Source organism: Mytilus californianus, unplaced genomic scaffold (assembly GCF_021869535.1).
Source record: "Mytilus californianus isolate M0D057914Y unplaced genomic scaffold, xbMytCali1.0.p SCAF_5, whole genome shotgun sequence".
Classification (NCBI taxonomy): domain Eukaryota; kingdom Metazoa; phylum Mollusca; class Bivalvia; order Mytilida; family Mytilidae; genus Mytilus; species Mytilus californianus.
This window is the reverse complement of record NW_026262701.1, coordinates 116,248,360-116,392,538: the sequence shown is the minus strand read 5'-3', so window position 1 is coordinate 116,392,538 and position 144,179 is coordinate 116,248,360. Positions and strand designations below refer to the sequence as shown.

At 32.3% G+C, this 144,179-nt stretch overlaps 3 protein-coding genes across 3 annotated transcripts in view; all 3 read right to left on the bottom strand.

The window, feature by feature from the left end:
• The window catches only part of LOC127700742 (protein maelstrom homolog), a 23,662-nt gene extending 550 nt beyond the window's left edge, over positions 1-23,112 (bottom strand). Inside the window, exons 1-15 of the mRNA XM_052204390.1 lie at positions 22,886-23,112; positions 21,164-21,280; positions 18,932-19,016; positions 17,828-17,974; positions 16,247-16,288; positions 14,555-14,688; positions 12,091-12,293; positions 8,301-8,363; positions 7,384-7,585; positions 6,097-6,208; positions 4,923-5,162; positions 2,165-2,262; positions 1,290-1,473; positions 952-1,047; positions 1-192 (exon numbers count right to left, since the gene is read on the bottom strand). The exon at positions 1-192 is cut by the window's left edge and continues 550 nt beyond it. Coding sequence (XP_052060350.1) covers positions 152-192; positions 952-1,047; positions 1,290-1,473; positions 2,165-2,262; positions 4,923-5,162; positions 6,097-6,208; positions 7,384-7,585; positions 8,301-8,363; positions 12,091-12,293; positions 14,555-14,688; positions 16,247-16,288; positions 17,828-17,974; positions 18,932-19,016; positions 21,164-21,280; positions 22,886-23,017 — 1,896 coding nt within the window. The 5' untranslated portion in view covers positions 23,018-23,112 and the 3' untranslated portion in view covers positions 1-151. The remainder of the gene's footprint in view (positions 193-951; positions 1,048-1,289; positions 1,474-2,164; positions 2,263-4,922; positions 5,163-6,096; positions 6,209-7,383; positions 7,586-8,300; positions 8,364-12,090; positions 12,294-14,554; positions 14,689-16,246; positions 16,289-17,827; positions 17,975-18,931; positions 19,017-21,163; positions 21,281-22,885) is intronic.
• Positions 23,113-28,725: 5,613 nt separating this feature from the next.
• LOC127700745 (glucose dehydrogenase [FAD, quinone]-like) lies at positions 28,726-38,321 on the bottom strand. The gene is made up of 11 exons (XM_052204393.1): positions 38,156-38,321; positions 37,440-37,648; positions 34,090-34,279; positions 33,568-33,696; positions 32,909-33,030; positions 32,254-32,421; positions 31,870-32,017; positions 31,455-31,615; positions 30,082-30,256; positions 29,306-29,531; positions 28,726-28,963 (listed from the first exon to the last, which is right to left on the bottom strand). The coding sequence occupies exons 1-11, from the start codon at positions 38,277-38,279 to the stop codon at positions 28,792-28,794; spliced, it is 1,824 nt and encodes a 607-aa protein (XP_052060353.1). The 5' UTR covers positions 38,280-38,321; the 3' UTR covers positions 28,726-28,791.
• Positions 38,322-53,181: 14,860 nt separating this feature from the next.
• LOC127700741 (sodium- and chloride-dependent glycine transporter 1-like) lies at positions 53,182-95,033 on the bottom strand. Its single transcript, XM_052204389.1, has 15 exons — positions 94,870-95,033; positions 86,129-86,374; positions 84,257-84,388; positions 81,031-81,171; positions 79,005-79,182; positions 72,676-72,808; positions 72,163-72,297; positions 70,199-70,302; positions 67,346-67,470; positions 65,707-65,819; positions 61,834-61,974; positions 61,437-61,536; positions 59,670-59,770; positions 57,883-58,062; positions 53,182-57,242 (listed from the first exon to the last, which is right to left on the bottom strand). Exons 2-15 carry the CDS (start codon positions 86,340-86,342, stop codon positions 57,081-57,083), a joined length of 1,959 nt encoding a protein of 652 aa, XP_052060349.1. The 5' UTR covers positions 86,343-86,374; positions 94,870-95,033; the 3' UTR covers positions 53,182-57,080.
• Between the last annotated feature and the right edge of the window lie 49,146 nt (positions 95,034-144,179).

Genomic DNA, 144,179 nt, shown 5'->3' with positions numbered 1-144,179 from the left:
AGAGTATTAAAAAAAGCCATATAATGACTAGAACTTCACAATCTATAGCAATTGTCATGTTTACATAAAACTGTCTGTTGAGCACTATCACAGCACTATCCTTACATCACAGTCAGCCCTCCGACGTCTGTTCTTCCTGTATCAGATTGCACTAATTTTGGATCTTCATCTGTCCAACCATTTGAGATATATCTTAAAAAGTCAGAAATCACATAGTAAATAAAAAGCTTGCACAACTTTCCAGCTTCAAGCATAGCTTAATAAAAAAAGTTTGTGTAAGATCTATCTTCAATGTGTCAAACACCTGGGTGCTCTTGTGTTAGCCACTCATAATTCAAAGTATCAGAGAACAGGATGTAGGTGTATAACAGATCCCAGAAGAGCACATTGTTACAACTCATCACTTTCAAGCCACTGACCAAATATGAAATTATTCTGTTTTATAGTTTCTGAGAAGAGTATGACAAAAATAATTGTTAGACAATTGGATGGAGAGACAAACAGACTGATATGGTGATTGGTATAAAAAGATAATGACGCATCATCCTGAACATACATGTAATCTTTGTCACTGTATGCTGACTAGACATCGATCTACCTTTAATTTGAAATGATTGAAACACAACTGATGTATCTCAGTACCTACATGGTCAGTTTATATAACACTCAAATCTTAACCCATGTCAGTAATATAGGATACACAGATCTAATACTCTTGGATGTAATCATCCCCATGTATAGAAGGAACAACCAAAAATATATATATTTCACACATGTAGCCTGTCTGCTTTGCGGTATCGGTTTTTTTCTCATTGTTGAAGTTCGTACAGTTGCCTATAATTACTTACATCCACTTCATTTGAACTGTTGTGGATAGTTGTCTCATTGGCAATCATACCACATCTCCTTATTTTTATAATGAAAGAAATAAAATCTGTTGTTTAACTGTACCTCCAGCACCAGGCGGTGCATATCCTCTTCCCATTGGTAACTTTTTATCTTTCTGCAGATTACCCAGAATGCCCTGAAACTGTCCCATCATTCCTCCTGCAAGAATTACCATTGTTAAATTCATAACACAAAGTATGACAGAACACTTTTTTGTTTGTTCCACTTTCTTAGCACTGATTAATTACTATATACACATCTGCTCTACTTTTAAAACAACAACTAACTTTTCCACCTAACATTAAACTTTTTTCAAATTTAATTTTGTTATGAAGAACTTTCAAAATTAAATTTTGTATCACCTGTTTACAACAGTTTAAATGAATGAGTGTAAAACTTACCCTGGACATTTGACTGGCTCCTCTGCTGCTGATGAACAGATGTTGGGAATGTTGGGACACTCCCATTATACTGCATGGACTGTACCATTCTATCCTGGAATTGAGACAGGTTAACCCCAGATTGTCCATTTCTTTCTGGGGCAACACTTGACTGCTGTAATCCTCTTGATATGTCAGCCATTGTCTATAAAAAGATAATTAGGAAATGGAACTAACACTTTTTTCTGTTCTGTTTTGTGTATAAAGATGTAGTAAAACATGATGTTAATGTGTTTACAATTATCTATAAATTTCAAGAAATAGATGGCATCTAATTGCTTCACATAGCATGGAACATAGTAATTTGTTAATGACCTGCGTCAATAATTCAGATGAACAGCAATATAATTTTCTCTTTGACACAAAGTTATTTTGAAAGTTTTTCATAGAATTGTAGTCTTCCAAATGCAGACTTGTGAACATTTTATTGTATGCTCTTTCTCATATAAGAGAAATGAGTATTCAAAGCTTGTAAGATTAATGTATTCTCATTATAGTAAACTGTCTTAAAGCTGCCCTTGTTTTGGCATAATCATTCAACACTTTATGAGAAGAAACAAAAATTTGCATGCAGTGCAGTGCTAAGCATACCCCCATGTTTACTTCAAAGTATCAGAATACATGAAAAAGCATTTGTCAGCAGCTGGACAGAGACATGTAATGTGTGAGTGCTTATAGAAACTGTTCCTAACCTTCTTAATGTATTCTGATACTACACTGCATGCAAATTTTTGTTTTTCTCATAAAATGTTGATTACACTGAGATATTAAAACAAATTCTGTTTGCTCAGAGGTGTTGCAACATGTTAATTTTTTACTAGATTTGAATCACATACTATTTTTTGTGGTTCTTTGACATCTTTCTGCCATGAAGCAGGTGGTGGTGGGGCAAAGGTTGGCTCTGGAGCCATGGCACGTCCTGCAAACTTCTGATCTGTAAGTACAATCATTATAATAATTAAAAAAAACTTATTTGATGGCATTAACTACTATTCTGATTCAAACAAACGCTTTGAACTTTTTCTTTTTTTTCCAAAAATATAATTTTTTACTGAAATACTTAAAAACCTGTTGAAGGCCGTACAATTACCTATGATCTCTGCATTTGAACTTTGTTGGATAGTTGTCTCATTTGCAATCATACCACATCTCCTTATTTTCATACTCTGGTAATATACATTAAAATACAAATCAGAAGATTGATAATATGAAAATAATTCTGAATTTTACCACTACAGTGTTATCCACAATTCTTTACCCCTCTATTCAAATAATTCTCTTAAGGATGTTCGCTCCTCTTGTTTTTGATTTTTTGTCAGATATTCGGAATCCTCTGGTTTTATCCATGTTTTTCCATTAAGAAATTTTGTCCACTAACCCCTACTTTTCTTTTCATAATTTTATTACATATACTTTAAAAAGCCATATTTGAAAACCTTATAAAATCCTTGTTATTTTTTCAATGTTTTTGAAAGAAAAAAGGTGCCAATGTTAAATGTATGAAAAATCTAGAGAGAATCATTTCCCGCCAAATTTTCAATGGCTTATATCTCGAAAACAAGCACAATGACCCTTCATTTTTTTCTGCTTTTTTAGTTCCTTCATTAATATACTATCAATTTATGACAGTCATTCAAAAAGCTTGTTATTTTGAAACAGAGTAGCGAACATCCTTAAGTAGTTTATTATTCTTTACTTCAAAAGAATTTCAATAATCCTTTGACCATTAGTATGAGCAACTGATGTGTGGTATAATTCAGTTGTTTAATTTTGCATACTCCAATTATAAATAAGTTTATACGTGGCAGGATGTTGAGAATGTCCCTATCAGATGCCTAATTCCAGGAAAAGTGGGTCATCCAAATCAAAACATGCACCAGATAGGTGTTTCACCATTAAACTAAAGTGATCCTAAACCAGCTTAATAGCTACAGGCAATAACAACTAGAGGCTCTCAAGAGCCTGTGTCGCTCACCTGTATCTACTGTAATTTTGGAAATGATGTAAAATAAGGTTAAAATCATAATAAATAGTATTAGATACCCTAATAATGATTGAGGCCAAGTTTGGTTTAATTTGGCCCAGTAGTTTTAAATTAAAAGCAGGTCATCCCATTGTAGTCTTACAATAGTTACTGAAGACCCCTTATCATTATTTAAATTAGTTTGTAAGTTTTGACCATTTGAAATTGTTTTTTTTTACAATTTTCCCATAGACTTCTATAGTAAACCCCCATGTTCTATTTTTAGCCATGATGGCCATTTTGGTTGGATTACAGGGTCATCAGATGCATTTTTCAATCAAGATACCCTATTGAAAATTGTGGCTTAGTTTAATTTCTATTTGGCCCAGTAGATTAAGAGGAGAAGACTTTTGTAAAAGATTACAAAAATTTACGAAAAATTGTTAAAAATTTACTATAAAGGGCAATAACTCCTTAAAGGGTCAATTGACAATTTTGGTAATATTGACTTATTTGTAGATTGTACTTTGCTGAACATTATTGCTGTTTACAGTTTATCTCTATCTATAATAATTTTTAAGATAATAACCAAAAACTGCAAAATTTCCTTAAAATTACCAATTCAGGGGCAGCAACCCAACAACGGGTTGTCTGATTGGTCTGAAAATTTCAGGGCAGATTGATCTAAACCTGATAAACATTTTAACCTCGTCAGATTTGCTCTAAATGCTTTAGTTTCAGAGATATAAGCCAAAAACTGCATTTTACCCCCTATGTTCTATTTTTAGCCATGTCGGCCATGTTGGTTAGCAGGTGGGGTTATCGGACACATTTTTTAAAACTAGATACCTTAATGATGATTGTGGCCAAGTTTGGTTAAATTTGGCCCAGTAGTTTCAGAGGAGAAGATTTTTGTAAAAGTTAACAGACGACGACGTACGCCAAGTGATGAGAAAAGCTCACTTGGCCCAGGTAAGCTAAAAAAGTCCTATGCAACTGTTGAATTCTAGGACATAATGACAAAATGACGGACAATGGCTAACACAAAATGCCTGTAATACTGAAGACAGGGGCATGCAAATATTTGAAATCAAAATAAAATTTTGTGTAATCTTTATATTGAAAAGCAAGCCATATGACAAAATTTGTCTTTTTTAAAACTCTATATTAAGTTATATTTCTTTATTATTGTTTATCAAATTCAACAACAAATAATTCATGGATCTATACAACCTTTTAAGATTAGTAGATTCAATCAAATAATTCATGGATCTATACAACCTTTTAAGATTAGTAGATTCAATCAAATAATTCATGGATCTATACAACCTTTTAAGATTAGTAGATTCAATCAAATAATTCATGGATCTATACAACCTTTTAAGATTAGTAGATTCAATCAAATAATTCATGGATCTATACAACCTTTTAAGATTAGTAGATTCAATCAAATAATTCATGGATCTATACAACCTTTTAAGATTAGTAGATTCAATCAAATAATTCATGGATCTATACAACCTTTTAAGATTAGTAGATTCAATTAGCATTTTAACTGTAGAAATTCTCAACTGCCATAGTATAAATGTTTCAAGTGTTACAATTTGTTCAATATTTATTTTTTTACAAACCTGTATTAATAATTTGAGCTACTGGTGCACCACGTCCAATACCAGCTATGGGATTGCCTCGACCAATGCCAGACAGACCAGGAGGTGCCATATTTGGCTGACTGCCACCAAGAGAAGGAAAACTATTTTGGTCTATAATATTAGGGGTTGTCTGAGGTCTAACAGGTACACCAGACCATGGTGCTAAGGATGCTAGGCCTCTTCCTGCTCCTCCGGGTGTCCCACCCATTCCTGTGTAGGCTGAAAAAATAGTTCATTCCATGATTAAAACAGTGACTTAACCACAATATTAATACCTCAATCTGCATCTTCTAAATAAAATTTGAACTAAACAATATATGTACTTGACACTTATCCATGTAACTTTTCACTTATACTTTCAGAAATAAATTTTTTTAATAACTTGACATTTCAAAAGTTCTAGATCTGATGCATGCTTATACGTGTGTAACTCAGTGGTTGTCGTTTGTTGCTGAATATCATTTTTGTTTTTTTGTTCATTGTTTTTTACATAAATCAGGCTGTTAGTTTTCTCGTTTGAATTGATTTACATTTGTCATTTCCGGACCTTTTATAGCTGACTATGCAGTATGGGCGCATTGTTAAATACCGTCAGTGACCTATAGTTGTTAACTTCTATATCATTTGGTCTCTTGTGGAGAGTTGTCTCATTGGTAATCATACAACATCATCTTATTTCTACATTATAAAAAAGACATACAATTAATAAGGTAGGGAAAAGGCATTATTAAAAGTAACAAGGTGAAATTGGATTTCTTTTAGTTTCGTCACTTTTTCTTTCTCTAAAATGACAGATATGAGAATTTTACCCCAAAAACAGGATGTTCAAAATAATATTTACATCATTTTATGCTATTAGCTAGTTGTATTCTGAGAGACTGTTGTTTTATAGATTATCTATGGTTTTGAAGACAAGAAACTTCCTTTAGTTGAAAGACCATAGATATTCTGTTTAACGCTGTTTTCCAAGGCAACCTCAATAACGTTGGCTTATGATGTCATCATGTTCTCACGCTACTCAACTGAGAAAATCCATTCTCAGTTGAGTTGCTTGAGATGGAAAATCATGATACAGAAGATCAAAGCAAAATTAAAGAAAATAGCAATTCATATAAATAATGAAAGAAATACATGCCACATGAATTATGATTACCTGGATTATGTGGTCGCCTTAATGAGGTATATTCTTCATCATCTTCGTCATCATCATCGTCATCACTGTCACCACCTCTGTTTAACGTTGGGGCATATCTATTTGTAGGAGCCTTTAAAAAGAGGAAAATGAATCTGATATCATTAGCAGGTTTAAAAGGGATAATAAATAAGTACACACATTTTAGTACAATATCTCTGTTGGCTATAAATATTTATACTATAAATTAAGAAAAATTGTGCATACATGTATTATTGTGATTGCTTAACACTGGACACACATGGAAAATTAGTTATTGCGATATGAAATGCTGCACAAATATTCCTATCAAAATTTAAAATGTAGTTTATATTTGTGTGAAATCTATCCCTTTGCATTCATAAAAACATCACAATCATTTCTTAATTTATAGTATTTCCAAAACCAATTTGATAATCTTAATTTAAGAAAATAAAAATAAAAACATCCTTTTAAAATTCCAACAGAAATTAGAAGTGTATGTCCTCAAATGTGATGTATTTGAGAGCTTTCTAATCACTAATGACTATACCTAACTAGTCTTGGTTTTATTTAGTTTTTTAACAACTATGTTTGGCACAGTCAACAGCATTATTTGAGCAGTCTCATCATGACAGCTTGGCTAATAATGACTTGACTTAATTTCAGTCAATCATGACAGCTCATCTGGTGATATGACCTTATTCTACTCCGTTTTTTGGTGGGGTTCCTGTTGCTCAGTATTTAGTTTTTTATGTTTTGTTTTGTATACTGTTGTTAGTCTTTTGGTGCTTTTTCTCAATGGCATTGTCAGATTGCCATCTACTTATGAGTTTGAATATCCCTCAGGGCTGTTCCATAAAAACTTACATGGTACTCAGGGAATGCACTTTTATAATGGGGTAACCACCAATTGAGGCAAATTTAGAATTTCAATTACATTTCCACTGTACTTGACAGCCACCCATAGTGATTTCAAAGTGCCTTCCCTGGGTCCCAGCATGTTTTTAAGGAACAGCTCTTAGGTATCATCCGCCTCTCTTCAGTCAATCAAAACAGCTTGTCAGAATTTCAGTCAACTATGACAGACTAAGATAAGACAACAATTCAAACCATCACATAATCTCATCTGATTATGATTTGAAACAATTTCAGTCAATGATAGTGCAATGTATGAGTATGATTGGCACTCATACCACATCTTCTTATATCTATGTATGATGGTGTGTATGGTTTTGTCTTTGAAAATATAATCTATCTAAAGTATACCAGCTTTAATGACAAACTTACAGGTTGAAATGTCTGTTGCTGTGGAGGTCTATTGTCATTCATGGGTCTTCTCGATGGCATTCTGGCTTGTTGGTTCATATCTATTTTCATGGAGGAAGGAGGTAACACCACACATGATACTGAACCTTCTTCACGTATTGGCAGATGTTTTGGTGTTATCTGAACACCATACAATGGACACACACTATCAGAAATGGCATATCTGATAAAAAATATATCAATCATAAATTAAACATGAAGTTACTTTTCTAAAGTTAACAATTGGAAATAAAATTAAACGATACTAATTATCTACGATTGAGGCCAATTAGTAAGACACCATCATCATCAAGGTAAAGCTTACAGAAACATGTGTTAGGCCATAAAAATAAAATTGAGAATGGAAATGGGAAATATATATGTGTTTATGATTTATTTACCCACCCTATTTTATTGCTTCCCTGACATTTCTTTTTTTCAGTATTATGAAAGTGAACCATTGAGTTAGAGCTGTTCCTGAAAATACTATGTACTCCCAGGAAAGGCTATTTTTGTATTACAGTAGAAACATTCAATATTCATATATGGCTGTAACCGGAGAGACCATATGTAAATATTGTCAAGACGACATTTGCAAAACTATTAATGAGACGGATACTGACCTAAAATGTCTGGAATCTATGATCTTATGATGCAAAATGTGGTGTGTCCAAAATGTTACATTATTGTCAAAGATTTGTAAGAATGTGCCGAGAGACGAGGAATTGTCAATTAGCAGACCTTTTTCTGACAGAAAGTTATTGTCTCTAAAGAGGCTCCACGAATCCTATAACTTGCATATGATTGATTTTTGCTTGCTTAACATCTTGTGATGAATAATTCATACATGTTAATTAATATATAGGGATTGACTTGACATTTTTTGTTTATTTACTTACGCATATCTGTTAACTAAGCCAAGGGAGCAAAATTTACACTCTAACTCTTCATGGAAGTCACACCTGAAATCATTAGTAACTGTATAAATCAAGGCTTCCAAAACGGTCATATATGCCGGACATTTGTATAATGTCCGGTAAAAGTCCGGCTGGGCAAAGCATGAAACGATCATCTACTTTTTAATTTTCAAGGCTTTCTTAAGAGACGGTCATTTTAACAAAAATCGTGATCTTTTTGACCCCACCTTTTATCTTTAACAGCCACACATTTTCAGTCATAAAAGTGACATTATCATTAAGTACTATCAAAACAACCCCTACTTTAATACCTTCTCATTTTAATCAAGGCTAATAAGTTGTCGAATAGCTGAAATTTACCTGTTCAGGTGACAGGTAAACTATTTTGAACCGGACATTGATCGGTCTATTTAAAGTTATTTTCTTACATTTCAGCGGTTTGCATCTAATTAATTTAGTCAAAAAGATTTAAATTATCAGAAATACGTTTACAAATATGATTTGATGAAAATATGATTTGATGAAAATATTAAAAAGGTGAAAATGAAAAATCGTCATAACCACCTGTTTGAACCAGAGACATGTCTCTGTTTGAACTAGTACACGTGTGCGCATGTGCACATGTGCGCAGGTGTGAAATTTAATTATGCATCCTAATTTCTTAAAAAAATGCTTAAATTGTCATTGATACCTTTATCTCACGTTCATTTAGAATATTTTCTTGAAGAAATAACGTAGAAATGCTACTAACACTCATTCATGCTTTGCAAACGTACACGGAATTTACGTATCCGTCTCTGGTCCATGTTTTACCATTGTCAAGATAACATCCGGTATTAGATTTAAAAACGAAAGTAAAGTTTTTGACAACGTTATTTTGCACAAATAAAGAGTCTAAGGCAGATATAAGTACGCTGATGTTGCACACTTCGAATGATGCACTGCCAATTTAACAGTTTACGTCAGAACTTCAAATTTGAATCAAAGAAAGTTTAATATCGTTTTTTTTTAATGTCAATCATTGGGATGGCCAACTCGGCAACTGATTACCATAATTGCCCTTTGTTTATCTTGTCTTCAGAGATTAAAATCGGGATAATATATAAAATGTCCGGCTGGCTAAAAATAATTTTGGAAGCCCTGGTATAAATTCATCTTTTTTCATAACACAATAAAATGCTCCGCAGGGCGCAGCTTGATACGACCGCAGAGGTCGAACCCTGAACAGTTGGGGCAAGTATGGACACAACATTCAAGCTTGATACAGCTTTGCATTTGGATTGTGATTAAATATTTGACACAGCATAAATTTCTGACACAGAATGAATGTGGTCTAAGAACTTAAAAATTTCAAATTGGAAATTCACCTATTATGGTCCAATATCCAAAATCTAAATACATGGTTAGATTCAGCATATCAAAGAACCCCAAGAATTCAATTTTTGATGAAATCAAACAAAGTTTAATTTTGGACCCTTTTGACCTCAATGTGGACAAAGTTGATAACGGGGCCCAAAAATCAAAAATCTAAATACATGGTTAGCTTCAGCATATCAAAGAACCCCATATATTTAATTTTTGTTGAAATCAAACAAAGTTTAATTTTGGACCCAGATTTGGACCAACTTGAAAACTGGGCCAATAATCAAAAATCTAAATACATGTTTAGATTCAGCATATCAAAGAACCCTAAGAATTCAATTTTTGTTAAAATCAAACTAAGTTTAATTTTGGACCCTTTGGACCTTAATGTAGACCAATTTGAAAACGGAACCAAAAATTAAGAATCTAAATACACGGTTAGATTCGGCATATCAAAGAACCCCAATAATTCAATTTTTGATGAAATCAAACAAAGTTTAATTTTGGACCCTTTGGACCTCAATGTGGACCAATTTAAAAACGGGGCCCAAAATCCAAAAACTAAATACACGGTTAGATTCAGCATATTAAAGAACCCCAAGAATTCAAGAATAAAACCCCATTGAAATTGGTCAAGAAATAAGCAATTTATAGGAAGTATCTTCTTTTGCACAATACTGTGCAATTAAATATTTCTTGCTATTGCGCAATACTGTACAATTGACAATTTCTTGATATTGCGCAATATTGTGCTATTGGATATTTCTTGCTATTGCGCAATACTGTGCAATTGAAGATTTCTTGCTATTGCGCAATACTGTGCAATTGAAGATTTCTTGCTATTGTGCAATACTGTGCAATTGAAAATTTCTTGCTATTGCACAATACTTTTTATATAATAATTTACACATCCTGTTTGGTGTGTATCTCCTACCATATCATTATTATTTGCTTTTAAATATTAATCAGAAATAACCAACTTAAAATGGAAAATTTTAAAAGAAAAAAAAAGGAAAAAAAGAAAAAAAAAGGAAAAAAAAAAAAATCCCCTCCCCCCAAATTTTTTGAACCCCCTTATGATTCATCACCCCCAAACTCAATCCCAGCCTTCCCTTTGTGGTATGGTACCTTGCAGTACAATTTCAGAGAGATCCATACACTTGAACACAAGTTATTGTCTGGAAACTAGAAAAATGTGTTTTTTGGCCCCTTTTTGGCCCCAAATTCCTAAAATATTGAGGCAATTACCCCCATCATCAATCCCAGCCTTCCCTTTGTGGTATTGTACCTTGCAGTACAATTTCAGAGAGATCCATACACTTACACACAAGTTATTGTCCTGAAACTAGAAAAATGCTTGTTTTTTGCCCCTTTTTGGCCCCTAATTCCTAAAATATTGAGGCAATTACCCCCATCATCAATTCCAGCTTTCCCTTTGTGGTATGGTACCTTGCAGTACAATTTCAGAGAGATCCATACACTTGAACACAAGTTATTGTCTGGAAACTAGAAAAATGCTTATTTTTGGCCCCTTTTTGGCCCCCAATTCCTAAATGTTTCGGCAATTACCCCCAAACTCAATTCCAGCTTTCCCTTTGTGATATGAAACCTTGTAGTACAATTTCAGAAAGATCCATACACTTACACACAAGTTATTGTCATGAAACTAGAAAAATGCTTGTTTTTTGCCCCTTTTTTGGCCCCTAATTCCTAAAATTTTGAGGGAATTACCCCCAAAATCAATCCCAGCATTCCTTTTGTGATATGGAACCTTGTGGTACAATGTCAGAGAGATCCATACACTAACACACAAGTTATGTCTGGAAGTTACAAAAATGCTTATTTTTGGCCCCTAATTCCTTTACTGTTGGTACCATAACCCCCAAAATCAATCCCAACCTTCCTTTTGTGGTATTGAACCTTGTGGTAAAATTTCATAGAGATCCGTGCACTTAAACTAAAGTTAGAGTGCGAAAACCAATGTGTCTTCGGACGACGACGACGACGACGCCAACGTCATACCAATATACGACCACAAAAATTTTTTTGCGGTCGTATAAAAATAATTCTTATCACAGTTAAGGAATACATTGAAGACAGGTTGGCAATGAAATTTGAAAAAAAAAGAAATAAGTGCTATTCCATAAAATTAATGTGGGAGAGAGAGAAGGGAAGTTTGATTTTTTTCCATGAGTTATATGTCATTTATAGATGTTTTTCCATTTGATGTATGCACTATATCTCAAGTATGCTAGTGGGGGGTTTTGAAAGTAATTTCTTACCCTCAAATTTCCATTTTAATGGAATAAACCAACTGATTTATTGCTTGTTGGTTTTTTAACATTCAGATGAAGTCATTTATAAAATAAATGCTGAGAATTTTAACTATAAGGATTCTTTTTATAATTACCTGGTTTTTGGTTCAAAATCCCATGTATGTGCTGTCATTAAATCTATCACTTGTGTTTCTGACACAGAATGTCCTATATGTCCAAATAAATCCTGAACTAGTCCCTCTAAATTATATACCCTCCTCAGTCTATTGGCATATCCTAAACAAGCTTTATCATGGACCCAGTTTAAACAATATTCTAGTTCTTCAACATCTGTTCCCTGTAAATAAAATATTAAATAATTCATACAGTGACTTTCTCACTTCATGCAATATTTTATACTTGTTTTGGCATTTTTTGGCAAAATAAAAAACTTAAGATTTTTTATAAAATCACTATTAAATATATATATAGAACCAACAAGATATACTGTGAGCTATTACTCACTCATTATGCCACCCCCTTTTAAGAATTCAGTAAACTCTAGTTCCTAAGAAAAATGTGAGGAAAATTTCATGCATGACCATTATGTGTATTATGTCTCATTGGCACTCATACCACATCTTCTTATATCTATTAAAAAATATTTAGGTATTCAATAAACAAGAAGTTGATGGGAAATGAATATGAAAATACACCAATCAGTATAGCATTCTCTCATTACGCTTGATACCAAATTTCAGGAAGCTCTAATTTGAAGTTCATGAGAAAAATTATCAATCTTTTTATTTTCTAAAAGTTCTAATGTGGTTCATATATTCTATTGAAATAAATTTTACACATAAAAATGTCAATTAAGGTCAAAAATAAAATTTGAATTATTTAATGTTGCCTACCTACACACCAAAAAAGCAGCCTACCCAAAATATTTTATGACACAAATCGTTTCAAATATTTTTTTAAAGATTTTTTCCTGCTCTTTTCCTGTCTAAAACATGTAGCTTATGTTGTTGACAAAAAAAATAATAAAATCCCTACCTACCTACTCAACTGTACAAGGCACGGGGAGGCAACTTCAAACAAAGAATTTTTTAGGGGATCCTAATTTACAAGAATTTCAGTAGCAAACATAACATATTTTTCTTTGTTCAATTCTTTTCTTTATCTAGCAAAGATAATATCAGATTATTGCATAAAAATTTTCATATCAGATGTATTAATATTATCAGCCCTAGGTGGTCAAGATATCAGCCCAAGAACCGTAAAAGCTCAAATGTACTTATATTTTCTACAGATTTTACACTGATATTTTTGAACAGACAAACTGTATTAAAACATTTTAGACAGATCTTACTCATCAAAACAGTTTAAGGTTTTTGCTGTACTTTCATAGAGCATACCAAAGTTTTAAAAATTTAGATTAAATGCTTTTATTGTACAAATAGTTTTGTATTTTTCATTATACATGTATATTTTCATGTTTCCTAATATTTAGCTTTCTCCCAGCTTTGTTACTTTTTTTCATTGAAAACATGCCATTTAGGTATATTTTCCTGAATTTGCAGAGTGATGATGAATTGCCATTTGATAACTTTATGGACAAGCATTCGATAATAATGGCAAGCAGTTAATAAATTTTTCAAATCAGCCTGCTAAGCACCATTTTGCAGAATACAGGATTTGCACAAATTTAATTCTACTGTAAAAATTATAAATTATTTACTTGTATTTGATAAGCAAAATATTTTGTTTGTAATTCATTTATCGTTTTTTAATAAAAGTATATAGCATTAGCATGACTAGAGAACCTTTACCTTTCATTTGTCAGAAAACTGCACTTGTCTCTTCTAGGAAAAGAAAGAATATGGGATTGATGTCCATGAGATCAAATCTACATGTACTAAAATTAGATTGTTTTGTACAGTCTGTTGTTGTGTTGAGCAGTTGCACCACTGTCCATGGTGGAGGGTTGGGCACTCGCTAACATGTTCAGGCCTGCCACATTCTGTATGTGCCTGTCCCAAGTCTGGAGCCTGTAATTCAGTGGTTGTCGTTTGTTGCTGTTTATCATATTTGTTTTTTGCTTATTGTTTTGTACATAAATCAGGCCATTACGTTTTCTAATTTTAATTGTTTTACAGTTGTCATTTCCGGTCTCTTATAGCTTGCTGTGCAATATGGGTTTTTCTCATTGATGAGAGCCGCAAGATGACCACAGTTGTTAACTTCTATGTCATTTGGTCTCTGATGGAGAGTTGTCTCATTGGCAATCATACCAAATCTTCTTATTTTTATAATGTAGGAACTCTTTGTAATGTATCAAATGTCATTCTTATAAATGTTAAATATCACACAAGTTCAAAACATGTTTTCCCAGAGTTTGACTTCTTCATTATCTTTTAAGTAGTTCCCTAATTATGATCAACAAAGGTCTGGTAATGTTTTTCCCTTCACATGTGATTTTCTAGCACTGAGATTTTTTGTAAGTTAATCCAAGGTTAAAAGTATCTAAAGAACTTTACCTGACCAAATTCTTAATATTATCTAATTATCTATATTCTATTAGGTCCAAACTCATACATGCAAATAAACCATCCTTACCATACAATAAAAGGGAGGATACTCTGGTTTTTCACCATTTGGATTTACAAAGTTTTCCAACTGAATCCAAAGTCCACGATAATTAGCATCAGACTTTTCAAATCTCTCGATAGGAATTTTATGGGTGTCCTCACCTAAAACAAATAAAATTTATAATGGAGGGAAGAAGGTTTACAATTGTTTTAACCAATCACAGTCAGATGTTTTCAATTTATTACATATTTGTTATAGCACCATTGCCATTGATTGTATCACACATACAATTTACTTGTAATTACTATTAGGTATATAATCAGCGTAGGACACAGCCAGTCGCCAAACTTTGATTGGGCGATTAGAAATGTCAAAAGATGGATAGTAACTGGCCCAAAAATAAATCATTGGGCGAGTGCATTAGTGCATATCATTCTCAAAATCATAGTTACTCCTATCAAAACCCACCCCAACTTCGGAACACCCATTGTCGGAAAGCCTCTGGTCACACCGTTAAAACGTGCTAGTGCATTAGAATATTAACATGGGGAATACAAACAACATCGTGACATGTGCTTGTTTAGTGGGTCAAACAAGGTTTTCCAGTCAATGGTGGCCGCTAAACTATTGGTGTTTTATATAGGATAGCGACAGTCATTGACAGTAAAACCTCGTCTGACCCACTAAAAAAAACAAGGGCAAGGGAATTCTGAAAAGAACTCCATACACGGATACAACTGATAAGCCGTCAAAATAATTTTCATACGAGTGTAGATAGTAAACACCCAAGGACAGAAACAAGTGCCTGTGGCAGTGACATAAGAAAATATTACGTTTATAAAATGTCTTTTGATTTTGTTTTGCATTGACACTTTGGACATACAACCTGTTGAAATGACTGACCGAATAAAATAACGCGAAAATTCCCGTGCTATTTTTAGATCAATTCGCAGAAACTTGTTTAATTTTGAACGCAACTGCAAAATTTCCTCAGTGAAAGACAGGAAATCACTATGCAACCGAAACGGTAATGGAACTTCACTTCTAGCTACTCTCTCATGGAATGAGAAGTCAATTTTCCAATTCAAAATCCTAGATTAGGCACTGGACAGTGATGATGAATTCAGTGACAATGAAGACTATGGGAATGAGTTTTTTTTTAGGTTTATGTGTCGGGAAGGTTGAAGAATTAAGAACATCTATTTATGTTGCTTTATTGTCATTTTTATGGCTCAACACCGAAAAAAATTTGAGTAAAATAATTGGGCTACCAATATGCATTTTGGGCCTGTGAAGTAATTTTTGCACTCGCCCCCGACTGTCCTACACTGTATAATAATTACTGAAACGTTGCAGATACATCAGATATTTTTGCTGTTTTTAATATTAGATAAAAGTATGTTTCTGAAAAAGGAAAGTTGAGGGGAATAAATCAAAGCTTTTGTTGTTCTACTGGGGGAAGTCTGTAATTCATGGAAAATAATAAAGGAAGCAATTATCATATTGGTGTTACCCTATAACAAATGCCTTGCACTTATGAAATTTCAGCCAATACAACTAATGTTCAGGTTAACAAATCCAGCATCAGAATGGAAAACTGTGAAGGACTCAGAGCAGAACACTGACAAATATATTTACATGTATTACAAATATTTTCAATTTCAAAATGGATCAAAGTACTTAAAATACATAGAATAATGGAAAATGTAGATAACTTACTTTTACTCTTGCACTCATATCTGTACCCAGTAGGAATTCTTCCTGTAATTATCAAAATACATCATTATCATTAACTTATTTTTTTTTTCTCTTACATCTGTCATTTCAAAGAATTAACTAGTGTTGATTATATGGTGGTAACCCTTGACATCACTAAAATAATTACCTGTCTCAATGAATCTATGAAGTGTCTTGGTTATCCCTGATTTAATGCTATATAGTATTTATATACTTAAACATTACATGTATTGCTCTCTTAAATGCCGGTCATGACCCTGCAAGAATTCCCCTAGAAACCACGAGGGGGCTACTAGTATGAGAAAGTAATTAAAATTTTGCAGTTTAATATAGGGAATAAAAAATTTGCCACTCAATTTTGATAAAATTGCTTTGAAGTAATGGGAGAAATAATTGTGTCCCCGTTCCTGTCAAGAGTAAAGTACACCTGACGGAATTATGCAACAAAAATCTTCATATTGTGGTTTATTTGATAGACATTGAAAAAATATTGGAGAATTATAAAGATTTTTTTATATTTATCATATTGGTGTCATGTTACAGGCTATTATGTAATAAATTAAAGAATAAACAATTTTCCTAAGTTTGAGTAGATATCTTCATAATATTGGCTGCAAAGATGTATCATATGACAGACAGTGTTAGATTGTGCAGTTTTATTCCATTTTTTTCATTAAAAGTACAGTTGACCCTTCATTTATTATCATTTTAACTGTATAAAGTGTGTGTAATCTAATACCGAAGCAACAAAATGATGCAAAAAGGCAATTTTGGACCCTGAAATATAGCCATCAATTAAACTGATCAAATCTGTAGTAAGCTTGAAATATCGTTACGGTCAATCAGTTCTAGATTTGTACTTGAAAGTAATAGTAATTTTATATGAGATGGTGAATTAAAAGTCAGCTAAATTTTGACAATTTTCATCAAAATAGTCAATATTTTTAGAGAGAGTGTTCCATTTCCTTATTATAAAAATAAGCTTGTTTGTTGCAGGACTTGCTGATCAAATTTTTCATTCCAAATATATTCAATTTTTGCACAAAAAAAATGGCAAACTATAGCATATTTATTGTTTCTATTATAACATTTCCTTTATCAGAAAGTTTTTTTATAGCTAAAAAGTTGTATGGGTTGAAGAAAAATTCTTTTGAGACTTCTTTTGTCAAATATGAGTTTTGAATGAAAATATGCTCTTTTCATGTGAAGGGGTGGCCTCTTGTTCCTGTCTATAAAATGCACAGAATAATGACTTACATCAAAAACATTTTGATTTTATTGAAGATAAATGATTTCTTTCAGAAAATAACATGATTTTTCTTCTTTTTGTTTCATCAATGTAATAGCACCAATCTCACAGGGGAGATAATCTCCATCGTCTAATAATTTCCTGGCTCGATGAATCTATGTAGTGTCTTGGTTTTTTCTGATTTAATGCTGTAGTCATTAGCACCAATCTCACAGGGGAGATAATATCCATTGTCTAATAATTACCTGATTTAATGAATCTATGTAATAGCACAAATCTCACAGGGGATATAATCTCCATCATCTAATAATTACCTGGCTCAATGAATCTATGAAGTGTCTTGGTTATCCCTGATTTAATGCTGTATTCAATAGCACCAATCTCACAGGGGAGATAATCTCCATCATCTGTCTTACACAATGTCTGTATGTTCAGTAGGTAAAACTTTTCACTTGCCAATACTGTTAAAAAAACATTTGTGTTTATAGTGGAATTCTAAGTATTCTGTATTATGTCTTCAGTTATACATTTTAACAAACAATTATGAAAATACATGTCTTCCGATAAGTTACTAATTTCAGTAGAATTTGGATTGCAACTAGCTTTTACATGTTTTTAATATCATTATAAACAGGCTAAGATGTAAAATAAATTCATTTACTGTAAATTCAGAAATTATTGCGAGGTTTTTATTAATGCGAATAATGCGACTGGGTAAGTATCGAAATAATAAGAACTCACATTCTAATATCTGATACATGTATCTGTATGCAGCTTTACCAGAAATCGCAATAATTCATATCGTATTTTGGTCCATTCTTCAAAAATCGCAATAGTAAATGCATGCAATAATTTCTGAATTTACAGTATTTCATTAATTTTTTTCAGTGAAACTAAAATGACAGATTCTTTGATCTAAACTGGTGACACTGACTGAGGGTGGGGCCAAAGAGTTTATGTAAATCTCTAATGCTCAAACAACTTAATACCAAATATCCTTTACTTAACAAAAGTGGTTCCCCTTAAAATGACCTTCCACAAATGTTAACATGTACACTATACAACGTTTCAAAGTCAATAGACTATATCTGAAGAGATGGGGTCAAAACATTTCAATGGTAATGAGATGTACAAATGCTAAAATTACTGCTTACCAAATATCATATACTAATGATTTACCATTAGTGGTTTCCCTTTAACTTACCTCATTGCAAACTTTAACAAATTGTTGACACCCAATGCCTATGCTGAAAACAGCAAGCATGTCTTGCTTAAAATGGAAGGCAAGATAAAATTATGACATTTTGCACCTGGTTATCTCAATGTTACAACAGTATGCATGTTTGCAGAAATATTTTATAAAATGTAGAAAACTAGAAATACACATTAAAAAAAAGAAATGAAAGATTAAATCTTACATTTTCCTGTTGGCCATTGTGATTTTACACAATTCCTTTCTTTCGTTCTTCTCTTCTGTAATTCTGCAAACTCATCTCTTCTTTCCTACAATTATATTTAATAAACAGTATACAAAATAAAGGATATCATTCAAATATACAGCATTATACAGTAAATTCAAAGGTTGTGATAATTAATCAGTGTGTTTGAGGTTTTGGGTTTATAGAGTAATAATTCTTATATGATTTGCATATTAGAGAATACGTTGATATGATTGGTTGAGAGGACTTCCGGTAGTTGTTCTTGACGTTGTTTATTTTTCGATAGACGACGTTGACCGAACTTCTTTTCGTAACCAATGTAAACAAGATGGCGGCGATAATGACACAATCCGGATTGACGTTAACAAAATTTATTTTCAATCCGCGTTAATAGTTAAATCAAATAATAAACACAAACCATTCGTTTCAATGATAATAAGATTTTTTGTAGTTTATTTTTCATCAGATTGGAAATTTCATGGAGTACATATTTTTGCGTTAACCAACAAATAAATTCATGCGCCAGGCCTATTCAATGACACAAATATACAATTTACGTGTGATAGAGGTTACGAGTGTGGAAATATAAATTCCTTATCTCCAATTTTAAAGAATTATAAGGATATAACGCCTTTTTAAAGGAATTTATTGGTGTATAAACTGTACCAAGTCACTCACAAACATATCATAAAAGTCCTTCGGACTTTTATTTGTTTGTGAGTGAATTGGTCGAGTTTATACACAAATAAATTTCTTTGAAAAGGCGTTTAATCCTATAATATGGCCTTCTAGCGCTGTATTTTGTGGGTCATCCCATTTTGCTGGTCAAAAGACTTTCCTTACACGTCCTATTTCCAAATTTCCAACCAGCCTAGATTACTTGGTTTTATACAGACGTTACTCATACCTGAAAATGTTCTTTTAATATTCATATACTGCATATAATCATGAAACTAATAAGAAACAAAACAGGTAGGTGTCATGTGACAAAATTTGTACATGACTCTGCTTAGATCTCTGGAAAAGTCCATTTTTACAAAATGTTTCATTTTTGTTAACCCTTTCGCCGATGAGTCCCGGTTTACCGGGATTCACGTTTCAGACAGCTGACGATGAGTCCCGTTTTACCGGGATCGGAATACCTCTTTTATATTTCCCACTCAAAACAGTGCAAACACAAGTTATCTTTCTTTGTTGAATACCCGGATGAAAGTGTAAACATGGCGCTTCCGTTTGTTGAAAACCGTGTCAAAATCAGAGGAAATTTACAGAATTTACGAGAATTTGAAATGAGGGAACATTTTTTTTGAAAGAATATGGAAGAATTGAAGCCAAACTAGTATACTTTTTTGACATAAAATGTCGTTTTATGTACAAAACACTTGGAATGGACATCGTTCAGTGTAAGGAATTTGTACAGCCTCATTAAATTTTCAAAATTTTTCCGTTTTGGGTTAAAAAATTACGATTTTGGGTCAAAGAGCAGAATTTTGAGAATTTCACCTAGATTATGCCGAAAATTTGAAAATTTGAAAATTTTATGAAGAAAAAATTATCAAAACATGAACAAAACTGTGAACATGGTGTAAGTGAATAAAATAAAAACACAAATAACTACAGACAAGTTTTTATTGACATTTATTATGAAGATCTCCCACTTGAGTAATAGTAGCCAGGGAAGCCATCGTCTCAGAGTAGCTTCTGTCTGGGCAGCTACAATGTATCGGTGAAAGGGTTAAGCTGTTAAAATAGTTCATAGATTTTGATATTAGTTTTGTACTGGTAAAAACAGCTTACTACATGTGATTTTACCCTGTTTTTGTTTACTATAACTTATAGATAACAATGTCCTGGTATTATCCTGTCTGTTTTTGTCTACTATAACTTAATTACAGATAACAATATCCTAGTATTGTCCTGTCTGTATTTGACTACTATAACTTACAGATAACAATGTCCTGGTATTGTCCTGTCTGTATTTGACTACTATAACTTACAGATAACAATGTCCTGGTATTGTCCTGTCTGTATTTGACTACTATAACTTACAGATAACAATGTCCTGGTATTGTCCTGTCTGTATTTGACTACTATAACTTACAGATAACAATGTCCTGGTATTGTCCTGTCTGTATTTGACTACTATAACTTACAAATAACAATGTCCTGTTATCATCCTGTCTGAATTTGTCCCCTTCTGCTTTTACTTACAGATAGCAATGTCCTGGTGTTATCCTGTCTGTATTTATCTCCTTCTGCTCCTCTCATTTTCGCCTTGTACTCTTTAGATATTTTTTCAAATCGTTCTTTTTCTTTTTCTGGTAAAATCTGGATAAAAAGCACATATCAAACTCAAAGCAAAGTTTCAACACTTGAATGTCTTTATTCTGAAATATTCAATTTTTTCCCCAAAGAAAATGAACTATCAATCTGCAGTGAGTCCTGAGGTCAAATTAAATCTCCAAGGAACAATTTTAATGTATAATGTACATGTCATAAATTCAGAGGCACAATGTTTATAGTAAGGCCAAAAAAAAATATATGTCTGTTTACGGTTACCCGTCCAACCCTACTTTTGAGTGCCGACCCTAAGTCATTTTATTTCCGTCATAAAGTGAAAAATAAACTGAACTCGTGTCAAAAGCAAAGTTAGTGTGCCAATAATCTAAATCAATTGCCTGATAAATCCCAATGTTCACAATCGTGAATATGACAGCTGTTTTAAGGAAATTCGCGACTCGTGTGATGAAATAAACACTTTGCTGCCATTTTTTTCCAACCAATAACCAAGGGAAATAATCCAATCATTAAAATTAACGGTTAAAATCGGCCCATGATCAACTCGGACCACGACAAGACGAAACCGCATGACTCAAAATCATGTCACAAAAAATAAAAATGAAAAAATAAAATAAAATGGAAATACCGACCTACCTACCCTATTTTTTTAAAGTATGTAACCTTAAACAGACATATATTTTTTTTGGGCCTAATAAAAACATTTTAGTTACATGTACAATGCACAACATACTTCATCTACAAACTTAAAAGACCACTTTTGAAAACTACCATTCACTTAATAAGATGGTAAAATTATTTTCTTTCCATTTTCAATAATTACATGCTCAGGAGCCTTTTATAAACTTTATTTTCTTTACTTGGGAAATTATATTTTTCCCCAGTATTGCTCTTGATAGCAATGTTCTTTTTGTTCAACCACTAGCTTAATGCTAAAAATCGTCACCAAGCATTTTGTAAAACCGAGAGCAAACATATTTGACAGGTCTCACTAATTAGAGATAAGCTGCGTCAAGAAATGACAAAAACAGCAAATAATCAACTGTTATTGATTGACTTTTTCTATAAATTTATTGTTTTCATAATATATAAACTTTCTTGTCGCTAAATTTGTCTTCTTGCTTCTTGTCTCTAATTTTTTCTTCTTGTCACTAATTGTTTTCTTCTTGTCGCTAATTAGTGAGACCGTATTTGACTGACAAAAACAACTTTGATAAATGGCCACTAAACCAAACTATATGAAGGTAAATGATTTTGAAAAGACTTCTTGGTGTTTTTATTTTGAAGGAAATGAAACCTTTTCCCTTGAGAAACAGCTGATGTTTATCTAGCCATTTCAATTTGTTTGGTCATACAAACCTTGGCGAACAGACCACGGGTGAATGTGTTTAGTGGGATGACATTTCCCATGCCATCAGATCATATGATAAAGTGACTACAATTTTTAATAACAGTGCTTCAAAAAATTATGTTTGTTAGTGTTACTTGTTTTAAGTATTCTTCATGTGCTTCTTATATTGCCAAGTTTTATGTGTTTGTAAAACTCTCAGAAGAGTTTATGCTCTGTGTATTTGTTTAAACCATATCGACTTTAAAAAAACATTTGATATGCATTATTAAAGAAATTATCGTCACCTTCCATCGTGGATGAGCAATGGGAACAATATCTGCCATTCCATGAGGGAAAACTCGACCTTCCCGCTTCAGCTGTGGTTCGAGTTCTTTCATATAGAAATAAAAAGCATTTTTAACTTGTTTCTTCGGCATGTCGTCTCATTAATTGTTTGAAACAACGTAAAATTTAGTGTCTTTTCTCTGTTCATCAATTACTTCCCGCGAATCCGAAATTTTAATTTGGAAGACTTTTAACGAAACGAAAGTATTTCCGACAAAGCTAAATTAAATAAAACATTTTCGAGCGTGGAACGTGTTATTAGCCACAATCATTAGCACACAATAGCTCAGCATTATTACTTAAGCTGTCTTCCTCTTTCATATCAAATTAATGAATATAAGGAATCGGTTGATAATATGACATATTAAAAAATAAAAACAACATGTTATAAATTCCAAGCGTCCGAAGCGCTTTTCTGGATTTAACTTCATCATAAGGAAAACTCAAAGCCGAATATTTGAAAGCCAAGGATAAATAAGAACCGAAATAGCTGAAGAGCTCTATGAACAAAAATTGCCTAAAAATAGCCAAATCTGCCTAAGGTCAATTTTGCCTGTGGGAGTTGAAACCTTAGTTTCTTTATTATTTCAAAATTAATATACGTCAAACAATTTTAGAAAGGTTTGTTATAAATCATGTCAGAACTAAAGTACTGAATACTGAGCTGAAGATATCCTCGGGGACTGATAGTCCACCAGCAGAGGTATCGATCCAGTGCTGTAAAAAATGAAACTTGACAACACGTTATAAATTTCATGCGTCCGAAGCGCTTTTCTGGATTTACCTTCAAATTGAGAATGGAAACGGGGAATGTGTCAAAGAGACAATAGCAGTTCAAAAAGTTCAAGTTCAAAAGCTTTATTAATAGACGAGATCATTATACAGAAAACATAAGCTCTATTGAGCTTTTATATTGTCATATTACAAACAAAACATCTATGTTTTTTTAACGTGCACGTTTAAAACAAACAAGCATGCTACACACAAAAGCTACACAAAGCAAATCATTACATTGAAGCATACATATACAGTATGTACATGACATGAAGAAGTTAAGTATGTAATACCATGCAGAAATATTAAAAGTACAATAAGCAACTCAATATTAAAAACATATAAAGCACTTTAAAACACATAAGCAATTGTAGCACATTCAACAGAAAAAAAGCACTAAAAATAGAGCATTAATTATTTGCAGGCATTGCATTGGCATGAACTACCATTCCAGGTAACAATAAGTTTAGAAAATTGGTTAAAATTGTCTTCATCTCTAAAACTCTGGGGTAGTTCATTCCAAAATTTTGCAGCTGTGTATCTAAAAGAATTGATGCCATAGCTTGTTGTTCTCACCTGGGGCTGTTCAACTGTATTTTTATATCTGAAGGAATATTTGTGATTTTTTATATTAATCAAATCATGTAAATAAGATGGACCCTTTTTGTGTATAATTTTAAAAGTTTCTATAGCTATTGCTCGTAATCTTCTGACTTTAAGAGATGGAAGTTTTGACTTGTGTAAAAGATCTTCATAGGAGCTATTATAATCCTCATAAACAAATCTCAAGGCTCTCTCTTGGATTTTTTCCATCTTAACTGTGTTTTTTCACTACAAAAATGTTAGGTGACTGGGCAATAATTAACATTAGACAAAATAAAAGAAAGATAAATTGTTAGACGACCAAGTCTTTTCAGATATCTACCAATACGTTTAAGAACATTAAGTTGACGAGAGGCCTTCTTACAAATCTCAGATATATGCTTATCAAAATTTAATCTGTGGTCTAGTGTGACTCCCAGTAGCTTTACATCATTTTCACATTCTATTCTACTTCCTTTAAGATTAAAAACAATATCATGATAAAAGTTGTTTTGCCAGTTGCCAGAGCTTGAAATTTATCTGGATTAGCTTTCATTAAATTCACGGTAATCAAACCAGTCCAACATTTTAAGACTATCACTTTCTAGATTTTTTATGACATTCTGTATATCAAAATCAGCATAGGATAAGGTGTTGTCATCCGCATAATTATACATAGTACTATTGTCAACTATACCAAAAATGTCATTTATGAATATATTAAAAAGCATAGGTCCAAGTATGGAACCTTACGGAACACCTTTGAACATAGTTTCAAAATTACTACAAATATTATTAATCTTTACACATTGTTTTCTGTTTTTTAAGTAGCACTGTAATAAATCTATAAAACTATTTGATAAACCATAAGTTTTCATTTTTAATAATAATAATTCATGCGGCGAACAGTCAAATGCCTTTGATAAGTCCATCAATATTGCTGCGACAAATTTGTTATCGTCCAGTGCCTTCTTCCAATCCTCAATACTTTAATGAGGGCAGTTTGACACCCATATCCTGATCTTAATGCAGATAACAGGGAGTTAAAGTGTTTTTCAAAAAACTCAGCTAGTTGATAAAAAATAGCACGTTTGTAAAATTTGGATATACTTGGCAACACATTAACTGGGCGATAATTTCCTTTGTCCAGCATATTGTTTTCTTAAATAGTGGTCTAACCTGGGCCACCTTTAGCTTATCTGGAAAAACTGAAGTTTTAAAACTTTTATTGATTAGTGTTTTAATAGGACTAATAATTATAGGTTTTTCCAATTTTAGCATTTTAGCCGAAATACCATCATACCCTGTAGCCTTTTTAGCATTAAGCTTATCTATTTGCTTTCTGACAAAGTCACCTGTCACAGGCTGGAGGGTAAGTTCTTCGCCCTCATGTTTACAGCGTTTAATTAACTTAACACTAGGATGATGTTCATCAATGACAGTATTAACATTACCAATATGTTTTGCCACATTAATGAAGAAGTTGTTAAATACCTCAGATACTTTATGTGGCTCATTTATGATTTCATCATTTTCGCAGATTGTAATGCAGTTTACGGATCGAGATCCCTTATTAGACAAAAATGGCTTGATAGTAGGCCAGAAATCGGTTGATTTTGGTCCGCCAATACATCGTTCAAAAAAATATTTTTTGCACCAATTTCTTTTTAATTTTTGTTACCAAGTTTCTTTGCTGTCTGTAATTCTCCCAATTTTTACTCGATCTATGTTTTAAAAATTTATTATGCAACATTTTCTTTTTGTAAATTGCTTGTCGTAAGATTTTGTTCATAAAAGGGGCAGGATTTGGTATACATTTTCTTGTCTTTAAGGGGACATGCTTATTGACCACTTTTAAAAAAGATTTTTCAAAATTTTCATATGATGTATCAGTGTCAGCATGTTCAATTATAATTTCTAATTGTTCTAATTTATGATCCTCCAAAAATTTGTCATGATCAAAATTTCTAAAACTTCTATATTTAACAGGTTTATTTTTTATCTTGGGGACTTGTCCTTTTATCTGTACTAATATTAAGTTGTGCACATCGCTCAAGCCACAGTTAAAATAAGTTACATTTTGGCAATTTTTAGTCTTGTTTGTAAGGATTACATCATTTAATGTTGGCAATGCGTCTTTAGTAAAGCAGGTGGCATTCTTTGCTAAGTTTGAATAATCAACCTGACCAAAGAGCAGAAAGCACCCCAAGGCCACCAATGGGTCTTCAACGCAGCGAGAAAATCTCGCACCCGGAGGCTGGCTTCAGCTGGCCTCTAAACAATAATGTATACAGAACTAGTTCAGCGAAATGGAAGCAACACTAATTTCCGAAACATATACTTGAAATGAAGCAAAATTAAAAACACACAAGACTAACAAAGGCTAGAGGAATTTGTCTTCATCATATGACAAAAAGCACAATCACTCCCGTAAGGGGTTTAGTATCATGCCATCATAAATTATACGAGAAGAACACAACCCGTATCATGCCCACAACTGGTTTAGAATAAATGTGTTTATTTCCGATGCAAAGACCCTATGAATGAATCAATATTAATTCCGAAAAATGCCATCTATAATGACTTGACAACAGTATCGTAACGATATTTCTTCTGAATAAATCTGTTTAAAGGTTTGATTAGCTTTTGAGGTGAATAACATTTTTGTGTTTTGTATGTAACCGTTTATTCTATATCAGTGATGTCTGTTAATATTATTATAAATCCATTATATCTTATCCATTTACTGTTAATGAGTTTGTGTAAATAAACTATTGGTATTTATATTTGTATTTGTATAAACCTCCCTTACATTTTGATTAACCAAATTTCAATAATTGATTGAATTGACTTTGTTTTATAAATAACATTTAAAAGTCTCATAGCTTATAGTAGAAATGGTCTTCTCGACAACACGTGTAAATGTTTATTCAAAGATAGTCCATGACTTTGACAGTGGGGACAATGAGGTACCTGCAAGATGTTGATAGAAATAGCCACTTTCAAAGCTATAATGACCGTAATAAATGAGCTTGATTCATATATTACTACTTATGTCATTCTCTGATAGAAAATTTTAATATCTAGAAATGCATTATCCCCAAAAATCAAAAGCAAAAATGTTTCGAAACAGGATAGTCATATCACTAATGGTCGTGATGTGAGAACCACGTAATGTGAGAACCAGACCTGATTTTATATTCACATTCTGCTTCCCAATACTTTTCAAGTACTTTCTTTCAATGTGTATTCTACCAAAATAATCCATATAATAAATTTCTTTCCATTTGCTAACTATATCTCTTCGTTTAATTCTATCGAAAAACAGGCCTCTACAATTTATGACCCATTTTTTCAAATACCCATCTTACATATCACTTTACAGTTATACTATAGTATAACAACTAACTGTCCCAGGTTAGGGGAGGGTCTGGTGCCATCTAACTAGTTTTTATAGCAGTAAACATCAATGAGGCAGCTACTAAACAAACAAGTTAACGCCCATCAGAATACATTTGGGAATACTCAGTTTAATGTCAAGGATATTTTGTCCCACTTTGATGGAAAACTTTCAAGAGAGAGGCGGGAGATATCTCATGGATATTCAAACTCATAAGTCGAAGACACAACTGACAACTCCATGGCTTTAAACGAAAACGACAAAAAAACAAACAACAGTCTACAAAACACAACATAGAAAGTAACACGGAACCCACCTAAACTAGGGGAAGATCACAGGTGCTCCGGAAGGGTTAGCAGATTCCACTATACATTTAACATCCGTCGTGTTGCTCAAGTTAGTCTAAAACTCGGGGATTAAGTTTAATACGGTGATGTCACATTTGAGTCAAAAGGGTAGGGATTTTGGCTACGACTATTGGAACGTTTAGCTTCCGAAATGACAAAATGTAAACCCAACAGAAAACCAACGGCCTTATGTACAAAACAAATACACGAAAAATAAATATGATAGGCAGCAACCAATGGCATCAACTGCATAACAGGTTCCTGACTTGGGACAGGCACATACAGAATGTGGTGGGTTTATACATTGTACTCTCTCAACTCCCTCTCCCTCTTCCTTGTGATCGTTTTTTTTTTATCTTAAGACCAGCAAGCACGCGCAAAACAAAGAAAACATTTCTGGCTTAATTGAGGGATAGGAAATGGTAGAATAAATAAAGTCGGACTGATAGATAGTGCTTTTGTAGTAACCTGTTTGTATCTGATTGACTAGTAAGATCATGCCTACAAATGCTGTTGATTTCTTGACCATAGCAAATACAATATTACTCAGATTCCGGCTTCTTGTATTTTGTTTTTACGATACGAACATTTTTGCTCTCAAGACCAACACTATAGCACAGCCGAAAAGCAGTCCCACGTCAACATTTGACTCAGGCATGTCGAGGCCAATTTCAATGACAACATAAACATAACAAAAATTATGACAGTAGCTTTAATTTTTTTATTCATAAATCTGCATGGTTTAAAATTGAATATTTTTGAATTATAGTTTTAAATGTTTTATTTGCTCCTTAAATTTATGTACTGTATCTTTTCCACGAATAAAATCCGCTGCTCTCTCCCCAATCATAATAGTTGGTGCATTAGTATTTCCAGATATGACGTGTCTCATCACAGATGCATCTGCCACTCTTAAGCCTTTTATTCCTTTAACTCTGAAAATAATATTGGATCTGAGTCTTCCTCTTTGATTTACATAATAGAAAAAAAAACATGTTACATGCAATTGGTGTAGTCTACATTTATTTATTTATTTCAGAAGCCGGTTTCACAATCATTTAATAACTAATAATAAAAGTCATTAACTTATTCTGAGTTTAATTCGCATCCAAAAACAAACATTTATCATTAAATATGTTGTGGTAGTTTTCTGTGATTGTGTTTTTTTTTTAATTTCAATTACACGATGAAGTTTCTTCTTTTGAAAACAGCAAAACAGTTAAGCTATACAATATAAAAAATAAACTAGTCAAATTTCCAAAACATCTTATCGTTACCTTAGTTTTGTATCCACAACAGCAGTCGGATCATCTTTTGCCCCCATTCGACATGTTGAAGTAGGGTGGTAGCACGTGACAGCAAAATGGCGTAACATGCATTCCCAATATTCATCAGAGTCAAATTTCACCTTGTCACATATACCATCAAAGTCCTGTCTGTTTAATGTGGCTCCTAATTCTTGGAGAGGATTCGCTGCTGCCAGCTTTTGTATTTTTCTAATACCTAAAACATTTGCGTAAATTCTTCGGGTTATCGATGCTTTTTTCAGCAATTTTTAGGTTTATACAATTCAGCGCAAAATGCTGTATTTTATATGTGAGAGAGCACCGCAAAGAGCAGTTTTTTTTTTCAAAATAGTCTAATTCATCCTTTGAATAAACTTATTCTTAAAGGTTATCAATCTAACCTGTGACTAATATATTATGTCCCAGATCTAACAGTAGTAAAATCTTTTCATAGTTCAGATATTTGAATACATCATAGAATAAATCACATATGCTGGTATAAAGAACAACACTAAACAATGTACAATTAATTTACTAAAGACAGTGATTTTCTAAGTCTGTATGTATTGATATATTTTATGAAGGGAGATGAACTGAAATTCCAATTATTGTTCACAAACAAATTGCTTAATACATAGGATGTTTCAAGCTGTTAATCGTTGAAAGTCTACTGTTGTCCATTTTGATTGCATTTGTTCATGGATTCAACGGTTTTGACGAACTCTCTCTTTTTATTTATATATAATTCTACTTTTAAACGAACATACCAGCTATTAAACTTTCGACATCGTATGTCTGATCTAAGTAATTTGGCTGAATCAGAGGATAATCAAACGGATCTTTACTGGCCAGACGGATAGTTCCGGTACTCTTAGGGCGTTGTTGTATTAATACTGATGTAAACTCAGTTGTGGACGTTCTTGTTTTTATAAGATCTTTAACCTACAAATATATCTTACTGTTTTTGTCATAATAAGCCAATTAAATATTCAAGTATCTAAATTCAGAGCAATGCAACAGCTTTGAGACAGGTTTTAATTGTCATATAGTCAAGACCAACTCAGAATATTTTTGTGCTAGTACTATAACCATGATAAGCGGCATATACATCATTTCCTGCCTTTGGATATTCCATCCCCAAACCATTGTTCTGCTACGGTTAGCAACCTTTCATATATAAATGATATATGCATACATTTATTCAGTGATCATAAATTTGATCTTCTCACTTTCTGATTAAATTTCGGTGAAAAGAATGATTCTTTGTTGAAAAATATGTTTGAACGCTATATTTTTTTGTTTTCTTTTATTGTCTCATTTTCCAACTTTCTAACCGCTACATGACGATTTACCCTCATATAATGATGTAACAGTTTAAAAAATATCAAACAGTGTTCGTGTGCTTATAATCTGATTTCAGATTGCATAAAAATCAAAAAATATGAATTAAATTTATTATCAATCTCCGGTGATGCCTTAATTATGATTTAAAAATGTTTAAATATATGGAGATGAGATCTGTTTGCCAATAAAAAAGCTATCTCAAACATAAATTTTCTTTGAATAGCATTATATACAATGCATGTCTGAAAAAAAACACATTCGAAAGAATGATTCTGATGTTCCTGAATGATCAATTCATTAGATCAGTGATATGCATTATTCGAAAGACTAAGGTTTTTTTACCCCATGTATATATTGCCTGTTTCATATTTGATACAACATTTTGGATTTTTTTGTATGTTTTAATGCTCTTGAATGTCGTATCTGATTTGACCATCCAATTTGTTTGATTCGAGTGCCACTGAAGAGCCTGATGTGGACGAAATGCGCGTCTGGCGTTACAAATAATAAGCCTGGTATCTTTATTGAGTTTTTGTAACACATTTTGAAATTTCCGTCATATTGGGATAACTGGTGAACAGAGACAGTAGAAGAGTTATACATCTTGCTGTTATAAAATGTAGAGTAGGAACTATTTATCCTTCCAGAGAACATAAGTTTTCCCTCGGTTTTGAAAGGGTTCGTGTTGCTCAATCTTTAGTTTTCTAAGTAATGCTCGTCTTTTTTACTTTGTTCATGTTGTAAGGATAATTAACCGAATACAGTATATATCTGTTTCATGGTACGGAATATTTACCGATTCCTTGAGATTCAGTTGTAAACCATAGTCATAGAAAAAGTTATCATGTGCAACGCTTAAAAACAGAATCTGATAATCAGGATAATTGGGTAAACTTTCGTCCCTGTTTGGCATTCGGCCGAATATGTTTGCTTCTAATCCCGTTCCTGACAAAGGACCTATAATAAATAAAGTATACCAAATGCATTTAAAAATACCGCAGTAAAAATATTTTACATTTTCAATGCATGGCGGAAAATAAAGTAATAAATGACAAACAATTTTACATAGTAACAAAAACATAAGCCATTTTCAGCATTTTATTTTTTGTAATTGAATTATAGTAATAACCAAATATGATTATAAATAAATAAACTTATAAAACCTGAAAACTCTTTAGATCAAGATACAAATATATGATGCCAAAACTTACCCGTCCTCGTCAATGCATACTGAAGTGAGCTAAAAATATTTCTTGATTCTGATGATAAACTGTATGATTGGTTAATTTTGTGTTTTACAAAGTACTGAAGGTGATCTTCAAGGTTATTTCCAACTGGTAAGTCAGCAATTACTGGTATCTGAAATATCACCACGGTAAACAAGATTCCTTTAAACTATTTTTTAAAAATAAAGTTCCTAAAAAATGAAGCAAAATCAGATATAACGTCTTGAAACACAGAGAAATATTTCTATGATGTATGATACCATAGCTTAATTTTATATTTGCTTATGATAGAAGGTGATGTGAAAAAGAAGTATTAAAAAAAATAAGAGTATATATCAGGATGTGAATAGAATGTTAAGTGGTATCTACCTTTAAATCCTGTAGATGTTGTTTTGGTCCTATACCAGACAACATTAGAATCTGTGGGCTGTTGATGGAGCCGGCTGATACTATTACCTCCCTCCTGGCAGTTATCTTCAATTTTCTGTTGCCCTTTAACATCTCAACGTCTGTGGCAATTTTATTTTTTATAATCACCTGATGAAAGAACGTTCAAAATACGGAATGAACTAAGAAGGAACAAAGAATAAAAAAGCATTAAAAATAAAATTTAGTCAAAACAAAGTTACATATATAAACAGAAAAATTGGACATTGCGACACACTACAAACAATTAGTCCGTTTCATATAAAACAATCCCTGATTCAGTTGTGAATGATTTATTTAGGTAGGTTCAAGAAAAATATAAGTGAATCCATTCAATCAAACAGAAATATAAGGCGATTTCACGAGGTCAATCCAAAAAACCATAAATCGAAGAATTTCGGGTAATACCATGACCAAGAGAGAAAAATAAGATTAAAAAACAAACACTAGTCATTGACCAAAACATATGCTGTTAACGAGCCCATGCGCTTAGCAATTCCTGATGTACAAAGGTTTATTTTTATTTTAAAGTATCCACCAAAGCAAATGAATTTCACCGAATGTATTGCTAAATTCTTCAAAAGAAGTATGTGTTTACCTTTGATACAAACGAATCAATGCTAATGTGAAGGTTAGGTCTTCCTATTATAGGTCTCAAATAGCAACTAGCTGTGCTGCATCGTTCACCATTGTATACAGAAGCCTGGGCGTACGAAAACCCTGCGACCAACAGAAACGATAATCAATATAATGTCATACCCTTAAACAAATCTCGGACCATGTGTGATCATCTTTCAAGTCGTTTTTACAAACACCCTATCAACAGACAATTGCATAAGTTAAGCTCTTCGGGATCATAAAATATAAAGTGTTATTTTCATTTTTTGGTCTCAGAATCATCACTTGTACAAACTAGCTAATGTTTTAATCTTCGCTTTCATATTCCTGTTTTTGTTTTTTAATTGAGGAAAAATGCCTTAATTCAACCAGTAGTCGTTTCTTGTGACGTTCTTCCTTATTCCCGCTTTTGTTTATCACATTTTGAGTGCACTGCATACTATTACTTACTATATCATGTTTGATTCTATTCATTTATTGCAGACCACTCTTTATTCTAAGCAGTTTAATTTTTACATTTAATTTATGTCTCATTGGCAAATACTCAGGACTTTTTGTCAAAAAAGAAAATACAAATTTTATTTTTACACATGTTAATCGACGCACTCATCTGACGGAACACTCATCTTAGAAACCCACCAATCTGATCCTCTCCGTTAGCATCCACGGTTTTGTATCCAATTTCTTCAGCACCTCTTCTGTAGACCTCAACTAGAGGTGTTAGGGAACTGTCTGTTAATTTCATATAGCCACCTTTACCATGATACGCTAAAATTTAAATTGGTTTAGTTTAAATTCATTTCTACAAGTATTTGTCAAAAAACGTCCATCGGTGTCTCATTGTGTGATTTTATATGTTCTGATTTCTTATTTTCAATCTTTGTTTATTCTCTTAGGCCTTAAAACTAATTCCGATTTATAAATAATTTTCGCGTTTAAGGAATATTTATCTGTTTTTTTTTAAATAATTTCATACATATTGTATTGCGTTTGGAAAACGTTACTTTACATTTTTCATGTTAGTTATTGAAGTATATTATCATTTTTCTTCAATCTTGAGGATCATCTTTATTCTGTGTTTATATCAAACAATTTTATATCGTTCTTGTTAATTAGATAGAAGAATCCCAAGAAAGAATATAACTGAATAGAGAGACAAACCAGAGTCGTATTCGTTTGGCATTTGATAATCTTCCGTTTTTATGAAGTATGGTAAGACATCTTTGTAACTCCAGCCATCACATCCTTCCTCAGCCCACTGGTTATAATCATGTCTACTTCCACGTATATACACCAGGGTATTCAGACAACTAGTCCCACCTAACACTCGTCCTCGCGGCCAGTAACTTCTCTGCGAATACATTTAAATATTTCATATTTATTAGCTAATGACAATTAACATTCTATAACATATGTATGAACCTAATTTCATATAGTTCTAGAAGAACTCTAATAAGACACCAACCAGCCAAATTTTTAAATCTGTATGATCGTCAAACCCAAAAATAATCTTAAATTTTACGGACGCCATCACATTGGTTGACCGTTATGGAATATCTGTTTCACAGATTACTACGGATATGTTCCAATTGTCGTAACCATAATCCCGTCCTCTTTTCTTCTAGTGTGACCTATCGGGGTTAAACTTATCACCGGATTTGTATTTACATGAGCAACACGACGGGTGTCACATGTGAAGCAGGATCTGCTTAACCTTCCGGAGCACCTGGTATCACCCTCAGTTTTTGGTGGGGTTCATATTGCACCGTCTTTAGTTTTCTATGTTGTGTTTTGTATACTCTTTGTCTTTTGATCGTTTTTCATTTTGTTGCAATGGCAGTGTCCGTTTGTTTTCGACTTACGAGTTTGAATATCCCTTTGATATCTTTCGACTCTCTTTTAAAAGAACAGCAAAGACTGACTTATGTCAAAGTCTGATTGAGTTGCAATTTAATGAGAATTCGTTAACAGAAGTAACTGAAACGTATATTTAGTCACTCTTAAGAAGTCTCGGTATGTATTTGTTTTCTATATATCTTTCTATTATGTCATCATGAACGAGTTTAGATGACGTTTTCTTTTTATGTCTCTTTCTTTCGAAGATTTTAGTCAAATCCTCAAAACATGAGAGACCAATTTACAGTAAGGGTAACCCCATGTGCACGTTGATTTAAAGTTTTCAAGATGGGTTCCTTTTCCATGGCAAAGAAGTTAGGCTTTTACCTTTACACAAAATATTTTTTTGCAGAAACTAGAAGCCATAGATATAAGAAGATGTGGTATGAGTGCCAATGAGACAACTCTCTATCCAAGTCAGAATTTGTAAAAGTAAACCATTATAGGTCAAAGTACGGTCTTTAACACGGAGCCTTGGCTCACACCTAACAGCAAGCTATAAAGGGCCCCAAAAATGACTAGTGTAAAACCATTCAAACGGGATATTCGATCATTAACCTTCACAGGCAGTATTTTGATGACTTTTTATCTGATGATATTGAAGCGGATGTCATTTTTTCGAGATGAGATCAGCTTGCAATTGCAGTTTTATTTTAATGTTGTTTATTGTGCTTGATGTGAACATTAAAAAAATTCAATGTTTGCGAAACAGAGAAAAATAAAAATGACAATGAACTGAAAAAACAAAAGTAAACAACACAAAAAAAAAATGTAAATACCACTGTATGGCCTTCAAAATCGTTTTTGATACGGAATAGACACAAACAACATACAATAAGCTGTTTATTACACGAGAATTGAGAAATTAAGGTGACAATAGTTTACCGATGTTCAAATCGCAAATCGATTAGGAAAAGACAAATCAAAGTAACAAAAAGAAACCGAGGGAATCGCATGAACTCCAAAGGAGCGAGATTTGGTGCGTCGACAGGGTAACAATTGCTGTTATTATACCTCAGTATGTTTTTTCTATATAAAAAATAAGGAAATATTTGTGCTATTTCATTCCACAGACTATTTGCCAGTCAATAGTTTCAAAGACTATTACCCCGGTCAATAGTTTTATGATCATATTTCCCGTACCTTTTCATACTTATTTTTCATTGGACAATAATGACGTCATTAACTATTCCGCTTGAATTTTTTGCGCTTGGCAACGTAAAACTCTGATATCGTAAACGGTATAATCTATTAGTGTCTGTCGTTGTAATTTCAAATTAATATATCACTTACCAGAAGCAATTAAAAAAGAAAACAAAAATCTACGCGACACATTTTATGATCTAAAACATAATAAATGTATAATATGGGTCTGTCGTCGTCTTCATAAACTGTGATTGCTTTGGTGTACAGTACTTTAGCTAGTGTTTATTATATGCACGGGAATTTTTACACAAGTATTCCTGGTCTTGATTACAGTATATGAAATATTTACAAGTATAACACGGACTATGAAAAAACTTATAGTTCATCTTGTGCATGTTTATGTGACATTTTTTTTCTTTTAGATGGTTTATGTAGACTTTTTAAAAAGTTGGTTTGTTCAGTATAATAAAACACTTAATGACTGGTTATGAGGGTAATAGCAAGTTTGTTGTCCCTTTGATACTAACTATTGCCCTCGGCTTCACCTCGAGCAATAGTTAGTATCTCAGGGACAACAAACTTGCTATTACCCTCATAACCAGTCAATAGGTGTATACTATTCATGCATCCCCCTCCATGCAGATTCATGTCACAAGTGGGAACAGGAAATAATCGGTAAAATCACAAACAGGTTCTTGAAGTTCAAGGTTTGATTTTAATTACTACATTTAATAAATGAACGAGAAGCAACACGTCTAAAGTCGTCTACAGACATTGAAACACACATATATGTAAAGGACTAAACTACAGTAACTTCAGGTTTTTTTAATACGAATAATGCAACTGGGTGTGTATCGCTATAATAAGAACTCATATTCTAATATCTGACACATATATATGCATACAGATTTTCCTGAAATCACAATAATTAATCTCGCATTTTTGTCCATTCTTCAAAAATCGCAATAATTAATGAAAGCAATAATATCTGAATTTTCAGTAGTTTCAATGATATTGAATTCTCTTGATAATTGAACGAGCGAACGATTACACCAGCTTTTCAAATCAAGAATCGTTTTAATATTGATGGAAGGTATATTGAGCTTTTGGTCCATTGTGCTGAATTTTCGGCTATCTTCAGTTGACAAATAGCAGCTGAAAAAGTGTTGTTCATTCGATATATGATTGGTTATTCCTTTTCAAGGATTTTGTTTTGTGCATTATTATGTATCCCAACTCCATATCCTTTTCCATTCTTTGCTAAGAAAATCTATGCAACAGAATCGCCTAAGACAGATTTTAGAGAACCGTCTAAAGCATTCACAATTTCTTAAAGTATGTAAATGCGCTTCATGTGCTGTTGACAAACAGTCCCTCCGAACATTCAAATCTGGTTAATACACAAACAGTAAAAATATACGAATTAAGCATGATTAAAAATACAATGATAATTGACATTCTTATCGTACCTGCTCATTCATTGCAAAATGACTGTTCTTCTGAGGTAGCGTTTGATAATTCCAATCAGCTGACGACTTCTGCAGCCCTCCACCTATCAACGGTATTCTAATGTTATCATTACTATATTCAGAACCACCAGCTTCTAGTAATAAGATCGTGACATCAGAGTCTTCAGACAAACGATTGGCTATTACGGAACCCGCAGATCCTGCGCCAACTGGAATAAAAGACATTTTTCTGCAAAAGTATAAATTAATCTATTAGATATTAAGAGTGTTTTATTTTTTGCTAATATATATTATTCTATATGCTGTAAAGATGTCAGAGAATTAGCATTACCTGAAGTATTATCTTCTTTTTACCTACACTCGAATAACAATAACCCATTCCGAATTACGGCTTCAAAGTAAAATCTATGACAAACGTTATGATTTCCAAATGACAATTTCTCAGCAGTAACATACCCTTTGCCCCATCATAAGGCGTTTACATATCTCAATTGGTACGTTACGCTCGTGCATTTTTACAAGTTATGAAATTTGTTAGCAACAGAGTCATGAGGTAGAACGACTGCAATCGCACTTCATAAGATACACTTTAAATGATGCTTCTAATATCCTTTTTTAAAAGTTCGATATACTTGAAATTCACAAAATAAAGTATAAAAGATATAAATTAAGTCAGGGAAAGTGAATGAAAAATATTCAGTCTAATTTAAACTTACTTATGATATAATCATATGTTGAGTTCAGCTGAACATGTAGCACCTCATCTATTTTTGTTGTGTTTAAATACAGTGTGAGTACAATACCAAGAAAAACCACAAGTACAGATGATAGAGCGATCATGGTTCAACAATTTTACAAAATGGCAAAGGTAATTTACTCTGTATACACTCTCTGTGAAATTTAAAAAAAAGATACACATTAGACAAACAGCAAATCATCAATAATGACTGTTTGCGGAAATCGGGTATTTGTTTCTCCCAGTGATAACCTCAGTTTTAAGTAGGAAACAGTTAATCTCGCTTCTTATATTTCTCGTTATAACATTTTTTGTACAGATGTTGTACTTATGTCAAGTTACCTTATAGTAATGAGCTTGATCCTTGTAAGTTGAAGTTGCTGTCGAACCATGCCATTTTAGTTTGAGGTGTCACAAATGATACAATCCCATCATAATGAAATGTTTCTACCACCAATAAGGTAGCTGTAAGTTTTGCTGTGACTGTGTCGACAGTTGATATATAACTGTTGGTCAAATGTATCGCCTCTAATAGGTTTGCAGCCCTAGGTCATATGTATATAGTGCTTTCATTATGTGTTGGTCCTGGGTTAAATTTACAACATTTCCGTTTCCATAATTATATGAACAGTATATATGATGTTACAGATTAACATTTATATGGATAAAATCATGATCTTAGCTTAATTTTTTTTAACAAGCTGCTTACTGTTATATCTTTTTTATGTGTATTTTTTCCGTCTTCAATGCTTCTCATAGCTACATCTTTATATTCATTATGATGCTTGCAACGATGATACTGCTGATAATTTTAGCTTAATCTCCTTATTGTTGGACAGGTTCTGTTTATTGTGTTGTAAAAAAACTATGTTAGCATTCAATGTCATGTCATGACTAAGCAAAGTTCCTGGATGTACATTGTCTATTTTGTTGATTGAGATGTTGACTGATTACCTGTGTACTGACTGTGTATTTATATTTTATCAGTTTTATTATTTCAAAATTAAGCCTCTTTATCAATCTTATTACTTGAAAATGATTTACCTAATATGTTGCATGATATTTTATCCCTTTGATTCCTCCTTTGGTATCGCCCGCCTCTTCTGCACTGGTTATCTATTCGAAAATTTTACGGACACCATCACGAGTTGGTTGACCATATGGAATATCTGTCTCACAGATGACGACGGATTTCGTACTTACATGAGCAACACGACGGATTCCACATGTGGAACAGGATCTGTTTACCCTTCTGGAACATCGGAAATCCCCCCACAGTTTTGGTGTGATTTGTGTTGCACTGTTTTGAGTTGTGCTTTGTAGACAGCATGAAACAATCTATTTTGTTGCGCCTGCTTGTTGCTTCATAATCTTTATCGCTCATTTATATTCTTGTATTGTGTTTAAAATTCATAATGTTGGTGTCTTTGCATGGTAAGCTTTTCCTCTTATACGTGAAATAACATAGATCAATGGTATGTCTTTTGATTGCTTTAGTAAATCAATCAAATCAACTAAGTCAGATGTTTTCGCTCATGAGATAAATCATAATGCATAAAAGACTATATATTTTTACAGGTGTTTCGTACGGAGAAGCACTTTGCTATTTCGGTTCAAGGGAAATGAACCGATTGAGAAATTCAATTTCCTTCCTCGTAGACAACGTTGTGCAATCTTAGCATCTACGGAAATGACATCTGGACCAATCAAAATGTCAAAAACAGTGACTCTACTGGGGTCTATATGTTTCATCTGCTTATGTATAATATAATGTGGCTATACATTGAGAAGTAACATGCTCCAGTATTATAAAGTGCCAAAGTAACACCATAATTATGATTATATAATTATGTAAAACTATACTGTTTTGAAATAAATTCGCCAATTATGTTTGTTTACTATGAACATAGCATTGTGTACTTACATGTTCAGATAAGGTTTACCTGAATAGTGTATTAATGTCCTCGAAATTTATAATCATCACGTTTCCGCTGTGTACAAAAAGGTCATTTGGTCATCGGAAGGATTTACAGCCGATTTTCTTGGCAAAACAGCACAATGCATTACTGTGCAAACCAAAACGCAAATAGCATCTACTGAACTTAAATTGACAAAATTCATAGCATACAAGTCTGCAAACTTTGCAAAAGAGAAATCGGCATATATCCATTTTCATAACACGAACGTAGACATATTTACCAGCCGAACATCTGAACCGCCAATTTATGATTGATTATTGTTTGCTGAATATCCAGCGACAAAAGAATTACATGTATACCATATTTATAAGAACTGAAAATATATCAGAACACTAAAGTTTACAATAAATCCAAAAGTCAATAACTAGGTCTATTACTACAGCGGTCTAATTGATCGGGCTAAATAAAGAAGAAGAAGAAAAAACAAAAAATAAAAAACAAAAAAACAACACGTTAATAATTTCATGCGTTTTCTGGATGTACTTTCATCAGGAACGCTCAAAGCCGAATATTTGAAAGCCGAGGATGTATAAGAACCGAAATATTTGAAAGAGTTATATGACCAAAAAGCATAAATGTCCTTACATTTTTTTAATCGGGTTTATCGTTTCTGTTACCTGAATTTAGAATGCAAGTTAAGATAATAAAACTTATATTAATATTTGCGATTTTAACTTTTCTGTACACTTAAGCAAACGATTCAAGGTGCTATTAATTCTGTCCATACATCTAAGAGTGTCATGGCATATCTGTCCACAATTCTCATCACTATATCAAACGATGTGTATATAATCCTGGATCATCTAAATCCGAATCAATTACCTGTGTGGAACTCGTCATTAACCGATTACCTGCCCTTGGATGACTGCATTGCTTGTTGAATGTTGTCATATCAGTTGCTAGTCAATGTGGTCATGTGTGTATCTAGAACATGTGAACGATGCTATCCGCAGATGCATGCGATTGTATTGCATGTAACTGTCCGAATCATTCAACAATTTGTTATTCCATGGTCTTCAGTACTTCAAACCGGTTTAGCATCCTGTCCTGAGTCACCACTCGAAAGTCCCACAACACCAACAAACTAGAAACAACACATACACAACAATAAAACCAACAAAACCACCCAATAAAACGACTTAATCTATTCTGAATGTAAATTTTCAATAATTTGATGCAAAACAACTTCAGCTTGAGTATATGATTGACAGTACAAACCTGCATATCATCTTCGGTATACAGACCTGAATTGACAACAGCATAAAAGACAGATTATTTCCTAACGATTATAATGTATTCAGAAATAACAAACATCTATCAGGAGGGGGCGTCCCTATAGCAGTAAAGAACAAATATATAACCACATCTGAATTTCAATTAAATTGACTGTGAAAGTGTATTCTGCAAACTAGAGCTAGTTGGATACAAAGTAAGCCATCAACTGAAGGAATCAAAAATTAGTTTGGTACGAGTATAGAAAAAAAATAGATTTGATATCAATGTGTATTGAAATCATTAATGAATTTTGTTGAATTTTAAAATGATCGACGTGGTAAATAATTTGACAGATCAATTGTCCAGTAAATTGATTGCTATTGGTATCCTTGAAAACATTCCAAATTTACCAAATTATAATAGCACAATGACAACTTGGCAATTAACTCGGGGCAAGATCTAAAGCAAACAAAATTAGCATACATGTATTTTGAGCAGCTGTAAAAGAGGGACGAAAGATACCAGAGGGACAGTCACTCATAGACCGAAAACAAACTGACAAAGCCATGGCCAAAACAAAAAGACAAACAGACAAATAATAGTACAGATGACACAACATAGAAAATGTAAACTGACTAAACTTTACTATTTACTTCGTTTTTTTCATTTTTTTATTTAATATTGCGTTGACCTACGTGAAATTATGCCACCTCCATCGTCCAAGGTTTTGTCATACTACAAACGAAATGCCTTCCTCAAAAATTTTGAAATGCAAATAATGTGAATGGAATTAATGTATACTGGGTGATAAGAGTTATACGTTTAATCATCTCAAATTGAATTACTCTACAAACTTTTCTGAAACACTACAGAAAAAGAAACAATAAACGGTTTAGACATCGCCAATTTCACGTGATCAAGAAGCGTTTCATCTTCTTAATCTGAAGTTGTTACAAACGCCATCGCAGATATGGTATTGGATTATTAAAAGTAAAACTTCACCAGGAGTGCTCAAAGCCAGGCCTTTAAAGGTTCAATGATAAACTTCAATTCATCGTAAAAACGTACATTTGTAAAGTACTGTAGATCTTTAGGCCTTTAAACATCAATTTAACTACCGGATAACCGGTTAATCGGTTGAAAGATTATCTGAGTAACCGGTTAGACCAAACTGCTCAATTTGACAATACTAATTAATAGTAACAGCTGCAAATTTCAATCAATCATGATAGGTTTTGGAGAAATAGGGTATCCTACTATAAACCATAAATTTACAGACATACGAGATGATTACGGATTAATCTAATTACTCGAAGAATCAACTTAGCAACATCTTAGATCTTATAGTTACAAACCATCCATATAGTTTCCGTACAACTAAGATCATAACAGATATATCGGATCATGACTAACAATGTGTACTGCAATATGTATTACACCATTAAGACACCAGCAAAATATCGTCAAATACCTTTATATGGCAAAATCAAATTGGAGAATAAAAGAAATGACATCGAATCATTCACCACTAATTATAACATATTATAAATGGGGAATGTGTCCATGGGACACAGATGATGCCCCCGCTTGCATATCATATCAACTTGAAGGTATAAAGGGACATAACTGAAGAACGGTAAAAGTGACACTTCCCAAATTTGTTCTTGATCTGAGTTATGTGGTAGTAAGCATTGTGTATAAGTTTCATAATATTTGGTTGAGGCTAACTTAAGTTAAAGAATGGAAACGAAAAATTCAGCAATTTTTCCATTTGTAAAGGACCATAACTCTAGAACAGTAAAAGTGACACCACCAAAATTCAAACTTGATCTGTATATTGTGGTAATACGCATTGTGTATAAGTTTCATAACATTTGGTTGAGGCAAACTAAAGTTAGAGAATGGAAACGAAAAATTCTGCATTTTTTCCATTTGTAAAGGGGCATAACTCTAGAACGGTTAAAGTGACGCCACCAACATTCAAACTTGATCTGTTTTTTGTGGTAATAAGCATTGTGTATAAGTTTCATAATATTTTTTGGTTGAGGCAAACTAAAGTTAGAGAACGGAAACCAACTTTGGGACCTACGGACATACGTACAGACGGACAAGGGTAAAACTTAATGCCCCCTCCGCTACGGCCGGGGCATAAATAAATGAATGTGAGTCAGTAGACAATAAGTGGTATATATTCCAGAAACAGGAAAGAATTAAGAACAACATTCCTATTAAAACAAAGAAGAGTAACGATGGGTGTCCGTGGCTAGATAGTGGCTTAAAACAACCCATAAGAAAACAGGAAAAGTGGAATAGACGGACACAAATCTTGGGGGCCATGACGATCAGGCTGACTTTACTATATCGAGTGGATAGTCACAGCACAACAAGATTGCCACTCAAAATTTTGACAACGATTTAATAATAACAGCATCCCAACCCTTAAATTGGAGGGAATCCTTTATACAGAATGAAAGGACAGGACGAACATTCTAAATACACAATTTCATAAGAATTTCTCATCAGGAGCAGAGGTAACACAAAAAGTGTACGATAATAGGAAATTTTTCCAACTATGCCCGACATAAATATCACTGAAAAGGAAGTTACCAAATCTCAACAAAACAACCAACATACAGCAGCTGCACCACACAATATAACACCTTGAATATTGCAATATGGCCGCTGAAATATTAACCTTTCTTACATTTACATTTAAAGTTATACAAGACTGCCGAAATACTCAATATATCGATGTCCCATCTTTAAGAAAGGAAAGATATTCGAAACAGTAGATTAAAAGCCAGTGTCGCTAATAACATTAATGGTACTAACTTTATTCCACCAAATGCACATTTCGATAATTTATGAACCTTCAGTGATGCTCGAGGCCTAACTATTTAAAAGTCCAAAGCTAACTTGTATTTGCGGCAAAATTATTGGAACCTGTAACATGATGATCAGTCTGATCAGCGCAATATCTTAAATATACTACAACATACTATTAGTATTTAGAAAGGACTATCCTCCGACACCAAGCTAGCTATTGGAATTCAAAGACATCACAAGAAAAATGGAGTAAGGTCAACAGATTGTTTAATTATGAATCCAAAAATTCATGAGAGACCGGAAACAAGCCGTAGTCGTATAAGAATCACTAGGATATATGCAAGTATAATCTGGAGTGCCCTAGGGATCAGTATTAGAACCCAACTGCCTACTATTCTATATTAGTGATTTGCCAGAAATCGTAAGACGGTATATGAAAATAACACTTTATTAATTTCATGCGGATGCACTTTTCTGGATTTGCCTTCTACCCAAAGTTTGATAGCCAGTGATATATCAGAATTGCATCATTACGATTACATCAGATGTCAACTAAATCTAACTTCAAGACGACCTTGATGAATGACACTATTTGGAAAACACCTGAAAATGAGTTTTCAACGAGAAAAATGTAATGTGCATACCATTACAAGAAAGAGAGAACAATCTTTAAACAAGTATGTTCGCCATGGCCATGTACTACATGTTACCACAACCTAAAATCTAGGAATTCTATATCATCAGTAATGGATTGGAATGGATACATCACAAGAATCTGCAAGAAGCCGAAAATTATGAGCTTCTTAAAGAAAAAGATAAATATTAGAAACCCAGCCCTAAAACCTAGTTGACCTAGTGAGGAATATGAATGTACAATTTAGGTTCCATATCTGAAGGAGGATAAGTAAGTATTTAAGGAGGGTGACTCAATTAGCATTCACTAATCTACCTTGAGGCCCTCACTAAGAACAAACAGTACAAATATTACAAAGCTTACAATTTTGAACATATTATGTAGATGCAATATTCATGCTAACTATACATTGTCTGTAGAACAAGAGAAAATTAAAGTCATATATATACATAAAATACAAAATCATAAAAATATATGAGTGAGTTGTAATAAATCATTTACAGTCAAGGAATCTATACATTTTTTGTTTAAAAGTGCCCAGATTTTCACAACATTTTATTTCATTTGGTAGTTTATTCCAAAGTATTGAGGAGCTATATGCGAAAGATTTATTCATTGAATTTGTGTTCGGTCGCACAACAGCTAAATTATTATTTGCAGATGATCTTAGATTTCTACTATGTAGGTTAACAATTGGACAACAGAGTTCCTTTAAGTAATCAGGTGCTTTATCGTTGAGAATTTTATGAATAAGAATAAGTTTATGATATGAAATTCTAGATTTGAAATTTAACCATTTTAGCTCTTTAAATAAATCTATACTAGGTGTTAGTATTTGTGCATCAAGTATAATCCTTGCAATTTACGAATTTTTTTATATCCATCTTCATAACAATTTCCCCATACTGAGCAACAAAAACCAAATATGGTCAGAATATAAGCATTATAAAACAGCTTTCTACTACTACTATCAAAAAGCAGTGCGATACGAGAACCTAAGTCTTTACATAATACATAGTCAATTTGAAATTTCCAGTCCACATTTTTGTCAATATATACACCCAAAAGTTTCTGTATTTCAACGGTTGTGATTGGGATATCTTGTATTGATATATTCATATCATTTCCTAGCAAAGTCCGTTTCTTATTTGTTCCAATCAACATAGAAGTGTTTTAAAGGATTTATAACCATTCTATTGTTCAAACACCAATTATTTATGGTGGCATCGTAACTCAATTTTCTTTCTATCTCTTCCTTATTTGTTCCATAAATAAGGAAGTGGGATGGTTCAGCAAAGGGATGCACGATACATTGACAACAGATACTACAGAACATCAATCTGTCACATGATGCTAGAGAAGTAAGAATGAAATTCACTTGAAGAAAGAAAAAAAAAAAGGTCAAGACTAGAACTAATGTACAAAATCATAAATGGACTAGTCTACATTGATGCGTAAAATACACCACTACACCAACACGATTTAGTCGAAGCATATTCAAGAAGCATTGTACTTTTTTTTGGAATTTTGGGTCCTCAATGATGTTCAACTTTATACTTGTTTGGCTTTTTAACTATTTTGATTTTAGCGTCACTGATGAGGATTATGCCGTATTTGGCACAACTTTTTTTGGGAATTTTGTGTCCTCAATGCTCTTCAACTTTATACTTGTTTGGCTTTTTAGCTATTTTGATCGGAGCGTCACTGATGAGTCTTGTGTAGACGAAACGCGCGTCTGGCGTATCAAATTATAAGCCTGGTACCTTTGATAACTAGCAAGTTGCTCGGAGGGAATCACACTACCTTTACCTTGTTTTACCTAGTCTTTATCTTCCTCCTCTAGCAGGAGCTTCGCTTCTAAAGCGTACTCATTTGCACCCTAACCCTTACACACTAGGCACTCTTAAAATTGGCTTACATTTTATGTTCATAAACTTAAAGTTATTAAAACACTAACTTATATACAGCATGCGGACTAATACATCACCATATAAACGAAATTACATATTTAATACTTAATCCAATTGTCCAAATTTCACAATCTATATATTCTGCAGACAAATGACTCCTGCCCACGGATAAACGTTCACTGTTCAAACACTATCCTCTTTATCATAAAAATCTAAAAAGCTTTCCACTGTTCATCAGTTAAGCATTAATTTTATATATAACATGCACACCGTGTAATGTAGTACTTAAAATCTTAAATCAGTTGACATCTTATACGCCTTGGATACGGGTTTACAGTGCAAACACTATCCACCTCAATATATAGTAGAATAAATTCCATTGATAAAATCCAGTAAAATATAAATCAACTGCATATCGAAATGCTAGCAAAAAATAAAATGTTATAATTTTGTTTTCCTTGACACCTCTATCCTAAGAATAAATTTACTTCGACATTAAAAGTAAACGTTCGTGGTAAAGTTTGTAGCTTAGACCTCTGGTTAATGTCTCTATACGGACCTGTTCCTTAAAGGTAAGGAAATGATATTTTGTGCAGTCTATAATTAAATGTAAAAGTGTCTCTTCATTATCAAATAGTTCTTGTATCAGCATACTATTAGACGGCTTATTACTATTAATAAGAAAAGATTTCAGCTCTTGAATAAAGCGATTTCTTATGCTTGACAGCCTTTCACATCTAAGTATAAAGTGAGTCACATCTTCTGGTTCAATGTTACATAATTGGCAGTATGCTGAAATACAGTTTTTTTGAAAATTTAGACTTCAGATACTGAAGCATTATTATGCCTGTAGCAATTTTAACTTTAATAGTAGCCATATTTAAGGAGTATGGGTCAGTCCCACTGCTTTTCCAAATATTATGAACAGTTCCTATGTTGGAATCATTAAAATTAATATATTTCAAGGATGACTTCCCTTTTGCTTCCATCTTTAAATTTTGTAAAAAATAATTATTAATACAGTTATTCACATGTCTATTCCAGCTTAACTTTGTTAGTGGATTCTCAATGATATCATGAGGCGACGGTTATCGGTAAGTTTCATTTAAATTGTGAAGTTTTGTAAACCAGCTTCCAGATTTTTCATCTTTCATGGCCAATTATCTAAAAGCAATTTCACTTTCAACGGATTTATCATTTCTAATTATATTTCCAAATGTTTTCAAAATTTTCTTGTGTATTTCTCCTTCTATAGGGATACGTCCTAATAATAACAAAGTTGCAGCTATTGATATGCGTTCAGGCAAGTGCTGTATTTGCTTAAATAATTCCATCTTTTAGATATCTGCATTTGAGGGAGATGTGACATCTAAACCATACAGAAGTCTAGGTATAACATCTAAACCATACAGAAGTCTAGGTATAACATCTAAACCATACAGAAGTCTAGGTATAACGTATATTTGTATCAAGTCAACAGAAACTTTTGGATTGACTCCATTCAAACCATGCAAACCATCACCCATGAGAGAGTATACGGTTTTTATCGCAGTAATAATACGCTTACTCACAACTTCTTTCACCCCGGTATTTGTAATAATATTTCTATCTATTCCCAGATGAACTGCCGATTCATAAAGTGATACAGGTTTACCCTTTAATGTCCAAGACTTTGACAATTTGTCATTATACACCAAAATTGTTAAATTTTGCTCACTAAGTAAATAACGTAGTTTGTTGGCATGATCTGTCTGTACATTCAGCATAGTTTGTAATTCATAAGGATCTGTTGAAATTAGCGCAACATCGTCCGCTACACTATTTTACTTTAACTGTTGAATTTTCTTATAACTTAGACATTCGTCCAAAACTATTTGTTATCTATGTTTTCAAAAATTTGAGTTTTAATTTGTCAGTGCATTGTAAGCCTATCTGGCTGGCTGTAATGTAATGTTGTACTAATATGTATCTATTGTATATATGCAGGTTGCACTTTAATACACCATTCATTCATACAGTTGGGATACCACAATAAATGGGTCCTATACATGCTCCTAATTGATTTCTTTCAAAAGTTTGTAAACGTGAATTTATAAAAAACCTTGTATGCTGTCGGTGGCCAAATACCGCCTTGTCGTACACCTTGTCGTTCCTCTATTGATTTTGAAAGCAACCCTTTCCATTTAATTTTTGATTTGAGATTTTCATACCATTTTTTTTAAAAATAACCAGTTGTCCCCATTTAGACCAAACTTATGTATTTCTCTCATTAAGAAGAGATGCCAAACAATGTCAAAGGCTTTCCTTGCATCCATAAGAGCCACATATTGTGGTGATTTCGTCTTTATTGCTTCGATTATAAGTGCAGTTAAATTTAAAGCAGCAATAATAGGCATTTCTCCAGGAGTAAATCCTTTTTGTAGTTTATTTTGACTTTTAGTTACAGAGTTTTTATTTCGGGATAAATGAGTTTTCTCGACTACTTTTCCTACTGTACTTGTGATAGTAATTTTCCGATATGAGTTTGGGTCAAGTTTCGGTTTTCCATTTTAAAACAGGACAAGCGATGCCACCTTTCAATAAATTTGGAATATGTTAATATTTAAAAATAGAATTTACGAAAAAAATCAATATAGTTATCATAATAGGACCACCATATTTCAAGTGTTCAACTGTTATATTTTCTTCATCAGCAGATTTATTATTTTTCATACTAGATGCTAAAATACCTTTTATTTCATCTTCTGTTACAGGTGAAATATTTTCTATTTTATTTTCAATAAATGTTTTCGTTAAATGGTTTATATCATTTTCCACCAAATTAAAGTCCATAGGAGTCGCCAAGTCTTGAAAGTATTCCGCCCATGCATCACGGATCAAATTCTCGTTGTTTAAAGAAATGTCATTAAAAGTAAGCGCAGAAGTTGTAGTATTTGCTGGATCTCTTTGTTTTCTTATTAAAGAATAAAAAGCGGTCTCATTTCCCTCATGAAGTTCCATAATATTCTGATATTTATGAATTTTTAAGCTTGCTTCAAGTTGTCTTTGCATTGATCTAAGTTTCTGTTTATAATATTTAATATTTTGAAATAAATTCCTATTCTTATCGGTTGGTCGACCAGCGGAAGGCTTTCCATTTTGCAAAATGATCTCTATTTATCTTAGCTATATTTTCCAAATCTGGAGTCCAGGGCTTTTTCTTTAACATTTTGCTACATTTTGAACGTTTAGAACGGCTGCATTTAGAAGCTGATGTTTCCAATATTGAACATAATTCATTAATCTTATCCGGTAAATTTTCAAATGTCAGATTGAGTTTTATTTCATCAGTCCAAAGTGACAGTTTCTTTTCAATCTCCTCCTGATAAGCAGTTTTATCAATCTTATTGGATCATGAGTAGAAGTGTTTATAGACTCACGTATAAAAGTCAAATAATTGTTAATGACACTTCTGCTTTCTAAAACATAATCAATCTGGGAGGTTTCCCTCCCATTGTAATGATAAAAGGTAAAAGTCTTTCCACAAGACGGTGGTATTAAAGGTTATTTTCCTGTGTAAAATCTCTAAAAACTTTAATAAATTTAAAGAAGAAATTAAGTACTTGAGACGGAGTCGAATCTGTCAAAGTAATGTTGTCTATAGATGAGACTATTGATTTTGGATCTGCCAAATATGTTTCTCCTAGGCCTTCTCCAGATGATATCTGGTGTTTGGTTGGATATAATTGAGGTTCGGACGATTTTGGTGTTGCTGGTTGGAAACCGGCTGTCTTTGTTGGCAAGACGGGGAGCTCAGACGTTGTGTAGTTTTCGTCATGTTCGTAGTGCCATGTTTCGGTTGAAAATTTTTCAGCCTTACTTTCGGTGGAGAATGAACACCTAAAAAATCAGAATGCTCATTGTCATCATAGGAATTGACAGAAATTGTTTCATCACTTCTCGTGTTCAAAAGAAAGTCATCCATTTGGTGACTTATGTTATGTAAACTTGGTGATTAAGCATGCATTTTATTATTATTTAGTAGATATGGTTTTCGATGCTTTTTTCCTCGAGAAGTTTTTACATTAGACAAATGTGAATTTACAACATAGAAAATCAAAGACTGAACAACACGAACCCCATCAATAAACCGGGGAGATCTCATGTGCTCCGGAAAGGCAAGCAGATCCTGCTCAACATGAAAGTACAACCCGGTGATAAGTCTAAATCGGTCATATTCGAGAAAATGGCGGGATTGTGGATACAAGAATTAAAACATATCCGTCGTCATCTGTGAAACAAATATGCCATAACGGCCAACCAACTCGTAATGTCTTCCGTAAATTTTCGAATGAATGATTTCAATTTCACCACTTGGAACACTAGGTTCAATAGCTCCCTGGTAAGCAGCAACCCTATATCAAGGAAATCATATTATGAAATGCAAGCTCTGCAATATCGTATCAACTGGAAGATATATACTCCAAATGTAGGAGCTGCTGGAATGTTGATACATAGAAATGGAAAGTTCACAATTTTGGAAGATTAAATCATCTCTTTTGTCGTAAAGTTTTGTTCTCAACCGACCCTCATTGTCAATTTCTAGATTTAAGTCAAGATATGAGGCATTTTAACTGCATCTGGTGTAACCTTTATTTCAATTTCGATATGATACAGTCACCAAACTTATTTAGTGAGAGGACATCATCTATATAGAGGGACGTGAAGTTAAAGGATAATGCTAGCTTCTCATCATTCTTCCAAGGAAGCTCCTGTATGAAGTCGGCCCAATGTGAATAAAGGAACAAGTCGACAAGAAAAGGTAAGATTTATCCTTTCTAAGACAAGATTCTTGAATCTACGTTGGCCATTCTTTTTTATGAAACAAAGCAGGGCCAATTCTTTCGATTTGTCTTTTAGTTTGGAATGGGGAATAATTGTGTAAGGGTAGAAAAGACAAACGTTTTAATAATACTGCAAGAAGAGACTTAGATTGTATGTACAAATCTTTTGAAATGTAAGCATCCACATCTGATTCACGCCGCCCTTAGAGTAGGTAGTTTCACAATTACTTTGAAAAAAGTAAAACCTCCAAGGCAAATTTAAAAGGGAAAGAGTCCTTTATCAAATGGCAAAATCAAAAGCTTAAACACATCAAACGATTAGAAAAAACGGTCATATTCCTGACTTGGTTCAGGCATTTCCTATGTAGACAATGGTGGATTAAACCTGAAGCCCAGCTTTGATTGCTGATGAAATTGATGTTAATAATTCAGAAAGAGGTTTCATGGAGCATGTGGAAGACCCAGCAATATAACGTTGTTTAATTTTATTAATTATTTAATTTATGCACAGGTGGGATCGGGAGGTTTAGACTTGAAGTCATCAAATACTGAGATCCTGTTTGTAATTAATATTTATAATTGCAATTAGTTAGGTACAGTAAAAGAGATGATAGGTACAGACTGATATTTGAAGTAGGGAGGTATTTTCAAGTGAACTGATTTATGATGAAGGATATTGTTCAAGTTGATGGCATCGAGACCTTTGTTGGCAAAGCAAAGTTTGAGAAAGGATCTTTTCTCCTTTAACCTAAATTATTGACTAATATCAGATGATTATATCAGTAATAACACTGGTTTTACAAGTAAAATATACACTACTTTTACATTTTTATATATATTGTTTTTGTCTTTTCTTTTCAAAAAATGCATCTTTTTAATCCTAAACCAATTATCTTTGACACATAATTACAGAATAATTCTATGTAGTGATGATCAAAGGCGATTATAGGTACACTATTGAGGTCAATAATTGTGTATGAAGATATATATTGAGCTGTAAAATGTCCATTTAATTATGTAATACTGTGGTCAATTAAGATTGACATTATAGTGGAGATGATTCGAACTAATACTCCCACTTTTGAGTGAAATTGTTTGTAAATAATGACAGTTGTCTATCACATAGTATTGTATCAGTACTCTAACTTGCCCAAGGAAAAAATGGAATAGAATTTCAAAAAAGTATGGGAATCAACTTTGATATCAATACACAGCTTGTACCAAATTTTATTCAACAACTTACACAAACACAAGATACTTTTAACACTTTCTTAATTCTTACCAACTGCTTAAATTTGATATATTACCTTTTCACATTAATTCATAAATAGAAAGTTAATATAAATTTTGATTTACAAAGGAACTATATGCAAGTGTATATTTAAAATAAAGTAGCTGTTCGACCAATCTTTTCTTAATATAAGTGCAAATAAGATGTCAAAAGCTGGCAGTTGATGATTAAAATGGTGTATAGTGTTTCTGCAAGTCATAAAAACACATAATTACTTTTCATGATATGTCTTCAACTTTGAGTTCTGCACCACCTCAAAACATGGAGTGATCAAATAGATACAGCATGGCTGGGTCAAAAATGAAATAACTTAAATTGATACATTACCTTAAGTTTTTTAAATTTTATTTACGATAGCAATCTTGTCAATTACAAAATGACAAAAAAAAGCACAAAGCACTTGAGAAACTTCAACTAATTCAAGATAATTTTTACTGACTAATTTTACTATCTTTTATGCAATTGTACTCAGAGTTTGTAAATTCAAAACATAAACGACTTCACCAAACAAAACAAAATACAGTGTGTTATAAAATAATAAACAATAACATAAACATATAAATAAAATAAATGGGAAATGTGTCCATGGGACACCGATGATGCCCCCGCTTGCATATCATATGAAGTTATAAAGGGACACAACTGAAGAACAGTAAAAGTGACGCTACCCAAATTTGTACTTGATCTGAGTTTTGTGGTAATAAGTATAGTGTATAAGTCTCATAACATTTGGTTGAGGCTAACTTAAGTAAGAGAACAGAAACGAAAAATTCAGCAATTTTTATGTTTATAAAGGGGCATAACTCAAGAAAGGTACAAGTGATGCCACCCAATTTCATACTTGACCTGTATTATGTGGTTATAAGCATTGTGTATAAGTTTCATAACATTTGGTTGAGGCAAACTAAAGTTAGAGAACGGAAACGAAAAATTCAGCAGTTTTTGTTTATAAAGGGGCATAACTCAAGAACTGTAAAAGTGACGCCAATTTCGAACTTGCTCTGTATTATGAGGCAATAAGCATTGTGTATACGTTACATAACATTTGTTTGAAGCAAACTAAAGTTAGAAAACAGAAAGGAAAAATTCAGCAATTTTTCCATTTGTAAAGGGGCATAACTCTAGAACGGTTATAGTGACGCCACCAAAATTCAAACTCGATCTGTGTTTTGTGGTAATAAGCATTGTATATAAGTTTCATAACATTTGGTTGAGGCAAACAAAAGTTAGAGAACGGAAACCAACTTTGGGGCGTACGGATGGATTGGACGGACGTAAAGACGGACAAGGGTAAAACTTAATGCCCCTCCGCTAGGGGGGACGCATAAAAAAGATCAATTATGAGATTTCAAAAAACAACATTTTACAGAAAGAGTATATCAAATAATATAACATAATTCAATCATGTTTTAAATTGTAAAATAAAAAATTTTTATTCATTAATTTCAGAGAAACAAAATAATATTATTCATTGAAGTCATAGAAACAACTATTGAGATTCTGAACTAAACATCTTTATATTTAGAGATTCATCTTAAAAGTATTCAATTATAAATCTGAGGATAAATAAAATTAGAGGCTATAAAGAGCCTGTGTCGCTCACCTGAATAAATGTACAAGAATGGCCACTTTTCAATATTAGAGACTAGATTAATGTTCATAACTTAAATCAATTGTTTGTTGATCTTAATATAAAAAAAAAAAAATTTCCTGGTAAAAAAAAATCACTATTTAAAGGCAATGACTCTTAAGAGAAATGGACGGACAATTTAGACTAAGTTGACCTATTTCTAAGTCTCGTCTTGATGATCATTTTTGGTTTTCAAAGATTCTCTCTATCTTGTCATTTTTGGGCAATAACACCTACAGTTAAGGAGTTGACTGACAATTTTTGCTACATGATCTATTTATAGCCTGTTCTTGCTGATAATTTTTGTGGTATATTTTTCTTTATCTACTACACTTTAAGCCAAAAATGAAATAATCTGTTGACACAGAGATATGTCTCACCTGTATGTAATTTTGACAGTACAATGCAATTGTTATAATTGAGATTGTAATACTTTAACATTTACACCTTTCAAATCATTCGAAGTCATAAAACATGACTGAAAGTGCAGGGCCAAATGACCTCTGCAAAATGAAATATGCTAATCATTACACCACAGCTTACAAAATATCATAGACTTATCATACATGGTTCTCCTTTAACTAATTTATTTACAAACTTTAACATGTAAACTATGCATAAGTTTCAAAGTCATAAGATCATGATTGAGGGGATCTGACCACAAAATCTTCATCGAAAAAATTTGTGCCATTTTAATACAACTGCATACCAAATATCATTGTTTAACCATTAGTGGTTCATCTTAAATTGACAAACTTTAACATGTAAACTATGCAAAAGTTTTCAAAGTTAATAGACCATGACTGAGGGAAAAGGGCAAAATATTCTCCATGGAAATAAAATGTGCAACTGCTAGTAAAACTACATACCAAATATCACTGACTAACCATTAGTGGTTCATCTTCAATTGACAAAGTCACAAACTATAACATGTGAACTTTGCAAATGTTTTCAGAGCAATACACCATTACTGAGGGGGGTAGGGCAAAATAATCTCCATGGAAATGAGATGTGTCAACCTTTATACAACTGCATACCATACTTGAACTGACCTAATCACAAACTTTGACAAGTTGTTGATGCTGCCGCCAGAAGCAGCATGCCAAAGTCTTGGCTTTGTTGAGGCAAGACAAAAAGGGTTTTCATATTTATAACTATCAAAGGCAATAACTCCTATAACAATTTTGGACATGTTGGCTTATTTGTACATCTGGTCCTGCTGGAAATTTTTAAAGTTTCTATCTATAATTTGGCATCAGCAAGCCGTATAAACTTGTATTATTGTTTCTATCTATAATTTGGCATCAGCAAGCTGTATAAAATTGCATTATTTAAACTCTTTTTTCTGAAATTTTCTTTTCTTTTCTTCATTTTTGCATCATATTTAAATCAAAACCCAATTTATCTACATTCAGAGACAAATTCTTAACATTTATATGGTTAGCATCACAAACATTTCATCTTTATAATATATATAAATTTACCCTAAAGAGTTCATTCAAATGTCACTGAATTATTTGTTATATAAGTTTGGCACAATCTCAATAAAAATATGCAAATAAATGAGCATTATTTAACAAACAACCTCTAATGTATTATCCAGATAATATCATTGAATTACAACCCGTTATATCATAACATAAATTAATGGCACTTCTTCAGAGAAAAAATAAAAATATTGTTTACTTCCTGTTATATTATCGTCTTGTGTACATCTTCCTTTTTATTTTCTTATTTGAAATGGCATGTAAAATGTAAAACAATATCTATTTTTTTAAAGCTGTTCTATAATAGCATCTTCTTCAAAAAAACATTGTTTCATTGCATTTTCAATTGACACATTTATTTCATTTGTCAAATCAATTCTCAGGATTCTCTATTAACAGATTGAAATGTTCCCTTGTCATTGTCTACAGGTGTAATGCTAGAGCAAACCTGCAGACAAACTATCAAAACGTCTGTTGAACTTATTTAACCTCTTTACATATACTGTGAGAAGATATTTCTACCAAAAAATATATGTTGTTAATCAGGCTAGCCCTCGTACCTATCTTTGTAATCAGGAGTGCACTTTGAACATGAGGTAATCTTATTTATTGAGCATTGTAAGTCTTCTTATCTTATAGCCAATATTTGAAGAAGTACCCATTAATATAGTAAGTCTTAAACTTACACCAGAAGGCTATATATACATAGGACCGTCTGATATAGACTTTCCCTAAAAAATCAACAAATTAAATTTTTTTTTTTCAAGCAACTCTCCTATTCAATTTGATATCTAGACAAACTTTGTCACATAAAGTTCCAAAAATTCACTCTTTTCGTTACCCTGAATGTATGCCAATGAATCAGAAACTACAAAAATTGTTTCTTGAAAAGCTTGCAAAATATTGTGGGCATTCTTTAAAATCAGGTTAATTTTGAACAAACAGATAGATTTAGGTTTAACAACTTTCAAATTTTTGTTTACTTTTTAAGTGACTACTTATGGAACCTTCATATCTTTACCAATATATGCATTAATCATAACTTTTCAGATTTTTTTTTTTAAATAGTACATTGAAACAGGAAAAAACTTCAGACTTCCAGACAATTCTTTATAATTTAGTGTCTTGTTCCGTGGAGAACTGTGACCCTACAAATGGTATCTGAGATTCAAACTGTTCAGTCGGAGTTCCATCAATCATTTTTCTTTCTGTTCTGTGTTCTTTCGACACTGGACCCCAATCATCTGTTGGTTTTGACAAGTTTTTTATCACCTGTATAAAAAAGAATGTGAAGAGTATGAGTTTTCAGATAGATGTCTGGTTGTTGGGTTGCTGTGATATTATAGGATTAAACGCCTTTTTAAAGGAATTTATTGGTGTATAAACTCGACCAATTCACTCACAAACAAATAAAAGTCCAAAGGATATAAGAATTATCAATATATATCCTTCACTTCCCATGTTCCTATATAACTCTTTATAATAAGCAATTCTTTGGAGGTCAATATTTTGGTATCTTTACAAGCTAATATAAACTAAAGTACAATCACTTTATATAACTTAAGTTAACCTCATCAATTTCTTATCATGACACATATATTGACACATAAAATATCCTTATAACTATAGTGTACAAAGTTAATAGAAGACTTAATTAACTTAACCTCTATTTAATAAACAGAAAACTGATTAAACTTTACATCTATTGAGGAACAGTAAACTGATTAAACTTTACATCTATTGAGTATTAGAAAACTGATTAAACTTTTACATCTATTGAGTATTAGAAAACTGATTAAACTTTACATCTATTGAGTATTAGAAAACTGATTAAACTTTACATCTATTGAGTATTAGAAAACTGATTAAACTTTACATCTGTTAAGTTAACAGAAGACTTATTTCACTTTACCTCCATTAATCCTAATTCTGATTTACACTTTGCACAAACCACTTTATAGATGGCTATAGCTGGTATCAGCATTATAGAAGATAGGGTGATAATGAATCCCAAACCATCAGCCCACAATGGGAAGACATATTTGTCATATTTGGAGGACTTGAAATCAGCCCAGGAAAATATCAATATAGCCTGAAATAAAAACAGTTGCATGTAGAGTATCACTTTTGATTTTGATGGTGGATGGCTGTTAACATCACGTGCCAAATCAAATGCATACTGTAAATTCAGAAATGATTGCAGAGTTTTTTTATTTATGCAAATAATATAATGTGATTAGGTACGAATCACAAAAATAAGAGCTCTTTTTCTGATATCTGATACATATATTTCTATGTAGTACTTGAAATCGCAATAATTTATCTCACATTTTTGTTTGTTAATAATAAATGCACACAATAATTTCTGAATTTACGGGATGATAACATCGTGGTTTACTTTTACAAATTGTGACTTGGATGGAGAGTTGTCTCATTGGCACTCATACCACATCTTCTTATATCTATTGTGACTTGGATGGAGAGTTGTCTCATTGGCACTCATACCACATCTTCTTATATCTATTGTGACTTGGATGAAGAGTTGTCTCATTGGCACTCATACCACATCTTCTTATATCTATATGTTAATGTGATATGAATTTCAACCCTGCTTAGTAATGAGACTGATTTGTAACATGCTAGTTTGCAGGAAGACATGTCACCCTACCATTATTCTACTTCCAGGCCATCAGTTCAACAGAGAAGCAATAAATACCAACTTTCAAGTCTGTTTGAAACAGGCCTGGATCAAACCCACAATCTCCAACAATAAAGATGTACACACTACCACAAGACCATCGAGGTGATTAAATTTGTTTTTGGACAGGAACAACATGATCTAAATTCAATCACATTTTGAAATTTCTAATCATCTAATTCAAAAGACATTTGATACTGTTTCTATTTATTGTTATTATAATTGTACAAAATTTACCAACTATTTTTTCATTATATTCAAGAGTTTGAAATTTTGCTGACAACACCCAACACAACAATCATCTCAACAATAAAAACGTACTAGTGTGTCTTTTAATGTTTTTATGTTACACTACTGTCTCAGGTTAGGGTGAAGGTTGACACCTGTTAAAACATTTAAACCCGCTGCATTTTTATGCACCTGTCCTAAGTCAGGAGCCTGTTGTTCAGTGGTTGTCAATTGTTGGTGTGGTTCATAAGTGTTTCTTGTTTTTTATATAGATTAGACCGTTGGTTTTCCTGTTTGAATTGTTTTACACTAGTCATTTTGGGGCCCTTTATAGCTTGCTATTCGGTGTGAGCCAAGGTTCTGTGTTGAAGGCTGTACTGTGACCTATAATTGTTAACTTATGTGACATTGTGACTTGGATGGAGAGTTGTCTCATTGGCACTCATACCACATCTTCTTATTTATATTAGCATACAGATAATTTCTTTTTTAAGTAGCTCTAGTGTTTCTATGATTGACTTGAAGTTAGCAATGTGAAAAATGCAAAATTTTAGTTTGTGATGTTATTAGCATGGAAATTTCCACTCAAAATGTATAAATTTATACCAGAAAATGTAATTTTTTTACAATATGATTCAAATTACAGCTAATCCTATATATAATCTTGCTATTTAAGCTAAACAAAAACTATAGGTATCTTACTGAGTCTTCAAAGTAAAACCAAAGGAAAGTTCAGCTGTATGTGTCTTACTAGTAAAGCAAAGTAGTCTTACCAATAAAGCTGTAGGAGCAACAAATTTCCAACTGTATTTCCATATATTGGAAGGACGTTTTCCCAACATTAGTTCTATATCTCCCAAAAACCTATCAGCACCTGTACAAAAATAAAAGTAGAAAAGGAATATAGCTGGTACCATTAGTGATTCAATGATCAAAAAGGAGATGTTTTTATAAATAAATATAGGACACTCAACAATTCTATTTTCTACAACTTCATCTATGACAGAATTTAAAGGCTCCCTAGCAAAGTAAATAATATAAAAGTAAAGTTCCTGAATTTTGCAATACAAGATATCTTTATCTTACCGGTAAATAAAAAATGAATGTGTCCGAGGGCATGAATGCCACCGCTCAAGCTTTGCAATTTTCCAAGTTAAAAATGGGCATAACTCCAGAACGGTAAATGACTCACAATTCAAATTCAAACTCTGTCTGCATGTTGTAGTTCTTAGCATTTTGTAAGAGTTTCTTAAAATAAAATTTTCAATTCTCCAAGTTATAAAGGGGCATAATTTAGAACAGTAAGTGACTCACAGCCCAAATTCGAACTCTGTCTGCTAGTTTTAATTCTTAGCATTGCAGACCTGCCAACTATCCCGATTTATGGGGGATATCCCCCATGAGAGGTGTTGACCTGAATTTTGAAATTCTTTATTATATAAACTGAACACCTCAAAACAGGCATTCAAATGAGTAGGAAGGGTATTTAAGCACATACATGCTCATTCAAACAATATAGTAGTAGATTAAAAACACTTATCACAATAAAAGAGGAGCATTATATTGTCTTGCGCTTAAAATCCCCCATGGAGATTTTGAAAAGTTGGCAGGTATGGCATTGTGTACGAGTTCCATGAAATTTGCATGAGGCAAACTTAAGTTAGAGTGTGGAAACGAAAATGGAACGGACGGAAGGACAGTCAAGGGTAACACTTAATGCACCAGTTGCCTACGGCTGGGGCATAAAAATCTAACAGAGGGCTAAATATTATGAAATAAAATACTGTGCAAATAAGTTCACAAAGATATGAGTTACTTGGCAACATACTTGTTTTAGCAGAAGCTTTCACACATGCAGTACTGTATTTCTAAATATTGAGGTCACCAAATTCAAAAAGAAACTTGTTTTCATAGAATGAAATTTGAATGTAAAACATTTCCTGATTATTAGTTAACACTGGTGAAGGCAAAGTTAAACAATTTTTGAAGAAAGGATGGACAGACAAAAACTAAACGATCTGACAAATATAACCTATATGTTGGTCCAAGTGTCTGAAAGTAAAATTCCAGCAGTCTTACTATTGTGAAGATATTCAGGTTTGTTCCCAGTTCAAATCCCTGTATAAGTTTGTCTCAGAACATTGGGAACATCCAGGTTTCTTCCCTCTAACAAGTGATAATGCATAAGAGTTCTGCATAATGACCACAACCACACAGCCTTGGCCTATAAAATTCCTCAGCCAAACTCAGGGCCACTTACTATCTTATGAATGGTTGGGATGAGATGTTGGAATAGGCCACTATTTCAAGCTTCTTAATGTATGATAAGGTAGTGAAATTAAGATACAATATATATCAAGGTTGCTGATTGAATCATAAGTGTCTGACCCTAATCCCATGTTTCATTTTTTTCAGAGATAAAAATAAACCACTGTTGATTATGCATCAGATTATTGTCACATCTATTTATCTCTCCAAAACAAAAGGATCCCGCTGTGCCCCCATCCCACTTAATTAATCCAATAAATACTACCACTTACCATATACCCAACCGATACCAATACATTCAACTAAACCAATCAATAGTAATGAATATGTTGCAGCATAGTTGTCAAACAGCTGTAGAATAAACATTCCTCCCTGAAAAAAAATGTTAACAGTAAAAATTGTCCTTATAAAGACATGTAGTTATTTCAATCTATTACAGCTTCGAAATCAAATTTATAGTGTTAAATAGGAAGAATGCATCCTTGGACACAAATGTAAAATACATATGACAGGGTTCAGTAAACAATGTGAAAAATGATAAAAAACAGTATATCTTATTTAAATTTGACATAAAAAATGGAAATTTCCCCCACTATTTATTAATTTCAGAGAAGACTTTTGAAAACTGGCAAATCAGAATAAAAGGCACACATTTATACAGGACCTTACCTGTGTACAAAATGCAAGACCTAATAAGAAGCAAGTAACAGCAATCATGACCAATAATAATATTCTGCGTTTCTGATTAACACGGAACACGTGTGGCCAGTAATCCATCAATGTGGTGTGTACTGTTGTCACGGTAGCAATCTGAAAGAAAATGTATAATGTTATTGATAACGTTCATAACATGGATATTTAAGGCTTTTTTATTTAAATAATTTATCTTTACTTTCAATAAAATCAGGAATATATGAAAAACAAGCATTCTGAGAGTATTGCATGGCAATACATAGTCCCCTACCGGGTAAAAATTCATTATACTGGAACAAAATGCTAACTTGTTCTATAACTTGTCATGGTGTAAACAAAAAGAAAATATCAAGTCAATATCTTCAAGCATGACTAAAAACAGTGTGGAAAACTAAATATATGAGTGAATTTTTTCAAGTCCAAGGACCATAACTCTGCACAAAATTATCAGACCAAACAAAAATTTGAACTTAATCTGTAACTTGTCATGATAAAACTATATACCAATTGTCAATCAATATCTTCAAGCATGATGAAAACTAGAGGCTCTAAAGAGCCTGTGTCGCTCACCTGATTCTACTTTGGTTTTGGAAATCATGTTAAAATAGATTAAAATCATAACAGATACCCTAAAAATGAGTGAGGCCAAATTTGGTTTAATATTGGCCCTGTAATTAAATAAAAATCCTGGTGGCCATCTTTAACAGTAAATCAGCAACAAAGTAGCAACACTTCATCAGCACCTCATAAGAAACATTTATACCATGTTTGGTTTCTATCCATTCAGTGCACCTCTAGAAGAAGCATTTGTATTGTATTTCCAATAGGGTCTTATGTTGAAGGAAGTCTCCCCGCTGGCGGCCATCTTGGATGAAGGATCAGCTTCAAAGTAACAACACTTGGTCAGCACCTCAAAAGGAACATTCATGCCATGTTTGGTTTCATTCCATTCAGTGGTTCTTTAAAAGGAGACATTTGTATGTATTTCCTATAGGGTCCCATGTTAAACTAAGTCCCCCGCTGGCGGCCATCTTGGATGATGAATCGGCTTCAAAGTAACAACACTTGGTCAACACCTCATAAGGAACATTCATGCCATGTTTGGTTTCATTCCATTCAGTGGTTCTTTAAAAGAAGACATTTGTATGTATTTCCCATAGAGTCCTATGTTAAACTAAGTCCCCCGCTGGCGGCCATCTTGGATGATGGATCAGCTTCAAAGTAACAACACTTGGTCAACACCTCATAAGGAACATTCATGCCATGTTTGATTTCATTCCATTCATTGGTTCTCTAAAAGAAGACATTTGTAAGTATTTCCCATAGGGTCCTATGTTAAACTAAGTCCCCTGCAGGCGGCCATCTTAGATTATGGATCAGCTTCAAAGTAACAACACTTTGTCAGCACCTCATAAGGAACATTCATGCCATGTTTGGTTTCATTCCGTTCAGTGGTTCTCTAAAAGAAGACATTTGTATGTATTTCCCATAGGGTCCTATGTTAAACTAAGTCCCCCGCTGGCAGCCATCTTGGATGATGGATCGGCTTCAAAGTAACAACACTTGGTCAGCACCTCATAAGAAACATTCATGCCATGTTTGGTTTCATTCCATTCAGTGGTTCTCTAGAAGAAGTTCAAAATGTAATAAAATGCTCCGCTGGGCGCAGCTTCATACGACCGCAGAGGTCGAACCCTGAACAGTTGGGGCAAGTATGGACACAACATTCAAGCTTGATACAGCACTGAATTTGGATTGTAATTAAATATTTGACAGAGCATAGGTTTCTGACACAGAATGAATGAGGTCTAAGAACTTAAAAATTTTTAATTTACCTATTCAAACCGCATCATTATTATTTGCTTTTATATATAAATCAGAAATAACCAATTTAAAATGAAAAATTTTAAAGAAAAAAAAAGGAAAATAAAATCCCCCCCCCCAATTTTTTGAACCCCTTTATGATTCATCACCCCCAAAATCAATCCCAGCCTTCCCTTTGTGGTATGGTACCTTGCAGTACAATTTCAGAGAGATCCCCTTAACACAAGTTATTGTCTGGAAACTAGAAAAATGCTTGTTTTTTGGCCCCTTTTTGGCCCCAAATTCCTAAACATTTAGGGCAATTACCCCCAAACTCAAACCCAGCTTTCCCTTTGTGATATGGAACCTTGTAGTACAATTTCATAAAGATCCATACACTTACACACAAGTTATTGTTCTGGAACTAGAAAAATGCTAGATTTTTTGCCCCTTTTTGGCCCCCAATTCCTAAAATTTTGAGGCAATTACCTTCAAAATCAATCCCAGCCTTCCCTTAATGGTATGGTACCTTGCAGTGCAATTTCAGAGAGATCCATACACTTGAACACAAGTTATTGTCTGGAAACAAGAAAAATGCTTGTTTTTAGGCCCCTTTTGGGCCCCAAATTCCTAAACGTTTAGGGCAATTTCCCCCAAACTCAAACCCAGCTTTCCCTTTGTGATATGGAACCTTGTAGTACAATTTCATAAAGATCCATACACTTACACACAAGTTATTGTCATGAAACTAGAAAAATGCTTGTTTTTTGCCTCCTTTTTGGCCCCTAATTCCTAAAATTTGGATGCAATTACCCCCAAAATCAATCCCAGCATTCCCTTTGTGATATGGAACCTTGTGGTACAATGTCAGAGAGATCCATATACTAACACACAAGTTATGTCTGGAAGTTACAAAAATGCTTATTTTTGGCCCCTTTTTGGCCCCTTATTCCCTAACTGTTGGTACCATAACCCCCAAAATCAATCCCAACCTTCCTTTTATGGTATTGAACCTTATGGTAAAATTTCATAGAGATCCATTCACTTAAACTAAAGTTAGAGTGCGAAAACCAATGTGTCTTCGGATGACGACGACGACGATGACGCCAACATCATACCAATATACGACCACAAAAATGTTTTTGCGGTCATATAAAAAGTTAACGACGACAACGTCGGACGACGATGACAACGGACACCAAGTGATGAGAAATGCTCACTTGGCCCTTCGGGCCAGGTGAGCTAAAAAGTGTGGAAAACCTATAACACTCTAACATTAGATATGATTAATAGTTCTCTAACATTAGATATGATGTAATACAATGTATATCTATTTTCAAATTACAATCAAATATAATTAATAGTTCCAAATATTTGTTCTTTCATTTGTCACAAACTAATATAGATTTGTAACTTATCTATAAAATGTCAACAACTTTTATCTACACAATGTAATGTAATGAAATATATACCTTAATAAAAATAGATTATTATCTAATTTAAGGATTTCACTTAATAAAAAAAATATATATATATATGTAGCATTCAGAAAATTAGTTTATACAAAATAACATATAAACCTGCCACAAAATTCCTCAAACAATTTACCAAAGAATGTCTTTAAAAAAATGAGTTATCTCCCTTTGTACAGATTATATGGTACTCTAACATTAGTTATGGAGTTTTTTTATGGACCATAACTCTGGACTTAATCATCAGACCGGAACAAAATTCGAACTTGATCTATAACTTGTCATGATAAAACTATATACCAAATATCAAATCAATATCTTCAAGAACGAAGAAAAAAAGTGTGGAAAGCTGAGTTGCCGGACTGACGGACGGACAGACAGACGGACAAATGCAAACCTAAAGTCCCCTTCGACTTCATCGGTAGGGGACTAAAAATACCAACCCATTTGGATGTCATTTGATAACAAAGAATTACCAAAAAGATGTAGGAATAGTAGTTATTTCTAATAATTTTCATAGAACTGATGTATTATGTTTACGCTATAAAATTTCTAAATTTCTACACATACGTACCTGTGTACCTAAACCTAATGTGATTAACATAGCAAAGAAGAGAACAGACCACAACTGTGATATTGGTAACTTTGTCACAACCTCTGGATAAACAACAAAAGCTAAACCAGCACCTAAAATAACAAGATTTATTAAAAAATCAGTTTTTACATAATAATTTGAATGCTATCCTTATTTTATGGTAACTTTCATGATAATTACATCTTTTAAAGTAAGCAAACATCACCACCAGACCTGCCAACTTTTGAAAATCCCCATGGGGGATTTAGTGTGGGACCAGATTTTTAAGGGTTAACATTTTTGCGGCATTTCTGTATGCACTATTTTTATACTCTTAAAATAATCTCATATCTCTTCTTTTTTTCTTTTGGTATACTGATGATGAGCGTATATGCCTTGTTTTCTTTTATTTGCATGATTCTTGTACTTATTAGTTGGCAAAATAACTTAAGAATAAAGAAAAATGGCCTAAAAAAATAAAGGATACAAAATGAAGACCCCCGTTTCCCCCCTCCAAAGATCTTTATTATCTTTGCACATTGACTCAAAAGACCTAAACCTAAATGTCCTAAAGTTAGAAGGATGGAGACAGATCTTGAGTTAGTTTATCAGTAATGAGACAATGGATAAAATTTGAGTTATCTTTCTTGGTATTCAAAGGTGCTCCTACCGGCGGAGGCTTATACACAGTAAAAGTGAATACAATATGGCGTCGACTTTAAATCAGAACTGTTCAACTGGACAGAAACACATCTGATTTCAAGATTAACGATGTTTCATAATCATGATAATGAGTTCATTACAGTTTTTGTCTTTCAGTTAATTACGTTTTTGTTATGATACTACGGTAAACATTGCAAATTGTGATCATATGATAAATTCAAATTGATTAAAATTGAAATGGCAACTGACCGATTCTTTTTATCAAATTAATTAATTTTGAGGATCATTATGACCCAGCAGATAAGTAGATTACCTGTAACAACAAATTATGACACCTGTTGTGACAGTTGAATAGCTGGGGTCTTTAGCTTGCCATAAATATGTCGCCAGGTAAAATTATAGATTTATAGAAATTGATCAGAAAAACTTCAAAATCGGTACCCAACAATTTATTCGGGTAGATTTTGTGAAAATCAGGATTTTGACTTGTTTTACGATCCTGATATCGGGATTCTGGTTGAGGCATGAAAATAGGGATAGTTGGCAGGTCTGCGCCACCAATATGCCTATCAAAAGATATATAGTTAGTGGTTGCCACTGTCCTATTTATGCCTTTATAGAATTTGGTTAAAAAATAGCGGATCGTCATTCACCTCTGCTGAATTCATAATAATGCACAACATCATGTACATTCTGAACACATATTGGTGATTTTTCCCTTCTCAAATCCAAAACTTGAAAGCACGCTCAATGACATTTACTTTCAAATATTCAGCTTTGAGTGTTCCTGATGAAGGTAAATCTAGAAAAGCACTTCAGACGCATGAAATTATAAAAGTTTTATTTTCATTTTTTACTGTTTATTCTAACAATAGAAAAATATGATCACAGTGATATAAAGTACAATTTGACAAAGTATAAAAATATTTAATTGTCCTATTTTTTCATACTCCCATATTATCTTAAATATACATACCTTCACTTGCTACTTGGTCCAGTTCTACATTCAGTTCATGTGCCATATATCCGATGATAGCAAAAATGACTAGTCCGGCAAATACACTTGTCACACAATCCATCACAGATACAATAATGGCATCACTAAAGAAGGACAATTTTAGCAATCAGAAATAATTTCTAGGATTTAAAGTTCTTCAAATAAATATAAACTAGCTATTTTTGACATTCAAGCAATGTCTAAAATTTACATATTTTTGTCTTTCTTTTATAAAATGTTCTTTCTGAATTCAATAACTTTCACAACATAATATTGCTACATCAAAATAATGTTTTTAACAGTTAATATCATCACAGAAATCAAGAATTTCTTGTAGATTGAATGTCAATGAAATTTACTATTAGATCTATAAAGATTACGGTAATGAAATTAAGAACATGCAGAAAACATTTACTGACATGGAGTTCTCAAAATTGTACGGTCTAGATCAATGCATCCCATTTTATTTTTTTCAACATAATATAATAATTATATTTACCCTAGAGTTATATTACTTCAAAGATCAATAAATCTAAAGCATAAAAATTATAAAATTTTATATATTCAGGAGAAAAAACAGTAAACGTTCAATATTCAATGTAAATCATAAGGTCCATAGGCACATATTTCTAAATTTTCCCTTATAAAAAGTACATGTGTATTTTCTAAACTGGTCTGGCATTTGCTGAATGTTTTACTTTATATCTAAAAATGCACACTATCAGAAGATCTTTTCTGTGCCATACATATTCAAATTTGATATATGTATTTCTTCTTTTCATAGTATTAAAAAATTGAAACTCCATGTTAGTATGAGTTATCAAAAATGAAAGTAAACTCTCTAGGGTAGGACACATCAGACATCTGAATTCAATATCATATAATTTTTACCAAAAATACAGACAATGATTAATAGATGTTTAAGACATAATCTCAAAATATAAAAAAATTTGCACAGACCTAAGCAGGTAGTTTGAAACCTGTACATTTTGGAAATTTAAAGTGCATATACCATTTGCCAGGTTGAGCAATTAGGCAAGTAAATAAAATATTATTTGTTTTATTATTAATATGAGCAATAACTATTTGTTAGAACTGGTACGAAAATATTTTTTTTAGCTTAACTTAAGTTATATAAGATTGTATGATGTAAATTCAAATGTCTTATGTAGAGGACCTGCAAAATCAAATGTGCTCTGGAAACATACCACTTTATTTAACCTTCTTAAAATCAACAGGCCTCGACAATAACGATTGTCCGATTGACCGGTACCAGAGGAAAAAACGGTCGGACAAGTAAAAGCTAGATCAAGCTTGTCCGACGGGACAAGTAAAATTGTTCTGCAGAAAATAAATTTAATCCAACTTTGATGAACAAAGTAATTATAAACAAAAAACAAGAAAAGAAGATAAAAACAAGTATTAATTTGACATGTTTACTTGCAAACCGATAATTTTAAACTGGTTTTTTGTCAGGTACTTTTTAATAGGTAAAAGGCATACTATTCTCGGAAACCAGTTTTACTGATCCGAATCAGCGATGCGCTTTGTAGAAAAGGTAACTTTACAAGACAGTTCTTCACCAGCTCGGAAATGATTCGGCTCCTAAGTTTAAAAGACAGTTTGTCACCGTAGGAGACATATTTAATAGACATGATTAATAGACAGTTTGGCAACGCAGGAGACATTTCGGGACCAAGACAAATCAGTACCTCGTTTCCTACCTTATTCTGTTGCTTTATAATAAATACCATACCGGTAATTTTTTTAACAAAAATATTTTTTAAATCAAAATGAAGAAATTATTTACCATAAAATTCACAAAATCATATTTGATCATATGTAGAAAGAAACAATACTTGCAATACGGTGACCTATAGATGTTAATTTCTGTGTCATTTGGTCTCTTGTAGAGAGTTGTCTCATTGGCAATCATACATCATCTTCTTTTTTTTATTGATTGCATTTGAATAATCTTTTTTCAACTTAAACAACCAGGATACAAATCCAATGAGTGTACATTGACAGGCCTATCAGACGGTGCCTCATGTGCAGAGTCTGATGAGACTTTGGCATTGATGAAAACTAGAACCTAAGCCCTGTAACATGACTAGATTCAGTTGTTCTCGACTCATATTTTTGAAAAGTATTTCAAAAGATATAAATCAAATTCTGTTCTATTGTTTTAATTCATTTTGTTCCTTGGATCAACTTATAAGGCAAAAAAGGTTATTATTAAGATTTGTTTTGGACAAGTTACAATTTCATTCGGACAAGTAAGTTTTGGGTTGTTCTTGTCCTACTGGACAAGTTGAAAAAAAAGTTATTGTAGAGGCCTGATCAATAACAATTACTGTATGTTATCATGATTGTACAATATCAAAAGGAATTAAAAATTATAACATTTTTAGCAATTTTTGTAATGATTTTTCTAATACAAACTGTTAACCATCCATTATAGTAACAAGAAAATTTTGCATTACCAAAAATTTTCAATAGAAGCAAAAATGTAGGCTGAATATCAAGAGATGTGTTTTCTGTAAAATTATCTGATATTTATAGTGCAACCCCACAGAAACTACCAATAAAAATTTATATGAAATTCCTACAGACCACTTGCTAATTTTTTCCTGGAACAGCTCTATTTCCAATTTTATTGTAAGTGATATTTTGCCAAAACACATTTTAAATTACACAATTCAATGCACTCCTTTAGCAACAACAATAATCACAAATTAAAATAAATAAGTGCAATGACAAACGATGGTAAATGAACTGACTGGGCATTATCTGAATCAGGTAAACTGGTTCCCCACCCCTGTAAATACTTACAGGAAGCAGTTATTACGGAACTTGTTATAACTGGCTAAAGTAATCAAACCTCCCCAGCAAGGTGACAGAGAGAAAAATATCTGTACAGCTGCATCAGCCCATACCTGTTAATAATATCCAATCAGATCAGTTCTTATATAACATCATATCAGATCAACCCATACCTGTTTATAATATCCAATCAGATCAGTTCTTATGTAACATCATATCAGATCAGCCTCTATCATATAGATAACATTTTTCCATAAATTTCACAAGAGTGCACAAGATGAGATGTACTGCCTGCTTTACTTTTCTTGATTAAATTTTATGTAGAAATTCTTTAAATCAAGGTATAGGGTGAGAAATAAAATATTAATCTGAACAGTTCAATGACTTACGTCAAGGTTATGACAATGACTGACTGATAAAGTCATCATGAATGGTTTTGTCATCCTATATAAATATGGGAAAAGATGTATTAGTTTTCTGAAAATGATTGATTGCACTGCCCCCCCCCCCCCCTCCCCTGAAAAGTATTATCTATGTCTCCCCCTACCCTGACTCTGGTTCAGGGTCAGACAAAAATTATTATCAATTTACAGCCTAATACATCTAGAATTATTACTGGTCACCATTAGTGTCAAAGTAGAATTCAAATGCAATCTCTTGTAACTATATATACACTGTATAAATGAACTAAACAAACATTCAAGGTACACTTCACATGCATGACCCCTCAAAATATTTGATCATATTAGAATAGAAAATGGAAACAGGGAATGTAGAAAGAGCAGAAAGCAGCCTTATGCCACAATAGGTCTTCAACACAGCGAGAAAATCCCACACCCTGAGGCAGACTTCAGCTGGCTCCTTAACAATAATGTACACTACTTCAGCGAAATGGACGCCACACTATGTTATTGAAAATGTTAGCAATTGTAGTATTTCAAGATTGAGACGTGTAGATACCCTTTGAACAAACTTGGTATTATCTATTTTTCCGTTTCTGAGCTTCATTTTGTTATCCTTATTTCCTATGGAAAGGAGCAAAGACTGGTGTCCAGAACATGAACCCGTATACAGGAATCTACTTATCTTTAAAAAACAAATACTGAATTTATGCTGGCAATATGAGAGTTATTTCAGAAAAAATATCTTTCAATTCCAAAATTTTTGCAACTTTTTCTTAAGAGAGTATCATATTCTATATATAAATATAATTATTTAATAGAAATAAACCATTCACAGCCTTTCAGCTTTATCTAAATACATATAAGAAAGATCTGTAAACTTTTAACATTTAAAAAAACAAAATTAAAACAAAATTTCATGCGTCTGAAGCGCTTTTCTAGATTTACATTCATCAGGAACGTTCAAAGCCAAAAGTTTGAAAACCAAGGATGTATAAGAACCAAATCAAGTGAAGAGCTATATGACCAAAAAGGGACCTTAAACAAGAATGTGTCCATAGTACACGGATGCCCCACTCGCACAATCATTTTCTATGTTCAGTGGACCATGAAATTGGGGTCATAACTCTAATTTGACATTAAAATTAGAAAGATCATATCATAGGGAACATGTGTACTAAGTTTCAAGTTGATTGGACTTCAACTTCATCAAAAACTACCTTGACCAAAACCTTAACCTGAAGCGGGACAAACAGATGGACAGACAAACGAACAAACTGAGGCACAGACCAGAAAACATAATGCCCCTACTACTATAATAGGTGAGGCATAAAGATAGCCAAATCCATCTAAGGTAAACTTTCCCTGAGTACTAAAGTACTCATTACCAATTAACATCAGTAATTACCTTCTTTTCTATTGAGCTCAATAACAATCTTACAATTTTGTTTGAACTTATTAAATTATCAAAAACAATTTCTTCTTCAAACAAGAGGAAGATAAATTGATATATAATTACAAAACAATAACAATAGTGGGTTCTATTTTTATTGATACAGATAGATTGCTTACCTGAGCTTTACTTAGCTGACTCCACTGTGGAGTTAAGAAATATACAATACCATCCACAGATCCTTCTAATGTTAATCCACGAACCAATAAAATCATCAGTACAACATATGGGAAAAATGCTGTGAAATATACTGCCTGAAAACACAATACAAATCATACCATTAAAAGTCCAATTAATAACATTGTTTTTTCATCATATTTATAGATAACATTTGTATGAATTTGTAACAGTAAAGTCCATCATGGTTTAATAATATGTCTTGTCTTTAATTGGTCAGATATGTAAGTAACTTAAGTTGCCTGTTCAATTATTACATTCCATAAAGCTAAGGGGAACCATATCATTTCAAATGTTTTTCTTCTCATTATAAGTTTGTTCTTGTTTTCTTCCACAAGTCTGTCAAATATTCCACGATGACCATAGTTTCTTCAAATTTTTCATTTTTTTTTCTTTTAACTTAAAATCTACGCTATCAAAATTCAAGCACAAATGGCTTTTGACATTTCACCTACTTTCCCAGAGCTTTTTATGCCCTTTGCTAGACATAATCCAACTAGTACCCAGGCTAAAGCTAGACATCCAACAAGCTCCCATCGTATCGTTCCCATTTCATGAACTCCATCAGTTATTCCTAATACATGTTCACTTTAAAACAAAGATACTATTAGTAAAAATTACTAGAGATTTTATATACAAATAAAATAATCATTTTAGCAAATTTTGGAATCCTTTGTATAAGATGAACCATGAAATTTTAAAGTGTTAAACAAAATATAAAGTCTCCATGTAAATATTAATTGTCCAAAAACCACTAAAACTTGGCATGCTTGATACCCTTGGAAACAAATGAAGCCACAGTACATTAAAATCTTATAATTATTACAGTCCATTATTTTGCACTAATCTCCTTGATTTGATTTTGACCTAATGAAGGGCAAGAAAGAATAGTGCAATCAGCCAGAACACAACCAGTTTAACAATGAACCAATACAGTGCAATCAGTCAGAACACAACCAGTAAAACAAGGAACCAGAACATTGCAATCAGTCTGGACACAACCAGTAAAACAAGGAACCAAAACATTGCAATCAGTCTGGACACAACCAGTAAAACAAGGAACCAAAACATTGCAATCAGTCTGGACACAACCAGTAAAACAAGGAACCAGAACATTGCCAGGACACAACCAGTTTAACAATGAACCAATACAGTGCAATCATTCAGGATACAACCAGTAAAACAAGGAACCAGAACATTGCCAGGACACAACCAGTTTACAATGAACCAATACAGTGCAATCAGTCAGGATACAACCAGTAAAACAAGGAACCAGAACATTGCCAGGATACAACCAGTAAAACAAGGAACCATAACAGTGCCAAGAAACAACCAGTATAACAATTATAGAACCTTTGTAAGCATGCTCACATACCCCACACCCACACAATAATACTGGGCAAACAAAATCTCACCAGATTTCTAAGTTCAATGAATCACACTTCCTACAAAAGTCAACTGATGAAAATTTCTTGTGGATATATGCATGCACATCTACATATTATGTCCTCATTAACAAAAAAGTATCATGAAATTCTGTTGTGTGGTTTCAGAGGAGTTACACTAACAAACGTTTGCAGAAGAAAATTTAGTTTAAATTCTAAGTTCAAAGGGGCATATGTTCTAGAAAAAAAAACTGAATCATAATTTCCTGTTGATATGCACATCTACTAAGTTTCATAAAATTCTATTGTGAAATATCAGAGTAGTTGCAATGACAAACTGTTGCAGTAGTAAAGTTAGGCCAAAATTCTTAGTTCAAAGGGGCATAAGTCCTAGAAAAATAATTGAATCATAATTTCTTGTTGATATGCACAAAGTATGTCCTTCTTACCTACAAAGTTTCATGAAACTCTGTTGTGTGATTTCAGAGAACTTGCAATGACAACAACAGCACTGATGGACAGAAGGATCGACGCGTCAAAAACATTATACCCTGCGCAACTTTGTTGGGTATAATAAACCAGGAGAGAGAAATCAGCCAAGACAAAACCAGTATAACGATGAACCAGATGAGAGCAATCAGCGAGGACAAAACCAGTATAACCGGGAAACAGAACAGTGCCAGGACACAGCCAGTATAATCAAAGCACTGTAAGCGCTGTAGGCAGTTAACCAAAAACCAAGGCAAACATAATTATGAAAACTGTGGCTATGTTGCTTCATTTTTTTTAAGATTTAAAAGAACAAACATTAAACATTCATATATTGTGCATTTATGTTCATTTAATGAATTAATTATTAAGGCAAATAATTCATATTTTATCAAGGTTTTCAAAAGCAACGCATATATCAAGTATATTTTTAATGGTCATGTGTCTGCAGTGGTACAAGTTCGAAATGATTGCAGTTGTTCTAGTTGATAGTTAACGTTGGTATTAGTTGACTGTTAGTAGTTCAAGTTGACTTAGTACGAGCTTGTAATAGTATGCATGGACTTGCTTCCCTGGAAAGAAAACTGAGTTTGTGTTCTACAGTGCAAAAGTTATGAGACACAAATCAGACAAATGTTTACTACTACGGGGATCAAAGGTGAGGTCTGACTGACCTGCCCATAGTAAATGTAAATGACCCCCGCCTTCACCCCAAGTCCATGATGTCTAAGTTTGGAATAAAATGACAGGTGATTATAATAAAGTTGGTCAAACACTCTTGGGCTTGAAAGATATGTTTTCTTTAAAATGAGCCATATTAAAATGAAATTTTTTATAGAACCAGAAATTATTCAAAATATAATTAAGGTAAATTCTTTAAACCTGCTCATTTTTTGCGTCAATAAAATTTTATAATAAACAAGAAATAATTGTAACAGAATGCTGTTACGAAGTCTCCCAAACAAAGCTGCCATAATTATTCATTCCCATGGTCGCCTGACATTGGGCAAAGTCTAGTACACATTGATTAGGTCTAGTAAAGTGATATGCATATGTGATGCCTATGAGATTGACCTTGTATGTCATTCAAATCTGTTTGAAATGACGAACAGGAATGAATATGGTTTAGGAGTTGGTATCTCAAACTTTTACAAGTTCTTAAAACACACACAAGAGGGGATGGGGTGACCTTAGAGACTAACCCTATGTTTCATTTGATTTTTTATGTTGTCCCATACATGAATATATATATGGTTTAGGGGTGGGGATCTCGTCCGTTATCAAGTTTTCAAACAGGAGGGGGTGGGGTGACCCCAGTGACTTCCCCTATTTTTCATTTGATTTGTTATATTGCCAAATACATGAGTATATATGGTTTAGGGGTGGGGATCTCATCTGTTTCCAAGTTATCAAACAGGAGGGGGTAGGGTGAACCTTAGGACTCTCCCTATATTTCATTTGATAAGTTCTGCTGTCCCATACATGAATATATATGGTTTAATTAAGAGGTCGGGATCTCGACTGTTTCCAAGTTCTCAAACAGGAGGGGTCGGGTGACTGCAGGGACTCCCCTATATTTCATTTGATTTGTTATATAGTCCCATACATGAGTATATATGGTTTCGGGGTGAGGATCTCGACCGTTTCCAAGTTCTCAAACAGGATGGTTTACAGTGACCATAGGAGCTGCCCCTATATTTCATTTGATTTGTTATATTGTCCCATACATGAATATATATGGTTTAGGGTGGGGATCTCGACCGTTTTCAAATTCTCAAACAGGAAGGGGTAGAGTGGCCCCAAGCACTCAACCTATATTTCATATGATTTGTTATATTGTCCCATACATCAATATATATGGTTAAGGGGTGGATCTCGACCGTTTCCAAGTTCTCAAACAGGAGGGGTGGGGTGACCCCCAAGGACTCCCCCTATATTTCATTTCATTTGTTATATTGTCACATACATGAATATGTATGGTTTATGGGATCATTATTTTTTTGTATGCTCCAATGAACAAATTATGTCTTTAAGAGAAAGATATATACCTACATATTACACACAAAATCCTTCCCAATTGAAACTTACTGGTCTATTATCACACTGTAACGTGCCACTGCTAACAAAAGTGTGCATGTTTCTAAGACATATTGAAAAAATATTTTCATAATACAAAGCATGTTACAATAACTTCATATCCACGTTGCAATTAAGAATTTTGCAAACAAATCAACCAACTATGGTTTATTTCAATTTTATTGTATGATATCACTTATTTATTTGTTGTGTGTCTTGCTTGTAAATGTATAAGTATATATGTAATTGTTAATGTATAATTGTTATCCTCTTGTAGCACCATACGTGTGCTTAAGTTTAAATAAATTGTCTTGTCTTGTCTTGTCTTGGGATCTTGACCGTTTCCAAATTCTCAAACAGGAGGGGTGGGGTGACCGCAGGGACTCCCTCTATATTTCATTTGATTTATTATATTGTCCCATACATGAATATATTTGGTTATGGGGTGGGGATCTCGACCATTTCAAAGTTCCAAAACAGGAGGGTTGGGGTGACCCCAGGGACTCCCCTGTATTTCATTTGATTAGTTATATTGTCCCATACATGAATATATATGGTTTAGGGGTGGGGATCTCGACTGTTTCCAAGTTCTCAAACAGGAGGGGTGGAGTAACCCTAGGGACTTCCCCCTATATTTCATTTGATTAGTTATATAGTCCCATACATGAATATATATGGTTTAGGGGTGGGGATCTCATCCGTTTCAAAGTTATCAAACAGGAGGGGGTAGAGTGACCCAAAGGATTCCACCTATATATCATATGAATTGCTTACATTCAGGTATCATATAATCTAGTTGCACTATTTGCGAAAACAAAGTAAGAAACTTCCAGCTATGTTAACTGACCCTTCAAAATTGAGAAAAAAATTGCAGTAATATGTTTATACTTTAAAAGCATCTTACATGCATTATCAACATTTATCACTGATAAAGAAGATTTATACTGTCACCAGGAACATATATATTGTTAGATATACTGTTCCCAGCTGTCACATTGTATTGGATTTTGACATTAAAATTTGTCAAAAAGTAATTTTGAGTTTCTGTATCAAATATTTTTTGCTTTTTCTTTCTTTTACATATATCTTTTGGTTTCCATTTCTAGTGTTTATATTTATTTACCATGCATAGATGTATTTTGTCACCTGCCTGAAATTTTATTTGTAGTTGATCTCCAAAACCCGGAATTACCCTTATCCGCTTCCGGAATCGGACCCGATATTGTAATTGTCTACACGGCATCCATTGTTTTTCAATGTTGTTTTTGTCAGTCAGATACGATTTTACTCGAATTTACACATTACTTGTAGGCGATTATCTGCATAAAGCTAGCGGTTGAACAAAATGAACATCGCTGTCATGAATAATAAAGATGAAAATACGTTTTGAGATCGTTTATTTAGAGACTTTGGTAAAAAGGTTTGCAAAGTTATTTTTAATTTTCTTTCAAGTGAAAGGTCCGTCGGGCGTAGCTAGTAACCAAGTCGAGAGTCCGATTGCAAAAGTGGAAGGTCGCGGACCTCGGACCACCGCTAATTTGAACCCCTGCCTCCAAATTGAAAAGATACGAAAATTTCGTCTTCTAATTTGAAATTGCCGCCAACAGCATGAACAGTGGAACTTATTAATAGACTACTGACGTAGTTGTAACACGTATTGACGACAAACAATATTCCTACGACTTTTGCCATTTGGGAAATCTAAACTACTTGTCTTTAAAGATTTTCGGCGATTAAATATTTCATACAATTGTTCTTTGACATCTTTGCCAAAAGCACAGGGGATAATAAACTACATAAGGATTCCTAATGTGCTCTACTTCCTATGTGCAACTTCAAAACTTTTGGGTGGTTCGACGATCATTTAAGGTTTTTTCTGGTCATATTTTTGTAATCCAGAATTAAAAGTATGAAAAAACTATTCAATTAGTTATAAATAACATTATATCCAGCTAGATAATAACAATGGCACGTATTTCAGCATTTATTGGGTAGAACACAAATCTAGGGTGCTCGCATAAGGCAGCTTAACTGCCTAAAAATGAACCAAAAGAGATCAATCAGCCAGGACACAACCAGTCCTCATCATGAAAAGAATTCATCAGTTCTAGGAACTTTTTAGAACTTTGAGGAAATATATTTTGCTCAATAAGGAGGCCTCATTGTGACTTTGAGATGAAGAACAGCAATTTAAGCAATGTTTCTGTGCTTTTGGTTTACCTGTGCTTTAGACGTATACTCTAGCTCATATGGTTACAGTTATGATGCATTTGATCTTGAAAATATTTCACTAATTTGTGCTACTTTTTTGTTATTTGTGCATTGAAATTGTAAGACAGTCAACCAGAATAAATAACCATATTCAAACCTAAATTCCTGGCAAATTATCTGACATAAATCTTAATGTTCCCTTGCTTATAGAAATGTTTACACTATTCCTAATATTTACAGTGAAAATGATTGTTTAATTTAATCTGAAATTGCCAGTTGTAAAATTGGTTAATATTACAAGAAGCTGTGTTCTTTAATGCTTAGATGTAGCATGCTAGGCATGCTAGCAAAAAATTTAATCCTGTGCTAAGGGCCATCTTGAACTTGCAATGTTGTGAGAGTTTTTGCTTGATGCTGAAGGGCTCACTGTGATTTAGCGAGGAAGCACTCCTCATTTTCTTTTGTTTTTTATCATGTGCGCTTAGTGATTTTGTGTAATGAATAAATATTAATACACCACATTTTTTCCTTTTCATTATCTACTAACCATCCTGTGGGTATTTTTCAATGCTGAACTATTGACTACATTTTAAATTAAATATCCAACAAATCTCAGTACTCACTGGAAGAATTCGTCACTAGGTGATTTAATATTTGATGTAAAGTTAGAACAGTTTGGTGATATAGCTAGTCTGTATGTCTCGTTCAGTGCTGACATGTTGGCTATACATCCTCCATTACACCATTCACCTCCGACCTTGGTACACGCTTTTATTTCGTGTAGTTCTCCATCATTACAAACTAGAAGTAAAATTCAACAACATAATTTTTTACCCCCAGTGTAAAATAAGTATTTAATACCTCTTGTTAAAGTAAAGAAGAACTTTTTAAATTATCTAATCAGAATAAGGCAAAAAGTATAACAAAAGTACCAAACTATAAGTTAAATCCCAAAAGAGGAAGTCCAAAAAAAACCTGATAAAATCAAACTTTATCAGTCAAAGGAATGAGTGAAAAACAACTGTCATATTCCTTGACTTGGTACAGACATTTTCCAAAGAAAATGATGGGTTAAGTCTGGTTTCATATCAAGCTAAACCTCCCACTTGTATGACAGCTGTTTATAGATCATTTATACTGACAAAATTGGGTGAGCAAACCAAACAGACATAATAGGTTAATGTGACAATAATTGGGATACAGCAGCCAAAATTGTAGTATAAAAGTACATCAAACATACAACACAACTGACCATTCAAAAATTCAAACAAACATACAAATAAATACAACAAAGATGTCAACAAAAAAGTTTTTGTAGTTGATGATAGATTGACAAAGACGCTGATAAAAAAAGATTTTCTAGTTGATAGTACATACCATATAAAGTATACACTTTCTCAAGTACAAATTAAAAAAATATAAACACATGAGTAAATAAAATGGAAACAGCACTGTCAAAACTGCTTGCGTTTGAATCGCACCTCAGGACCTACCTGCACTAGGAACAACCAAAGTAAAAAAAAACCTGATAGCAGGATGCATAAATACTGAGTCACGTCAAAAGTCATAAGACCAAAAGAATTGACTTAGGTACCAAGTTTATTGTCTGATCCAAACAAAATCTTACATTTTAAAAACACCTTCCGCACATTATTTGTAACGAGTGTACGTCCTTGTCATTATTTGCAATTTAAAAACATTTATTCCCAAGAAGCATCATTATCTGATACGTCATCAACAGTAGATTACCTCAAAATACAAACATTTTCTGTCATATTTTATTTCAATAGCTCAAGTGATTTCTTGTAAATATTCACTGAAAAAAATGCTCAAGTGATTTCTTGTACATATTCATTGAAAAAACTGCTCAAGTGATTTCTTGTACATATTCATTGAAAAAACTGCTCAAGTGATTTCTTGTACATATTCATTGAAAAAACTGCTCAAGTGATTTCTTGTACATATTCATTGAAAAAACTGCTCAAGTGATTTCTTGTACATATTCATTGAAAAAACTGCTCAAGTGATTTCTTGTAAATATTCACTGAAAAAACTGCTCAAGTGATTTTAAATATTCATTGAAAAAACTACTCAAGTGATTTCTTGTACATATTCATCGAAAAAACTGCTAAAGTGATTTCTTGTACATATTCATTGAAAAAACTGCTCAAGTGATTTCTTGTAAATATTCATTGAAAAAAATGGTTTTAAAGAATTAATACTTAAGTACCACTTTGCCATTTTTTTTTTTATTTTAGCCTAGATTGCCGTAAAAACTAACTTAACCACTGGCAGAAATGTTGGTTGAGCATTATCAAAAAATATCCAGTACTTGATTTATGCCTTAGAAGAAACAATTCAGTGACTCATCATTTCGTATGAAGACTTTTGTTGTATGATAGAGGTGACAATAAATCAGAGGAATTTAAATATATATATATAGAACATGTATGTAGAAAGTATATATAACTTATGTCAAATTGTTAAAATGCTAAATTTAAAACTAGGTCTCAGGTGAGCTAAAATAGGAATACTTCTATTCTATCCATGTTTCAATGCAATGATACAGTCTTTAATGTTTGAATAAATTGCAACAGGCCTTAACCAAAAACAAAAACTTAATTAGTATCATAACATTTGTTTACAAACCTTCAGTACTCCAATCTCCACAAGCACTCCATGGTAGAATTTTGGCAAACGAAGCAAACAAAAAATACAATGTGTAGGCTATAATCATGTTGTAATATACTGATATCAGAACTGACACAACGAACATGGCCCAGCCAACTCCTGAAATAATATATAGAGAAAATATTTCATTTCATTTAGAGTATTATAATCTCCATTCTAGAAGAAACACTTTACTTTTTTTTTAATTAATCATATGGACCAACCTATATGGAGTTATTGATGTGATATTAGGTGAAGCCTCTGGTTGCTGGTTTTTCTCACTGTGTTGAAGACCCATTGGTGGCCTTGGGCTGTTTTCTGCTCTTTGGTCGGGTTGTTGTCTCTTTGACACATTAATGAAATTTTACTCACATCTATTTAAGAGTTTCTTTTGGATTTATAAGCAAAGTTAAGTGTATGGCTATTACATTATATTTTTATACCATGGGTTCTTTGAAGTAACTCTACATTTTATAAAAAATACACTGATTATGAAGTTAAAAACTGTTGATGGTGCATCATGTCAAGTACTGTGTCCTAGGGGATAACTTAGATCTATACTTTTAATATAACTACAAGAAGTTGTCAAAGTTTTCATTTATACCTTTCTTCTCAAGAATATCATTTTAATATCATATAAAAGAATTTATAAACAAAAAATTAAACAATAAAGTCAAGCTGTAAATATTGGGCTTCCAACAGTACAGGTGACATAAGCAAGTTTTCAATCATATAAAACACATACAGAAACAGGTAAACACTAATGTTGTATAAACAAACAAAAGTGATGTATTGTTTTAACATGACAAATAGGTGACATAATATATCATTTATATAAAAATATTTACATGTTAATTGTAACAAAGCATAACCTTTGGCCTTTAAAAAAAACCAAATCATTAATAAAAACTGTTTCCTGTGAATACAACTATTTCAAGTCTTTAACAAATCATTCAACTTGACATGCAACAATGCTTCACTTGATTTTGGTCAATATTATCACAAATTGTTATTCAGTCTACTCAAATAACAAACAAGAGGCTCATCTGGTAAAAATATTTGATGTTTAGTTATACCTTTATTTCAATCAGTTATGTTCACTTATTGTAAATCTTATTTGGTGATATTTTTGTAGATCTTGTTTGAATATCACTTCTACTGATTACAGATTATACCTATCTATTAGTTTTTGTGATAATTGGCAAAATTCAAAATCTGTCTGCATGTTGTGATTCTTAGCATGTATAAGATAAGATAAGCAAAATTATAGGATTGGTACCAAGACATATACATAAACATACAAACATATATCTGACCACATTTATAAACATTGTATATATATATTTGTATATCCCCTCCATTGTTAAAAGAAAATATTGTTACAATAATAAATGTATATAATCTGCTGAGGTGGTGGTACCACAAAGTTATTTAGTATATGAGTTTCATAAAATTTGGATGAGACAAACTTAAGTTAGCGTGCAGAAACGAAAAAAAATTGCAATTTTCCAAGTACTAAAAGTCATAACTCTAGAACAGTATGTGACTCGCTGCCTAAATTTGAACTGTCTGTGAGTTTTGGTTCTTAGCATTGTGTATGAGTTTCATAAATTTTGAATAAGGAAAACTTAAGTTAGATTGTGGAAACAAATATAGGGCAGACCAAAGGATTGTCAAGGGCAAAACTTAATGCCCCCTCTGCGGGGGACATAAAAGATAAAAAAACATCTAAAGGGGAAATAACTCCTATAAGAAGTTGGCTGACAATTATAGCCATGTTAACTTATTCTTGGATCTTATTGTAATGAATATTTTTGCTAACTATCGTTTCTCTCTATCTTTATATAATTTCTGCAAAAAAAGTAAAAATGGGTAAAACCATCTTTTATGGGAAATTACTCCTCTAAGGGGTCAATTGACGAGTTCGATCATATTGACTTATTTTAAGTGGATTTTATTTTGCTCAACATTTTTGTTTTTATAGTAACTCTCTTTGTATTAAAATTTCTGCAAAAAAAATTCCTTAAATGGGTAAACATGGTTATTCAGGGGGAATTTAATCCTAAAAGGAGTAAATGCACAATTTTCAGCAATGTTGACTTATTTGTATCTTCAAAATTGGATAAAAGTTGTCTTTCAAGGGCAATAACTTCAATTGAAATGTTGACTTATTTCATTTTGTATATGTAGATCTTATTTTGCTGACCATTTTTGCTATGTACAGTTTCTATCTATATATCTATTATGGTTTCTGCAAAATTGGGTAAAAATCCTCTATTAAAGTTTTTTAGGATAATGAACGCCGACCTTGAAATTTGCTAAATATTGACTTTTTAGGGTCAATATCTACACAATGGTTTGTGTGCTTTTTCTGAAAATTCCTCAATAGATAGATCATGACCTGCATATCATTTCTACCTGTGTCATCTTTGCTCTTATGTTAAAATTGGTTTTTGAGATATAAGCCAAAAACTGTGAAATATGCTTAAATTCTCAATTTTATTAAAATTTACATTTCAAGGGCAATAACTTCAATTATATTTAGCAACAGCACATGTCATAAGGAACATTCAGGTAAAGTTTGGTTAAATTTAGCCAAGTACAGGGGTTAAATTTTTTGTTTACAGCTCACTTGAGCAAGGATTTATTGGTAGCAGGATTCTACTAGCCCTGTTGGGAGAATTGCTAGCCCAGCAAAACAGACTTTTTATTAGCTCAGATAAAAATTGTGAGGAAGGGATTTTCCACTTTCTTTTTTGGTAACGCCAAGAAATTTTTTCACTAGTCCGTCAGGCATATTGCCTTACAAGTTTTGATTGCCTGAGGCATAAATTTCTAGTCCCATGCTTCAAGTTAGTGGATTTTTTAAACCCTGAAGTAGTTTCAGAGGAGAAAATAATTCACAAAGTTTAAGACAGACGGACCACAATTGATGGCAAAATCATACATGACCTTTAGGCCAGGTGAGCTAAAAATTCTAGCAACAGACAAATATTGGGATGCATTCTTTAACATCATGAACATATTTAAAACGTACAAATTTGGTGAAAAAAGATGTTGCAAGAATTTCTGTTAAAAAGAAGAAAGGTTTATCAAATCAAATAAGTATCCAGCACCCACATTTAACCAACAATCACCTTACTATAATATTACCAATATTTGTACTAAGTACAAATTAATACACCAAGGGTCACAACATATGTACCTTGAAATATTGGTGATGCTTTCCATAAGGTTACAATTCCTGAACTGCAGTACTGGCCTAAAGACAGCTCCATAAAGACCAGTGGTATACCAGTGATAAATAACATCAGAATAAAAGGTATTAAGAAAGCTCCTGAAAACAAAACATAAATTATACATGTATTTTACCCTGTCCTCTGAGAATCTACACAAAAAGAATATATAATTATAATGAATTTGGCAACCACAACTGGTGTCATATTTTAATGGAATCTTATGAGAATTTGGTGCTGATGGCAGGTCATTGTTATCAGTAGATTCAGTTAAATTTATTTACAACTTTTCTTCAAACTTCGGACAATTAAGAGCTTGACATATATATATATAAATTGTATACCAGTAGATGCCCATTTATTGTTGAAGATTGTATGTTTCTCTCTGAATATCTTCTTGCAATTTGTGTTATTGAGTTGCCTCATTGACATTTACCCAACATTATACCTCATTGACATTTACCCCACATTATGCCTCTTTGACATCTACCCCACATTATGCCTCATTGACATTTTCCCCACATTATGCCTCATAGACATTTACCCCACATTATGCTTCATTGACATTTACCCCACATTATGCCTCTGACATTTACCCCACATTATGCCTCATTGACATTTTCCCCACATTATGCCTCATTGACATTTACCCCACATTATGCCTCATTGACATTTACCCCACATTATGTCTCATTGACATTTACCGCACATTGTCATTATGCCTCATTGACATTTTCCCCACATTATGCCTCATTGACATTTTCCCCACATTATGCCTTATTGACATTTACCCCACATTATGTCTCATTGACATTTACCGCACATAAGTCATTATGCCTCATTGACATTTACCTGACATTATGCCTCATTGACATTTACCCCACATTATGTCTCATTGACATTTACCCCACATTATGCCTCATTGACATTTTCCACACATTAAGCCTCATTGACATTTACCACCACATTATGTCTCATTGACATTTACCGCACATAAGTCATTATGCCTCATTGACATTTACCTGACATTATGCCTCATTGACATTTACCCCACATTATGCCTCATTGACATTTCCCCCACATTATGCGTTATTGACATTTTCCCCATATTATGCCTCATTGACATTTACCCCACATTATGTCGCATTGACATTTTCCCCTACATTATGCCTCATTGACATTTTCCACCACATTATGCCTCATTGACATTTACCCCACATTATGCCTCATTGACATTTACCCCACATTATGCCTCATTGACATTTACCCCACATTATGCCTCATTGACATTAACCCCACATTATGTAGATAAGACAGGTTATAAGTAACACAATCTTAGTTAAGATGTCCATGGCCCATTAATAATGTCAATTTTGTAGAGAAATTTTTCACTCTGAATACAAACCGGCATGTGAATTTGAAGTTTCATCAAATTAAACGCTCATTAATATCAAATTATGGCACTAAATGTGAGCAGATCAAAAGCCCCATGAAATGTAATCCCTCATCCAAATTCCAAGATTGTCCAATTTATATTATATTCAGTCACGGAATCTATCATACTGTAAATTGATAAAAAGATATTATTTCTAAATAAAGCTGTATATCATACCTACATGTACATGAATCACCATTTCTTAATGGATATAAAATAAAATGATAGTTCCCTTTTCAGTAGGTATAAAATTTTAACATAACCATGATAAAACCTATCTAATAATATTTGTACTCAAAATGTCTGATTTAGAATACTTTCTGACTAGTACTGTTTTCAAACAAAAAAAGTGCAAAAATAACAATAAAATATGAATACAATGATTAAATAGAGAAAAATGAATTACCTGCACCATTTCTGTAGCAAACATAGGGAAACCTCCAAACATTACCAAGACCTACAGCATAACTAAGGCATGACAAAACAAATTCCATTTTATTTCCCCAATTTCCACGCTCAGGATTTTCATCTTCACTAGAATCAGAGCTGTTTGACATCATTGATTCTTTATCTATTAGTTTCAGCGGTGCTGAGCTGAGTAATTTTGGACTTCCAGGCATTGTTTGTGCAGCTTGAAACTGATGTTTTTATCCTAAAACAAGAGACATCCAACAAAACAGATAATTATAAAATGTGACATTGTGTCGACAACCAGTAATTAATCTGAGCCTTATACACCTATAACTTTTTTTACGGAGTTCAATGAGGGTATTCAACCTGTTCACAACAGCCCTATAAATTGTAGGTCAAACAAATGTTTTTACAGTATGACTAAAATACAGGCACACAGTGTTACAATGAGCTATAAGTATTTGACTTGAATTGACTATACATTGTACATGTACACCAAATGTCATAATGGCTATCTCCATATCAATTAAAGTCTATTTACTGAAAGCATCTTGACTTTCTTGTATTTCAATTTTAAAAAGTTTACAAGAAAAAATGTCTTTAATTCACCTAGAGGATTAACTCTTGTAATCATTTAAATAACATATTTTGAATAATATTAAATGCATGTTGTATTTAATCCTTTACTCTTATAACAATGTATAATGTAAACAGGAATTAATAAAATCTACTGTGTTACTACTACTACTGTTTCAATCAGTTTTAAGAACCAAATCAATACTTGATTTAACCATCTATATCCTAAAAACATGTATTTATAACAACTTAATCCAATAATGTTTAAGCTTAAGTTGAAGTACACAAAAAGGTTAAATTTTCGGCATCAGTTGAAAGACATTAAAACACAGAAAACATGTAGACTCAAAGCTGAAATGTTTTGTCTGCATATACGATAACTGATTATGATTTAATGTTATGTAGAAACTGAAAATCTTCAAAATCAGAAAACAGAAAGTAACATACATGATATTCATTAATGAACATTATAGCTGTTTCATGAAAAATAAGGTCAAGGTCTAATAAATTCTGTCAGATGGATGAGGTATACACCTTACAATCATTTTCTCATTTACCTATACACCCAGTAAAGATTATTTTAACTTAAAGGTATTTGGGAAATGAACATTTAGTAGCATGAACACTTAAAATCTACCAAAGAACCATGAAAGTGAGATCATGGTCAGCAAGTTAGATGAACCCTGTCAGACAGACATGTACACCTTACAATCATTCTATACACCCAATATAGTATATAAGCTACTTGGAATAGTACCAAAACTTTGCAAAAATTGTTAGGCAGATAAGTCTTGACAGCCTAATTTTAAGTTTCATAAGGTTAGCATTTTCATTTTTTTCAACTGTCTACTAATCATGCTAATACTACAAATGTATTTCATACTGGCAAAAAGGTCATGTTGGGAAGTTGGTCAAATCATAGGACACTGGTTTCCTGTAATATTTGTCATCTAAAATTTTTAATTTTAGAAGAAGTTGATTTTTTTTTTCGATGATAGTGTAGGTATACCACTTGGTTTTTGCCGAAGGTTGCAAGGGAAATAGCTGCAATGGATGGAGTTAAAACTATGGTAAGGCAAAAGCAAAATATAATGAGTTCAGGATTTCCAAACCAACCTTCAGTTAACCTCCCACTTTTACATTTTTATGAGGATTTCTTCTAAACCCTGCGACCAGTTACATATCAGCTGTTGTAACTGCAACTTATTTTAATCAAAATTCATCCTAGAATTGGTATTTTGTTCAGTGACAAATTGCATATGGTGAGCCAAGGTATATAATACTGGAACCAGACTCATTGAAAGCAAAATATTTTGGAATTCATGAAACACTGTTTTCGTGATTTCCATTAAAGAGTATTTTCTGGTGAAAAAATTCCAAAAGGGAACAGACTTTACTTTTGTGTAGTATAGATCTATACTATGTATAAGATACATGGGCAACTGGCCTTCTTCATTTTCTCGGTTGTCTTTCTCAACTACACGGTAGAAAAAAAACCCTTTCACATAGCATTTATAAGTAACTGATTTGTCATCAAATTGCAGTTGAATAGGTTTATATATTACAACAAAACAAAATGTTCCTAAGAACTAGAATTGCTTAACGTGTCAAAATATGCATTTTTGATATTTATTTTTACCTTAATTGAAACCAATTATGTTTTCTTATTTGTAAATTTTTCTTATACAGTGGCATTTGTGTAAATCTTTAACATGTATTGATGACAAATTTTACCGTCCACAGTTTCTACCTACATCATGTACATAACTAATATAGTTTTCAAGTTAAGGGCAATAAACCCTAAAACATGTATAAGGAGACCGACAATTTCTGCCTTGCTGATATTACTTGTAGAACTTATTTTGCTGATCAGTTTTGCAAACTTTAAAGTTTTCTTCTTTCTACTATACTTTTTGACAAAAATGCACAAAATCAGTGAAAATCATCATTCAGGGGCAATAACTCCTATGAGGAGTTGGTTGACATTGACTTATTTGTGGATTCACAAACAATTTATCTTGTGCTGAACATCTTTTCTTATTACAATCACATTGTACTCCAAATTGGGTTGTCTCATACATGTGACAGAGTTGTCAAATCACAACTGGAGATTTGGAAATTTTCAGCTGGAGTTTGGGCCTCATAACTGGAGATTTTTTATCGACATATTTATCGCTGTTTTCAGTGTTCATTTTAATGATAAAAAGCTACATATTTCCCCTTTTTTTAAGATAACAGTATTAATATTAATGTATTCATTCTGTATTGTAACCATGTACACTAAGCCATGCTATTTGTATGTGATTTTTTTCCTTCCTCATCTTTGTCATCATTAGTGTGTTTCTCAGTTCCATCATCCATATTTATGTGTTTTAAAGTGTTATTCCATTTTTCTAGCTAACTTTGATTTAGCCAGATTTAGCATATAAACATACACAGTCATTGACATTCTTATGGGGGTATTTAACGACCTTGACTGGCTATAAAGCCCTCGCATGGTCGGTCACAGTCATTATGATGATGATGGAAGTTTTTAACAACCTTGACTGGCTATACAGCCCTCACACGGTCGGCCCTGGCTTGCGCCTTTTTGGGCATTTAAATAACTTAATTTCTACCATAAGGTAATTGATATAAATTAGAATGACAAATAAGAAAAAAAACTATTATGAATACAAAGTAAAAGTAAGTAAAAATTTGAAGGATAGAATAACTAATAAATAAATAAATTGATGAATAAAAATAAATGATGAAAATAAAATAGAACTTATGTAAAATAAAAGAAAAAAATGAAAATTTTTATAGAAAACCAAAGAAAACAAAAATAAAAAGTAAATAGATAAAAAATAATTAAATGGAGCCACCAAAAGTAGGAACAGGAGGAAAGCTAGGCCAAGCAAACGGCAGTGAGCAGCAGCAACGTTGTCCTGGTACACCAGCAGCCAAGTAAACAGTGGATAAGTTTGATATGCCAAATTGTGTATGTGAATTTAGTTGCCAAATATTTTGTATAAACCGAAATAGGCCTAAATATGTGTATGTGAGTTTTGCAAAAATAATTAGTAAAAGGTTTTGTATGTACAAAAATAGATAAGCAAATAAAAGGAAATAAAATAAATAAAAAACCAAAAGGGTGTATTTATAATTTTGACTACTTTGTGCTAGCCTACCGTAGTTGCAGGACTTTATAGTGCTAGTACACTGGAACGCTGTCTGCAGGAAGACATCGCCCAAAGCTAATTAAAACTGGGTTTGCGCAAACCAGATCTTGCTGAGTACCATTTTTCAAGTCTTAGATTTGACTTGCGGCTTAATGATAAGAAAAATTTATATAAAGTCCAAAAGTGTAGACACAAAAATAATTTAGGTGCCATGAATTTGGAAAAAAAAAGCCAAAGGTCAGTCAGGGGTACTACTTGTACAAGTAATCTTTATTTACTTGAAGAAGTAAATAATAATATACTTATATAAGTAAATTAAAGTGTGTGAATAATCTCCCCTTAATTTTCTCAATAATTTACTTGTATAAGTAATTTTTTTTACAATGCCGAAAAAATTCTCAAGTTTTGAGATGTAAAAACATGCCTTTAACAATTTTTCTCCGGTTAGCTCATAATTTTTTATTAGAGTTCAATGTTTCATCTCATTAATTCAACAAAGAAACTAATTGCGCAAAGATCTTTGGGGGCTTGTAAATGAGAAGAGTTATGAAGATAACAGACAAATGAGATTTTAATTGTCCTTGAAATTACACTTAAATGATTAGTAAAGACATCTGCAAAGGACAGACAATTAAAAATTCTATTAGAGCAAAGAAGTCCCAAGAAATTCAAGAAAAGAAGATAGGATGACTTTTTTACTTGTATAAGTAAAAATATCTGAATGTCCAAGGGACATAACTAAGCCAAAAAATAGTTTACCTATCCAAGTAAATAAAATACACTTGTATAAGTATCCTACAAATTTACTTATATAAGTATATTAATATTTATTTCTTCAAGTAAATAATCAAAGTACTGAAGTACTGAACATCGGATGACCACAAGTTCTTGAGGATGGTCAAAAGCACTTGTCTCAGAAAAAAAAACAACATATCTCTTTACCTGAAACTGAGGTTAATGTACAGAGATATATTTTTTTCTAGACAAGTGCGTGCGAGTATGATGAATAAATGACAGGAAATTCAACTTCACCGTAATAACTATTATATTGTAGTGATACAAATCAGTATACACTAATTTGTTGTTATATATTATATTAAAATAACAGTTACATATATATATGATTTGCATCCATTTGTATATCATTCTATTCTACTGTTCTAATAATAGTGCAATGCAAGTGCATGGTGGACACTTTTCTGTAAAAATTCGATTTTTCTAAGATTGGATACGAGTAGGCATTCATATTTTCCCGCAAAAACATTTACAGAGTTACCGGTCCTGTCGCAAAACGTTCTTTGAGATATTCTTCCGCATGCTTTAACACAATTTTTCGGTACGTGTGCATTGATATTATCAATGATTTTTTACTTATATATATATATCTAACTACAAAACATTTTCACATTATTAATTTATGTTGTAAACAAAAATATTTTTATCAGTATTCATTGAAGAGATGTATTTATATCAAATGACAAGGAATGTTATTTTGCACTCGTTTATGTGCGCATATTTATCATGTTTATAGATCGGTTACAAACCCAAAACTAATTTACATAATGGAAATCTAGGCGATAGCAATACATCGGAATGACCTCAAAGTCATCGCGATGTAAAAATTACTTGTATTAGTAGTACCCCTGACTGAAGGTTATCGCGAGTTACTGTTTAGTTAGCATAATTTCAATAGTTTAGTTGATTTAGCATTACATATATATTAACTGAGAAATAAATTTTTTTCTTAATTTTTTTACTTAGATATATATATATATATTCATTTATTATTAGTTTTTTAAATATTTATTTATTTTTATTTTATTTTTTTGACACAGGTAACTCTTGCAGTGTAGACAGTAATTGATGATGATGGAAGTGTTTAACGACCTTCATTGACTTTACAGCCCTCGCACTGTCGGTGCATTCATTGATGATGGAAGTTTTTAATGACCTTGACTAGCTATACAGCCCTGCACGGTCGGAATGACTTAACATTCACTGATGATGATGGGAGTTTTTAACAACCTTGACTGGCTATACAGCCCTCGCACGGTCAGTGAAACATTCACTGACAACAAATGGAAGTTTTTAACGACCTTGACTGGATATACATCCCTCGCACGGTCGGCTCGGTGCCCGAAGGCGTTTGGTGAGTGTTTAAATAATTTTGTGCCATCGGTCAGGAACAGGTGGAGGAACCATTTTGGTAGGCAGCCATCTTGGTTTTGTGAGTTGTTTTGGTTTTTCTTTTGTTGACTATTTTGATGTTATGTCTTCACAACGGCTGCTTTCAGGGCCAGATTGGTCAGCTTGGCAGCCCGCTAACCTCGATGATGGAGTACTGGTAGATGAGTCTCGGACGTAGTATTAACGATGACAGGAAGCATTATCAGGACCAAAGTCGTGAGACAGTGAAATGGTGGTCCATCATCTAACACCTAGAATACAGCCCTCGTACGTCACTCGGCATACCACTCCCCCATCCATAATGGGTTTTGGAGTGTATGTTGACGCGGGAATTTGCCCTACGCGGATTATAGCCTAACGTAGTCTGTACAGCGTTGGATTGGTTTCTGTCATCGAAAGTAGTAAGTCGTTGATCCATCTAACTGTAAACCCTCATCGAAGATAGCGGGTAAAGGAGAGCTGACCCAGCACGTCCGTTCAGTTGTAATGACTGAGACGAGAATGATGAAAAAAAAAAAAAAAATGAAAAAAAAAAAATGACATTCACTGATAGAGATCAATACATTTCTTATAAATTTCAATTTAAGCATTGAAAAGAAGTTTAGATCTCTCAAATAATTTTCAAAATAATAGTGTTTTATATGTCCTAAGACATTTAAAATTATTAAATTACCATCCTTAAATGATTCTTTGTTCAATTTGTATTTCATTCATATTCTTTTATCAATTTACATTATTTTAAGGAGGGTAACTACTAACTTAAAACATGATAAAACAAGGGAAGTAACCAGAAATTTCTTTTAACTGTTTTCAAATACACAAAGCTTTTATTACATAATGCCAGTTAGCCTGAGGTAAAAATCGTTCATTAATAGTATGTTTGACACCCAAGCTGTTAAGTGAAGCCATATAATTGTACAAGTTCTTTGATTTACAGGTAAAAATTACCTTCATCAGAGACAAAAAAACGTAATTAATGTTGACATCAATGGTAATAAAAAATAAGAGACAGACAAATTTTTTTGGGGTTGAAATTTTGAAAAAAAAAAAAAAAAAACGGAAAATTTGAAGTATTAACCGGGAGGGACGGCGGGAGTTTTTGACTCCCGCCGGAAGAATCACATGTCTGTTGTCTGATTTTCTGAAAATTTCATGGTAGATAGAAATTGACCTACAGATAATTTTTACCCTCGTCCGTTTTGCTTTCACAGCATTGTTTTAAATTATAGCTCTAAGGTATAAACTGCAATTTACCCCTGATCTATTTTTAGCAACAGGGTTCAGGTTTGTAGATAAATTTGTATTTATTCGATTCCGTAACTGGCGTAAGTAACATTCAGGTAAAGTTTTGTAAAATTTGGCCCAGTAGTTGCAGAAGAACATTTTTTTAAAGTTAACGCCAGGCGCCAAGTGATGGCCAGGTGAGCTAATGTGTATATAAAAATCCTGACCTTAGCTACTTTAATTAATAAAAAAACAAAACCCCATACCTGCCAACTTTTCAAAATCTCCATGGGGGATTTTAAGGGCAAGAGGACCTAATACTCCTCTCATATTGTCATAAGTGTTTTTAATCTACTACTACATTGTTTGAATGAGTATGTATATGCTTAGATACCTTTTTCACTCATTGGAAAGCCTGTTTTGAGGTGTTCAGGTTATATAATAAAGAATTTCAAAAATTTAGGTGAACACCTCTCATGGGGGATATCCCCCATAAATCGGGATAAATGGCAGGTCTGAAACCCTAAACTATGAACAGGCATATTTGGGGTATTTTACAGTGATTTGTGGTAAATCTATGGACTGGTGTATAAATAAATAAATGGATCAATTTGTCTTTTTTTTTCTTTTATTAAATTCTCAAATAACTTTTATGATTTCTTTATTTTATTTGCTATTATGTAAATCAGCATACATGATTGGGAGATGGTTGAAGTCCTAGAAACAAAAATAATTACTTTTTTATGCGGGTGGTAAAGATTTATTTTTGGGCAACATGTTTACAATAAATAAGCATTATTTTGGGTCAGCATGGTATACAAAAACAAGGACATATAAACAATTCTCTATTGAGCTTTTAACCGACATCTTTATTTTGTCTGTCTTTTTCATGCTTGAAGCCACAGGCACTTGTGGGGGGGGGGGGGGGGGGGGGGGGGGGTTCACTTGTCTCAGAAAAAAAATTTCCTATAGCTAATTATTCAGTGTTTCATGTAAATTGGTAAACAGCTATGTGCAAAAACTTTTTTTGGTTTTTCTTTCTTAGTGAAAAGGTCATTTTATTTCTCGTCTATCCACATAAACCCCATTTACTACTGTTACTTTATAGTCCCTCTTTCATGAATGTCCGTGGTTGTTTTATTGTATTTTTTAAAGAGAAACAAATGTGCAGACCCACATATGTATGCAATAGGTCTTAACCATTTATTGTTAATGAGTTTGTGCCAATAAAATATTTGTATTTGTATTTGTACATAACCAAGTTTGATACAATACCCATGTACATTGTATTTCACATGACGTTAACTACTTAAATATTCACTACACAACATCTACTTTATTCAAAGGGTTATAGAATGTTCCAAAAGTTTTGTCTGCTAGTGCCATATTTTTTTTTATAAGATTGCATCGCAATCAATGGAAATTTACTGGAAAATGTTTGATTTTAATATTGTAAATATATATGCTTAAATATATAATTAAGATTTTATCATTTGAGTAGTGACTGGGTGTTTATTTTATTAGATAGAAAATGTTATTTTAAATAAGAAAGCTTAGAATTTTGCTTAAATCTGCTTTTAAAGCTTACCAGATGACGAAACCTTGCACACGCGTACAACATCACTGGACCTTGTCAAACTGTATCCAAATCCACACGGTGATTATTTTCCTTACTCTCAACTGCCAGTGAAAAATAGGTCAGCTGATTTTCTAGATTTCCTTGGAAAACGAGACGCTATTTAAATTTTTTTTTTTATAAAATAGTGAAAATACCTATGATATTACAATGTTATTTTCTTGTTCGCAACCAATTGTGCCTTGTAAAAATAAAAATAAAAAATTATATATATTTTGTTACGTCCAAAGCGCTTTTCTGGATTTTCCAGTAGTATATAACGTTACGGTACCCAAATTGCACCTATTCAACATAAACAGCTGAGAAATTCTTAAAAGTTTTCTTTGAGACTAAACAATTTATATTTTAGTTATTTGACATTATACACGTCTTACAAAATAGGTGAATATATTCAAATATACACTAAACGTTCACAGTTTATATCAACAGATGAAGCTTTCACTGCTGAAAAAAAAAATGTACGAAAACGCCACCATGCGACGTTCACAAAAAGTCATCTTTTAAAAATGAACAAAAAAATATGTTACAAGCATCCCTTTTAAAAAAAAAAAAATAGTGAGCATGTACTTATGCCAAATTGTTCTAAATATTTGAAAAAATAAAACAAAACATCTGTTATTTGATTTTTAATGATGTGAATTTAGGGACTTATCATTTTTTACCTGGGAGGGGGGCTGGTCATTTTAGAATCAAAAATACAAAATTTCTTGATCCCCCCATAATATTTCACTATTTTTATTTGATCCCCCCTGTGAAAACATTTAAAAAATGTGATCCCCCCTCTATTAAATATGCCAAAATTTTAACATGCAAAACACTTATCATTTTATTTCACGAACATATTGAAAATCAGTGGATTGAGTCCTAAAACATATTTGAGGGAAAATTGCCTTGAAATAGGGCTCTTCCATGAATATTAGAAGTTGAGCAAGCCAGTGCTTTTAGTAGCTTATTCTGACTTTTTTTCTAATTTCCTATATTAGGCTATCAAAGAAAACTTGATCCTACTGAGTAACTCTGTAAAAATTTACATTAAAAAGTTAACTTTTTGAAACAGTAACAACACATTATTTACTAAGAGGGGTCTATTATATGTCCCTCTCTTGAACGCTGCTTAAACTTAAGGCCTTATTAAAACCTCCATTGAGTCGCTAAACTTTTATATGGATAGTTCATTTCAGCTTGAACAATTCAATTACTCATTTATTGTCACATTTCATTCATAAATGTGTGATAGTAACCTCAAAATTTAGATTTATTAGCCTCAAAAGTACAAATTTTGAGAGAGTGTGAGGTATAAATGGAGTCAAAGGGATCTTGTAATGAAAACAAAAAGATACTTAAGGGTTGTTCATCATCTCAGAATCATCTTTTGTATCAATATTCAACTGTTTGTATGCAATATTTAATCATTTATTGGAGAAGATATTGCTCTACACTATATTCTTTCATGATGTGGCGTGATTTGTATTTTTGGAAAAAGTTTTGCACAAATCGCTGCATGCAGATTTCGTTTTAATTTATACTTAATTTCTCTCAAACTATTAAGCTGATTATAACAAAACTTGGCAGTAATGCTTGTCAATTTAGTGATCAAAGTGAGTGAAATATAACGACTGAATAATTCGGATTCTGAAGCACCTATGCATTTTATATGGGACAAAATGACACAAAATGGCAGCTTCCTACATCACCAAAGTCTTGTGATGTCTTACTTAATTGTATATGAATGGTGTTAAAGATATATTTTCGATTTGACTGTTTTATAATGTTCTTCTTGATATCTTGTCTCTTGAAGTATATGAACTACTAATTTCCATGTGCAAAAAATATTGATCCCCCCCTTTGAATTTATAAAAAATTTGAACCCCCCATTTCCACATACAGAAAAAAACTTGACCCCCCCTGCATTTTGACCAGCCCCCCCCCCCCCCCCCCCCCCCTCCCAGATAAAAAATGATAAGTCCCTTCTATGAATAAATAGGGATTAAAAATCAAATTGGTGTACCTATATAATAAAGAAGGATACGGCTACAAAATAAACACAGAATGGAAATTTTTGTCTTTATCATAAAAAAACTTAGGTGAAAAAAACTGTCAAAATAGGTGCAATTTGAGTACCGTCACGTTATATCACTTCACATTCTTATTCAATTTTTAACGTTTTTATGCTGATATTTTCATTTTTTAAAATCTTTCTGGTACATTCATGTATATTTTATATTTTGTTTTTGCTATATAAAAACACTGAGATAGCCCGGGAATAAGCAGCGAATGAATTATTGTCTCAGTCTTATAATTAGAAACTACGTTTCAAACGGGCGAACCAAGGTAATTTTCCATAGGGACTCGTCTATTATGACCAACATTAAATTATTTCGTTGAATCTCGGATAAATATCTTTTATAAATGGAGATTTTAGTCCAAACTTTTCCTTTGATCAAGTTTTCCGTCAACAAGCTTTACGACAATAAACAGTTTATATACAGTTTAATAGCTATCGTAATGCAATACACACAGGTATCCCTAGCATAGTACACCTGTTCAAGATTGTGTATTACATCGTTAATCTTTAATTGATTTTTCCGACGACATAAATATATGATAAATAAATAAGGGAAAATTTTAGAATGATTCCAACACTATATTCATCCAATCAGGATTCGCACAAGATTTTATTCATTGTACCATCTTGGGGTAAAAAAATCCCGGTGAAAGATTGTGGCTTCTTATAATTTTAAAGACTGACTAAAATAAATTTGAAAAAATCATGTATTTCACAGTGATGTAACAACAGCCCCAATTAAAGTTTTCACAACAGGAAACAATGATAATAAAAGGGATTATTTTAGACTGCTGAAAACAATAAACCATTTCCTGTCTATAATGTAACTGTAAGACATTAACACTTTCAAATCCATTTTAGCCTAAAAATGGAAATTACGATTAATATTTCTCATTTAATAGCGAATAATTAATCGTATAATACTATATAGGATGTGTATCTGTGTCCATTTTAAACATGAATCGATCCCGTCATTTCTATTTCTGATTATTACTATCTACTATTTACCTCTGAATGCACCATGGCTCTTTCGTACTAGAATTGTAAATTTTTTCTGACCTTGAACTGGAATTATGGTAATAACGCTTTACTTAGAACTCATTTAAGAAACTGAAACATATGTATAATTGCAGTACTATTCACACAAAGACGTTCTTTTGCCAAATTTCGGATTTAGAGTGGCACCTTTCAGAATCTAAACGGGGAGATTTAAAACTTTTAAAGGAGCAAATCTATGATAATTGTTAGCTTAAGATATTTTAGAAGATAAAGCCCATATTATTGTATCGTGGTTATTATATTTACATTTTAGAATCAAGAAAGAAAAACAAATATTTGGAAAAACAAAGCATTGCATATACATAGTAGATGGTCGTCTCATTGGCATTCATACCACATCTTATTAATGTTAAATGGTTATAACCTTTGAATCATCTTAATTCAAACATCATCATTATTTTGTCATAAGTATTTGACAACACCTGTTTCTGATAAAATGTTCATGAGAAGTTATGGTTTATTGATGACCGGAACACTTTCCTGTGGCTTTAATAGCTTGTTCACCTTCTTTCTTTTATTTTTGTACTGGCTGGTTGTCATGCCTCTCGGTGTCAGGCGGCCAATAACGGAACCAATAATGAATTCATACCCCTCTACCAAGAAATTTGTTTTGCATGCACACATGAAGACATTAATTGTCGAAATCCGGATATATGGTGTACTATTTTTTGCACCTTTTGTTTGCGGTATACCATGTTGTCCGCAAGTTTATGTTTTCTGTTTGGTATTAAATTCATATTAAGATCCATTTTGTTACATCTTGTGTCCGTTTATTTGGCAATCGCCAATGGAAGTCAGCAGGGTTTAAGAACATCAGTTGTTCGACCTGTTAGGCAAATGCGTTTTGTTAAAATAAACTTTTTCACTTTTTTGGTCTTTTGGAAAATGTTGTCTGTGCTGTATTTAGACCTCTCTAATAAGAAATTTGTTTTGCATGTTCACATATAAAAATTGCGGTTTTTATCCAACGCAATCATAGGTTTGAACGTTGTTTTCACTTTAAACTTTATATTTTTTCGTTTGGGCTTGTATTATATCTTCTAATGTAATAATTTGTATATATATATAGCACTGTATATTTTAAAACGAACAGGCAACAATACGAAACGTTAGCTTGTAAAAAGGCTTTTGTATTATAAAATATATATCGGCAAACAGACAGTAAATACACGGCTTCGGTAAAAATTACTTACAAGCAACAAGTAGCACAATGAAGAGCTAAAACAAAGATAAAATCATTTCCTTTCGTAAAAGCCAACAACAAAATTTGGACGAAAATTCTCTATTCCCAAAAGTAACTGACGACTTCTTTAGTTTTATCCTTAACAGTTTTTTTTAAAACATGTCAAACAGAGGAATGAACATTCTTAAGTTAAACTTAAAGTTGTGTATTGTGTAATTATTATGACTTTCTATGAATTTCTTTAAAAACACATTTTTCTTTTAGTAATTTTATTAATTAAACAATTAATAATAAAATTTGATTAATTACCTTAAAATAATACCGACAAAGGAACGAACATCTCTCTTATTTACTTTAATTTACTTGTTAATTTTCTATTAACTCTATCGTGTGCATCCAAGCTAAAGAAACAGCTCATATCTCCTTGCATAAACATCGTACAGAAACAACACCCATTACATAATCAAAATGAAAGTGCCTTTAATCAGTTAAGTCATATAAAACACTTAAAATCACTGATTGATACAAAAACTTAAAAAACAAATATTAAACTCTTGGAGAAATTTAAATAAACATTTCTAAATAATAAACTTTGATTAAACTTAATTATCTATTTATTGTATATTATTCATTTCATTTCTGGTACACATTGAGTTTATTCTTCTTTATTTATATTGTTTTACCTGACCGTCAATAAATGTTAATTTCATTAAAGATCATTAAAGAGTTCAAAATCTTTCAGTCCGGGTCCGGCATCCAGTCCGGGTCCGGCGTCCGGTCCGGGTCCGGGTTTCATACCAAAGTCCGGGTCCGGAGTCCGGTCCGGTCCGGATTTCAGTGCGTACCATAGGAAAAGCATGATTCCTATAGGATTATACACACCAGAGACATATAATACAATATATGTCTCTGTACACATATATTATCCGTGATCCGTTGATACATCTTTACGCACGTTTACCTTGGTCTATGGTCCAATACAATATAAAAATGAAACAAACAATTAAAGACAAGTTGACACACACACAACTTTTGTTTCGAAGGACTCAAGGATTTTCACAGACACCACATCAAAACTTTACTGAACATTTGCGCTCATGGGTGATCATGGGTGAGCTCGGATGCGTTTTCCAATAGTACGTAGTTCATGTACACAATTTATGTATAGAAAACAAATATTTCAATTAAATTGCATGTACAGTATTAATACTTACTAACACGGAAGAAAAAAACAACAATACTGTAGTTAATGTAAACTTACTTTTCGATCGCCCTTTCCGCAATGAAGCAATAATATATAATTGTTTAAAAATTAGAAAGCTAAGTTATATTAATTTAGCTTTGGTTGGGTGGTTACACCTATATTATAGAAAAATCTAAAATATTTTTGGTACTGTACCACTGTACAAATATTTATTAGAACACAAATATTCAGAGCATATAACTAGCACTTGAATTTTCTCTCAATCCAGTCTTGTCTCGCCTTATCTTAAATTCCATATGTTATAATGTATTTTTTCTTTGTATTTTGTGTTTGTAGTACATAATTATAAATAAATTCCTACCGGCAATGTTTTCGTCATTCTCAAATGGTTTTGTGTTTATATTTGCATTGGGAGAGGACATCTCTAATGTTGTTACAATAACTTGGCCATGATAAATAAATAAATAAGCTTTATTTAGAGTCTATAAAATAAAACAAGGACATAAAATAAGCTTGTTTGAGCTGTTAACTGACATAAACATGTTATTACTTGTGTCCAATCCATTTTGCTATTCTTGCAAACAAAGTTAATATTTAAACTAAGCCAAACTCCCCAATACGAAGAAAACATATCTACTTTTGATATATTTTAAAAGACTAAATAAAAAGCAATAATCACCAGGAACATTTTATATTAATTAGTTTTTGTTTAAATTTTTTCACAACCCTGTATACCTTGATGGCTCACTATGCATCATTATATCATTGGAGTGTAGAAATCAAAATACACCAAGAAACAGACGTAACGAAAAAAGTAACTGTAAAAAATGTATTGAATAGATATAGGAAGATGTGGTATGAGTGCCAATGAGACAACTCTCCATCGAAGTTACAATTTATAAAAGTAAACCATTATAGGTCAAGGTACGTCCTTCAACACGGAGCATTGGCTCACACCGAACAGCAAGCTATAAAGGGCCCCAAAAAATTACTAGTGTAAAACCATTCAAACTGAAGAACCAACGGTCTAATCATGAAGGCTTTAACTTTGGCTTAGGACAGAAACGTCATACAACTTAAAAGGTCCAGTGAAAAAACATGAAAAAATATGGGTAGCCACATACAACTTAAAAGGTCCAGTGACAAAACATGAAAAAATATGGGTAGACAGACACATACAACTTAAAAGGTCCAGTGACAAACATGCAAACATATGGGCAGACAAATACAACTTAGAAGGTCCAGTGACAACACATGAAAACATGGATAGACACACACAACTTAAAAGGTCCAGTGACAAAACATGAAAACATGGATAGACCAGTGCATTACATTGACAGACACTTGTCATTGAAAAAAATTACCTTGATTAAAGGTAAATTTTTTTCAGAGAAAAGTGCCTGTGATAACATTTGCGCGTAAAAATCATTACTTTTGCGCGCAACTTTTGATTACATTTATCATATGGGTAGACACATGCAACTTAAAAGATCCAGTGACAAAACATGAAAACATATGGGTAGACACATGCAACTTAAAAGGTCAAGTGACGAAAATATGAAAACATTAAAAAGCATACTATAAAAGGTTAAGCACAAATCATAATATCAAATTGTGAACATTTTTACGAATGCATTTAAGTGAGATTTCAGTTTCTGTCTCACATTTAAAGTCGTACTGATATAAAATTAAGGAGATGTGGTATGATTGCCAATGAGACAACTATCCATCATAGTTTAATTACTGACGTTGATGTAAGCAATTATAGGTCACCTTACGGCCTTCTACAATGAGCAAAATTCATACCGTATAGTCAGCTATAAAATGTCTCGACATAATAAACGGGAAACAGTTCAAACGAAAAACTAACAGCCTAACTTTTAACGATCCAAATTACAAAAAACAAATATGGCAGACATGTAACAACATACACGACATAAGAAAAAAACTGTAAAAATCAGTCAGTTGCAAATGGCTTAACTCAATAGATCGGTATAAATCGAATAAATAGTTCTCCCAGACTAATGATGTCAAACTTTTTTTTTTAAATTTTGTTACCCCTGGATACTTTCTTATCATATCTTTTTTTTTGCCAAGTAATCCTTACATTTTTAAATACTTTTTAATACACTTCTGGAATTTATTTTGACATTTTCGTTATTCATATATATATTTTTCATACAATTTTACATACTTTCTTCAACAGAAAAATCAACAGAGTTCTTCCTGTGAGAAATTTTATATCTCAAAAACTATCTTGTAAGATAGTTTTTGTGATATATTTGTGTACAAATTCCATTATCATCCAATATGTAGAAAATTATCAAATAATAACCGTCATTTTGGGGGTATAGCAATTCTACAGAAAAGTCACGTTAAACCTCATGTCAAAATATTGATTAACAGTAATCCAGATTATCAATGGATTAAATTAGAAAAATCCTTTTTTGGATTTAAAAGTGACCTATTTATTTGTGTACTGTACAACCACCCTGTTACGTCTAAATATACCCAAGAACTCTCTTCTGATGTTTTTGAATGCATAGAAAAAGATATCTTTCAGTATAAGAAAATGGGTGAAATTTTGTTATGTGGAGATTTTAATGCCAGAATAGGCTATGAAAATGACTTTATAGTAAACGATGATTCAAAATTTACTCCAATTTTTGATACATACCCTACTGACAAAAACATTATGACAAGAAAAAGTCGAGACCAAAAAATTGATCAAAGAGGCAAAGAAGTTTTGGATTTTTGCATTAGTAAACAAATATGAATTTTAAATGGCAGAGTTCTTGGTGATACATTTGGTAATTTTACTTGCTATACCCCCAATGGTGCAAGTGTGGTTGATTATGTTGCTGTGTCGGAAGAAATTCTTGAAAATGTACTGTATTTTAAAGTATCCAGATTTATTCCCACATTATCTGATTGTCATTGTAAACTTGAGTGGGAATTATCTGCAAAATATTGTGTTCCTGGAGAAAATGATATTCCAATCCAGTTGAAAAATATGACACCTAATTATATCTGGACTGACTGTTCAGCAATAAAATTTCAAGAAACACTTTCTTCAGATACACTACAAAACTACATACTAGAATTCAACAACAGCACAATTCAATTTACTCAGACATCAGTAGATGAAGCATCATCAAAACTTTCAAACATCTTTTTATCAGCAGCAAATCTATCACTTAAACGACCTTTAAAAAAACACACAAACAAACAAAAAAACAAAAAGTGGTTTGACGCAAGTTTACAACAAGCTCGAACTAACTTGCTTAATTATGGAAAAATTTATAAAAGATTTCCATATGATCCAATTATCAAAAATCACTTTTATAAACTGAATCGTGAATACTCCAAACTAAGGAAATATAAATACAAACAATACAAACAATCATTGATTAGTCAGCTGGACTCCTTGCACAAAGAGAATCCAAAACTGTATTGGAACTTAATTAATGAACTACAGGAAAAAAACGAAACACAAAAAAAATGTGGAGTACAACCATCAACTTTGATATCACATTTTCAAAAGTTGTCACAACTGAAAGGTGAATTTCAAAGTAGATATACAGAGCTATGTGAAAAACTGAAACAGTTAGAAAACTCAAAATGTTTCAACGAGTTGGACTCCGTTATCACTGAGTCTGAAATATCCAAAGCCATTTCACACTTAAAATGCAATAAAGCATCAGGCTTGGATAACATTAGTAATAATATGATAAAGAATGGACAGACTTTCCTTTTAAAAAGTTTTCAACAGATGTTTAATACTTGTCTGTCTTCAGGTATATACCCAACATCTTGGGCTGAAGGTTATATTACACCATTTTTTAAAAGCAACGATACAAGTGACCCTAACAATTACAGAGGAATAACAATAACAAGTGCAATTGGAAAGCTTTTTAATAGAATATTAAGTCTAAGACTGGAAAAATTTCTTCAGGAAAATAATATTATACATGATAGTCAAATTGGATTCACAAGGAAAGCCGGAACTGCAGATCATATTTTTATTTGAAACTGTCTTATTAAAAAATACTGTAATTCAAAAGAAGGTAGACTGTTTGCCTGTTTTGTTGATTTTCAGAAGGCTTTTGATACTGTTATACATACAGGGATCAAGATTAAACTACTAGATATAGGGGTTGGGTCTTATTTTTATAACATTATTAAAAGTATGTATGAAATTAGCAAATCATGTGTCAAAATTCAAAATCAAGTAAGTGATTTTTTCCCATTAGATATTGGAGTCAAACAAGGTGACAACCTCAGTCCTGATTTATTCAAGATATTCATAAATGATTTGCCCAGATATTTGTCAAATACTAGAGACCCAGTTAATGTCAATGACAAAGATCTACATTGTTTAATGTATGCGGATGATATTGTTTTATTATCTACATCAGCTGAAGGACTACGAGAAAAGCTGGGAATGCTTGATAAATTTTGCAAAGATTGGTGTCTCAATGTGAATACTAATAAGACAAAGGTTCTGATTTTCAACAAGGCAGGCAGACATGTAAAACAGATATTCACATTTCAGAATATAAATCTGGAATGTGTTTCAAAATACAAATACCTAGGTTTATATTTAAGCTCATCTGGTTCATTCAGTTATGCTTAAAATGAGCTATACAAAAAATCCTTGAAAGCTTATTTCAAATTAAGGAAAGATCTTTTATCACTTAATCCAGATGTAAAAACAAGTATTCATGTTTTTGACCACACTGTAAAACCTATTTTATTATATGGTAGCGAAATATGGGGGATGTTTAATTCTCTTTCCTCTAAATGTAAGAAGGAAGACATATCTTTTGAAAAATTATATTCAGGTTTACCCTGTGAGAAACTTCATATAAAATTTTGTAAATTTATACTTGGGGTACACAAGAAAACAACAAATGCTGCAGTGTTATCTGAACTTGGAAGATTTCCAATATATTTTAATATTATAAAAGGAATTTTATTGTACTGGTACAGATTAGAGAATTTAGGTAATAATTTTCCTCTATTAAAAGAGGCATATACACAATCAAAGACACTACATCACATGAATATAACATCATGGTATGGTTCAATAAATGTTATTTTTAAAATACTTGGTATTGACTATACAAATGCCATAAATACTCCATTTTGTGAATCCTTATACAAATTTAAGAAATATATACAAACCAAGCTATCAATATTGTTTATTAGCTGTTGGAAAAAACAAATAGATAAATTTTCAGACAGTAAACTGAAAACCTACCTTTTATATAAAACAAATTTTGGTTTTCAAAAATATCTAACATTGATCAAGAATTTTGAACTTAGAAGAAGTTTTACTAAATTACGTGTTTCTTCTCATAGATTACAAATCGAATTAGGTAGATATCAGGGTATTCCCCGAATTAACAGAATATGTAACAAATGTTCTTCCAATACTGTCGAAGATGAGGCTCATTTTCTATTTGATTGTAACAAATTTGAGGATGATAGAAATTGTATGTTAGCTAGTATTGCAAAATATAATTCTTATTTTAATCATATGAGCAGCCAAAGCAAAATTATCTGGTTATTTAGTGTAGAAAATGTTGAGTTACTTAAAATAATATGTAATTTTATATACAAACATCTTCCTTAGTGAAGATTAGTTAAAGGAAATCTATGTGTGTATATACATGTGATTGGACATAGAAAATTATATTCATCTGAATATCACAAACATACTAGCCGATTAAAAAAAAAAATAATTGTTAGAATATATCATTTATTCAAATGTTCTCTTATATCCTTGAGGCATCGCCCCCTGGTATCAACTGCATTCAAGTTACCTATGATGCTTCCTTGTTTGCTTTTGATACAGGTAGGAAAGAGACATTCACACACATTTTACATGCCCGTATGGCCCATAAGGTATCGCCCCCTGGTGTCAGCTGCCTTTAGGAAACCATAATACTTTCCTATTTGCTGCTGACACAGGATGAGTCATGGACATGCTTAATTTCTACTTTCTTTTTGGCTAATTATTATATGTTTAATTGATCCAACTTTTTGTGTACTATACATAATATGGATATCTATTTTTCTTTTTGGGCTGCTTGTTTGTTATCTATATCAACCACACTTGCAATAAAATGCATTAGTATTAAAAAAAAAAACATACTAAAGATTCTTTATCTACGTATTCTTTAAGAACTTAAATAGTTCTCGTTAAACTTTTTTTTTTATCTCATTGTTTTTATTGTATTATGAAAAATTATTGATGTTGTAATGTTTATGCCCTTTGGGGCCCATAATTGGAAAAATAAATATCTGTATCTGTATCTTGTGATCCTTTTTCAATCTCCGAGTTGTATCAAGCCAAGGCCGTAACTATGCATATTATTTTAGTGAGGCAGTACTGATCGGCGAGCGAAGTTAAGATATGCCAAAAAATAGAGCCGAGCGAAGCAAGGCGAAAAATTTCGGCAGGTGGTCTGGGATAAATGGTGTCAAATCCTGTATTCTTGGCATTTCCAGAGAGCTCGACATCGTTGAGACAAGCTGTCCGGAGTTTTTCTTTTTGCCACATGCTACCTTTTAATATAATGCATACGGGAAATTGGATATAACTACATGTATATCGTTTTATGTTATTATGGGAATATTGATTTTTAGTTTTTATTCAGATTATTTCTGAAAATAATTAGTGGCAAGATATTTTAGATTGACAATCGAATAATGAGGGGTAGGAGGGGGTCCGATCCCGCAATCCCGAATTAAAAGACACAATCCGGTAGTCCCGAATTAGAAAACATGAAACCCCGTTTTAAAGGTCCTATACCGTCCCTCAATAATGTCAAAATTGGATTACGGGATGTTCTTTAAAATTTTAAGGTAAAAGAAACATGGATAAAAACTAATCCATGCATGTTTCATATTATTCATATTTTGTTTATCTGTAAAGAGAACGAATCAAGTTGGGGAAAATGGGGAAATACTCCGCAGACAGGACTGCACCCGTGCGGTGCCCCAGTACTTGATTTGTCAGTCTATTTATAGTTTTTGGATTAGTTCAAATGGCAATGAAAATATATTCAATACTGGAACTCTTAACACCTGTTGTGATCACAAATAACATCCCTTAGTTTACTAGAAATATTCCTTCTTCACCTTCAGTATCGCTTTTCCTTTTTTCTGCAATAACCTCCTATTGACCAGAGATCCATGATGATTACCGGTTACTACATGTAGGTTAATGTAATCGAGAAACATCATACCCGGGAAGAATAATTTAAAAGGAACGATGTCAATTTATAGAAATTAGGGTTGAGACAGAAAAAACAAATGACTATATTTCGTATTTAATTACTATAAACAAATACACAAAACAAAAAATATGCCTTGGTCGAAATTTTAGTGTAGCAATTGCCGCCTCACTTGCCTCAATGGTAGTTACGGCCTTGCAAGCAGTGAGCCAGGACCCAGGTTACTTAAATCAAGCACACAAACTTGAATGTGTGCATTTCTGTTTACTTTTTATTTATTACTCATTGTCATTCAAGAAGGACGTCTTTTGTGAAAATGTTGTTATTTTGAATTTAATCCCCAACGTAGACATACCCTAAACATAGTTATGCTATAGATATGGAACAAAAACTATTTCTTTGCCGAATTGTTAAGCTTTATTGTTAATTTGATATCGTGAAATTTGGCTCAACAACTGCTTTACGTATACTTCTGAAATCATTAAGCCAGTATTGTAGTGTACGCGCTCAAGGCACCTTGGAAATAAACATACAACTTTATGGTTACATGGTTTTTAATATAAACTAAACTAGAATCGACAGCATCCACATGATTTTATAACAAGCATTAAAGATCATTAAGTAGAAATACAGATCGTGGGAATCTTAGATAAAGTCATAACTCATGTCACTGCATCCGATGATGCATACAGTTTAGTACCGACAGACGATTAACCTAAACAAACTTGAACTGATAAATATCAACATTGTAAATACTACAAGTATATAAATAAGATCAGTTTACTATTAGGCGCCGTTTTACTATTTATTGCCTATTTTCTGATATCAAAAAATGATTTTCTGATATCAAAAATTCTATTTTTTGATATCAGAAAATCGATTTCTTGATATCAAGAAATAAAGAATATTTTCTGATATCAAAAATTCGAATTCCTGATATCAAAAATTCACATTTTTTGATATCAGGAAATAGATTTTTTGATATCAGAAATTCGCCCGAATTTTTGATATCAGAAAATATTTTTGATTTTTTGATATCAAGAAATAGATTTTGTGATATCAAAAAATGATTTTGTGATATCAAAAAATGATTTTGTGATATCAAGAATTCGAATTCCTGATATCAAAAAATTATTTTTTGATATCAGAAAATAAGAAATAAATGAATGATGGCTCCTTGTGTGTCATTTGAAACATTCAGGCTCACCAATGAGGCCAACCATCAGGAAATATCTGAAATAATGATCCAATTGTTTTATAGTGTGGAGTACCACTATACACGGTATTGGTCATTATATTGATGACATTAATTGTGTCCCTTGTTACAAAAACAAAATGCTTATACACTTCAAGTTTTATAAACATGACTAAGACTTCAAAGTCTCCGGAAAACTGCTATTTAAGGTAGCACAATACAAAGATTTTTTTTACTTCCAATCTCGAACCTTTAAAATGATGTTACTTTCTTAAAAATGCATATAGATTAATAAAAGAGGTATATATAGATAGATAAAAGATTAATCTTTTAAATGAATGCAATATTTTTGTTATGCAATCATTATGTAATCAATTATCATGCAATTAATGGCAAAATCTTGGTCAGTTCACTTGAATGAATTTAGCTCTTTCATCTCTATAACTATACAGGAAATTTTAACGAAATCTTAATCAACACAGCAGGAGCTACAAAAGGGTGTCTCAAATTATTGCTATGGTATTCCATTCTCTCATAAATCTGTAATTAGTGTAAACATCCTTACCACATAAAAGTAGATAATGTTTGATTAGGTGTAAAATTTTATCTATACATTCTATCCGAAATCTGAGACACCCTTTTATAGATAATGGCTCTAGGAACAACATATAATAAAATCAACTTTCTAGGGGTTACCATGAAGAAGCTAATTTCAATTGAAAGTGGAAATTTCTTGTAAAATTTTGTAGACACAGTTAACGTTATAATTGATTACATAATTGTTGTATAATACTAACATTGCATTAATTAGAAAGAGTTATCTGTTAGCTATCCATAAATACCACTTTTATAAATTTTCAAGCATTATAAAGAAAGTTACAGAATTTTTAAACTGGGGAATTGGAGGTATAAAATCTTTGTATTGTGCTACCTTAATAACAATATTTGAAAAAATATTTACACTTATCTTCAGTTTGATCAAACTTATTACGAAATTCAAGACACATGCACTAAAAGACAATATATGGAAGATTTTTAAAAAAATTATTCCTAAATAAAACATATTTACTCTTGTGTCGTACAATCCGAATTGGCGGGATATGTCGACCTAAGAATTTACTACATACTGGAAAATGTTTTTAAGATTTAGATACGATGGTTCGATAATATATTCAGGTTCAACTGGCGATATACACGATCTTTTCGCCTTATATATCTAATACAATGCATAAACAAGTTTAAATTGAAAACAGCGTTCAAACCTATGATTGCGTTTGATAAAAATCGCAATTTGTATACGTGTGCATGCAAAACAAATGTCTTGGTAGAGGGGTCTAAATACAGCACAAACAACATTTTCCAAAAGATCAAAAAAGTGAAAAAGTATATTTTAACAAAACGCATTTGACTAACAGGTCGAACAACGGATGTTCTTAAACCCTGCTGACTGCCATTGGCGATTGCCAAATAAACGGACCACAAGATGTAACAAAATTGATCTATATTATTAATTTAATACCAAACAGAAAACAATAAACTTTTTGAAAAGATGGTATACCGCAAACATGAGGTGCAAAAATTTGTACACCATATCCGGATTTCGACAATTAATGTCTCTTCAGTGATGTTAGGAATCGAAACGGTATTTGGAAGACCATATAATTTACCTCAATTTAGGATAGACTCTTGAATTTTGAAGAGTCGAAATATATATACTCTACTAAATTGTACTTACCACTTTTCTCAAAATGAAGTGAAAATTTCTTGACAATCCTTTCAATATAAAGACCAACTTTTCCAAAATTAAGGTATTTTAGAGATGAAAACGTACATCCAACCTACTGAAACGTTTCATTACTTCACAGAAAAAGCTCATATGTATTTAAAAGGTTTATGGAAGACGCGGTTCATAAGAAATACTAGCAGTCTCGTAAAAAGACGAAATAGACAAATCTTTTGAAAATACAAGACATGCATTTTTTTTTATGTTGTTGTTGGCTTTGATCTAGTTGTCACTATCACATCTGTAATTTGCGTCTTTTTGTTGTTGTTACCCTGCCACGTTTGTTCTTACACTATGTTGTAATGTAACACCAGTGTCCCAGGTTAGGGGGATAGTTGAGCGCTCAAACATGTTTAATCCCGCCACATTCTTTATGTGTCTGTTCCAAGTCCATAGCCTGCAGTTTAGTGCATTGTCTTGGTTCATAGAATTGAGAATGGAAATGGGGGGAATATGTCAAAGAGAAAACAACTTGATCAAAGAGCAGACAACAGCCGAAGGCCACCAATGGGTCTTCAACGCAGCGAGAAAATCCCGCACCCGGAGGTGGTCCTCAGCTGGACCCTGTATAAAATTGTGTACTAGTTCAGTGAAAATGGACGTCACACTAAACCTCCAAAACATATCAATGAACTAAAATTAAAAAAACATACAAGACTAACAAAGGCCAGAGGCTCCTAACTTGGGACAGGCGGAAAAATGCGGCGGGATTAGACATGTTTTGTGAGATCTCAACCCTCCCCCTATACCTCTAGCCAATGTAGAATAAAGAAAAACATAGTTGATTTATATTTACGAATGATGTCTGCCATATTTGTTTTACGTACATTGTTTTGTTATAAATCATATAGGCCTTTAGCTTTCTAAATTGAGTTGTTTATTTCTTTTTCATATTGGGGCCTTTTATAGGCGACTATATGGTATGGGATTTTCTCATTGTTGAAGGCCGTACGGTTGCTTATAATTACTTACATCAACTTCATTTGAACTTTGGTGGCTAGTTGTCTCATGGGCTATCATTCCATATCTCCTTAATTTCAAACTTAACAGAACTAACTTACTTACTAAATCCTCAACATAAACAACGGGGAAAAAATATAAAAACAAGATGAACAAAACACTGGGGCTTGATATTTGCAAAAACCTGACTGCACAAATCTGTTTCAGAGGAAACCAATAATTTCTTATAAAAGAAGCGAGAACTTACAATTGTTGACTATAAACCTTAAAATAATAAATATGTGAAACACAAAAAACACAAAACTTCTTATATTAAGACTGATGAAGCCGAACTCTGATATATGCTTTCGTATATATTACTCGACCGAAACACCAGACTTAATGTAAGGGCTCATTGGTGAACGTTGATGCTTTTATTGACACACAGGGAGCAATCGTTGATATTTTTGTTATTTTCTGATATCAAAAAATCATTTTTTGATATCAGAAATTCGAATTTTTGATATCAAAAAAATCAGAAAATGTATTTCTTGATATCAAAATATCGTCAGTAATATTTGATATCAGAAAATCTATTTTTGATATCAGAAAATGGATTTCTTGATATCAAAAATGATTTTTTGATATCGAAAAATCGAATTTCTGATAGCAAGAAATAACGATTATTTTCTGATATCAAGAAATCGAATTCTTGATATAAAAAAAGGCAATTTTTGATATCAAAAAATTGAATTCTTGATATCAAGAAATATTTTTTGATATCAAGAAATATTTCCTGATATCAAAAAATCATTTTTTGATATCAGGAATTCAATTTTTTGTTATCAAGAAATATTTTTTGATATAAGAAAATAAGGAATAAATAGTAAAACGGCGCCTCATAGTTTACATCATTGATAATTCAAACTTATGCTAATTTAAGCCATACATTTTATTGACAAAATTCGATGACGTCATGGTATTCTACCAAATGTTGTCTCGTCCATTGTATATACCGGTATAGGTATCTTTATTTTCAATAAACCATCACTCTGACAAGGTGTAATGATAATTAAATCGCACATTAAACCTTTCTCTCTTGTATAAAGTGCATTGAAAGACAATTTAAAAGAACACAAACCCACTACACTCAAGGTTTTTTTTAAAAACAAGTGCAAAATATATTATACCGTGAAAACCTGATTAAAAAAGAAATTGTTAAGGGGCGTTAATCACCATTTTTTTCTTTTTTACCCATTATCAAGGTCTGAAAGCACTACCATTGAGAAATTTGATGATCCAAATAATGAAGTCTAATAATGAGGGTATTGTTTTGGGGGAGGGGTCAATCATTTCTTCATTCTTTAACTTTAAGACAATTTTTCTCTATTAAAAGAAAGGTGATGTGGTATGATTGCCAGTGACACAACTACTCATCATAGTTGAAATGACGTGGATATAAGCAATTAAAGGTCACCGTACAGCCTTCCACACTGAGAAAACGGGGAAACTTTTGAAAATAACAAAAAAAAAAGAAACACACACACAAAACAAACAAACAAACAAAAACACATTTTCTGGAGTTTAATATAAAAATAATGAAAAGTGGTATGATTTCCATTGCTACAACTATCCACCAGAGTTAAATGAAGTTGCTGTAAGCAATTACAGGTCGTCGTATGCCCTTCAACAATGAGAAAACCCCATGGGCCGTATAGTCAGCTATCAAAAGGCTCCGACATAAAAAATGTGAAGTACTTAAACGAGAAAACTAAAGGTCTATGGTATAACTATTCAATGTACGAAAAACAAATATGACAGACATGAATCAACGACAAACACTGAATTACTGGCACAGACACATAAAGAGTGTGGTAAGGTTAAACATGTGTGTGTGCGCTCAACCCTCATTCGAACCTGAGACAGTGATGTAACAGCACAACATCAGAACAAACTGTAAAAAATATTTGCAAAATGTCTCAACTCAATAGACCGATACGAAGCACAAAATAAAACTAACATAGATTCAATAATCACAAAGCACCGGTAAAAGAGTACTCGCATTACTGAAATCTAGTTCAAAGCCAATCAAAACTAATAAAAAAAATCATGTTCTTTCAAACTAAAGTATGAATCAGCAAAAACCAAACGGTTTTACGGTTTTAGTATAAAGACGTCATAAATATTCCGAGAAACGCATGACCCTGTGCAATGCCAAAGTATAAGTAAACAGTATCAACAGTATGTATGACCAGGTGATCTCATAACTGTACATATCTATTTAGTTATGTCTTAATTTTTCAACGAAAAATAATGTAAGTATTGTAACGTGTAACAAGCTATCAATGAATCCGTACCCGAATTCATAAGGATTTCAAGTGCTAAACTAAACATTGTACCACAACCAGTTGTCCTATAAATCAATTAACACACCCTAAAATAAATACACAATGCAATATATCAACAACACAATCACATAAAGGTAAATCCACATTTCACCATGATAGAATTCAAGGTGAAACACCTCATTCACAATGCAAAAATACAATGCATCCTACATGTCATAACAGAATAAACACAATGACACTATGCAACATATCAAGCATGTATCCTTCACAATTTTACCAACAGATTACTATACAACATCTATTTACAATATCAATTCGTAGTATCACCCTGTGAATGTGCAATTAACACCCAGTCTACCATAAAACCATGCAAAACAGTCCACAAGGGGGATCATCAGATTTAATTGAAACTTTGTGTGCTTAAACAACATTAGCCTATGAAAGAAGTCCATAAAACAAATATTTCAGCTAGTTCCCATGCCTTTCAGTTAGTAGATGCTGTAATGTACCGGAAACCAGTTTCCCCATGTTGGAGGCAATAGTTTTCTATAAAAATTACCAATTTCAACACCCTGCAACTTATGAATGCAGAAAACAACGAGATGAAGAACGATGATTTATTGAATAATAAAGTGTTGAAGCTTTATTAACTCATCAGTACTTGAATTTACGAGAAATAGTTTGTGGATTATTCCCAGGGAGATAATCCAGTAAAAAAAATATTTTCAGAAAATCATAAAAAGTACGTATTTTTAAAATTATCTTGCCTTTGGTCCATTAAAAATATAAAGATAACTCCCTATGTTTTATCAATTGGAATACTTAATTATGCATTTTAGCTAGTAAACTTGCTGGGGTCTCATTGTAGTACATTCTAAAAATGCCTAAATTTACATTTTCTCTCAATAAATAAATGAATTTAAGAGAGGTATTCTGTAGATAATTTTGGAAATGTAAGTGTTTCTTTTTCAAAAGCACTATAACATTTAACAAAATAAGTCAAAGTAACGATGACCATAGTTCAATTACAATTTATGATGCCATAAATATTGAATTTCTATGGTACAAAGGGAGATAAACCAGTAAAAATGCATTTTAAAAAATCTTAAAATCACATTTTTTAAACTTACCAGCTCTCTGTCCATTAAAATATAAACATATCTCTATTTGGTTATTTTAAGGGACAGAGTTAAGAACGCATTTTAGCATATACGATTGGTTGTCTCTTGTTTTAGTACTTTTTAGAATTCTCCTTTAATAATGCCCAAATTTACAATTTCTCTTACAGAATCAATGAATCGGGGGTCATGAATTTTAAATATCAATCTGTAGATAATTTTGGAAATATATAAATTTTACTTTTTTAAAACCTACGGAAGCGTATTAGGGCCATCCTTTTTTATTCATTTTTTTAAATTGTCGACTTTAATCTTGGAATTATCAACTTTAATCTTGGAATTTCCAGCTTTAATCTTGGAATTATCAACTTTAATCTTGGAATTATCAACTTTAATCTTGGAATTTACAACTTTAATCTTGGAATTATCAACTTTAATCTTGGAATTATCAACATTAAACTTGGAAATTCCAACTTTAATGTTGATAATTCCAAGATTATCTAAGTTTAATGTTGATAATTCCAAGATTAAAGTTCATAATTCCAAGATTAAAGTTCATAATTCCAAGATTAAAGTTGGAAGTTCCAAGATTAAAGTTGAATTTTTTTGGTAGTGGTGTGCTATGTTTGTCTAAAACAATGTACCTATTTTTATATAATATTAACTAATATTTGGTACCTTTATTTATGTATAAAAATTGTGACCCGCCATGACATTTCCAGGCTTATGGAGGTAGAACGTCATTGTTAGAAAAATTATAAACATGATAATTATCGAGATTCAATGGAATACGTATTTGTGAAGAAGAGATAAACACTGTCCTTGGCTTCTTTTTTGCGGACGCCGAACTATACATCATATATAAGTTTTGAAGAAGTTTTACTTTATCGTTTGAAGTGAAAAATATTTGAATCTACATTTTGAATTGATACAAAAAAAAAAAAATTCGATGCTCTATAGATTTTCTTTCTTCATTTCAACAAGTTTAAATTACATGTTCTAAAATAGAGCTACAAAAAACTCAAAATTCTCTGCTCTATAGATTTTCTTTCATAAATGGAGTCTGAAATATATCCATAATAAATGCACCGTATCAAATCATGTATGAGAACACCTATTTATAAACTATTAATCGTCGCATACTAAGTATAGAGACATGCGTGATAAATCTAAATTAAAAGACAATTTAAAAAAAAGGACTTCTTATGGCTTACTTTGACAAATTTTAAACTAACTTCATTACAACAAGTTTAAATTACATGTTCTATAATAGAGCTAAGATTTGTTTGTATTGTAGTAAATTTAATTCTTTGAAATTTATTCAAATACGCTATTGAACATTACTAAGCGCCAATAAATTCAATGATTATGTATTTTATAAATTAGTGCCTTCAATAAATAAAAGTCGTCATAGAACAGTCTCATACCGGTATTCGAAATGACTCGTTTCATTGCTATTACAACAAATATGTCATAATAACATGACAGAGAGTTTTGTTTCGAATATTCTAGATAAATATACAAAAAGCAAATTTTAGACCATGTACCCTCTTTAGCCTGGAAGTGGCTAGTCACATATAGTTAACCACGTTTTTCTCACAATGACGTTCTACCTTAATAAGTCTGGATATGTCATGGCTAGTCACATATATGTAATAAAATATATATTTGTTTAGGGGCCAGCTGAAGGACGCCTCCGGGTGCGGGAATTCTCGCTGCATTGAAGACCTGTTGGTGACCTTCTGCTGTTGTCTGTTCTATGGTCGGGTTGTTGTCTCTTTGACACATTCCCCATTTCCATTCTCAATTTTATTTTAAAGAATGACCTTTACTTGTGTACAATATTTTAATGTAAATATAAAGTCCCTGATTGATTCAAATACCACAATTGGCCATTAATATAAGATTTCCATAACATATTGATAGAAAATATGTAGAACATACCCCAAATCAATATAAAATTATGAAAGAACTATGCAAATCAATATAGAATGTCATTAAAAAGTAGCGTATCTCGCAAAATTATGGCCAATATTTTTGGCATATCCACGTATACCCATTAAAAAAATGTAGCCGAGAAAATAATTATATTTTTCTGAAAGATGGACTTAGTTTTTTACAGTTTACATTTACAGACAATCTGGGATTGAATTTTTTTTGACATGATAAATTTGTAAACCTTCATGGATTGTTATGAAACTTGGACAGACACTAATCTTCAAGATCAAGAAATAGCATCTAAAAAAAAATGATTTTTTCAATTTAGTATTTACTGATAAATGGACTCACTTTTTAGGTCAACATTATACTTTAACACTGAAAGCTGCAATCAAGGGCGGGACACAAGAATCCGAGGAACCCCTTACGAATTTTGTATTGTAAAGTATCTATCTATTGCAGATATTAAAATAATAGGCAAAAATTATGTCATTTAAGGGCAAAAACTCCAACACAAGCTCGTCTGACAGTTTTGACGTAAATAGATGGTAGGAAAATCTCAACATTTTGAAAATTCCTGCCCCTGTCAGATTTTCTCTATCTTTAGCAGTTTTGAAGATAATAGAAAAAAACTTGCATTTTACCCCGTAAGTTCTATTTTTAGCCTTGTCGGCCATGTTGGTTGGAAACAAGGGGGGTGGTCATTGCACACAATTTCTAAAACTCTATACCCAATGGTGATTGTGGCCAAGTCTGATTAAATTTAGCCCTATAGTTTCAGAGGAGAAAATTTTTGTAAAATGTAACGGACGACCACAACGGACGACTGACGCCAATTGATGGGAAAAGCTCGCACTAGCCCTTTGTTCTACTTTGTATTTTTGTTAGATGTATTTCTATATTATCCATCTTATGAATTAAGCCTTTTTCAACTGATTTTTATAGTTTGATCTCATGTTGCTATTACACCACTGTCCCAGGTTAGGGGGAGGGTTGAGCGCTCACAAACATGTTTAACGCCGCCACATTCTTTATGTGCCTGTCACAAGGCAGTAACCTGTAGTTCAGTGGTTGTCGTTGGTTCATGTCTGTCATATTTGTTTTTCGTAAACTGTTTTGTTATAAATTAGGCCGTAAGTTTTTTCAATTGAATTGTTTCATATTTTACCACATCTCATTATTTTTATATAGACATGATTCTTAGACTGTCAAAATGTAGTCAAACTTAAGAATTGAACTGCCAGACTTGAATGTACAGTTCATGCTGGATCCAAGGACTAAACACTCAAGAAAATCATTTTACTACCAAATTGTGATGCAACAGATGAATGTCATGATACATTACCAGACACAAGCTAGCGAACCATTAGCCAGCGAACAATAAGATGCATCAAGCTAGCGAACAATAAGCCAGCGGACAATCAAAACGCGCCAACTTGATCATGCCTAAAAACCGAAGACTTGTAATAGCACGAAACGTCCTTTGAAATCTAATAACAATTGTTTCCAGTAGGAAGACGAAATGCAATTACATTTTAACACAGACAAAGTTAATTAGTTATTCGTGTATTTGATACAACTTTTTTTTTAGCCGGGCATCTAAAATTCATTTTAGCTAATCCTTTCTCTTTTTAGTGTTCTCTGATTAGAGATGGGTTTGTTGTCTTTATAATAATGAAAAAAAAAAAAAAATAGTTCACACTAAACTAGTTTTTCGGGTCTTAAATCGAAAGAAAAGAAATTTAGAATCTGCTTAAACTTTGGCTATTGACCTTTTATGAGCTATTGCAGTCTTATATGAAAAGAAAAATGGGTGTTATGGGGCAAACTATTTTATCCTGTATCGTTGGAAAAAAACCAAGGAGTCCGAACATCTGACAAAAATTCCTAAACCTGACCTAAGTACATCCTTAAGGTGGTTTATATACTACAGTCTGGATCAATCCGTTATACTTAAATAGGGTGGTAAGATAACATCAAGTACATACCAAATATAGGGTGGTTTTCAAGTAACAGATAGTGTTCCAACCATGGAAAAATATATATATATATATACATATAGATACATAGACAATACAAAGGACAACTTGTATTTCTCAGCAAAATAATTGAACTAAGACCGATTTTCGTTACAGTATTGAAAAAAACATTAAAAGATTTTCTTACGGTGTCAAATTGATAACTTTTAAGAATACGTTTATTCAAAAGATCAATGAGTTTAAATGGATCGTATCTAAGTTTACGGGGTCTATAAACAACATCACCGTAAATATTAAGAATACAACAGGTCCAGCCAAATTTCTAAACTAGATCTTTGTATCTTTATATGAAAGAAATAGCAAAAGTTTTAATTAATTTGTGGTAACGAAACCCCTGACATAACAATTTACCTGGTATGCATACATTACGTTCAAAAATATCTTTAACGTCACTACAGACAAGGGCATAGTGAACAATTTGAAAAGTATACATACCTCAAGAAGGGGCCAAAGGAACATCACCATCCAAAAAGGGAAAATTTAATTTCAATTGGAACGAAATCGTCTCTTTTATTATTAATTCTTGTATAAAGTTTCCCGTGTGAAACTGAAATATCCAGTTCTAGAAAAGGACAATTCTTGCTGTTTGTATTAGATTTATATAAAGTAAGTTCCCATTGGTAAATTTCCGCAGTAAAATAAAAAAATCTTGCTACATGGAATTAAAGCAAAAATATCATCAAGGTAATAAAAAATATCATAAGTGTCTTTAAATTTATCAATTAAATGTAATTTAGGCGGATCTTTACTGAATTTGGCCATAAACTGTGATTTGTATCAATACAAGAACAATTCTGCTATTAAAGGCACACATTAGTGCACGTAGGAATACATGCAACATGTCGACAAACTTTTTGCCGTTTAGTGTAGAATAATAATCAAGAAGTCAGTCAGTGTCTTCTTTTATTTTATTTATTTATACTCAATAATTTGGCCAAAAAGTGGGGGTAATAAAAAAAAGCTACATATTCTCCCAGACCAAAGAATCTTTATTTAAGGTGACCATTATTTTCTATTCTTTATATTTTAGCCCCACAGAAGTCTCTATATTCTTTATGTTTTTTGCAAATTTTTCTCTATTCTGTTCTTTCTCTCTATATATTCATCACTTTTTCTGTAAACCCCATCCAGACACTCATCAACTAACACAGTCATTACTAAGGATGTTTAATTATTTTCATTTATAACCCACATGAATAAAATTAAAACATGATTTTTTTTCTATTCTATTTTAGATATAAAGTACATCTGATTTTTTGTTATATGTCATATTTTATATATATATATTTAAAAAAAGAAATATAATCAACTTATAAACGTAATTAATGTATCCTGTCAGACACTAATTGTGTGATATATTATCGTCTTGAATATTAAGGTGAGGAGAAGCATTTAATTTTCGTACTTATTTTGCAATAAGACGACTTATTTTCTATTTTCTGTACCTCAGCTAACTCGAACGGCATGATAGCTTAATTGTCATAGTTACATCCCTTACAATAGTGTTTCGTTTTCACTTGCATAAGAAAATGCATGTACCAAGTCAGGAATATGACAGTTGTTTTCCATTCGTTTGATGTGTTTGAGCTTTTGATTTTGCCATTTGATTATGGACTTTCTTTTTTGAATTTTCCTCGGAGTTCAGTATTTTTGTGATTTTACTTTTTATAATAGTTCAAATCAATTGGAAAATTAACCGAAACGACTGTGCACCTGAGATTGTACATATATATAAAAATTTCTACCAACATTAAACGCAGCATTTCTTTGTATATCATTCAAATTTAAACCTTAAGTGGGGTCATCCAGATGCACATCATGAAAGTGACATAAACACAATACATATCATAACGTACAATGTAACACATGACAATTAACATATTTTACGAAAGCTTTTTTAAAAGAAGTTAAAAGATGTGAAACAGCAACGTAATACAAAAGCTCAAAGATGTCACTTTCAATGCCGAAAGAAAATGAAACTGTTACGAACTAAGTAATCATCAAAACATATAAACAACTGATACAAATTAGTTCATTCATTTAGTCGGTGTCCTTTATATTTTCAATGTTTAAAAAAAACCCATTTCATTTCAATTTCAATTTCAACTAGATAAATCTGTCTTTCATGTAGTGTTTGTTAGTAAAGTACCATTTGAAAATGTACCAAAATAATTATTTGGTTTTTTTAATGATTATAATGCATTTGTTTTGCGCAATATTTTGGTATTTCTTTGCAAAGAAACCGTCATTTGGACTTTTTGTTTCAAATCAAATCAACCGTATGCATATAAAACTGATTTCTGCTGGTTATCAAATCAAACACAAATTTAACGTAAATATCTGTAATGATTGTATGTATTGTTCAAGCAAGAGTATCTCTTTCACATATTCTAAATAGCAAAGCTATGAATGACTCAGGGGAAGGGGTGAAAGAATCCCAATGAAAATGATGTATGCCAATGCTTATACAACTCAATACCAAATATCATTGGATAACATTAGTGGCTTCCCTTAAATTGACCTGATTACACACTTAAACATGTAAACTATGCAAACGTTTCATATTCAATATTTCATTACTGAGGGGGCGAGTCCAAAGAATCCCAAAGGAAATGAGATGTACCAATGTTTATATGCAACAGCCATACCAAATATTTCTGGTTAACATGTATGTAGTAGGATCTGAAAACTATGAAACACTCATCACAAACAGATGTAGATGCTAACAATAAAAACAAAGTACGTAATTCTAATTTATTTTAAATTTGCTTAAGTTTAATTGCAGTGCAGAAAATTTATTACTGAAAATAAAGAACAGAGCACACTGATCTGTTACCTTCCATAAACAAGGCACATTGAACTGTTAGCTTAACTTTTAATAGAAAAAATATTTAGGACAAACTTTGCAAGAAAAAATGTTATATTTTTTTCTGTGAAGGTAATTGAAATTAGACAGTTGAATTCAACTATTTTTTGATAAGTATATAAAATTAACATAAGATAATGGTGATATAAATGAACGACGAATGACAAGTAGTCTTGGAGCTAGAGTTATACTTGACAAAAATCAAGCAAGTCAGAACCATGTAAATCACAGAATTCAGTATTGTGTAAATCTGTGTGGTGCGGTCACTTTTTTTCTGTACAAACATATGTTTCAGTCAGAGTGACAAATAAAAGAGACTAAATATGGTAATAAAACTTTGCTGTTAAAGACAGGTTTTACCAAATATTTCCTTTTTTTAGCGTCTTTGCCAAAGATGTAAAGCCAATTTCTAATGAATTTAATTCACCCTGGGCCATTTTGTCTGTCAATCTTTTATCAAAATTAAAGTATCTTAGCTTTATGTTTGTACCTTAAGTTTCTAACAATAATACGGTTTATTTATAATCAAATCACCAAATTATATAACGTTAAATATAGCATAAAAAATCAAATTTTGAAAGAATTTTGAAAATAGTTAATGCTTATACTAGTACCTAAACATACAAGAAGGACACCGTCAACTAAACCTAAATTCTGTTGGAAGTAAACCCATAAACATTCTTTTAAATTCAAATTAGTCTATTTTGGCGAGCGACGTCCTTCGATACAAATTTTACAAAATCATGTAAAATTTGCATTTTTTATAAAATCAAAATGCCATCAACAGCAACATGTAGCGTTTAGTAACATTTGGCATTTATGGAGAAATGTAAAATTTGTTGATACAAACAAATTCATTTGAAAGTCTTTATATTCAATTTCTGATAAGTTTTGACCACTTTTCGATTTTTAGATATAAGAAGATGTGGTATGAGTGCCAATGAGACAACTCTCCATCCAAGTGAAAATTTATAAAAGTAAACCATTATAGGTCAAAGTACGGTCTTCAATACGGAGCCTTGACTCACACCGAACAGCAAGCTATTTAACCTATTAGTAAACAATACAGGGAAATTGCACCTACATCTTTTGCATTACAGTAAAATACATCCATGAAAACTTAATCAATTGATTGATAAAAGATAGTAGATTGATTATCTTGTAAAAGATTTTGGAATAGAATGTCACTTTTTTACAAGATGTTCAAAATATGCTAATACAATTTACAGCGATCGTGTAATAGTTGCGTGCCAATCAATACAAAGAACGCCTATAGTCTACTCAAATGAAGATAAGTAGATAAGTAAATAAAAAGGGCCAATGTAAAATTTCAAAGTTTTTGACCAAACAAAAAATACAATTACATGTATATCATAAATACTCTAATGTGTTGCCCTTTTTCAACATGTGACAATGTTCGTCACTCACATTTAGTCTTGGAGGATTTAGAAATATTCTTTTTTGTGAAAAAGGAGGACATTATAAACGTCTGTATGTGGAAATAGAAATAGTTTTAGACTAAAGACCATTAATATCTACCAAACATGATCTTCCTATGGAGGCCCTTTTATACAAAAAGAATAAGACCAAAAATAGAAACGAATATTGAAAACGAATGTCACGATTGTACTTTATACGCTTTCTATGTAAATAATACAAGGACATTTTTTCCAACTTTTAAAACAAAAGTAGCCCTTTTCTCTTTAAAATCACAACAGCAATAGAAATCTTTGTATTATTGATAACTTATCTTTCATTTAGAAGACGAATGTGGCAGTCCTTTCTGCCAAAATTACTAAGTCAGTTAACCCTTTCTCTGCTTTCCATATATGTTCCAATTGAAGGGGTTTAAAGTTATCCTTAGTGGACCCAATATTTTCAGAGATAGGTTGGCTAATAATAATTCAAGAAACATAAACATTCCTTCTAGGTGTGTTCACAATTAATTTACTATTGTACTAAATAACAACTTACAATGCAGACCCCGTATATCACATTTTTCTCTTTTTCATTCTATATGTATAAAAAGAGATAATGAGTTTACGGTAACGAGACAGCAAACAAATAAGATAAAAACAAAAAGACATCTAAAACAGGTAAACTAACTAAAACATTGCCTTTATTGTGCTTTTTTTTTAGAAAGATAAGTATATGATTTAGTTACACACACACGCACAATCCACCGTGTCATACGCCAGTGCTCAAAAGATTGGAAAAAAGCACAAAACACTTATCTAAAAACAAAAGACATTATAAAATAGTAATCGCAGTTTTCTATATTCCTGTTTTCCTCTATATTCTGCACTTTTTGCTCATTATTATGGTTTCTGTAAACCCTATCCAGAAACTCATTAATCAACACATTACTAAAAGAGAGGCGAAAAATACCAAAATGACATTCAAACTCATAAGTCGAAAATAAACTGACAACGCCATATCTAAAGAAGAAAAAGACCAACAGACAAACAACAGTGTACAAAACACAAAATAAAAAAAACCAAAGACTAAGCAACACGAACCCCACCAAAAACCGGGGGTGATCTCAGGTGCTCCGGAAGGGTAAGCAGATCCTGTTCCACATGTGGCACCCGTCGTGTTGCTTATGTTAGTACAAACCCGGTGATAAGTCGAAAGAATATGTAATCATTTTCATTTATAAAACACATGAATAAAAATACATTTTTTTTATATTTATTTTATATATAAAGTACATATATTTTTTGTTATATGCCATATATCTAATAAAAAAGAAGAAATATAACCAACTTACAAAATGGGTTAATCTATCCTGTCAGACACTAAGTGTGTCATAGATTACTACATGTATCTTGAACATTAAGGTGAGGAGGAGCATTCACGTTTCGTACATATATTGCAATAAGACGGCTTATTTTCTATTTTCTGTATCTCAGCTAACTCGAACTTAATTGTCATAGTGACTTCCCTTACTACAGTGTCTTATCATAATTTGCATTGATTATAGTTCAAATCATTTGGAAAGTTAACTGAAACGATTTTACACTTGAGATTGTACAGCTATATGAACATTTCTACCAACATTAAAAGCAGTGTTTTGTTTTATGTCATTCAAATTCAAATCTTAAGTGGGGTCATTCAGTTGCACATCATGAAAGTGACATAAAACAATACATATCATAACGTAACACATGACAAATGACAATTTCTGCAAAACCTTTTACATAGGAAGTTAAAATATATGAGACAGCAACGCGATATGAAAGGATCAAAAGTGTCACTTTCAGTGCTGAAACAAAAACACTTACGCACTAAGTGTCGCGAAAACACAAAAAAGACTGGTACAAATAAGTACATTCATGTAATCGATGTTCCTTTGTGTTTTCTAGGTTTCATCCCAAATTCGTTTTCATTTCAATCTCAATTTCAACTAGAGAAATCTGTCATCTAGTGTTTATTAGTGAGATGTATCTAGATACTATTTTTGTTATTGTTCTGCTGTAAATGTTTTTGCGCAACGTTTTGTCAAGTATTTCTGTGCAGAAAGATCGTCATGTTTACTTTTAAAATCAGTATGAAAAATAAATCAACCGTATAAATATAAAAATTGATACGCTTTGGTCGTCAAATCAAATTTAAATTTAACATCAGTATCTCTCTGTAATGTATGTTTAGGCAATATGATCTCTTTCACATATCATTTATAGAAAATTTGTGAATAAACATTTTTGCGCATTCCAACGTCTTCTGGTACCCTTTTTTTACCCAACAAGAGGATACCAGAATATTTACACCCACAGCTGGTAATGCATAATTGAATTGATTGAAATTTCTTCCGTGTCCATGATTAAAATTGTAATGGTAGTATAGGTCTATCAATCTACTGCAATATATTAATGTAGATAAACCAAAATTATTAAATTAAAGTTCTTCGTCAAAATATTCTTACAATAATCATAACGATTGCAGATTTTAAATACAAATGTTGAAATTGGAAACACTCTATATCTATTTGTACACTTGTTTGAAAAAGATGGACATGAAAATACAGTTCAATACCATATTTCCGTAGGGAAAGATATTAGTACTTCATGTGCTAGAAACAATTATAGTTATATATTTAAACACTACGAATACAAATATTCGTATTATTTTTCTTAATTTTAAAATTTGCTCTAGGAAAATATTCAAAGAGAACTGATAATCTATGAAAATCATATAAGCCAATGCTTACACACCTCATTACAAAATATCATTTGTTTACATTGGTGGCTCAAACTGACATAATCACACACTTAAACATGTAACTAGGCAAATGTTTCATAGTCAATGATTTATTACTGAAGGGGTGGGTCCAACCAATCTGAATGAAAATGAGCTGGATGTAACATTGTTTATATGCAGCTACATACCAAATATCATTGAAATATCCACTTAGTGGTTCTTTTATACTAACTTATTACAAAAGCTTTAAAAGTTTCAAAGACAGATGACGATTAATGTGTAGTTGGGTTGGTGTCGCATTGACATGTGGCCAATATCGGGTTGTCACTGGTTCAGACGTACTTATAAATATAATTATTTCTGTGACTGTATCTTGCATTAATTTGTAGGATCCTTTACAATAGATATTTCAGCTGATCTGTAACAATTCCATCTTCATGCCTTATATATCATGTACTGTATTACGACGCTAGATTAAAACTGACGAGGAAAGGTAACACCCGGCCACCGAAAGCTTTATTTTTGTGAAGCCTAGGTAGTCGTGTGGTCTAGCGCGTCGGATACAGTGCAGGCGATTTGGTGTCACGATATCTCAGTAGCATGAGTTCGAGGGAAGAACAAAAAAATTGCGAAAGCACATTTAAAGATCTAACATTGTTGGGCTGATGTTTAGAAGAGTTGTATATATATAATATATACATAACTACTCTAAATATCAGCACAACAATGTTAAATCTGCAAATTTGCGGAAGTAAATTTTTGTTCTTCCCTCGCCGGGATTCGAACTCATGCTATTGGGACAACAACGCCTGCAATGTGTCCAGCGCTCTAGACCATTCGGCCACCTAGATATAATATATATATATATATATTATTCTAACGAGAAGGTAACACCTCCCGAAACGAAAGCTGATTTTTTATCAGCTATAGTTAGAGGAGGTGATAAGGCGTCTGCGCAATGCTCGGCGGTGTTGCCGTAGAAGAATGAAGTGAAAAGTACAGGTTCCAGCCCCGCTCGGGGAGGAAGTAAAGAATCAAATCTACTCTAACATTGTTAGGTTGATTTTCTAGGCACTGTATAAATATTCTAAAGCCTGGTATTTCTTAATCATAAGAAATCCGATGGACAAGGCATAATTTACAGTTGTCACTACACATAGGCAGACATACATATGTACACTTGCAAGCCCGACCTCCCCGTAAGTCGTCATTTGAGATCACCTGGGCACGCCCAAGCTGATTTCAAAAACCTTACCATCACGATCATAGACCACAACGAGGATTGGTCAAGGGCTGACAGACTCGCTCGGGAAAGGTTTTGGATAAGAAAGCTAAGGACAGTTTCCCCAGAGGGCATAAACGAAAAAACATAGAATGAGTCACTCATTTTCCCTACTATCACTCATTTTCCTACCATCACTTGTTTCCAGTAACTCAGGCTTCCGTACTGAACTCTTACAGTGAAGGAATTTTTGAATTATACCAGTTTAAATTACAGGGTTCTATTCAATTGGAAGGGATGTATAAGTACGCAGTCACGTTCAATTATTTAACCTTAGTCAAAATTTATTATTATTTTTTTAATCATTATCAAACTGCTATCTATTTGGATGTTTAAATACGCAGCCTCTCTTTTAATTACTTTACGGTTGTCAACATTGAAATATTATACTAACTTGGATCGGTCAGTGCTGTTTATTGGGAATGTATTTCCACGCAATCGTTGTTGTAACATCTTAACTGTCGTCATCTTTGAAATTTTAGAGTTGTACCAGTTCATATCGCACATTACTATTTTTATTTGAAGCATATCTTTGCAGTCTGTGTTGTAAATAGCTACATAACCTACGTCATGTTTAAAAAAATTAGAATTGTACAAGCGTCTCTATGATGTTCAGTTTTGACTGTTTTATTGTATAAATTTCAAGATTGTTATAGTTTTATAATCAGACTATATTGATATGGTTCATTTTACATCGTGATCGTACTGATGAAGGATATCTGTTATCCGAAATATTTAACATTTGTTCATTTTATTATTATTGTTTGGTGATGTTGTACCCTTTTAGACTTGTTATATATTATATTTTGTAGCGTACTGTAACATAATTATATGATCCATCGCTTAAGATTTATCGTTGGCTATTATTCAGTCATTTTATATATATATATATTTATCATATACTTGTAGAAAATAATGGTATAATTGTACCCCTTGATAAAACTAATTTGTACATATATATATATTTATTAGATTTGAAGAATTGTCTTAGCCGTGTGATATGACTTTCAATATCAACTGCTTCCGTTATATATCAACTACTTCCGGTTTATATCAACTGCTTCCGGTTATTATTGCATGCCTTTCTTTAACGTTATCGCAAAGCATTTCGACGTCATTCTGCAAATTCCGGAAAAAACATCAGTGGTACATTTTAGTGAAAAACATAACTAAGTAGAATAAAAGAACGAATATTAGGAAACAGAAAAATATATAATTAACAAATGCAAAACAAATAAACCAATAAATGAAATTTATGAGGTTTTTAAAAAGTTATCTTGTCTGTATGGTTTCTGCTGAAGTATGTGATAAAAAAGAACATAACATGTCATTTTTCATATCAGACCCCTTATCAGCCCATGGTAAAAATCATCCCTCGAGCATGTCGGCTCTCGGACTGATATCATGACCTAGGACTGATAAGGGGTCTGATATGAAAACTGCCATGTTATAATCTATATATATATATTGGAGAACAGAATTAACATTCAATACGTTTAGATATTATGATTGAGAGTACACTCTAAAAGTGCAAATAATTTTTCGTTTATAATTGTGAAAATAAAAGAAAAAAAAAGTAAACAGGACGATAACAATATACTTTTTTTTTATATTGATATGATCTTGTATGTGGATACTAAGAATAGATACACGCACAAGGCTCTGACAACTATGCAGCCACCATCACAAACATAATCAGATGTTAACAATGAAAACTATTACATATCTTACTTTACATTTGCTCACTTTTCTTCACGAACATTTAAGTTAATGTCCAAACAGTGAAGCAGTGCAGAAAAGTTATTATTAAATATTCAAGAACAAGGCTCATATAACTGTTACCTTAAATAACCAGACTCATTGAACTGTTACCTTACTTTTAATAGCAAAAACAATCAGGACAAACCTTGCATGAAGATAGATGAATTAAACTATTTTATGATGCATGTGATGGTCAGTAGATTAAATAAGCAAATGTGTATAATGATATAAATGAAGACGACTGACGAGTTGTCTTTGAGAAATGTCTTCTACTTGAAAAAAATCAAGGAAATGGGAACATGTAAATCACAGAATTCAGTATATGTAAATTTATCTGGTCCGGCCAGTTTATTTCTGTACACATTTGTTTCAGTCAGAGTGACAAATAATAAAAAAACTAAATATGGTAATAAAACATTGCTATTAAAGACAATTTTCACCGAATGTATTCTTTTTGAACGTCTTGCCAAAGAGGTAAGGCCAATTTCCAATGAATTTATTTCACCCCAGGGCCATTTACAAAATGACTGTTAATCTTTAATTAATGTTTTAGTATCATAGCTCTATGTGTGTAATTTAAATTTTTAACAATATAATGGCTTATTTTTAATCAAATCACCACATAAAAGTAAATCTATAAAATGTCTTTTGAATACACATTTATCTTTTTTTGGTGAGCAACGTCCATCAAAATCATGTAAAAGTTGCAATTCTTATCAACATGCCTGCTACAGTAACATGTAGCGTTCAGTAGCATTTTGAATTTTATGGAGAAATTTCAAATGTGTTAAAACAATCAACTTGAAGTCTTTATATTCAATTTCGATAGCATTTAACCACTTTTCGATAAAAACGGAATCTTTTGATTAACAAAGGCTTAAAATTGATAATTAAAAAATTTTGGTATGGAATGTCACTTTTTTAAGAAAATTTTCAAATTTGCTAATACAATTATTCAAAACTTGCCAGTTCAAATTCCATAGATATGACATGGTATTGTTTTTAGCTATTATAATGCACGTATCAATCTGATATTTTATAAAATTGAGTCGATTCAAAATAACGTTACATGAAAAAGATACAGAAAAAAGGCCTGAAGTCGTTTATGAGATAAAAGTTTCCGAGTAACAAGGGATCCATGTCTTAATTATTAAAGCTTCACTGATGGTCCGAGTCATGCTAAAATACACAAATCTTTAACGGTTTTGCTGTTTAAATGTTAATTTTCTTGATTAATGCACTAAAAGCATGACACTGTAATTTTGGTCAAAAATGTTAACCTCACACATTAATATAAGAGGGTCTTGTTAAGTTTTACAGAATAGAGAATAATGAGTCAAATATAGAGAATAATGGGCCAAATATAGAGAATAATGGGCCAAATATAGAGAATAATGGGCCAAATATAGAGAATAATGGGCCAAATATAGAGAATAATGGGCCAAATATAGAGAATAATGGGCCAAATATAGAGAATAATGAGTCAAATATAGAGAATAATGGGCCAAAAATGAACAATAGAGAATGAAGTGGCACTAAATATGAAGAATAGAGAAGATGGGCCGAAAAATTAAAGAAAAAAAGATAACACATATTGGTGTGTGTTAGTTTATTCTACATTGTCTGGAGGTATAGGGGAGAGTTGAGATCTCACAACACATGTTTCACCTCGCCACATTTTTTCACCTGTCCCAAGTTAGGAACCTCTGGCCTTTGTTAGTCCTGTATTTTTTAAAAAATTAAGATTCATTTATATGATTTCGTAGTGTGACGTCCATTTTCGCTGAACAAGTATACATTTTTCTTAGGGGCCAGCTGAAGCCCGCCTCCAGGTGAGGGTTTCTTTCGCTGTGTTGGGCTATTTTCTGCTCTTTGGTCGGGTTGTTGTCTCTTTGACATATTCCCCGTTTACCATTCTCAATTTTATTACTTTATAATAAAGGCATACACTGATGAAAACCTTTCCATTAGGAACCTCATATAAGAAGACCTTAAAAGTATAAAAAAAAAAACATTGTACATAGCTACGATACAAATATCAATTGGTACATGTAACGAACCACCTCAGTTTGACGAGACTAATTTATTACTTCTTGATAAATGTATGGTAACAGCGACCTTGAAATAAACGTGTTCAATTATAAAGCACTCTTATAGTCTACGCGAATGAAAATAAGTAGATCGCATTAAAAGGATCATTATAAAAATCAAAAGTTTTTGGCGTACCAAAATTAATGTTTATTTCATTGATACTTTAATATGTTGCCCTTTTTTCAACATGTGTCATTTTTTTTCACTGAAATTTTGTCTTGGAGAATTTAGAAATATTCTCTGTTTTTTTTTTTTTTTTTAATTGTTTATAAAATGTATAAATAGTGCCATTTGATAAGGGACTTTCCGTTGTGAATTTTCCTTGGCGTTCGGTATTTTTTTTATTTGACTGTTTATTACTGTACAATGTATATATAAAACTGTATACAACTTTGTAGACAAAATTATGTGACACTTTAATAAAATAAACTATTATTGTTAATTATTATTATTACCAAGCACGATTTTTTTTATGGGGGCCTTTTTATACAAAAAATATAAGACCAAAAAAAGAGAAAAGAATATGAAAACGAAGGTAAAGATAGCATTTTATACGCTTCCTATGTGATAATACAATGATTTTTTTCAAATTTGAAAAGTAAGTAGCCCTTTTCCCTATTAAACTACAACAGCAATAGTCATCTTTGTATTATTGATAACTAACCCTTCCTTTGGCATACGAACATGACAGCCCTATGTTTACAAAGTACTAAGTCAATTAACCCTTACTCTGCTACGTAGATATGATTGGGATAGGTTTCTACTGAAGGGGTGTCAAGTTGTCGATAGTGGACCCAATATTTTCAGAGGTAGGTTGGCTAATAATGACTTCATGGTCAAGGTTCTCTAAACAGTTTACCGACAGGAATTAAAAGCTTTTCTAGAAACAACAACAATCCTTCTAGGTGTTTCCATCAATAATTTACTATTGTACTAAATAACAACTTGCATAGCAGGCTCTATATATCACACTATTCTAACGCGCTTCATCATTCTATATGTTTAAAACGAGACAGCAAAACTAAGTAGATACAGAACAAAAGACAGGCAAAATAACTAAAACACTGCCTTTATTGTGCTTTTTTAGACAGTTAAGTATGTTATTCAGTTACACACACACACACACACACACACACACACACACACACACACACACACACACTCAATCGACTCCTAAGCCAGTGTTCAATAGGTTGGTACGAAGCACTACACACAACAATTACTAATACAAAACAGTAGACATAATAGAATAGTATCCGTAGTTACATGTTCTCCAAGAAAAAAGTATTTTCTTATTTATTTTGACTATATTTTCTATTATTTATATTTTAGTACCCACATTTCTCTATTATTTATTTTTTTGCATACTTTTCTCTATTCTTTTTTTTTTTACTATATTCTGCACTTTTTGTGCGTATTTTGAATTCTGTGAATCCCATCTAGACATTCATTAATCAACACATTAGTAAGGTTAGTTATCTATTTTCATTTATAACCACATGGATAGAATTAAAACATGATTTTTTTCAATTTTATTTGTTTTGAAATATGATGTAAATCTAATTTTACTAACAAACTGAATTAATCTCTCCTGTTAGACACTGAGTGCGTGATAAATGTCTACCGGTATCATGAACATTAAGGTGAGGAATATCATTTACGTTTCGTACTTATTTTGTAATAAGATTACTTACTTTCTGTTTTCTGTACCTCAGTTAACTCGAACAGTATGCATGACATCTTAATTTTCATAGTTACTTCCCTTACTACAGTGTTTTATCCTACGTTGCATTTATAATAGTTCAAAGCTATTGGTAAAGTAACAGAAACGACTGTGCACCTGAGATTATACAGCAAGATAAAAATTTCAGTTGCACATGAAAGTGACATAAAACAATACAAATCATAACATAACACATGACAAATGAAAATATCTACAAAACCTTTTGCATAGGAAGTTAAAAGATTTGAGACAGCAACGCGATACAAAGCTCAAAAGTGTCACTTTCAATGCTGAAACAAAAACACTTACGCACTAAGAGTTCGTCAAAATACCAAAAAAAAAAGAAAGACTGGTACAAATAAGTGGAGTTCATATATTCAATGTCCTTTTGTATTTCCTAGGTTTTCCCGCAGTTCATTTCATTTCAATTTCAATGAATCTGTATTTTATGTAGTGCTTATTAGTTAGATACCCTTTAAAAATTTATCTTGATAATTGTTTGGTTTTTTAAAAATATTACCCCTCTTTCACATATCCTTTATAGTAAAGTTGATAAACATTTCTATGCGTTCCAACGTCGTATGATACCTTTTTTGTACCTACAAAGAGGTATCTGTAGTGGTTAATTGACACAACTTGCACCTTCAGGTCCTATATTGAATTATGGAATTGACTGACATTTTTGTCCGTGCTATTTAGAATTGTAATAGAATTGTAGGTCTCTAACTCTATTTCAATACCCAGAAGATGTTTGTGATATCTTATAATCAAAACATAAGATTTTAAATCAGTGTTTGTCTATGATTGGGAAGGCCTTTACCAAACGCTGCCTAAATTACTCAGTGTTTACAATAAAAAGATATATATGGCAAAGTAAAGAAATAAATATACAAAAACGAAAGATTATGCTTTAAATAAACAAAAATGAGTTCAAATTGCTACCCTTCGGGAACATAAACTGAAATCGGTATCAAATGTCTTTACCTGTAAAATTAATGCGCGAAAATTTAATAAAGCTGTGCGTAAATGTAATACACCGTCAAACATTTTAATATTTTAACTTTTATCATTAAATGAATTCATTCATATGGTATGATCAAAACATGGTCATCACACAATTTGCGTACATAAAAGCTTAAAATGGCCTGAATTGGACAACTTGTACTTTTTTCAAAATATACTTATTAAAATCATAATGATTACAGAATTTTAATACAAATGTTGAAATTCCAATGGCAACACTGTATACCTATATGTACATTTGTCATCAGAAAGGATGGAAATGCAAATACAGTTTAATTCAATATAGTTATCCTTGGGAAAAGGGATTAGCACTTCATGTCGTAGAAACAAATATAGTTATAACTTAAACATTACGGATACGAATATTCATTTCATGTTTCTTACCTTAAAAATGATTTGAATTTGATTTTTGGTGTTTTAACGCCACTTTTAAGCAGCGCTTTTTGGCTATTTCGTGGCGGCCAGTTTTTATTGGTGGAGAAAGACGGAGTGCCCGGAGAAAACCACCGACCTTCGATAGGAAAACTGTCAATTAAGATTGGAGTCGAGTGCACCCGCACGAGCGGGGTTCGAACTCACAACCTCAGTGTTGGCTGGCTTGTGACTACAGTAGTAACTACTTAGACCACTCGGCCACCGAGCCCCCCTTAAAAATGTACTCAAGGCAAAAAGTTCAAACACAATTGACCATGACTTAGGGGACGGGGTAAAATAATCCCTAGTTAAGTGATATATGCCAATGCTAATACAACTCCATAGTAAATATCATTGGTTAACATTGGTGGCTTCCCTTAAACTGAACTGATCACACACTGAAACTATGCAAAAGTTTCATAGTCAATGCATGGTTCATTACTATGGGGCTGGTCTGGAAATCTCAATGGAAATGAAATGCACCAATGTTTATATGCAACGGAATACCAAGTATCATTGATATATAACATTAGTGGTTCTTTTAAACTAACGTATCACAAGAAATTAAAAAGTTTAAAAGTCAACGAACGATGACTGACGATGTAGGGCCAAATAATATCGAGGAAGTGAGATGTGCCGAAGCTTATACAACTGCCAACACAATGTCTTTGACTTACTATTAGTGGTTCCGAATGTTTAATGAATGAAAATGCTATTATATTATACAGATAGATAACAAGCGTTGTCAATATTCATTTTCAAACAAGAATCAAGCTGCAAGCTTTTTGTCCCTTATCTAATGAAACTAATGACGCTCTTTTACAATAGTTGACCCTATTGCACTGCCACAGAAAACAGTCTCACTTCCACGCTTTTCGCAGTCGAGACAAAATTGTAGGAGATCATTAGAAATAAAGGCAATAGTAGTATACCGCTGTTCAAAAGAAAAAAAACACACTTCTAAAGCGAAAAAGGAACTCAATTAATTTCTGGTTTTTATTGTTTTTCCTGTTGAATACGTTACGTTGTTCTACTGACTGAGATTAAACTGGGGAGGATTGATATCTAAAAAAACTAGTTTAACTCGGCCACATTTTCATGTGCCTGTCCTAGGTCAGAAAGCTCGTCACAGTTGCCTAATGTCATAACATAAGGGTTTTTCGTTAGTTTGGAAAATTTGTGTTAATGGCAGACATTTGACAAAACAAATTTATTTAAATATTGTAATAAAACATGAAAATCTTAAAGACAATTTTCACCGAATATTTCATTTTTAACATCTTTGCCAAAGAGGAGGGACAATTTCAAATGAATTGAGTTCACCTCAAAGTCACTTTCAAAATGTCTGTCAATCTTTAATTCTAGGTAAAGTATCTTAGCTCCATGTATTTACTCTAAGTTTCTAACAATATTATGGCTATTTCTAATCAAATCAATAAATTATAAACGTCTAAATATAGCAACAACAAAAACACAGCAATTTTTAAAGATATTAGAAAATATTGAATGTTTTAACCAAAATATACAAGAAGAGACTATTAAGCAAAACCAAAATTTTGTTGGAAGTAAATTAATAAACTGTCTTTTGGATACACATTAATCTATTTTGGTGAGCGACGTCCTTTGGTGCAAAATTTTACAAAATCACGTGAATTTTGCAATTTTTATCAAAATGCCTTCAACAGCAACATGTAGCATTGAGTAAGATTTTTTTGAAAAAAAAAAACAAATTAGGTTTTTAATATTCAGTTTCCGTTAGGATTTGCCAACTTTTCGATTTTGACCCTGAGCCTTAATTTGCCTTACCTATTTTGCATCACATGACAGTACACCCATAAAAACAATTGAATCAACTGAATTGATCAATTGATTAATAAAAGAAATTAGATTGATAAACCTTTAAAAGATTTTCGTATGGAATGTCAATGGAAATATTCAAAATTTGACGTTACAATCATATAAAATTTGAAAATACAAACATTCAAAATTTGCCAGTAGATATATCCGTATGTTATGACGGCATAATATGGCATGATGTGATTAACTATTATAATGTAAGTATGAAGCTGCAATCTTATAAAGTTTGAGTCGATTTAAAATAACATCTCGTGAATACGATACGGGAAAAAACTTGTCATGAAATCGTTTATGAGAAAGTTTCCGCGTTACAAGGGTTACACAACAGATTTATTATAGCTTAACTGATGGTCGTGGTAAAAGTACACAAAAGGTTTTGTTGTTTAAATGTTTAAAAATTTTGATTAATAATCTTAAAGCATGATAATGTAAGTCTTGAAATTTTGTTCAAAAATGTTAACAACACACATTAATATAAGAGGGTCTGGATGGCATATGTAAAATAGAGAACAATGAATAAAAAAGTAGGGAATAATTAGCCAAATAAGGAAAAGAGAAAAATGGCACAAAAAAAAAAGAATGTTGGGGCGCTAAAACATAAAGAATAGAGAAAGAATGATAGGCCCAAAAATGAAAAAATAGAAGAAAATAACCTAAATAATGAAGGCATATAAAAATTAAGACCCCATTCGGATCTTCATATTAGAATACCTTTAAAGTATGATAAAAACAATGTACATAGCTACGACAAACTACCAATTGAGATATTATTGAACCACCTCAGCTTTATGAGATAAATTAATTACTTCTTGATAAATATATGGTTACAGCGACCGTGTAATAAATGAGTTCCATTACAAAGAACGCTTATAGTCTAAACGAATGAAAATAAGTAGAAAGAGTTAAAAGGTTCATTACAAAAAGCCCACGTTTTTGACCTACCAAAAAATAATGTTCATAAGTTTCATAAATACTCTAATGTATTGCCCCCTTTCAACAGATGACAGTGTTAGCACTGACGTTTTGTCTTGTAGGATTTAGATTTATTCTCTGTTGTAAATAAAGAAAGACATAATAGCCGTCTATTTATAGAAATGAAAATAGTTTTAGTCAAAAGTTACCAATAATATCTACAAAAAATGATTACTTGATGGAGTCCATTTTTCTATAAAAATTTTACGACCTAAAAGAGAAATATTGAAAACGAAGGTCAAGGTAGTATTTTATACGCTTTCTATGTAAATAATACAAGGACATCTTTTTAAAATTCAAAAATAAGTAGCCTTTTTCTCGATAAAACAACAACAGCAATAGGCATCTTTGTTAATTATAAATACTTAACCTTTCCGTTAACAGCCGTATGTTTCCAAAGGAATGAAGAGGACTAAGTCAACTTAGTTTTCCTCTGCTGTCCAGATATATACGTAATAGGTTTCTACTTAAGGGATGTCAATTTGTCCTTAGTGTATCCAATACTTTCAGATACAGAGGTAAGTTGGCTAATAATGGGTTCATTTATAAAGGCTCTCCAAACAGTTTGATAACCCATTTTTCTAGAAACATCAATATTCCTTTTAGGCGTTCATATCTAATTGACTATAGTCGTAAGCAACAACTGTCAGTGTAGACCCCCATATATCACCTTTTCTTACCCTCTTTATCATTTGATATGTGTATTATAGGAGATGATGGATTTACTTAATGGGACAGCAAACGAATTAAATAAAAACAAAAGACATATAGAACTTGACATACTGTCCTCAACAATAGACAAGCGTTGATGTATACAATATGTCAATCATTTAATCACGCGAGTCTAACCAAGTATTGAATCCATATAATGGAGGCTACCAAAGAACAAATTCACTAAAAATACATTGGAATCATAACAAAATGTAACATCTATGGCTACAAGTCTATTTTGAAAAAGCCCATTTCTCTATAAGAATTTTTGTTAACCTTTCCAACAACTTCTATATTAAAATTGTCATTTTGAATATACACCTTAACATTGTCATAAAGTTATGTTTGTAATGAGATGTGCGTTTGTCTGATAGTTTATTTTACAACACTATAAGTCGCACCCATTTTTACTTCAAGAATACTCTAGTTATCCCCGATGACTCCGCTTGCAGAAAAAACTCTATAAGAAAACTTGGTCCTGCTTTGTTTCATAAAAAAGAACGGCTAACGTAAATACAAGTATCTTGTCTTAGGGAGGGATACATCCTATTTTGTAAAAAATAACTCTGATTCAAACAAAAATTCTCTGAAACTGACATTATCAAGATGTTTGATTTCTTGATTGACAACATATTTGTTGCGTTTGGAGGACGTTTTTTTCAACAAACAATCGGCATTCCCATGGGAACCAACTGTGCCCCTCTTCTTGCCGACTTGTTCATTTATTCATATGAGGCTGACTTCATACAGGAACTTCTTAGGAAGAAAGAAAAGAAATTAGCAGTATTCTTTAACTTTACCTTCCTCTATATAAAGGATGTTCTCTCACTAAATATTTTAAAATTTGGTGACTATGTTGAACGCATCTATTCCATCGAACTTGAGATAAAGGATACAACAAATACAGTCACGTCTCCCTCATATCTTGACTTACATCTAGAAATTGACAATGAGGGTCGGTTGAAAACAAAACTTTACGACAAAAGAGATGATGTCAGCTTTCCAATTGTGAACTTTCCATTTCTATGTAGCAATATTCCAGCAGCGCCTGCATACGGAGTATATATTTCTCAGTTAATACGATGTTCCAGGGCTTGTATTTCCTATCATGATTTCCTTGATAGACGGTTGCTGCTCACAAGGAAGCTATTAAACCAAGAGTTCCAAGTGGTGAAGTTGAAATCATCCCTTCGTAAATTTTACGGACGCCATCACGAGTTGGTTGACTGTTATGGAATATACGTTTCACGGATGATAGCGGATATGTTCCAATAGTCGTAACTACAATCCAGTTCCCTTTTCTCCGAATGTGACCTCTTGAATTAGACTTATTACGGGGTTTGCACTTACAACACGACGGGTGCCACATGTGGGGTGCCACATGTGGAGCAGGATCTGCTTACCCTTCCGGAGCACATTAGATCATCCCCAGTTTTTGTTGGGGTTCTTGTTGCTCAGTTCTTAGTTTTCTATGTTGTGTTTTGTGTACTGTTTGTCTGTTGGTCATTGTCTTTTTCTTTTTAGCCATAGCGTTGTCTGTTTATTTTTGACTTTAAGTTTGAATTTCCTTTTGGTATCTTTCGCCTCTCTTTTAATGGTTTTTGTCTTTTTTTTTTAGCCATGGCGTTGTCTGTTTATTTTCGACTTTAAGTTTGAATTTCCGTTTGGTATCTTTCGCCTCTCTTTTAATGGTAAATACAAAAACAAAAATTCGAATTGAACGTGACCTGTAGTTTATGTTTTGCATCATTGTGTTAAGATCTTAGAAAATTATCTCACGGTACTTACAGTATCATCTGGGAAACAAAATAATCAAAGGTTTAAGGTGACTACGGGGAAAAACTCTTAAACAGTACGGGGAAAAACTCTTAACCAGTACGGGGAAAAACTCGTAAACAGTACGGGGAAAAACTCTTAAACAGTACGGGGAAAAACTCTTAAACAGTACGGGGAAAAACTCTTAAACAGTAAATGTCAAAACCATCAAAATCAAACTCGACATGTTATTTATGATCCAATGCAGTTTGCTGAAGTTTCAGGAGATTTCGTTAGTTAGTTTTTTCATTATCCTCCGAAAACCTAAGACCCAACGTTTAAGGTAACTAAGTTGCATAACTCTTGAACTTGACCTGTGTTAAAGTTTTAAAAGATTTCTTGAATTGTCAACCGAAAACAGAAGCGATCCTAATTTTAAAGGTAATTAAGGAGCACAACTATTGAACGGTAAATATCAAAACCATCAAACTCAAATTTGACCTGTATTTTATGGTCAATGACATTGTTTCAAATTTCAAAAGATTTGGCCAACCGGTACTTTTATTTATCATTCGAAATTTGAAAATGTGACGGACGGTTCGTGTTGCTCAGTCTTTAGTTTTCTATGTTGTGTTTTGTGTACTGTTGGAAGTTTGTCTTTTTCTTTTTAGCCATGGCGTTGTCCTTTATTTTTGACTTGTGAGTTTGAATGTCCCTTTGGTATCCTTCGCCTATCTTTCATTACTATATACCACCATCTTCGAGATGGAGACATAATAAAATAAGACTAAAATAATATCACATACTCATCTTTCTGAAATAGAACAATAAAGGCAAGGTTTTAGTTATATTAGTGACGTTATGATTGGTTTATCGCCGTCACATAGGGACCACCTATGGACCCGTATGGGGTCAGTAAAAAGTAAAATAACAAAAATACCAAACTCCAAGGAACATTCTTACCATGAATATAGTTGTGGTGGTCATTAAAGTCAATAAAGATGCCAAAATATGTCTGGGTCCTTCTGTTTCCCTTCAATTGCCCATTTGAAAAAAATCTGCTTTTCTTTTTTAAATTTATTTTGCTTTGAAATTTTTCTCTTTGGTCTCTTTGGAGATTCATTTATGAAAAATGTGTAACTATAAATGGATTAAAATATTTAACTAAAAACAATAGATGTACATCTGCTCTTAGCAACAATGTAAACATTCTGATCTGGATCTTTTAAATTCTTGCATATTGCATGTGATTTCAAAACGCTGCAATGAAACAATCTATGAGTAAGAGTTATCTTTCTTAGGTGTTCTGTACCCCCTTAAGTATTCTTGTCCATGCGCATCAGCCAAATGGAAGACTGAATAATAACATTTTTAACCTTTGTTTTTAAATTTATTAAAAATGCTTTTAATATTCATATCAATGTCTATTTGAGTTAGTGTCCTTTAAACAATGCCCATGGTGACACCGGCTTTTGGATAACTCTAATAATTGTTCATATGCATCGGATATGATGCTGCTTGTGGTGCATGGTCAACGAACACTGAACATTATGGTTTATATGGTTATATTATGAACGTATATTATATTCCATGTGTATTTGTATATTCTATAAAGTAAATGTTAAATGTACAAATCATTGCACTGAATTTGACCATAACGGGTCCTCTTTATCTTATCGTATCTAACGGTATTCAACATTTGCCAATACATTATTCAAAGATATTACATAATATAGTAAGCAATTCATAATGCACGTTTAAAGCTGCAATATTGAAAATAAATTTGAGACGATTGAAAGGATTAACTTTATCTGAAATAAAATCAGGGGAAGTGACCTGAAATAGTTTATAAGACAATAGTTTCAGCGTTAAAAGAGATATGCTAACTTCGCTTGTCAAAAAAACAAAACCCAAAATGATATGGCTTTCGTGTACACTATTCTGCACTGTTATGCAACCACAATAACGACTTTTTTAACACTGTTATATTCAAATATTGAATTGATATTAAAAAATTGTCTGAAATAAATATTGTTAAAATAGTGTATGTACTAGATAAAATAGTAAACCTACTAGATGTTTTCACAAAACATATGAAAGACAAATGTTTTGATATTTAAGCACAAATGATTAAATGGATGCAAAAAAGGATATATCTACAAAAGATAATATTATTTAGAGATTTCTGAATTAGGAAAACAACATTTCTCCATATAATAAGAAATGGAAATGAATATAACTTTGTGTTTCTCCTTTCAACAAGTTTTATATATGTGTTGACATTTTGGATTTATTCCTTCATATATATAAATCACATTTGCCTTAGGTATATGCGTGTGTTAAATAATATATTTTGCTTTACAAAGTTAAAACAAAATAAATATAAAGGAAATCTAAATAAGGTACTCACCTTTCATATATAACAACGATAAGGTTTCAAGTTTTTCATCTTGGGTTTATATGTCAGTTTTTGTTATAAGTGTAATCTCCCCTGAATATCCCTCTAAATGAAAATTTAAGCTTGAACAACAGAAAAGCATCGGCACCATATTATATCGAAGCTTAACTAGTGACATATATCTACACAAATTGTTAACGATGCTACCATTAACACCAAATTTCTTCAATAAAAAATCCTAAGATAGAGCTAAACACATCCAATGGAAAGATTCCTTTTTTTTATGGACATGCACATTTACATATACGGTGGGGTTAATAATTTTTTTAATACTCAACCCTTCCTCTATTTTTTACCCAGATCAGTATTTTAAGTTTAAAGCTGTGTTTTTTGTTTTTTTTTTGGAAATGTTCAGTCTTAGTATTAATATAAATAGAAAATAAGGGTAATATACAATTCGAAAATTTGTTGCTGAAGTAAAATTTAAAGTACTTATTGTTGTTAAAGAAGTCTTTTGATGGTTTTCTTTCGGAATTGGTAATTAAATATTACCAGCGCTTCTTGTAACCTAAATTACACCTACTGCTATTGAATATAACAGATTTGGCCTGCATTGATTAATTTTGGTAGATATTTTGTATGAATTATTTCCTTTCAAGGAAGGAGGTAAGATACGAGTTATTATTTGACACCTGAAATTGCAAACTCAGTCAAATTACTCAAGCCTTTCAAATCTATGTTTGTTTTATTTATAAATGGACTGGTTGATATAATCTTGACATTGTAACACAGAAAGGTTACTTGTAAGGTTACGGTAATGTCATAAAAATGTTGAAATTGACATATTTAACCTAGAATGACCATTTTACACATAGTTTTTAGACCAAATACATGTAGATGTAAGGAACAGTTTTACAACCCAAAAAAATAAATAAAACACATTAACATCTGCGTAAAATACATCTTACAGCAAATTAATATTCTTTTTGGGGTAAAGCTGTAACTCACATCTAAAAATAAATGATAAGATCTCAAAAGGAGGCTATTTTGGCAGTTTATGCGGTTGAATTACCACACAGTCGATATCTCTGCTTGGGGGCTGTTCGTCCACAAAGGTATCACTACCCAATCAGTCAGTACTGCAGTACATGCATAAAAAAATATTTTGGCCTCGAACATCTCTGAAGATTTTTTAATTGTCAACATGCGCATCTTGTTACCCGTAAATGTAATCCTATTTGCTAGATTGGCTAGGAAAGTAAGTAAACACTTCTTCTTTGATGTTTTGTTTCAAAATTATGTTTGATCATAACCCTCATATTGGAACATCAAAATTGGTATTCAGATTTATCAATGTTATGCCAATTAAATTTCACTTCGAGTGTCTGTACATCATAAGTGACAATAAAGAAAATTAAAGACTGAAGAATAAATGCAATAAATAGCTTCCCTTGGTTCTTTATTTGACGAGTTGCTTTGAAATCGGCTAAGGAATGATGAATACATTCGTGCGTCCTGACGGGTCGTCATAAAATCGTCAGTGGCGATCGAATTAAAAAGTTGAAAACCAAATCAAATACGAAGTTGAAGAGCATTCAAAATAAAAAAAAAATGGAACACGTCTGCTAAATACCTGTTTAATGCTAAATTCCGCTATGGCCAGCTATGCCTGGGGTGGAAATTCATTAGTGTTTAGAATGATTCGACTCTTTGTTAACTGTAGGTTTGCAGAAAATTGATGATCAACGTGCTCACTACTGGGCTTGATATACCATTGGGACGAAAGGTCCATCGACAGCTGCAATAACTAAGTGGTTGTATAAAGTCAAAAAATGAAAGATGGCTTAAAATTTGGTTCGCCACACGTGCGTTTCGTTTACATAAGACCCATCATTGTCACTCAAATCAAAACAGTTGGAAGTCCAAATCAAATAAGAAGCTGAAGAGAACTGAAAGTAAAATGATTTAAAAAGTTATGCCATTTTAAACTGGATTTTCCTTGTTTCTCCGACAAACGCGTGACATTTAGGAGTAACTATAGACTTGTTGGACTCGAAGAAGTAATAATTTGTCTAGGTAGGGTGATATGTTTTT

Excerpts from the sequence above, each read along its gene's own strand:
- LOC127700745 (XM_052204393.1), bottom strand. The coding sequence starts at position 38,279 with ATGATCGCTCTATCATCTGTACTTGTGGTTTTTCTTGGTATTGTACTC. Across the intron at positions 37,649-38,155 it reads AACATATGATTATATCATAA|TTGGCGCAGGATCTGCGGGT; the intron begins GTAAGTTTAAAT and ends CTTTTATTCCAG. Across the intron at positions 33,697-34,089 it reads GCCAAACGAATACGACTCTG|CGTATCATGGTAAAGGTGGC; the intron begins GTTTGTCTCTCT and ends TTTAAATTTTAG.
- LOC127700741 (XM_052204389.1), bottom strand. The coding sequence starts at position 86,342 with ATGCCTGGAAGTCCAAAATTACTCAGCTCAGCACCGCTGAAACTAATA. Across the intron at positions 81,172-84,256 it reads AGCATCACCAATATTTCAAG|GAGTTGGCTGGGCCATGTTC; the intron begins GTACATATGTTG and ends ATATTATTTCAG. Across the intron at positions 70,303-72,162 it reads GTCAGCTAAGTAAAGCTCAG|GTATGGGCTGATGCAGCTGT; the intron begins GTAAGCAATCTA and ends TATTATTAACAG.